Genomic DNA, 144,179 nt, shown 5'->3' with positions numbered 1-144,179 from the left:
GGGCCAAGGTATTTATGCACGAAGCAGAAGGCCTCTTTAAAGAGCAAGAATCCAGTTTCATTGTCATTATTGCCATTGTGCCAAATGACTTGTAAAATAAAATAAGTGAGATCTACAGCACCTAGCAAACCAAGACAGCCCCCAATTCATCATCCCCCTGCAAAACTGCACTCTGATGATCTCAAAATGAGGGTGAGAGAGAGGATTAGCTCTGGCCTTCCACCGATCAGAACAAAGTGTTATTCTTGGTCTCACTTCACTGCTTTCTGACTAGCATAGCATTTTTTGTATTGTCTTATTTTTCTCTCTTCATAAATCAAAGTAAGAATCTAAAGAGCTACAGGGTTGCTGTCTTACTGTAGTTTTACACAGAAAATGCCTTTCAGCCATTGGAGCCATGTGTACCTGAGCAAGTAAGTCAAATCTTAGGGTCTAGGTGGAAGGCACTAATTGCTTACAGTCTCCAGAGACCATGCACCTATGGGCCTTGTGCACAGTGTAGAAAGATGTCACCTGCTCATCACTGCTTATCTTTAAAGTGAACTTGACATTCACTTTTCCTCTCTGGTACACTGTGTCAGAAAAGCAGCAAGTGAGAGTGAGGGAGAAATTGGGAGGATAGATTTTTTTAATATATACAAGACATAGAGGAAATGGAAGCCCTGGTGGCGTAGTGGTTAAGTGCTACGGCTGCTAACCAGTTCGAATCCGCCAGGTGCTCCTTGGAAATTTTATGGAGCAGTTCTACTCTGTCCTATAGGGTTGCTATGAGTCGATGGCACTGGGTTTGTAGAGAAAATATTGAGAATCTTTTTAAAATACATGTTAGTGAATAAGTGTTAATTTGCCTCCTCTGAAAGCTATTTTAAGACCTTTGGGACAGCCCTTTTACCCCTACCTCATTGTTTGAATCTAAGAAATGCACTTTTTCCGTAGGTACATCTGTTACATTATCTAAGACCATATACGGTAAAACCTGTGAAAGCCAGAATCTGTGTAAGGGGGAAATCTGTCAGAGAAGGAAAACACAAATATTTTCCACTAAAACGAATGATAGAAGTGGTAAAGCTACACCATGTCAGAGGCGGAAATCTTGCAAGACCTGGAAAAACAAGGCAGTCCCATGGGGTTCAGGCTCTCACAGCTTTCACAGTACAATATTATTTGCCTAAGAATAGCACCGCATGCCGCAGTGATGGCACAGTGGTTAAGAGCTCAGCTGCTAACCCAAGGTCCGCAGTTGGAATCCACCAGCCACTCCTTGGAAACCCTGTGGAGCAGTTCTGCTCTGTCCTATAGTGTCTCTATGGGTCAGAATTGACTCAACTTGACGGCACTGGTCTTTGAACACCTCAATGAAGTGAAAGTTGGATGTTACTGAGTTTTTCTTATTATCCGCCTTGACATAAAGACAGCAGATCTTGTTTAGGGAGATTTACTCATCCTTAGAAAGCATCCATGTTACTGAATTCTAGCCCAGTATTTATTTATTTATTTATTAGTTAGATGACTTGGAGAAGTTACCTGTAAGCACCAATGTTTGGATTTCAGATCCAGATAGTAATAATATTTAGATATTTGGTGGCTTTATTCTTCTTTGTGGGATTGTTTATTACATGCCAGGCAATTGGCTAAGTGCCTTATGTACATTATGTCAATTAGTGCTCATCCTAACACTCAGGCTTTACCCACAGTGTATATACTAGTGCCATGGATTGAATTATGTCCCCCAAAAAATGTGTGTATCAATTGGCTGGGCCATGATTCCTGGTATTTTGTGATTTTCCTGTATGTTGTAAATCCTGCCTCTATGATGTTAATGAGGGAGGATGGGCGACAGTTGTGTTAGTGAGGCAGGACTCAACCTACAGGACTGGATTGTGCCTTGAGACAATCTTTTGAGATATAAAAGAAAGAAGCAAGTGGAGAGACAGGGGACCTCATACCACCAAGAAAGCAGCACCAGGAGCAGAGCACCTCCTTTGGACCCAGCATCCCTGCACCTGAGAATCTCCTCAACCAGGGGAAGACTGATGAGAAAGCAGACAGAGAGAGAAAGCCTTCCCCTGGAGCTGACACTCTGAATTTGGACTTTTAGCCTACTTTACTGTGAAGAAATAAATTTCTCTCTGCCAAAGTCATCCACTTGTGGTATTTCTGTTATAGCAGCACTAGATAACTAAGACTTAGGAAACTTTTGCCAGAAGGATTAATTTCTCATCTAGTTTAACAGCTAACCAATCCCAACTCACAGTGACACCATGTGTGTCAGAGTAGAACTGTGCTCCATAGAGTTTTCAATGGCCGATTTTTCAGTAGATTGCCAGGCCTTTCTTCTGAGGCACCTCTGTGTGAACTCAAGCCTCCAACTTTTCAGTTAATAGCTGAGCGTGTTAACCGTTTGCACCACTCAGGGACTCTAGTTTAACAGCTAGTAAGTCAGTAAGTGGCAAAGCCAAAATTCAAATCCAGATGTGACTCCAAAGCTGTAACCATTGCTGAAGAGGGATTAGGGAGATGGTGACTCATCAACATTCCTGAAAGGTCTCCAGCGCTGATAGTGGCAACGTTTCTTCCATCAGCACTGCTGCTATTCTTGTCTTAATCAATAGCTGTATGAAGTGACAGAGCACCTTTCAGTGTAACTCTATTCCCTTCATCACCCATGTTGAAGTTACTATTCTTTTACAAAACTAGTATAAAACCTAGATCCTTTTCTTGCCCAAGAGACTTGGCTTAGCTGAGGCTAAAACCCTTGTATCTTAATCCCTTATGCGTTAGGAACCCCTACTCCTTGACCAACCCCCCAACTCCACCCCCAATGGGTTCTAGTATTTTCATCTACCTAAATCCCATATAACTGGGAGCTCTCTGTCTCCATTTGACTAAGCTGAATACCCTAGATTTTAAAACTTTTTCATGCCAGAATGTATTTCATTTCCCCGTACCTTTCTGCCTTTAATGTTTTTTTTTTTCTAATATGACTCTCTTACCTGGTTGTATCTCTAACACCTGTCTGCTTTCCCCTGCTTTTGCAATTGATATATATCATCCCACTTGTCTAGAAAACACTTGTTTCTATCCTTCTGAGTTCCACGACTTCCAACAAACTGACAGATACACTGACCTGCCAAGCTCTGTTAATGCCCCATCCCAGAGCATATGGCGTGCTGCAAAGTACTCAAGGCTCATGGCTGAATTATTTTCTTCTCAGTCAACAAGTCCTGGAGGTTGAAAACACAATACAGAGGTAACATCACTTATCAAAGACTGTGGAAAGGTAAAACCAAAACAAAACATAGATACTATATATATATTTTTTTAATCCTGAACATTCAGAGTGCATCAAAAAGATTTTTCCTGCTTTCTTTTTTTATTACTGGGTAGATTTTATTCAAAAGACAAATTCTGTTACAAAAAAAAAAAAAAAAACTATCATCAAAATGAAACATAAAAGCAGAAAAAAAAAATAGGGCCTTTTACTCTTGTGAAGGTCAAATTGTTCCTTGAAACAGTATCCCTAAGTGTTTTTCAAAACCACAGATTTCAAGGTCAGCTCAGTTTTTTCTCAGTACAAAATATTTCACTTAAAAATGTGAAGACAGGCCTATGATCCAATGTTTTCATTAATTTTATGTAATAACTCAAGTATAAAGTATTACATTGTTCACAGAAAGCTGGGTGGCTTTGTACAGTGTATGGATCCCCAAAACATATGCATACATTTAAAAATCAGCTGATTAAAACATCTGTCGTGCCCTATTTATGCATAGCCTGTTCAGTTCAAGTTCTCTTCCTCCTTGAATGAGTGGGGGTGGTGGGGGGTGCTGGGATGCAGCCTCAGCCTATGAAACACTGCAGGGTTGCTGATGTCTCTTATCTCTGAGGTGGGAGCAAGGGTGACCACTCGGCTTACAATCACAGCTTGAGAAATAAGGAAAAATTCATTTGGAAGTTTTTCCTTATGATAGTTTGAAACCAGTTATGAGTTCAAAGGAGTGCAAAGCAAGAAAAGGAACCACAAAGCCAAGAAAATCAGGAACCCAAGGGGGCCAGAATGAGGGTGACTGTGTCAGAATTAAGGAAAATGGACCTAGAATTCCGTGAGAAAAAGAACAGATGTAGCTGGCTAGTTTGGGCATAAGTATTAGTTTCTTCAGGATACTGTAACAAAATATCAGAAATTGGGTGGCTTAAAACTTCAGAAACTAATTGTCTCCCAGTTCCGGAGGCTAGAAGTCTGAATTCTAGGGATCGGCAGGCTATGTTCTTTCTGAAGCCTCTAGAGGAGGATTCTTCCTTACTTCTAACTTCCGGTGGCCCCAGGCATTCCTGGTTTGTGACAGCATCTGTCCAAGGTCTGCCTCCATATTTCCATGGCCATTTTCTGTCTGCATCTGTCTCTCTGCGTTCCTTCTCTTCTGACAGGGACACTAGTCAGATTGGATTAGGGCTCACCCTTCTTCAGCATGACTTCGCACTAACTTACATAATTACATCTGCAAAGACTGTATTTCCAAATAGCATCATATCTACAGGAACCTGGAGTTAGGACTCTGATGTATTCTTTTTTTTTTTTGAGGGGACAAAAGTCAAAACACCAAGTCCTGGTGGACTCTGGTATTTTTATGTTGGAACTCATTAAAGCATCCTGCAGAAGATAGACGTATGCCTCTGTGCTAGGTACTGTTGGAAATAGATAAAGAAAATATGATCCTACTTTGAAGGACAAAAAGCACAAAATCCCATCACGTGTGTAGCCAACATTCCTGTCCCATCAGGGTATATTTTTTTTCCCTGATGAACCAGGACATGGCCCTAGGATCCTTCTCAATGCAGCACCTCAAGCACCCATTGCCAGTCAAGTAGAGGTGATATGCAAGCCAAAGCGGCTTGCCATCTAAGCTGAAGTAGCGTGGAACATCACTACAATCCATGGCAGCACGTGGTAAGTATTTCAAGTGTCATGTAACAATAGCACATGTTTAGAGAACAATGATTTCTGACCAGGGAGATAGCAGAAGTCTTCATGGATGAAGTGACCTTTGTGTCAAATAAAGGTTCTTAGAGGATAAAATTAAAGAAGAGGTGGAAGGAGATACGAGTAATTTTGCATTGTGAATATGAAAGTGTATTATTTGGGCCTGGAGTTTAGAAGGCTGCTACACGTGTCATCATGTTTTAAATCAAGGGGTGAGACACCTTCCAATGAACAACTAAGATGATTTAAATATTTGGGTGTCCACAGGGTGGTATGTAGCCTGCAAATACAGCCATGAAGGATGAGGTCCAGAATTTGGTGTTTTCCTATTTCTCAGTGTAGGCACTGTTATTTATGAGAACACTTTTTTTTTTTCTTTTTTATAATGGTGGTTACATAAGCAAGTGTTTCTGTGATAAAAAAAAAAAAAGACGTAGGTTATTGGTCTCATAAGAACAAAATAAATCACATTAGTAATTAAATTTATAATAGCAACTTTACCTGTGGGCCATATGAATGCAATTTATGACTGAATCATCGAATTGTCATTTCACATGTGCATGAGGGCACAACCTACCTCAGATAAACATGCTTATGTTTGACGTTAAGAAAAAGGTAAGAGCTATAAAAAAAGAAAGAAAACAAAAACCAAACCTGTTGCCTTCAAGTCGATTTCAACTCCTAGTGACCCTATAGGACAGAGAAGAACTGCCCCATAGGGTTTCTAAGGAGTGCCTGGTAGATTTGAACTGCCAACCTTTTAGTTAGCAGCCATAGTTAACAGCTATGCCACCAGGATTTCTATAAGAGTTAAGAAGCTTCAACTCTGAGCTTGGACGTGGGTGAGTATACATATTTGTTCCTTCAAGCATGTGGTGATCTGTCCTGCAAGCAAAGAATTGTTAGTTGTCACTAAATTGGCTCCAATTCATGGTGACCCCATATACAACAGAATGAAACATTGCCTGGTCCTATGCCATTTTCATGACTGTTGGAATGTTTGAGTACATTGTTGAATGGACTCTAACCTGGGGTGCTCATCTTCAGCACTGTATCAGGCTATATTCTATTGTGATCCATACCATTTTCATTGGTTAACTTTCAGAAAGTGTATCACCAAGCCTTTATTCCTAGTTTGTCTTAGTCTGGAAGCTCCACAGAAGCCTATCCTCCATCAGTCACCTTGCTGGTATTTGAAATACTGGTGGCATAGCTTCTAGCAACACAGCAATACAAGAGCCACCACAGGAACACGAACTGACAGGCAGGTGGTAGAAATGAAGAATAATTGGAGAAAACTATGTGCTGACCAGAAAATAGTAAGTTCCAGAAACTCTGTCACCTCCTCGTAGTGTCCATACTTAATTATAAGAAAATTCAATTAGATGACTTTCAAAGAAGCTGACTCGGACCCAATCACAGTATACCACTCAATGCTGTCGTCTTTATTTGTTTTGTTTTATTTGCTTGTTTTGTCCACGGGTAAAGGATTCAGTTTGGGGAAAGATGAGAATGATTTCGTGCAGAAGAGAGAATTTTTTTGAAGTCTAAAGCACTTGTGGTTTAAACCACATAATGTCATGTTCCATTATTTTCCTTTACTCGGGTTGTAGGGGTAGCTGATCCTGTCCCTTTTGATAATGATATTAAATAAAAAATAATCTGTAACTCTGCACAGTAAAATTGTACTCTTTCGATTTTTTAAATTTTATTTGACTTTGCTAATTGATGTAAATTTTATGCCTCTTCCACCTGATTATAAAAACCAAAAACCAAACCCATTGCCATCGAGTCAATTCTGACTCATAGCAACCCTGATTATAGGGCTTTGCTTTATACCAGCAGAGAGCTTAATTTCATCTTATTCTTAACAGTTCTTAAAATTCTAGCTGAAAAAAAAAAGCTGTCTATTTATTTACTTTTGATTAATTAATTATATTATTATATATCTTCACAGAATCTAAGAATCTGTCTTTTGAACTGTTAATATGTTGTAAAATTATTTTAATGCTAGAGATGGTGTGGTGTAGTTAAAATGAAATAAATAGGCTTTAAACAGAGATGGATCTGGGCATGATTCATAGCTCATAGCTCTCACACTTTCAAACTATTTGATTTAAAGAAAGTGCTCAATCATTTTGAGCTCCTGTTTTCTCATCTGTAAAATGGAGACACCGACACCTTCCATGCAAAATTATTGTAAAAATTAGACATACTGTAGGTAAGCAAGGAGTCCTGGTAACACAGGGGCTAAGTGCTCAGCTGCTACCCAATGGTTGGCTCAAACCATTTGAACTAATAAGCCATTCCACAGGAGAAAAAGACCTGGAGGTCTGCTACCATAAGCGTTACAGCCTAGGAATCCCTATGGGGCAGTTCTGCTGCATCCCATTGGGTCACTATGGGTCAGAATCGACTCGAGGGTAGTGTATTTGATTTGGTTTTATTACTTATTACCACCGCCTGTCAGTTTGTTGTATTGCGGTGGCTTGCAAGTTGTTGTGATACTGTAAATTATGCCACTGGTATTTCAAATATCAGCTGGGTTATTCATGGCGGACAAGTTTCAGGAGCACTTCCGGACCAAGACAGACTGGGAAGAAAGATCTGAAGACATACTTCTGAAAATTAGGCAATGAAAGCCATATGGGTCAGAACACAGTATTCATCACTGGGCCTAAATATACCAAGGATTTTGAGGATGGTGCAGGAGTGGGCAACTTTTCGTTCTGGTGGCAAATCACATTCATATAGGCTGAAAAACATTACGAGTTCGAGAAGCAGAAATAATTAAAGAGAATCAAGAAGGAGAAAAATGGTTGTTTCTACAAGGCAATTAGAAGGACTAGTTTATGAAAACATGTGAACTATTTCTCTGGTCTCTCAAAATTGTGTGTAGGGAAAGCAATGGATAATACAGTAAAATCTGCAAAAGCCAGAAACTATGTAAGGCAGAAACCTGTCAGAGAAGGAAAATTCAAACATTTTCCACTAAAAAAAGCTATAGGATTGCACCCTGGCCAAGGCAGAAAACTTGTGAGACCCTCCCCCCTCCCCCCCGCCCGGAAAAACAACAGTTCCAGCTCTCACAGGTTTCACTCTATTTTATAAGGGTCTAGAATTCTAGACATTTTGCTGTCAGAGCTACAGGCAGAGAAATATATTGTCCAACAAGGATTTTTGCCCTAAATTAGTCCGTTAAGTCAGTGCCATGAGAACATTGGTTACATTTATATCTCTCCTTGTTGTAACACTTACTCAGTGGTAGAAAAATACTTGATTTGATAAACTGTACAACTTCTCTCGATTACCTTGACTAATCGCCAAAGGAGTTGGTTTCTCAACACTGAATTAACACTGGGTATTTCCTGGGAGCACACTGTGATGGTTAAGGTTGTGTGCCAACTTGGCTGGGTCATTATTCTCAGTGGTTTGGCAGTTATGATGTAGTCTGGCAGTTGTATGATGATGTGTATTCATGATGAGATTTTATATAATGTAGATGGGATCTGCTATGAGTAGCCAATCAGTTGAAAGGGAGTTTCCTTGAGGGTGTGACCTGCACCCAATATAGGTGGATGTTCTGGCTTTTGCTTGGCTCTGGATCCTGCAGCTGGCTCCCGTCTGACCTCCAGTTCTTCGGACTTGAGCTAGCAGCTTACCTGAGGTCTTGGAATTTGTCAACCTTTGCAGGCTATGAGCCAGAGCCCTGCTGTCCAATCTGCCAATCTGTGGTTTGCCAACCCCTGTGGCTATGTGAATCAGAAGATGCCTCCAGTCTGATCCATGGACTTGGGAAGTTTCAGCTTCTACAACTGCGTGAGCCATTTCCTTGATATAAATCTCTCTCTATATATATATTTTTACACTTTACTGATTTTGCTTCTCTTTTTTTTAGAGAACCCAGCCTGAGACACACACCAAGATGTGGAAATGGTTAGTCAAGACCAGGAGTTAAAACATTTTTAACAGAGGTGCTTTTATGTAGCCTCAGCTGCAAAAGTTGAAACCTCTAGCATTACTTGAACACCTGGTGTTTTGTATTAAATTCTAGTCCCTCAATATGCTCAACTGGTGATGGCCTACCACTTTCAAATACGGTTGTGAATCTCAGTATGTCATGTCCTCATTTCATAGACTCATACCACATATTACATGCAAAGACTGAATAGTCCAATAATAAATGTTTTTAAGTTACACTTAACATACTTCAAATTAATGTTTCATAATACCCATTTTTCAAGAGGTTTCTATTGGCATCTCCTAGCAAATACTGCTCTATGGAGTATATTTTGTAAAATGGATATATTTATAACTTGATCTCAGATCATTTCATTTTTAAAATTATTAAATTTCTTTGTAAGATATGCTATGGGAAATATAGATATAACAGAAGACTTGGGCACATAAGATATGAATATATATATGATACGTAAAATTCAACTTAGAGACATATAAATATGTATAACACACAAGAGGCAGTCATGGGAACCGAACAAGGGGATACTGTGTGGTTTAAAGTGAGGAAAAATGTTTGTCAGGGTTCTATCCCTTCACCATACTTATTCAGTCTGTATGCTGAGCAAATAGTCTGAGAGACTAGACTATATGAAGAAGAAGGCATTATCAGGATTGGAGGAAGACTCATTAACAACTTGCAATATGCAGATGACACAACCTTGCTTGCTGAAAGTGAAGAGGACTTGAAGCGCTTACTGATGAAATTCAAAGACCACAGCGTTTGTATGGATTACACTTCAACATAAAGAAAACAAAAATCCTTAACACTAGACTAATAAACAACATCATTATAAATGGAGAAATGATTGAAGTTGTCAAGGATTTCATTTTACTTGGATCCACAATCAACACCCATGGAAGCAGCAGTCAATAAATCAAATGATACGTTTCATTGGGCAAATCTGCTGCAAAAGACCTCTTTAAAGTATTGAAAAGCAAAGCTGTCACTTTGAGGGCTAAAGTGTGCCTGACCCAAGTCATGGTGTTTTCCAATACTTCATATGCATGCAAAAGTTGGACGATGAATAAGCAAGACTGAAGAAGAATTGACACCTTTGAGTGGTGGTGTTGGCAGAGAATATTGAATATTGAATCTACCATGGACTGCCAAAAGAATGAACGTATAGCCAGAATGCTCCTTGGAAGCAAGACAGCCAGACTTTGTCTTACATACTTTGGACATGTTATCAGGAGGGACCAGTCCTGAAGAAGGACGTCGTGCTTGGTAAGGTAGAGGGTCAGTGAAAAAGAGGAAGACCCTCAACGAGATGGACTGACACAGTGGCTGCAACAATGGGCTCAAGCATAACAGCAATTATGAGGACGGCCTAGGACTGGCCAGTGGTTTCATTCTGTTGTACATACAGTCGCTATGAGCTGGAACAAATTCGATGGCACTCAACAACAACAAAACAATAACAACACACAAGATTTGGGCACATGAGATATAAACCAAAATGCTTAACAATCAGATGAATACTCTTCAGCATGATAATAATTCCTCACATTAACCAGGAAATATGTGGAAGTGCCAAGGGCCTGTGGTGTCAGGGAAGACTTCATAGAAGAGACTGGTTCTGAGCTGGGTAGGTGAGGAGCATATATGATGGATAATATTTAAGTAAGAAAATCTGTTCCAAGCAGGGCAAAATGACAGAGTCTGGAAAAGGTACATATTAAACTGTTACCCACCAAGGTAAACATTCTTCCAGATCTTTCCACATTAAGCTTTGGATTCTGTGAACTTTTTTTGAACTTAAAAAAAGGGTCAGTCAGCACTCATATATTTTAAAATTATACAATATTCTTCTGTGCCATTTCTATTCCCTCTATTTAAAAGGTCCTTAGATGGCACAAACGGTTTGCACTTGACTGCTAACCTAAAGGTTGGTGGTTCAAAACCACCCAGCAGCACCATGGAAAAAAATCCTGGTAATCTGATTATATAACAACTTAGCCAAGAAAACCCCATGGAGCAGTTCTACTCTGTAATATATAGGATCTCCATGCACTGGAATCAACTCAACAGCTAATGGTTTGTTGTTTGTTTTATATTTACATCAGTAAGGGAATTTGTAGTTACCCTCAGATAACTGAATAGAGTTCAGAACATTATTTTATTTGAGTAGGTAAGTGTCAGTATCACCATGAGACAAAAAAAAAGTACCTATACAATACTGTGCCTATTACCCACCAACCTCACTCCCCATTTACACACAAGTTATTTGGGAAAAGACTCCTCAAACTTTTCCCTTTTACAATTCTTAAAAGCAAACAGAAAATACATACCCTGAGGGATGAGGGAGAAAGATGGTGGCAAACTTGAAAATCCATGCCAATATCCACTGCCCCCGTGCCATAGCTGTTGAGAGTTTTCCACACTAGTCTCCAGTACTGATTTCATCACCACCTGGAAATGGCCCCAATGATAGGCACCCCCTGGGGGAGTGTCTCTGTATTGCAACTGGGAGTGCAGCAGCATTGCCCAGCACAGAAATTCAAGTAACGCAATCACGGAAAATTAATTCAGAAAAAAGATCTTGAGTCCAATCCCTCCCTTTTACAGATGAGAAAACTAGGCCAAAAGAGGTGAAGTGACTTGTCTAAGGTCAACACAAATAGTTAATATCAGATCAATATTAGCCTAGACCCAAAAGGCTTGAGAAAACTACAGAGATGATTCTGATTCAATAGCATTATTGATAATTTCTTTTTAAAATTAATATATAAATGGGAAGAAGTCAGGACACACAGAGTAAAAAGATAAAGACATGATGTGGAATTCATTTGTTGAGCTACCTTCTTTTGTGTAACACAAATGAGATTCAGTATCATCATAATACCAGACGATGAACACATTATATGTGCCCAGACATCACAGATGGACTTCACAACTAGCAAACAGACACAAATAATCAGATACATTGAGCCAGCTAACTAATTTGCTAATGGAATATTTGCTCAAAGGATGGAAACACACAGAAAAATTCTGCAATTAACCTTTGAAAACGAAAAAGAACTGTTGGCTTGAAGGTTTTCAGAGCTTAATTATTGATAGAAGCTTAAGGGTAAATCTAAACCATGACCTTAAACACTCTTAATCTTTATATATCACGTCTTATTTGGGAAGTAAGATAATCTCAGCTTCTGAACTGTCTTCATATGGAATGCAAAGAAGCATTTGATTGATCAGAACAAGTTTATTTTAAAAAATGTAATTTTGATTATGATGCAAATTTAAGCAGTGAATTTTTCCAGTTTATATGCTATGGATATTTCCTTAATGAAAATACTTTTTTCCAGGGTGAATTTCAAGTGAAATATTTTTATATTTAAGAAAAAATGATTAAATACTAAATCTGGTCAATGGAAACTATATACAAAGCTAGAAGTAATGTGGCAAGAAAAATTAACAACAATCTAATTGGAAACTGTTGTATTTTGTTGAACATAATTTATTATTCAAAATTTATCATTCATGTCTGTGAACTATCATCTAATAAGAATGAATGACATATTATTGAATATTCTGTGTTTGTGTGTGCTTGCCAACAAAGGAAATAAACCAATTTATATGGAGCATATACGATGTACTTGGGGCATATTAGGCACTCAATAAATATTTCTTAATGAATGAAAGTTAGGCACTGTGCCATTTTATACATGCTTTGTCATTTAATTTTCATTTTACATAGAGTGTTTGGGGACTCTGAAGTTAGGTAATTAGCTCAATATTGTCCTGTGGGCTGAATTCAAGATTTAAACCTGGCTCTACCTTTCTGCAAAGCCTACATTTTTTTTTTTTAATTTTTACTCTAAAAGTTCACTGAACATTAAATTTGAATCTAAATACCTGCCTTAAATCGTCTAGCATCTTCACAATACAGTACCTCCCTTTATGACCCTACAAGTGATCATAATGAAGAAACACAATTGCCCTATTAAAATGTTAGGGTAGGCTATTACCTAACTGTAAAAGAAAAAATTGCTTTTGAGTCTATTGCAACTCATGGTGATCCCATTTGTGTCAGAGGAGAACTGTACTCCGTTGGGTTTTCAATGACTGTTTTCAGAAGTAGGCCTTTCTCCCAAGGTGCCTCTGAGTGGATTTGAACCACTAACTTTTAGGTTAGTAGGCAAGCATGTAAACAGTTTGCACCATTAACTGCAGAATATAATAAATAATGTAAAATACCATCTCCTTCAAATCTTTTCCCACCCCGTGCAAGTCTTTGAATGCATGCTGTCTAAATTTCTAATAATAAGAGACTAATTTATGTTAATAATTGTCCTCTTTCAAAATGTAAATATCCTTGGAAAAAGTAAATAGCTTGGCATTAATTCCTTAAAGTGAAGAGATTTAATCAAATTGCTTCCATCCAGCTGAGATAAGTCTCACTAAGGGAATAGGTATTTCAATTCAGATGTTTATGCCCTCAATGGGAGGGCAGAAAAGGATGCCTTGTGAAGGCAAGTTTGGGCAGGCAAATGAGAAATTTTGTGTATCCAAAGAGCAGCATGAGGGCAGCAGGTTCCTGAGTTTAGAAGAAGAGATGCAGAGAATCTGGAGACAGAGTCTAGAAAGGGAAGTCAGAAAGTGAAAGGATATTTGCTTAGGTCCAGATTTCTTATCAAGCTACCAAATTACTCCCTTATGAATCATTCCCAACACTCCCCAACCTTGGAGTATATAAACCTAATCACAATGAATGATCACCATTCACTCTCCTTATCTATGTTGTTATGGATTGAATTATGTCCCTCTCAAAATGTGTGTCAATTTGGCTAGTCCATGATTCCCAGTATTGTGTGATTGCCCACCATTATGGCATCTGATGAGATTTTCCTATGTATTGTAAATCCTACCTCTATAATGTTGAGGTAGGATTAGCGGCAGTTGTGTTAATGAGGCAGGACTCAGTCTACAAGATTAGGCTGTGTCTTAAGTCAATCTCTTTTGAGATATAAAAGAGAGATGTGAGCAGAGAGACAGAAGGACCTCATACCATCAAGAAAGTAGTGCCAGGAGCAAGAGTGTATCCTTTGGCTGTACTGAGAAGCTTCTAGACCAGATGAAGACTGATGACAAGGGCCTCTCCAGAGCTGACAGAGAGAAAGAAAGCCTTCCCGTGGAGCTGTTGCCTTGAATTCAGACTTCTAGCCTACTAGACTGTGAGAGAATAAATTTCTGTTTGTTGAAGTCATCTACTTGTGGTATTTCTGTTATGGCAAAACTAGATAAGTAAGACATATGGTATACCCTTAACTCCTAAAGAACAAAAATTTCAAAACCCATCCCATAAGTATGTATAAAGTACAGATCATCTGAAATACTGTATTTGAATAATTACTTCTGTATTTGGATAAAGCTGATGAAAAAACATTGTACTTCTATTAAAATAGGACAGATTGGAATCAAACAAATTTGTAAGATAATGTGGATACTAAGTCCCATCAGTTCAGAGTTGGTGAACTACCACAAATTCTTTCTTTTCATCAAATTCCCATTCCCTCAATACTACCGTACTCTGATTCAGGATGTTGGCATTCTAGTCTCATTATTTGATCACATGATGTTGTTATTGGTTGATATACTTTCAACTCTACCAGTAGTGTTAATATAAATTTCCAAAAAGAAGTTACTTATATAATATCAAATAATTCTTGTTGGAAAAATTATAGGCTTGTTAGATCCAAGGGGCCTTCTTGGCATTATGTCAGAGAAAGGCATAATCCTGGCATCTTGGTTTCTCCTCCTTTATCAAAATTTAAGAAGTCTCCATCAAAGCCTCAGAGTTGCTTCTTAGCCTGCCCATCACCATCTTTCCTGCTCCAAAACTCATCCCTCAGCTTATATCTCTAAAGCTAGTTTCATTCGTTCCTGAGCTCATAGGGAGCTATGATATGTATGATCCCTTGGCTCCATATAATACATAGCAAAACTACTACCGCTCAGGTGAAGTACATGCCTATGCTTTGAACAAAGGCACTTGAAACAGGTATTGAATATTGAGAATGGAAATGGTGCTAGAAAGCTTCGCTTCCGGGGAAGGCAACTCCTCCAAAACCCGTTAACCAAACTTGGTTCACAAGTGCTATTGAGCTTGATTGTATCCTTAAGACTCACAGTGCAGCTACCATAGTCATCTGCTTACTTTATACACACACACAATATATATACACAGTATATAGCATATTATATATGACATACATTTTATATGTAGCACATAAATAAATAGTTAATGTAACTTTCAAAGTTGCTGAGTAAAAATGCTTAAATTTTTTTTCCATTGTCCTTTTTTTTTTTTTTTTTAGATGAAGGTTTACAGAACAAACTAGTTTCTCATTGAACAGTTAGTATACATATTGTTTTATGACATTGGCTAACAACCCCACGACATGTCAACACTCTCCCTTCTCAACCTTGTTTTCCCTATTACCAGCTTTCCTGTTCCCTCCTGCCTTCTAGTCCTTGCCCCTGGTCTGGTGTGCCCCTTTAGTCTCCTTTTGTTCAATGGGCCGGTCCAATCTTTGGATGAAAGGTGAACCTGAGGAGTGACTTCATTAGTGAGCTAAAAATGTGTCCGGGGGCCATACTCTCAGGGTTTTTCCAGTCAAAATGCTTAATTTTATTTTGCAAATTAAGAAAGAGAGGTTAAATTTATCTATTCAGATTAGTAAAAAAAAAAAAAAGGGTAAGCACTGTAAAATCATGTCTAGAGAAAGGCCAAAGCAGTCAAAAACACAAACCCCACTGCCTGGCTGGATTTCCTGTTGCCTTAGCTTGCTAAAGCATATTATTGTTTGTTTTTAATATGACTATATAATATCAAAGATTTCGAATAGTAAACCTATGATTTATGGCCTTTTAAACTTTAGTAACCATGCCTATGAGTCAATGTCACCCAGTTTATATGTTTGCCAGCATATCACGTAGGCTGACGTGAAGTGTGTGATGGCACTGTGTGCTCACTTGTGTGTGTACCATATACAAGTAGACACACATGCTAATGCACATATTTAAAACCTAGTTTCTTGTAAAAAAATAAAATTGTTAACAGTATGGATGCTGAAGCAGCCTGTGTTCACACCATTCCAAACTAGGCTGCAAGTCATTGGGCCATATGCTGTTTTTTAGAAATCTGATTTATTGCCAGCACATGTCAGCACACGTGGCACATATGACTATTAGCTCTTTCTTTTTTGCCTTTCCACTAGGTTGCCTCATTGAGACTTGCATGTAATGGAGAAATATGTGGTGCATAGGGAGGAGGTGGAAGAGGTGGGGCAATGTTAGTAAAAAGTCTTATTTAGAATAGTCTTATTTGGTAAGGCCTCTATATCTTATTTGGTAAGGCCTCTATATCGTCATCTTTTGTAGCTGTGGGTTTATAATTTTCACGTTGTCAAATACATCTCCCAAAGAAATCTATATAAATAACTAGCAGGTAAATGTCAACAGAAGCCCAAGCTGAAAGGCTATGATAGAAAAGACACAGAAAAATTTCTAATATCACTCCACGGTAATTTGGAGTTGACATTTATTTTAACACAGGTTGCACTATAATTGATTTAGCACAGTTTATGTGGAGAAAGAGGGTACTAAACAAATCGATAGTGTAAAATTTATTTCTTGGTTTGGTTTGACATCAGATAATCCAGCTTTCTTCTACCCTTCACAGCAATTAAAGCAGCATTTTTCATACATATAATAATAATTAGAAATTTTTCCATCCCATATAGTGTCGCTATGACTCAGAATCGACTCGACGGCAACAGATTTTTTATATGAAAACAGAACCAATACCCAATTTTTTCATAGTATTTAAAATTATTGCACTCATATTTATTTTTAAAAGATCTAAAATTTAAGCTTTTATTAATTGAGGCTGACTTCTCTCTAGCCTTTCTGCAGTTGTCTAATAGTCCCAGTACATCTATCTTTAGCCTTGATATGCTACCTTGAGTCATAATTTTCAGGTCGCCAGGAAAGGTACACCTGAAGAAAGGTGCCACCATTTTTGAGTCCAGAGTCTTCTGTTGATTGCTGGGGATTTTGCCATGGGATGATTCATTTCCTGAGTAATAATTAGAAAAACTAAAACATGAAGATTGGAAAACAGAGAAAGAAACCATCATTATCCATAGCAAGGCTACTGAAAAGAGGGCACGGTTTCCTTTTTGCCTGATTTTATTAAAGGACCAACATCCCTGGTGCTTCATATTATCTGAAAGAAAAAAAAAAAAGAGTGAAAAATGAACAAGTCATGGATTTTCAGTGCTCTAATGACTTATACTAATGTATTCCTTCATCTAAATACAGATTTCTATTTAAAATTCAGTATGCAGGGGTATTATGAATTCTGGTTTAATGGATTCCAAATAATTGCCCTTTAGAAATGATGAATAGCTGTTTAAAGCCACTGATAAGAATATACTATTTCTCTCTGAACAATAGGCCTTCCACATTAACCGTGTCATATGTGCCTGAAATTAGTTTATTAATTTTTTATTGATATGCAAAACCCAAACAGATGACAAGTGGAAAATAACCCTTTGCTACGAGCCCCCAAGGTTCCCCCTAAAATCTCTGTTGTTATTCTTACAGGCAATAAAGGAGAGAGAAGGCAAGAAGATTTGGAAAATAAACCAGGTCTAGGAAATGCAGCCACTGGCCCTTTCTTCCTTCTTTCCTTTTTTTTTTTTTTAGGTTGTACAATTCAAAAAGATGTGGTTGGTTCCAAGGTGGACAGAATGACTGGCTATTTTCAAACCCCACAAAGCAGAAGCTGTTGGAACTTCTTGGTTGTTATCACCCAGTGCCCTGAGAAAAAGACTTCTAGGACTTGTTCATCCCTTCACGAGGCAGGAGAAGCAAGAAGGGCAGAATTATTAAAATTAAAAATACATTATTCATTTCCCTTATGTAGCATTGGCCTAGGGTTTTATTTATTTTATTTTTAATTTTTTTTTTTTTCCCTGATCAGAATGGATGGCTTGTTAGACTAGTTAAAAATAGTAATAATAATTCGCTGAAAGCCAAAGCCAGAATAGGTGCGATAATCACTATCCTATGTTGAAGCAGAAAGCGTACATTCATTATTGGAGTGTCAGTATTTCCTGCATTTATACACAATTATATTACATCATGCAGTCTGTATCATTATTTACACTGAGGTGTTCAGTTAAGAAAAAATATTCATTCATATGGAAAAACGAAAATCTGGGCTCTTGTTTACACCAAATTAGGATATATGATGCAAAGGAAAAATCAAATTTATCATCATTCAGTCTATTGGTAAGAGGTGACTTTACAAGCTTTGATTTTATGCCTCTTCCCTCTCAGAAAAAATTCTGTGGAAAAATCTGTATTTTTCACAATATGGAAAACAAAACGGTCTTCCACAGGAACAAAAATATATTTCAGTATTTATATGATTCTTTGTTCTCTGCTGGTTGATTTATAAAGTCATTATGCTTAGTGTGGTATTTATATTTTGAGAACAGTCCATGAATGGTGTATACACAATATATATGACAGCTCTATCTATCTATTTATGCATACAAACACATGTAAATATAAGCAAACGACAAGGAAATGGAGATTTCCAGCTTTCTGTACCCAGCACACTCTCCAGGAAAACACAAATCACCAAGGAAAACCCTCTGATTTCCCATTTCACCTCTGCCATCAGTGTTAATCAAATTTATTCATTTGTTCCTTTAAGAAATGCTCGTCAGGGTACAAATCCAAAGGAAAAAAGGAACCAAAAACTTCTTTTTATTTTTTTAAGTGAGTAAATATAACACTATTACTTTTTTTTCCGCCCTCTAAATCCTGTTTAAGAGGAATAAAAGATAGGGGGGAAAAAAAAAGAGAGAGAGAGGGAGAATATTATTGTCATATAGCTGAGCCCTGAAAATGTAGTAGGAAGGGTTAAATCTGATTTTATCTTTTCAGGACATTTGTATAAGTGTAAAATCCTGGGCTACTGTTACTTGAGGTTTTATTTTTTTTCCTCTCTCTCTCTAGCAGAAGGGTTACTACTCCTTTCCTCAGGCCTTTTCTTTCTTCCTCTGGGGTCTGCTGCCTTTTCCATACACTGGTGCCCAGAGAAGAATGGCCTCTCTGTTTGCTTGCCTGCCTGCTTGCCTGTGTATTGCATCCATTGCTCCATTCAGCTGGCCTTTCAGGTCTGCTGACTGCTGCTGTACAACTTAGCCTTTATGCTTGACTGACAGGGGTTTTCTGAAGCCAGACGGTTTCTGAAAAGAGGGTCTATTTGCATAAACAATGCCATGTGAGGAGGTCTGCTGGAAACAAAATCAAAATTCACTCGAGCAAATCAGCCTGATCAACTCTTTTTTTTTTTTTTTTCTTTTTTTTTGCAACTAACACCTCCTATAGTTACCATCTGTATGCTAAAATATGGCTGGGACTTTGAGCAATTCTTTCCCTCCTTGTCCTATGTGTCCAGTTTTATTAAATAAGCCAGAAATATATTTTATTTTCTGGGCTGGTCTGAGCAGAATCCATAAATAGACGATGGTATGTGGAATGACGAATGCATTCTGTATGAAATGAGGGCAGGAGGCCAGCCACGCATCAGCTAGCCAGAGCCTTCCATTAAATTTGTCATGGAGGCCTCATCAAAATGCTCATCGACACTAGGAGCTGCCTATCCACGGGCTCTGTGATCGCAGGTCACCAAATGCAGCTTTGTCCCATCGCTGGAGATCACAGAGGAGAACGTCTCTGCTGGTTTCAGCAATTTCCTTAGATGCTTACCCACAGAAATAGACCAAATAATGGTACTAAGATTAAAATAGACTAGATAGAGCAAGCAGTTAAAACAAGGTTGCACGAACAAAATGAAGACGAACATTATTAAAACAATTCCATCAATGAAAAGCCACAGGGAAATAATCTACAATGGGTAAGTGCATAGAGACAGACAGTAGATTACAGGTCACCATGGGCAGGTCGGGGGGAAGGATAGGGAGGGAATGGGTACCACAGTTTCTGTTTGGGGCAATGAAAACTTCTGGAAATAAATAATGGTGATGCTTGCAAAAACCCACACTCAATTTTGTAAACATCTTGTTAAAGCAAATTCAGTTTTTTAAGAGAATAGTTATTGGCCCTTTTTAGAAAGAATACTAAAAATCCTGCTCTTCTAAAGTGTACTTAGGTTAACAGTTACTATTAGGCTCTCCTGTCTGAAGCAATGGGTGGAATTCGACTGGAATCCTCTTTTTGTTTTTTTTTTGGAGATAGAGGAAGAGGGGCATTCTTTGAATGTCTGTTTTGTTCCTGTTTCCCTTTGTCTAGAGACTAACAGTATCCAGCATTTTACTGGCTTCCTGGGATGCCCCTTCTAGAGTGCTCTTTTTCTCCCTTAAAAATGTCATAATGTGGCCTATAAGTACTATTTCCCACAAAAGGATATAAGACTTCTTGGAGAAATGGCTGATTCTAGATCTGGGGCAGGAAATGAAAAAAATGAAGCTGGATATCTTGTTGTGCAAGAAAGCAAGAAGATTCTCATCAAAGACTTAGGAGCCAATCTAAATAAACTTTCATAAGCCAAAGATCTTTACTGATGAAATAATTTAATTGCCAGTTATGATAAAACCTGCAGTGGACTGAAAATCAAACATGCTTAAATTCATGAGTTCATCAGTTCATAATGACGCATTAAAAAAGAACTAATTGGTTACTTTTGGAGGATGCTAAGAACCCATTTTATTACTATGAGAAATGGTAATATAAAGGGATGCTGTTGTTGTTAGTGGCCCTAGAGTTGATTCCAACTCATGGTGACCCCATGTGTGCAGTGTAGAACTGTTCTATAGGGTTTTTAAGGCTGTTAACTTCAGAAGCAGATAGCCAGGCCTATCTTCTGAGGTGCCTCTGGGTGTGTTCGAACAGCCAACAGTTTGCTTAGTAGTTGAGTGCTTAGCCATTTGTGCCACCCATGGATTCCTATGCAAGCATTATTCTTCCTTTCTTATATAATTGATACCACAGGGGAATGAAAGAGTGGGTGAGAAGAAGTTTCTTTTGATAGAATAATAAATTTAGAACAACTCCATGTTGTAAGCTCTTATGAAATACTGGATCTAGGACTGATCACCACTGATAACATCATTGCCCACCCAGCCGTGCCATGGAAGAAAGGCCTGGTGATCTGCTTCTGTAAAGCTTACAGCCAAGAAAACCCTATGGATCAGTTCTACTCCATAATACATGAAGTTACCATGAGTTAAGGCCCAACTCAACCATAGCAGTTAACAATAACAATGGCAATGTTACTCATAGTGGAAGTACACTATTACATTTTTGAGGACATCTGGTCAAAACAAACAAAGAGCAAAACTGAACTCCAAATCTATCAATCCTTTAGATATAGGAGACAGGGACAGAGAAATAGGATAAACTACAGGGATGAAATCAGGAAAATCCAGGATATGGAAAATTCCACAGAACAAATGATCTTGATTCTTCAACCAAAATACTGCAGCCAAATGGAAAAAAAGAAACTTAAGAGATATTTAACACCCTATAGGGATCTTGTTGGCTCACTGGTTAAGAGCTTGGCTGTTAACTAAGAGGTTGGCAGTTTGAATCCACCAGCCACTCCTTGGAAACCTTATGAAGCAGTTCTACTCTGTGCTATAGGATCGCTACAAGTTGGAATAGACTTGACGGCAATAGGTTTGGTTTTGGTTTTTCATAAGGACCTTATTTGGACTCCAATTCAAATTTATCTGTAATTAATTACTGTTTGGTTTTAATTAATTGATTGATTAAGTAAACTGAGCTAAACTAAAGCTAGGAAACCCTGGTGGCGTAGTGGTTAAGAGCTACGGATGCTAACCAAGAGATTGTCAGTTCGAATCCACCAGGCACTCCTTGGAAACCACATGGGGCAGTTCTACTCTGTCCTGTATACAGGGTCACTAAGAGTTGGAATCAACTCAATGGCAATGGGTTTGTTTGTTTGTTTTTGGTAAACCAAAGATAAAAAATTGAATTAAATTATGAGATATTGGGGAAAGGTGAACAATGGCTATGTTTTTGATAATATTGAGAAATCATGGTTGTTTTAAGTATAATTACAGATTGTGGCTATGTCTTTGAAAAACAGCCCTTATTTTTTAGAGAAATACTTAATTTACGAAATATTTACATATGAAATAATACTTTAGGATTAAAAAAAAAAAAGGATTAGCTCCAAAATAATCAGGGTTGAGAGAGGTGTCGCATAGGAGTGAAGACGAAACCAAATTGGCCGTGAAATGATAATTACTGGAGTTGGGTGATGAGTAAACCAAATTTATTATACTATTTTCTCTACTTTTGTATATGCTTAAAATTTACATAATAAAAACTTTTAACAATAAGAATATTAAGGCTCAAAGAGTGATATTACCACAGTACAGCCCTGGTGGCGCAGTGATCAATAGTTCTGCTAACCAAAGGGTCGGTAGTTGGAATCCACCAGTCACTCCTTGGAAACCCTGTGGGGAAGTTCTACCCTGTTCTATAGGGTCACTATGGGTTGGAATCAACTCGACAGCAGTGGGTTTGGTGTTTTGGGTTTGGTTACCAAAAACAGATGCCATTCTCTCCATCAAATTTCCACAAACATTAAGTCCTATGACCAAGCTGTGGGAGGGTAGGGGACAGAGGCAGATAGTCTAGCCAAATATTTGGCAAACTCTGAAAAACCAAACATTGATAATACTTCAAACCCACTGCCATCGAGTCGATTCTGACTCATAGCGACCCTATAGGACAGAGTAGAACTGCCCCATGGAGTTTCCAAGGAGCATCTGGAGGATTTGAACTGCCAGCCTCTTGGTTAGCAGCTTTAGCACTTAACCACTACGCCACCAGGGTTTCCTGGTAATACTTACAAGAGGTAAATGCCAGTAGCAGCACCAGCACGAATTGCTGTCTAGCCTACTCCAACTCATGGCAACCCCAGATGTGTCAGAATAGAATGACGTTTTCAATGTTCCATGCTTTCAATGGCCCTCTTTTCAATGGCTGATTTTTCAGACATAGCTTGCCATGCCTTTCTTTCAAGGTGCCTGTGGGTGGACTGGAGCCTCCACCTTTTTAGTTAACAGCCAAGCACATTAACTGTTCGTACTACTCAGGGACAAGAGACTAAGAAGCAATAAAATATACCATGCAGAGCTCTGGAAACAATAAAAAAAAAAAAATTATCTGCTCTCTTAAGCAAAAAATAATAATATGTTAATTATCTACTTATTAACTTAAAGCATTCAATTAGAACTGCTTGATTGGGGCAAAACCTAACCTTATTAAAATGCATAAACCCACTTAGTATAAGAGCTAAAGATCCATTTTTTTCATTTATACCATCTTTAGAATTTTTGGCAAACTAGGACTTAAATATCATTTTCATATTCTTTAGGCACATATACTTCTTTGGCTTTCAACAGATTTCTTGTGCATCTAGTTGTATTCCTTATGCAGAAGACAAAAAATAAGTTAAATGTCTTTAAACTATATTAACTCTATTAAAAAAAATAAGCCTTCCTCTATAGGAATAACAACAATAATCACCAAAATTAATTGAATGCTTTGTAAGTCATTTTATCTCATTTTATTTCTTATAGTCATTCCAACAGTACTGTGAGTTAGGTACTGTGAGAGAATTCTCCATGAGTCACCTGCTTATCTAACATCTTTCAGGCAGAATTACTGACACCCTCTTGTTCTAGACTGTCTTTCTAAAGATGTTTATATAGTGAACAGCCTTAGAAAATAGACATAATGTCTTTCTTTGAAACAGAAGGGAAGTTTGTTTGCTGTCCAGTAAAGATAATGTCTTTCTTTAGGCCAAAGGTTGAGCAGCTTTGCTTTTTTCCCGTTCTAATAGATTGCTGTTTCTGTTGTGAGGTACCTTCAAGATGGGTTCTGACTCATAGGGGTAATTATGGACAACAGAACGAAATACTGCCTACTGTGGCACCATCCTCACAATTGCTGCTATGTCTCAGTCCATTGTTGAAGCCACTGTGTCAATCCATCTCTTTGAGGGTCTTTCTCTTTTTTTGTTGACCCTTTACTTTATCAAGCATGATGTCCTTCTCCAGGGACTGATCCCTCCTGATAACACGTCCAAAGTATGTGAGACAAAGTCTCACCATCCTCACTTTTAACGGACATTCTGGCTCTACTTCTCCCAAGACAGATTTGTTCATTCTTCTGGCAGTCCATGGTATAGTCAATATTCTTCACCAAGGCCATAATTTAAAGGCATTAATTCTTCTTCGGCCTTCCTTATTCATTGTCCAGCTTTCACATGTGTATGAGGCAACTGAAAATACCATGGCTTGGGTCAGGTGCACTTAATCCTCAAAGTGACCTCTTTGCTTTTTTAACACATTAAGAAGTGTTTTGGAGCAGATTTGTCCAAAGCAGTATGTCATTTGATTTCCTCACAGCTAATACATTGAGGTCCTTTATAATAGACTGGAGTTTCCTAAGCTCAGAGTCTCTCGGCTCTGAGACAAACCCACTATGTGTGCAATATCTACCTTGTCACCTCTGTATCACTCCCATGGGCAACCAGTCATGCTTGCACTTTTGCTATGAGTATTGAAGTTGTCTCTGACTCAAGAATCTCATGTCTTGTGCCAAAGTTCATAAAACTGTGGCAGGCAAACTTGCCAGTTTTCAAGTATAGTAAAATTTCACACTCTTTAGAGTGTACGACAAATCTTGGTAACTAGATTGGAATGCTGACAGAGGCATGACATTTTGGGGAAAAAAAAAAGGAGGGTGCTTTGTGGATAAGGTTGGGCAGTAGGAGATAGCTCATGCAATAAGAGGTAGGATTGAAACAAATCAACTGAATGGTACCTTAGTTGTTTACTCTCTTGAAGGTGGGAGGGGGAAGTCAAGGAGTCCCCAAAACACATATCTGGCTTTGGGATGTCAGAGTACATCGGAAGTTCATTGGGTTGAGCCATCAACAGCTAATGTGCCTTTCTTGCTGGCCCAACCTTAGTTGCTTTAATGTAAAAAAGATTAGGGGTTGGGCTGAAGTTTCCCAGTCCCTGAGGGGTGGAACGAAAGATATATGAATCTGTCTGAGTATTCTGGAAAACTTCTTTGGGGAGGGAAGGGACCTGATGGGAAGGGGCAGTGTGACACCTGGAGGTGTTTTGCATGGAAGAAACAAGAAGTGGGATATCTCCTGCTTTTTCCAATAGACTTTGGGCAAGGTTAAGAGTGATCGCGATCCAATCATGGTCAGAGCCAGCCGGCGGGGAATGGTGCACCCAGACATCAGTTAAATTTAAGGCGTATTTAATAACCTCACTTGTGCCTAACTTCAGTGAAATTGATCACCACCTCAGCCCTGGAAGGAATTCAGGTCAGCCTCAACTCACTGGCCAAGTTGTTGTGAATGATGGAATGGCCATGACCATCCCACCTGAAGGTTACAGTAGAGTCTTGATTAGTGAAATCACTAATGCTTCCTGCTGTACCTGGATTGCCTTGGGCCTAAAGGAAAGGTCAATACAGAAACTCAAGCAGAAAACCACCTGGTTGTCTAATGTAGACCCTGATGGTTTGTGAGATTTGTTCAACTAGTTGGGTCCAGGACTCTGGGGAGCTTGGTTGAGGTCAATACTGAAGGTGGTCCTCATTCTGCTACTCGGAGTCCTGTTGATAGTGGCCTTAATTCAATGCAATGTAGATAAATGAAATGTACTTGGCCCCAGTCCTTGTCAGTCAGACTAATCAGAGTGACTGACAAAGTGTAGTAGTACTCACTGGGAAATTTGCTAGAAGCCAAAAGAGTATAGAAATGAAGGGTAGATATTTTGGGGGGAGAAAAAACAAAAGAAAGCACTGAAAAGTAGCTGCTTAATATAAGCTAACTTAATATAAGGGATCACCCTGTTCACAAAGAGTTTGTGTTTTAGACATTTACTTGGAATTTGATGGTTTGGACAATGGACCTCTTTGTTCATAGAAACACTGTGATAAATAAATACATACAAATGCTTATTTAACCCTGACCATAAGTTAAATAGAGTATTGCATATTTGATTTTAAGTAGTTTTCTCACTTTTTTTAATGGTATGCATGTTGCTATTGTTAGTTGTCATGGAGTTGATTCTGACTCAAGTCAACCCCACGTGTGCAGAGTAAAACTGCTCCGTAAGGTTTCTGAGGCTATGACCTTTCAGAAACAGATTGCCAGGCCTTACTTTGGAGAATGGTATGATTAGTATAAATATACATGTTTTATTTGAGCTACATTGTATGTTAAACAGACTTTAAGGATTACTGTTTATGCTAACTACAATTTTTTTTCTTTTCTATGAAAGCGTGCTGTCATGGATTGAATTGTGTCCCCCCAAAATATGTGTCAACTTGATTAGGCCATGATTCCCAGTATTGTGTGACTGTCCTCCATTTTATGATTGATGTCATTTTCCTATGTGTTGTAAATCCTAATCTCTGCCTGTGGTTAATGAGGCAAGATTAGATTATGTTAAAGAGTATTAGGGTGGGATGTAACACCCTTATTCAGGTCACATCCCTGATCCCATGTATAGGAGCTTCCCTGGGGTGTGGCCTGCACCACCTTTTATCTGACAAGAGATAAAAGGAAAGGGAAGGGAGCAGAGAGGGAGGACTTCAGTACCACCAAGGAAGCAGAGCCAGGAGCAGAGCACATTCTTCGGACCCAGGGTTCCTATGTGGAGAAGCTCCTAGATCAAAGGAAGATTGATGACAAGGACCTTCTCCAGAGCTGACAGAGAAAGAAAAGCTTTTGCCTAGAGCTGGCGCCCTGAATTTGGACTTCTAGCCTACTAGACTGTGAGAGAATAAATGACTCTTTGATAAAGCCATCCACTTGTGGTATTTCTGTTATAACAGCACTAGATAACTAACACAGGTGCCTACTGCATGTACCAATACAGGCACTCTATAATTTTATCACAGCTACAGAACTAAAAATACAGATGAGACAGAGCAACAGATGAAACAGTCATGACCCCACCATAGTTCTGGGCATCTCTCAAAGTTTCAGAGAGAAAAAGAAAGTTCAACTCAGAGAAACACTTCTATCTGGGGTTTTGGAAAGCCTTCTCTCAAGAACGTACCAGCTGTTGACATACCCAAGTCTGTTATCTATTTCTGGTGGGTGCTCTGTTTTAGCAAAATGTCTCCAGAGTAGCCGAAAACCAGTTGTGGTTGAGTCATGGTGCCCCACATGTGTCAGGGCAGGCTGTGCTCCACTGGGTTTTCAATGGCCGATTTTTGAGATAGCCAGGGCTTTCTTCCAAGGTGCCTCTGCATGGACTTGATTCTTCAACCTTTTGGTTAACAGTCAAACAGTTAACTGTTTCCATCACCCAGGGATGGGACTGTTAAAGAAAAACAAATAGGCCTTTAAAATAATAAATAATAATAATTTCTTTAACTAAAGATTATTTCTAAAATTACGTTTAAACAAAGTTTAATTTTTTCTCCTTCATGATAGATAACTCTATATTGGAAGTTTCAATGTGAAGTATTTACTACTACTTCAGTTGAAACAAAATCTTTAAGATGACTCTATAAAAATGGCATGGGGGAAGCGTCTGACCTCCTCCAACCCCACCAGGGGCAAGGGGAACTAAGATCAACAGTGCAAGGCTGACTCCCATAAGGTGGAGGCCAGACAAGCCTCCTCTCTTTGCCATCTTCACTAATTCTGACACCAACCGTCCCTCCCGTGGCACTCCCTGCTTCTTTGCTGGGTTCTGTAGTTCATTGCAATGGCCACACATAACTCACAAACCATATAAAGGAAACGACTCACATGGCTGTGGAGGTTGACAAGTCCCAAATCCATGGGAGAGGCATATGCTTCTCTTGATCCATGTGGCTGCACAAACTAACATACCCAGACTGGCAGTTCAGGCCCCAGGCTACTGGTTCACAAGGCTACAAAAGCTCAGGAATCAGGTCACACTATGGGCTCCCGACCCAAGGGGTTGTAGAGGCTACCGACTCCCAGAATTGGCAGGTCAGACAGCAGAACTCGGGAGATTAATTGATCACAAACCAGATGAGGGATTCAGAGGCAGAGAGAGATAGCCTCACCAGGACATACACATATATCTTAGATGCAGGCCACACCCCAGCAAAGGGGGTAACTTTAGTAAGGGTGGGACTTGAGTCACGCCTTCCTGCAAGGCTGTGACCCAAGATACACCTTACACCAATCCTGCTTCATCAACATGTAGGGGTCAGGATACACAACACATAACATGGAGGACAACCACACAATATTGGGAATCATGGCATAGCCAAGGTGATGCATAACCCCAACCATCGTAGGTTTCATAGACTTTATTTGCATTGTCCCACTCAATCATTGTGTGTGAGTCACAAAGACCATGGCTAGAAGGGCTGGATTAAGTAATTCATTGCACTGCAGTATTTATTATTATCTTAACTGAAACAAAATATAACACCGAAATGAATTAATAATAAAGGAAGGTAAGAGATGTTAACCGTAGTGGTTCTGAAACTAGGTCAGAATAATGAGTATATCCTCAGAGAGAAAATAACAAGCATAAATTGGTATTTTAATTATCGTGGCATGCTAACCTATTGCCACTTTAAAAACTCATCTTTCTTGAAGTGTGGTATTGATCAAGCATTCCTTCTCAGACAGTTGCTCCTAACTTTTTTTTGTTTTGGGGTAGGGGAAGAGGGGAGGTTTTGCATGGGCTCTTTTCCCAGAAAAATTCACATAGTAAGAAATAACACTTACATAGTGTTTCTTAGGGGACATTGGTGGTTCAGTGGTAGAATTCTGGTCCTCCATGTGGAGACCTCAGTTCGATTCCCAGCCAATGCACCTCATGTGTAGCTACCACAGGTCTGTCAATGGAGGCCTGCATGTTGCTTTGATGTTGAACTAGTTTTGGTAGAGCTTTCAGACTAAGAGCAACTAGGAAGAAAGGTCTAGCAATCTACTTCTGGAAATCAGCCAGTGAAAACACTATAGATCAAAATAGTCTGATCTGCAATCAGTCATGGAAATGGTGCAGGACCAGGCAGCATTTATTTCTATAGTGTCTGGGGTCACTGTGAGCCTGAGGCTGATAGGATGTCAACTAACCAGTGTTTACAGTATTATGTTCCAGGCATTGTACTATATACTTGATAGTCATTCAATCATTTAAGCATCAGAACAACTCTTATCAGGTAGGTGGGACCATTTCATCAACTTTTCAAATGGCACAGGCAGATAAGTAACTTCTCAAAGGTTTTACATGCTAGTAAATGGCAGAGCTGGGGTTTGAACCCAAGCAGCACGATTCCAGAGTATACCTGACTCTAGAGCTCACTACAGTCTGTGTCTTCCACTCCTATATACATAAACCACTCACCATCGAGTTGATTCCAACTCATGGCAACTAACCCCATGTGTGTCAGAGTAGAACTGTGCTCCATAAGGTTTTCAATGTCTGATTTTTCAGAAGTAGACTGCCAGATCTGTCTTCCAAGATGATTCTGAGTGGACTTGAACTCCTAACCTTTCAGTTAAAAATCAAGTGTGTTAATCACTTCCACCACCCAGGGACTCCCCCTGTATACATAAAAAATAAAAATAATAACCATTACTGTCGAGTTAATTTAGACTCATAGCAACCCTATAGGAGGGAGTAAAACTGCCCCACAGGTTTCCCAAGTGAGGCCGGTGGGTTCGAACTACCAGTCTTTTGATTATCAACCGTGGATCTTAGCCACTGTGCCACCAGGGACTCCCTCTATGTACATAAGCATATACAAAATTGTATACACAATTCTAAAACTTTTCACTCAACTCTTGAAGCCTAGATTAAAAGTCCTTATTCTCAAAATTGTTTGAGAACATGTACTATTTTAGAAATGTTGAAAAATACGATGCCATAATGAGAAGCCTCTTCTACCCAGGAGAAAGAACTGGAAGGAGAAAAGTGAAAAGACTAATGGCTGACATTCTGTTTCTCTCCAATACAGAAAAATATCTACGTGAGTGGGGTAGTTTTTCCTTAAGCACTAAATCCTCAGAATTTCTAGGTACCATTTACTTTTCCTGTATTAAAGGACGTGAAACTTTTAAGAGCTTCTCATCCCAGAATATTTCCAATATGTTCTACCTATAGATCAGATGATCTCTCTTTCCTTAAATTTCATAAATTATCCAGCAGGGCAGGATCTGTCAGGCAGAGCAATGCTAAGGCTGCATCAGTTTTCCATTTCTATTACTGTCAGGCTGGTTAGGTAAAGTATGCTGGGAATATCCCAGCGATGACAGGAGTTTTAGATGGCATGAATTGGCACTGCTTATACTTTCACTTGGAAACCCTGGTGGCGTAGTGGTTAAGAGCTATGGCTGCTAACCAAAAGGTCGGCAGTTTGAATCTACCAGGTGCTCCTTGGAAACTCTACAGGGCAGTTCTACTCTATCCTATAGGGTCGCAATGAGTCGGAATCGACTCAATGGCAACGGGTTTGGTTTTGTATACTTTCACTTATACTTCAAAAGGGCAATAAAGGTGTTTATTTCACACAAGCAACTATACTAATGCTAATTTCCCTCTGACTTCATCTTGTGATACTCTCCCCTGTACTCCTATACTTTGGACTGACTGGTCTCCTTTTAGTTTCTCAAATGCATCAACTTTGTTTTGTATTTGCTGATCTGCCCAGCAACTCTTCCTTCTCATTATTTAGGACTCAGCTGAAAAGTCATCTCCTCAGAAAAGATTTTCTCTAGTATATACATACTAGAATATAAGGCCCATTAGATTAGGGACTTTGCCTGTGCTGTGAAGCCCAATACAGGCAGTCCCCAGGTTACGAATGGCCAACTTAACGTACAACCCGGAGTGATGAACCAACCCCCATAAAACCTATTATAAGAAAAATTTGAAGTACATACAATGGTTTGTAATAACAAATGGATGCTACTTTGCGATACTGATCTAAACATTATTATTATTATTACTGTATTACTATGTTAAAGATGTTTCAGTGTATCTGGAAGTGTTTCTTTAATGCTTTTTATGCATAGACAGGTACTCTATGTGCTATATACTAAGACAAATAACTGATGTTTGATATGAACTATAGCTAACTGTTCTGACTTATGTACAAATCGGACTTAAAAACAGACATAGGAATGGAACTTGCTCGTAATCCAGGGACTGCCTGTATCAAGTATGTGTAGAATGACATGTGGTATATGAAATTTATTGACTATATACTTGTTGAATAAATAAATAGTCTTTGTGCTTTGCCAGATCTTATCCAGTTCCAAACATAAGTAGTCTAAATGGATAGTTTTGTTCATAGAAGGAAAAATAAGGAGGAAGGGAGAGAGGAAGGGAAGGAGAGAAGGAGGGAGGAAGGAAGGAAGGAGGAAGGAAGGAACGGAGGGAGGGAGAAAGGATCTGTAATATTCTTTTTTTTTTCTTTTTCCCACTTTCAAGAAACTTTTAGAGTTAGACTATACGACAGAGTAACTCACAACCTTCTTCTTTATATCTATTAATAAAAAAAAAATAAGATTCATTGTCACCTGATGATCAGATTTTATTAGCCAAAGCTGCAAAATGTTTGCGTTGACAGCTTGAACATGAAACGCACATTAGTTAGATAACTGTTCCCCCCTTGGAGGGCTGCTTTCTCTGAAGCATAGCTTTTTCGAGATACCTGAAGAAATTTCTTTTATTGATACGAGGCAGTGACAATTATAAGTATTAGATTTGTGTTGACTACAGCACAGTTGGGGAGAAAAAAAGAAGACTGCAACCTGATTATTGGGACTTACACAGGAGTGAAAGTGAATATTGCATTACTGCTGCCTAATTTTCATAACCTGGAAATCAGTAAGAGACAGGAAGGAGAACTAAAGTGTGTGGTTATAGTCATTAAGCTTAAGACACAGCCCCTTGGATGCAAAAATAAACTTAAAAAAAAAAACCATAATATGCAGATTTCCCTTTTCAGTTTGCAAATGGTCAATTGCTGTGATTATTTTATTCTGTTTTGTTTTATATAGTATTCTCTTAGCTTAATGCACCTGACATCCAACTGCAAGTTGATAAAGTGTATATAATGACTCTTTAAAATGGCTCTCAAGAAAAATTCTGTCATCCTGTAATCATCTTATTCATGCTGAAGGCATACTACTGTCTTTGGGGAATATTTAAACTTGCAAAACATGCAAAAAAGGAATGAAATGACACTTTTGAAAAGCTGCTACTCAGAAAACAATTACTTATTATAGCACTTATTCTAATGGCAAATGACAAAGAATTTTACTTTTTTTTTTTTTAATTAACCAAACAGGGTGTTTTCCCATCAATAATACTCCTAGCCTAGTTAATCTATTAAAATAGGAAGTTGACAAGGGTCGATTTGTTTGGTTCATTTGTGTTTTTCCAAATTACAACAAGGGTTTGTAAGTTCTCGATTTTAATATTCTAAAAATTCATTTATAACTTCTATTTATGTTTCTTTTAAATATTCCACAACTGTGCCTTAATATTATAAATATCTCAAGAATAATTAAAATAGTTACATAATTTATAAAAATCTTCACTTTTCTAATTTATTTTATGCTGATCATCATAATTCAATCTTAGATTTCTATTAGCAGCTTTTTGCTTCCAGCCCCCATTTGTTTTCTTTTCTGAAGCCTTAGGCTTTACATCTCTAAGCACGTTATGCATCTTTGACAAAACATGACAACAAATTAGAAGTGCCAAAACCAACCAAGTTGAACTCTGATGGCGTTCTCCTTTGTTTACCTTTGTATCTAAGAGAGTATACTGATTACCTAGGGCTGCCATAACAAGTAGTACAAATTGGGTGGCTTATGAGAACAGAAATGCATTATCTCACATTTCTGGAGACTGGGAGTCTGAGATCAGGGTGTCGGCCATGTTGATTCCTTCTGAGTCTCTGAGGGAGAATCTGTTCTATGCCTCCTGGCTTCTAACAGCTCCAGGCATTCTTTAGCTTGCAGCTGCAGCGTCATATGATATCATTTCTCTATACGTCCCTGTGTCACTTCTCCTTACACAACATCACTGAGATTAGGGCCAAATCTACTATGGTATGACCTCATGTTAGTTTCACAGATAACATCTTCAAAGACCCTGTTTTCAAACCAGTACCAGGGGTTAGGACTTCAACATAATTTTTCTTTTGGGAGGGAGGGAGATAATTCAACCTACAACAGAGAGTTGAAAATGGTGATAAGTTTTAAATCCATCACTGGTTAAAGAGTGGAAATAAGATTTATCTTAACTGGAAGAGAAACTGATACCTTGCATTTATGCAGCACATTACAATTTACAATGCCTTTGGATTTTTTTTTTTTTTTTTGACATGTATTTTCTCATCTGAACATTACAACATTCCCATAAGATTGGCAGGGCACATATTATTTTCCCCATTTAAAAGAAGGGAAATTGAAGTATGGAATGTTTAAGTACTTTGCAAAATATCACACATCTTGGAAAATTGTGATTCTTTCATTAGGATCCAGGAATTCTCTTTCATAGCCTAACGCTGCTTCTAGCAAATAACTCTCATTCCAGAAATGTAAGATTTTTTTTTTCTACTTGTAATTTTAAAGTTAAATGCCAATAAGCAACCTATTTTCCAAGGAATTTTAACTAAATCTTTATAACCAAATAATACCAGGAGTCCTGTTATTGTAATGGATATTTTTATTTTTATTTTTTGCAATTTGGTTGCTTATAAATTCGATCAATCTGATGATCTTTCAAAGGCAAAGGTTTAAACGACCCTTCGGAATCTTAAAACTCTTGGAATATCCATTCAACCATTGGCACATTCCTTGATGTAAAGTTATAAGATTTTAAAGCATTGCTTAATTTATCTACATTCATTACAACAAGGATAGCATTTGAACTGCAAAATAAAATGTACTGGATACGACACCTTTTTAAAATCTCTTACTGAGATCCTATTGGGACTGGCATATAATTGAAAACACTTAGCAGAATATTTCAGGGAATGTTGCCAGGGAGTGAATAGGAGAATCACTTTTCATTTTAAAATGCCAGAAAAAAAGTCACCTAAATGATAGTAACAGTGGTTAGAAAAAGGGAGGAAATTGGGCTGGGGGAGGGCCTAATTTACATAAGGTGCTTTTTATCGAAAATTTTCTGTCTTTTGTTGAATTTGACGATTTACCAGAGCCTTTCAGAAGTGTCTGACATCCCTTTTAATTAAGCAGCAAGCAGAAAGAAGTGACAGGCGACGTGTTTCTAGAGTATTAATGCAGATCTTGAGTGAATTCACACCCTCTTGAAGAGTTCTAATTCTGAAGAAAGCATTTAGCTCCGTCTCCTATAGAGCGTTACCGTTGAATAAAACCGCGAAGATGTGTTTATTCATTTAGGTTAAATCTCTCTCATTTGCAGCTTAAATAAGCAATATGTTATACTACAGGAGAGTCTCATACTTTCGTAAAAGTTAAAGATGTCATCTATTTCCACTATAATTACTTAGAAGTAACACCTAGCAATTTTACGAAGGCTAGAATACTCACATCTAAATAGTAATGTCAACTCTGACGTGTAAGAATGCATTTCTTAGCTTATCTTGGTCCCTTTAAGAGTTTGCTCCTAGTTTGGAAAAACATATCAGGTTATAGGTACAAAGAAAACCCTGTAGACTTCCAATACTTGTGTAATCTCTCCCAGAACTACCCCTGTTGTCAGCTCATTCTGTCTCTTAGCCAGGCTATTAGCAATCTCACTTTTTCTTAGGTCCCTTCTCAGTCTCTCTTTTCCCCAGTTTAATACTTCAATTGACTTCCCTTCTGGCTTTTCCCTTTTAGCTTTGTTTTTTGCACACAGATCAATGTCTCTTCCTATTGGCATGTTGAGGAAAAGGTATATTAGGGATATTGAGGGAAGAAAGAAGCAGAGTGGAGAGAAAACTTGACAACTGGGAAGAGCAAGGAAGCAGCAAAATATGCAAGTCTGAGATATGGAAAGAAAAGTGATTGTTTCTGTGTCTTCTCATTAAATTATCATGAGGTCTGACCGTATGCAATTCAGTTCCAGTGTTTCATTGTACTCTTATCCTACTCTTCCTTACCAGTACTATTTTGAGCGGGCTACTTATCACCAGAGAAGGCCGAATAAGAAGGGTTGCTGGCTATTTCAAATATGGTTCAACTAAGTGACAACAACGGTTAAGCATTCAACCACTAGCCAAAAGGATGGAAAGGCTGGCAGTTCAAATCCGCTCAGAGGCAGCCTAGTAGACAGGTCCGGAGATCTGCTTCCAAAATACAGCCTTGAAAACCCTGTGGAGTGCAGTTCTACTCTGCAACACCTGGGGTTGCCGTAAGTCAGGTTCGACTCAACTGCAACTAGTTTGGTATGGTTTGGTTTAAGTGAGATATCTAGATGTTAAGAAACATCCCAACCTGATTCAGCAAGAATACTCATTGCCCTTGAAGTTATCTACTGGCCTAGGGCTATTTGGATCACTCTTGAAGCTTCAAGGAATTGAGGTTTTCCTGAAGGCTGAAACCGTAAGGGACTATTGACATTGGGTAATTTCATGGAGTGGGAGCCCTGATGGCACAGTGAGGGGTTAAGGGTTCGGCTGTTACCAAAAGGTCAGCAGTTCAGATCTGCCAGCTACTCCTTGGAAACCCTATGGGGCAGTTCTACTCTGTCCTATACAGTCGTTATGGATTGTAATCGACTCGACAGCAAGGGGTTTGGTTTTTGGTTTTAGTGGTTCATTAGGAGAGTCGAAAGTTTAGCTGTTTGTTAAAAGAGGCTATCATGCACATAATACTGTCTTTAAAACAAAACAAAGCCAAACCCATTGCCATCCGAGTCAGTTCCGACTCTCATAGCAACCCCACGTGAGTGGAGCAAAATGCTAAATTGTTGGTGTTCCTGGCCATTACCAGTCCTAGCATAATGTGAAACTCATAAGAGTGGCATGGATATTTTGAGCAGAAACTTTCACCTCAGCCCATGTTGTTGTTGACTGCCGTGTAGTCTGCCCCCAGCTCATGATGACCCTGTGCACAATGGGACTAAATGCTGCCTGATCCTGCACCATCTTCACAATTGGTTGTGGACTGAACCACAGTGATCCATAGGGTTCTCATTGGCTGACTTTCAGAACCAGATTACCAGGCCTTTCTTCCTAGTCCATCTTAGTTTGGAAGCTCCTCTGAAACCTGTTCAGCATCGTAGCAACACACAAGCCTTCACTGACGGATGGGTGATGGGTGCTCATGAGATACGTTGTCTGGGAATCAAGACTGGGTCTCCTTCATGGAAGGTGAGAGTTCTACCAGTGAACCATCAATGCCTCACCTCAGCCTAGAGTTATGGACATTTGCTTCAGAACGTTTTGGCTGCCATGCAGCTTAATCCATTGGTGTCATATGGCCCGTAAAATTTTTACCTTTCCAGAATATATTACAGCGGCAGGAATTAAAGGAGCTGCTCTGCTCCCCGTTCTTATCAATCATTCTTCTTGTAATGAAGGTCCCGAGTACGTGCCTGCTCAAAGCCAGAGGCCCAGGCATTGTATGTAGATTTTAAGAAAAACCTGGGGGTGCACCCACCCATCGGGGTCTGCTGCAGAGCTTGTTCTTGATACTTGTAAAGAAAAGCAAAAAAAGATTGTGTGCCTTTCAATTATTTCTTCATGCTACATATCTCTTCAGTTGAAAGCCAGTAACCACTAACACAAGTCTTTTCCTAGTGTCTGTTGCAGAATTCACTCATTATTGTTATTGACAACAATTTGGATTGCATGTTGCAAGGCAATGGATGGTTTTGTTTTTGTTTTCTTTTCAAGAAGAGGGCACTAACAAAAATGAGAGACCACTTTACACCCATTAGGATGGCTAGAATACAAAAGACAATAATAATTGTTGGTCACAAACTGGAGAAATTGGAACCATCGTCATTGGTGGGAGTATAAAATATGCGGCCACTTTGGAGAAGTTTAGCAGTTCCTCAGAAAGTTAAACATAGAGTAACCACATGACCCAGCAATTCCTACTGTGCAGTACATGAATTCAATAAAGCTTTTAAAAACAACTTAAATTAACAAATAAGATAAAATTAAGCTTCTATCACTACCTTACATGAAATATAAATATTGCTGGCTGTAAACATAAGTGAACTATAAAAATAAATACCAAATTAAGAAAATGAAAAGACAAGTAACAGACTCAGAGAAAATATTTGCAAAACACATGCCTAGTAGAGACTTGTGTGCAGAATTTACAAAGAACTCTTAGAACTTAATAAGACAAACAATCCAATAAAAAACAACTGGACAAAGTATGTGAGCAGACATCTCAAAAAAGAAGATATAGAAATAGTAAGAACGTTAAAAGATGGTCAACATCTTCAGTCATAAGGAAAATGCAAATTAAAGCCACCATGAGATACCATTTTCTATCTACTTGTTGCTGTGTGATCCCAATTCATAGCGACCCTATAGGACAGAGCAGAACTGCCCCCACAGGGTTTTCTAGGCTGTAATATTTACAAGAGCAGATTGCCAGGTCTTTTCTCCCAAGGTGCCACTGGTAGGTTTGAAACACTGACATTTTGGTTAGCAGCCAAGTGCTTAACCAAGGCTCCTTCATATCTCCTAAACAATAACAAATGTTGGAGTGGATGAGCAGAAACTGAAACTCTCATGCATTGCTGCTAGGACTATAAACTGGTGCAACCACTTTGGAAAACAGTCTCGCAAAAATTAAAGCATGAAACTACCATACAACCCAGTGGGTAGACTCACTCTACGGCATCTTCACAAAAGAAATAAAAACTTATGTCCATACAAAGACTTGCACACAAATACTCATAGCTGCCTAATTCATAATAGCCAAAAAAAAAAAAAAAAAAAAGTGGCAACAACTTACATGTCCATCACCTGGTGAATAGAGAAACAAAGTGTGGTGTATACATACAGAAGGACGCTATTCAGCAATGAAAAGAAATGAACTACTGACATATTGCTTGCTACTTCATAGCTGAGCCTTAAAGACATTATGCTGAGTGAGAAAAGCCAGACATGGGAGATTACATTTGTATAAAATGTGCAGAAAAAGCAAATTTATGGAGCCAGATGAGTAGCTGCCAGGGACTGAGAGTGGGAACAGAGATTAACTATAAATGGGCCTGAGGGATTACATTGGGCAGATGATAATGTCCTAAAATGGCTAATTTATGGTGATGGCTGCACCACTCCATAAAATTACTATCACTGAATGATAGAGCTGAAATTGGTGAATTTCGTGATGTGTAAAACATAAGTCAATAAAATTATTTTAAAAGCAAAAGGAGAGGCTTCTCTAGTATATGATACAGAATGAAGATCTCTGCTAAGATGATGGGTGCTGCTGTGTTTCTGATTGTCATCACTGGGACATATGAGGGAGCAACAGGCAACATGGCTGATGTGCCATGTGTCTTGTCGAAAGTTCATCCAATCCCTGCCTGCAAGAGAAAGGACCTATTTACAGTTTGACTGCCAGTAGCATCTGTGGTAACTGGAGAGTTCTACATCTTCTTGGCTGTAACTCCAAGTGCCTCTGCAGGTGAGTTGTGTTAGCCTTGGAGGGGAAGGAAGGGCTGGTTTGGTCACAGATCTTGTCCCACTTGTGCTTCTAGCGTGTGAGATGTTGAGATGTTGCAGGATCTATATTTCTGGTGGGGAATGGGGATCTCCCTAAGAGGAACTGGGCAACTTGTAACCTGCTTATCTTGAATTGGTTTACTTTTTGGAAATATTATTTTACAATTGGAGAATAGATTAAAGAGAATCAAAAATGGGAGGAAACAAAACAAAAAGCCTCACTGGGAATCTACTGCAATATGCTAGGGGAGAAATTATGGCCTTGACCAAGTGGTAGCCATGTTGACTAGACACATTTTGAAAGGAAAAAAAAAATGAATAATCTGGTTAATAGAATGGAAGAAAAGTCAAGGAAATGAAAAGTTAAATCTGACTTGCATCCTGCATTGTGTGGGCAGATATTTTACTTGTACCCTACAGTAAAAAAAAAAAAAAAAAATGCCATCAAGTCAGTTCCAACTCATAGCAACCCTATAGGACAGAGTAAAAGTGCCCCATAGAGTTCCCAAGGAACACCTGGTGGATTTGAACTGCTAACCTTTCTGTTAGCAGCTGTAGCACTTAACCCTTATGTCACCAGGGTTTCCACCCCACAGTGGATCTTCCGAAATATTGTCATTCAATTTACCACAATACATACTCAGTGTATGTATAAAAAAACAAAATTGAGCCGCTGTCCTATCATTCTTTGTCCTTAATTCCTTCATCAGCCTGTAAGAGGTTTTGTCTTGACCAAAAGTCATTAGGACACCACAAAAATGGCTTCATCTCAGAGTCAGCTCTATTTAGGGACTTGCAGCTGGCAGGTGGTTTGGTATTTGATCTTCCTGAAGGTGTGTCAAGCTACAAAGAAATGACTCAGTTGGCTTTGCATTCAATGGGAAGGATGCGTTTGGTAGCTTCGTGTTTATTTAGATAATGCTGCATAATCTGATAAAGACAGGGTGCCAAGCACAGCAGATGGACATACTTCCTGCCTTTGAAGACAAATATCAGTTTCCCAATCATCAAAGAAGAGAATACAAAGGTGGGAGGGCAGAGCTAAAGGTGGATTGACACCTGTCTTCGGATCTCTAGAATTTGCCCTAGTCAGGCATGGATTTTCCACGTAGAGTGGCCAGGCTGTTTAAACTAGATACCAATTGTTTTACAGAACCATTCTTCTATTTGCCATTTCAAACTGAAAAGAGAAGGGGAAACCGATGGTATTGCATTTTCTCTACATTAAGCAATACATAGGAATTATCAGACATACGTATATTATCTATTCCTCATGATAGATTATAAAGGGCTAATAAATTATTTTCATACCAAATTTACAGATATAAAAGCCAAACCTCTGATAAAGCAGCTTACCTAGGTTCAGAGAACTAATCAGCAGAAAAATTGAGATGGGAATTCAGATCTATTATTCTTAATGATCACTTTTTCCCCTCACATGTATCGAGATGACTGACCACAATGAGAGAGAGACAGGGAGATTTTGAACCATGAAAAATTTCTGGTTTCTTCAAAAGTTGTGTCTTTAAAGATCCAAGAGGTTTTTATTTAGTTGCCTTTGGTTTCATTCTTAAGAGCTACAATCAAGTCGTAATATAGAAGGCCAAACTCTCCTGGAGCATTTGTCTATTTTTAAAGCCACCATGATTTTCTCTGAATCATAAAAAAGAAACTGCCTTTTGTAGCTATTTATAACTTTATGCTCTTTAAATACCTTATTTTACAAACGAGGAAAGCAGGCAAGATGGACCATTGCCCTGACCTGGGGAAACGCATGAAATATTATCACTCAGAGTGTCGGTGTGCTTACGGGCCTAAAAACATACCTGGAAGCCGGACAAGCTTTGCGGATCAGTCAGGTATTTGGTGAGTATGTATGCAGTCTTCTGTGTGTATGTCATTGTACTTAATGTAAAAATGATACACAATATTTCACCTGTCCTCCCAGACCAGAGCTTCTAAGCTCAGGGGGGAAAGGTAACACACACACACACACACACATGCACACACACACACACTCACTCACAAACATCCAATAAATTTTAAGTATGTGCTGTCCTTTTATAGCAATTAGTTTTCATCACTCAGGGCAGAACAGGGATCATTCCAGGCCGGGGCGATAAGGCAAGACATCATAGAGATTGTGACCTTTTAAATGGGACTTAAGCAAGTCAACTTTAATAAGGAATTGATGACACAGGTTTTCATTGGTACTCTTTATCCTATTAAAACTCTAACAAAACAGGCATCTTGCTTGTCAAGGTACGTTTACTGTGCCTTGAGAGAGCTTTTTGACCTTCAGGTTGGAGCTGGGATTCTGTGTTGCATAAAACTTGGTGTCTAATTTGCCACACACTTTAGTGGCTTCTTCTGTATGTGGTGTCTTGTAGGTTGCTCTTCTGAGAGTTGGAAGAGCTACATGAACAAGGAACAAGAATAACACCAGGCACTCAGTGTTGCGAAGTACAAGGCCAGCTGATATATGGACCAAAATGGCTCAAAAATGTGACTCACTGGAAAGCCACTTGAGACGATAGGAGCTAATCATCCCTCGGGAAAAAAGAAGGCCATGAAGTAGGGTCAACCACGTGTCATTAGTCAGTTGCATTTTATAAAATGCACTCAAAAAATGTCACAGAATTTACAAGAAGACAGAGAAGAAAGGTGTCTAAGTTGCCAGCAAAGTAAACATATTTCCTAGTAATAGTTTGACCCAGATGAGAGTAGGATCATTTGGATTGGTGGCAGAGAGAATGTCTGTGACATCCTAAGATTTCTGTTGAACATGCAGAAAATACCTAATCAATTCCAGCTGAGGTTAGGGAAAGTGCACTTATTCTATATAACAGAATTTGGCAGCTATGCAATATTCTTAATCTTTTAGACATCATCTGCACTTCCTTAGGTTTCTGGTGGGACAAAGGTTTAAGGGTAGCTTCTCAAGGGGGGAAAAATAAATGAAGAAGGCTGAAGAAACATCCCCTGTGAACTATGAAAAATTTTAAAAGTAACCCACATTTTCAACATTATCAGAGCAAGTTCACCAATAAAATCTCAGTCAAGTAGTATCTTACTAAAAAAAATTGGGTCATTTTGCTGCTACTCCCACTCTAAATTGGGAAATAAATGTAGAAGGCATGCATTATTTGCGTAAAAATATGGCAGACCAGTGTCAGACACATAGAAGCACTAAAGGAGCATTTGTCAAAGAAAATAAATAAGGTTTACTTAGACTATCATTTGGTTATTTTTCAACTCACGTATTTGAACAAATATTCCTAGAAGACTGGCTTTCTTTGTTTTATTCTCCACTATCCAACTTCAACATGTATACATACATATGTGATACACATCATTTCAGTGAAAATCATACCACTAACTCACACTCTCTTAATGCCTCTCTATAAGAATATTTTAATAATAATCCCTCTTTAGTTTTCCTTTAGCCCCGATTTTATCACTCCAGTTCCAGGGAGCACAGTTCTTTCCATGTAATTAGAGGAATAAAAAAAGCCCTGGAAAGGTCATTAATTCTTTTTTCCTTACCTCTGCCACCCACTCTCAAGCCAGACCACACACATAAATCATCCCAGACTTTTTCTGCATCACAATGTGGTTTCCGTTCACATCTACCCTCCCCTAAGGAAACAATTTTGCTACAGGTGGACAAATTCAGCACTAATGGCATTACCCTATGTTTTCAGGAAAACTTCTGAGGGCAAAATAGCTCCATTAACATTGCCAGTTTCACAGATTTCTTGTTACTGATCAAGTTTAATGATTTCCTGTGCCATTATTGACAGCCCAACAATCAACTCTCGCTCACCATTCACGTTCAGACAGAATTATCTCATGGCAAAACTCTGAAACTGCTTCTATAACAGACTTTTCACCTTTTTCAAAGGTGAAAACCTGCTATTTCATTGTTACTAGGTCATAAACTCTAATTAAACCCTATGACTTCATAAGAAAAATATAACCATTTCGGGTTCTTTTTTTTTTTTTTTTAATTAACGCAGTTATTTGGCATTGCATTGTGTTAGCTGATTGTTTGAAATGTTCACTATTCATTGATTGTTTTAATGACTGCCAAACCAAAACAGCAAATAAACAAAATGTTACCATCAAGTCAATTCCAACTCATGGTGACCCCATATGTTACAGCATAGAGCTGCTCCATAGGGTTTTCTTGGCCATAATCTTTACAGAAGCAGATCTCCAGATCCTTTCTTCTGTGACACTTCTGAGTGAGTCTGAACTGCCAACCTTTAGGTTAGTATCCAGTCACAAACTACTTATGCTACCCAGTGATTTAACAACTACATACAGAGGTAAAACCTCTGGTTTTAAAACATCCTGTAGGTTCAAAATAATACTTACTGGAGACTGGTTATAAGCTTTTTGCAAGAGTGGCCTGGGACAGGATTAAAAAGGGAGAGGCAGGGTGTTTTATTTCTGACAGCTGCCAAACTCTTCTAAAACAACCTTGCTGCTTATATCTGGCATTCTGCTATTCTTCAGAGTTCATATAAATGAGGCCATGTAACCATACGGGGGAGTCCCTGGCTGGGTGGTGTCAACAGTTAAGTCCTTGGCTGCTAACCAAAAGGTTGGTGGTTCGAAGCCACCCAGAGGTTCCTAGGAAGAATGGCCTGGTGACAGCAACTCAAAATATCATAGCCATTGAAAACCCCATAAAGCATAGTTCTACTTTGCACACACGGGGTCACCATGAGTTGGAGTCAACTTGACGACAACTGGTTTGTTTTTGTTTTAATCGTATGAAATTTTTCAATATTCTCCCTCTATTTGCCGCTCTGTGTATACAGAGTAAAAGAGCAGATCTTCTCAGTTGGTGGAAGGTGCAATTCAATACAAATGATGCTCTGAATGCTGCTACCCCCAAATACTCCTTCCACGGAAGTCTGAAATGATGTCATTTGGGAATTCATTGATTTGGGTTAAGGCTCTTTGCCTCTAAGTGCTTTGAGAGACACAGCATCTCACTCACAATACTTGCATGTGAATGAAGTTGCTTATCTGGTTTACTCCAAAGGAGAAGAGTTTACAGCAGAGTTACAAGAGTAGACATCCATGTTTTCTCTGATTTTTTAAAATACTGTGTGAAGGGATCTGTTTATTCTATATGACAGGTGTGGACCTAGGCAATGTAGATATAAAAAGAAGAAGAAAACAACATCTGAGGTCCTCTAGAGGGAAGACAATATGATAATTGAATATTGTGCACACAGGCTGTAAGTAGAGCCAGCATCTGGCAGTCACTGCAACCAATGGAAAAACGAGACGTTTGGGTAAAACAGGGAAGGATTCATTTAACTCTGCCTAGAGAGATCAGAAAAAGACTCTTGTTAAACAGGAGTTATTGAAGTAAAACCTTGAAAGATGTGGCAACCTGTTTCCAGAAAGATTCATGACCTTGGAAACCCTACGGGGCAGTTCTACTATGTCATACAGGGTCTCTGTGAGACGGAATCTACTTGACAGCAGTGAGCTTGGGCATATAGTATATTTTATTGATCATATAATACTGTTTTTGTGTTAGGTGCTGCTGAGTCAGTTCTGACTCATCGCGACCCTATGTACAACAGAACCAAGCATGTTTTCCTTCTATAGGGACTGGTCCTTCCTAATAACATGTCCAAAGTATGTGAGATGAAGTCTCATCATCCTTGCTTCTAAGGAGCATTCTGGCTGTACTTCTTCCAAGACAGATTCGTTCATTCTTCTGGCAGTCCATGGTATATTCAATATTCTTCATCAACACCATTACTCAAAAGCATCAATTCTTCTTTGGTCTTTCTTATTCATCTTTCAGGTTTCACACGCATATGAGGCGATTGAAAATACCATAGCCTGGATAAGGCACACCTTGGTCTTCAAAGTGACATCTTTTCTTTTCAACACTTTTTGTCCAATGCAATATGTTGTTTGGAACTGCCAGAAGTTCAAGCCAGATTCAGAAGAGGATGTGGAACCGGGGATATCATTGCTGATGTCAGATGGATCTTGGCTGAAAGTGAAAATACCAGAAGGATGTTTACTAGTGTTTTATTGACTAGGCAAAGGTATTCAAATGTGTGGAACTGTCTTAGTCATCCAGTGCTGCTATAACAGAAATACCACAAGTGGATGGCTTTAACAAAGAGAAATCTATTCTCTCACAGTCTAGTAGGCTAAAAATCCAAATTCAGGGCGTTAGCTCCAGGGGAAGGCTTCCTCTCTCTATTGGCTCTGGAAGAAGGTCTTTGTTATCAACCTTCCCTTGGTCTGGGAGCATCTCAGAGCAGGAACCTCAGGTCCAAAGGACATGCTCTGCTCCCAGTGCTGCTTTCTTGGTGGTATGAGATCCCCCCGTCTCTCTGCTCAATCCTTTCTTTTATATCGCCAAAGAGATTGGCTTAAGACACTATTTAATCTTGTCTATCTCATTGATATAACTGCTGCTAATCCATCTCGTTAACATCATAGTGATAAGATTTACAATACATAGGGAAATCACATCAGATGACAAAATGGTAGACAATCATACAATACTAGGAAACATGACCTAGCCAAGTTGACAGATATTTTGGGAGGACACAATTCAATCCATGACAGGAGCATAACGAATTATGGATAACACTGTGAAGAATGGGAATTCCAGAACACTTAATTGTGTTCATGTAGAACCTGTACATAGAACAAGAGGCAGTCATTGGAACAGAACAAGGGGATACAGTGTAGTTTAAAGTTAGGAAAGGTGTGTGTCAGGGTTGTATCCTTTCATCGCACCTATTCAATCTGTATGCTGAGCAAATAATCTGAGAATCTGGACTATATCAAGAAGAAAGTGGCATCAGGATTGGAGGAAGACTCAGTAACAGCCTGCAATATGGAGATGACACATTTCCTCCTGAAAGTGAAGAGGACTTGAAACACTCAACTGATGAAGATCAAAGCCTAAAAAGCCTTCAGTATGGATTCCAACTGAACGTAAAGAAAACAAAAATCCTCTCAAATCAACCAATAAACAACATCATGGTAAAGAGAGAAAATATTGAAGTTGTCAAGGATTTCATTTTACTTGGATCCATAATCAATGCCCATGGAAGCAGCAGTCAAGAAATCAGATGACTCATCTCATTGGGCAAATCTATTGCAAAAGACATCTTTAAAGTGTTAAAAAGCAAAGAGGCACTTTGAGGACTAAGGTGCATCTGACCCAAGTCATGGTACTTTCAGTCACTTCATATGCATGTGAAAGCTAGACAATGAATAAGAAATACCAAAGAAGAACTGATGCCTTTCAATTATGGTGTTCGTGAAGAATACTGAATACACCATGGAGTGCCAGAAAAACGGACAAATCTGTCTTACAAGAAGTATAGTCAGAGTGCTCCTTGGGCATGTTATCAGGAGAGATCCGTCCCTGGAGAAGTACATCCTGGTTGGTAAAATAGAGGGTCAGCGAAGAAGAGGAAGATCCTCTACAAGAGAGATTGACACAGTGGCTGCAACCAACAATGGATTCAAGCATAACACAGATTTCGAGAACAGCGCAGGACAGTGCAGTATTTCATTCTATTGTAGTAGGATCACTTTGAGTCAGATCCAACACAATGGCACCTAACAACAATGACAACATATACTATGTATTATATACTATATAAGGAGCCCTGGTAGCGCTGTGGTTAAAGCATTCCACTGCTAACCAAAAGGTCGGTGGTTGTAAACCACGTGCTGCTCCACAGGAGAAAGATGTGGCAGTCTGCTTCCAAAGAGATTTACACCCTTGGCAACCCTATGGTTATGAGTTGGAATCAACTTGACAGCAGTGGGTTTTTTGGTTTTATACTGAGTACCATGTACTATATACTATGTACTCCATAAGGTCATTATAAGCTGGAATCAACTCAACAGCAACAGATATGTACTCTACATATTACGTACTATGTGCAGCCCTGTTGGCAAAGTGGTTAAGAGCTCTGCTGCTAGCCAAAAGGCCGGCAGTTCAAAGCTACCAGCTGCTCCTTGGAAACACAGTGGGGCAGTCCTACTCCGTCCCATAGGGTCTTTATGAGTCGGAATTGACTTCATGGCAACTCGTTATGTATGATATACTATACGCTATGTACTATATGGAGCCCTCATGGTGCAGTGGCTAAGAGCTGGGTTGCTAACCAAAATGTCAGCAGTTTGAATCTACCAGCCACTACTTGGAAAACATTTGGGGCAGTTCTCCTCTGTCCTATAGGGTTGCTGTGAGTCAGAATGGACTCAACAGCAACGGTTTGTTTTTTTTTTTTAGTTTATGTACTATATACTAAAGGAGCCCTGGTGGCTCAATGGTTAAGTGCTCGGTTGTTAACTGAAAAGTCAGTGGTTCAAACCCACCAATAGCTCAGCAGGAGTAAAGACCTGGCCATCTGCTCCCATGAAGTTTACAGCCTAGGAAACCCTATGGGATAATTCTACTCTGCCCTATAAGTTCTCTATGAGTTGGGATCAACGTGGTCGCACACAAGAACAATATATACTATATAAAAAAAATAGTATATAATAATAATAATAAACAAGTGTACAGCACCTGTCCTCATCATGGAGAGGTTGGATTGAAGGAAGTCATGCATAGGAGTCAGAATGTGTTAGAGGATATTATAATAATCTAGGAAAGGAAATGAAGTTGTTTCAGTTTGAATTGAGAGGAGTGGAAGGTGAAAGACTTGCTCATGGAGGAGTATAGATGGTGAGGGAGAGAAAGGGAATCGGGACACTTAGTTGCCAAGACAGAGGAAGATGGGCAGAATTGCCTACAGTGGAATCAGATAAACCTGCAACAATACTTCTTAACAAATACCAAATAGTATCAAGAGATCAAAAGAACAACTTTGTAACCAAATCATATCAGAAGAATACCAGAAATCAAATGAAAAGTGATGCATTTTAGAAACGTTGAGCCTTGGGGTTGCACAAATTCTTGTTTTCCAACCTTTGGTTCTTTGAAAGGAAGTGGAAGAAACAGAGTAAAGTTCACAGGTAAAATAATGTAGTTAGAAACACTTGATTTATATACAGCAGGGGTCAGGAAACTTTTTCCATAAAGGGCTAGATCATAAATATTTTCGTGTTTGCGAGACTTATAGTTTCCGTCACAACTACTCAACTCTGCCACTGCAATGTCAAAGAAGTCGTTAACCAGTGGCTGTCAAGTCAGTTTGGACTCATGGGTCAGAGCAAACCTGTTCTTCATGAGGTTATCCATGGCTGTGATCTTTCGGAAGGAGGTCACCAGGCCATCCTTCTGAGATACCCCTGTCTGAGTGGAGTCACACAGTCAACCTTACGGTTGACAGCTGAGTACATTAATTGTTTGTACCACCCATGGACTCCTAAAGAAGGCATAGGCAGTAGGTTAACAAGTGGTCCTCATTACATTTCAATAAAATTTTATTTACAAAAACTAGCAGCAAACTACATTCATCCCACTATCCATAGTTTACTGATCCCTGATATAGGGGCAACCTCGATGCAGAAAAGATACCTTAAGAAATATTTTCTCTGGGATTCTGCAGGAAGGTCATATTTACTATCATTAAGTCAGATCTTTTCTCAATTGTTAGAAACTTCCCCCAATTGTTGTTTCCTTCTTAATGCAGATTCCTATCATACAAACACTATTCTTTTTTTTTTTTTTTGGTTTTTGTATTTTTCCATAATTAAAGACTGTGACAGGCTTCAAATACAAACTAGTTACCACTTCACATTAAGCACGCATTAAGAAATATTAAAGAAAAAAATTGCTTTCAGTTGAAAAGTATGTATATATTTATATAATACCATCCTTCTAGAAAATGTAAAAGCTTAACTACAAATTCTAGTGGAAAATCTTGGTAAGATAGCTAATTTATCTCTTCTAAGACTTAGAGTCCAGGAATATTAATAAGGTTTTAATGTCTTACAGAGGTGATTTCTAATAATGGTACATAAGACTCATCTCTCTGTAGCGTCTGACATTTACTTTTGAAAGCTAAAAAAGCTTTCCTTGTGTACCAGGTAGGAAACACTTGATTAAGTCATTAAAACAGTACATCAGGCAACACTGTTTCTTAAAAGAAAAAAAAAAACAGTGCTGTGAGCAGCCAAAAATAAGTTGCCTAATGCAACATCAGGTTGAAACTTTGTTCCTGCTAGTTATAGCCTAAGTGGATTCCTGTCAAAAGAAGGAATAAAAATAATAAGTTAGATACCTACACCTCTCAATAATTCCTTTTTTCTCATCCTTGTATAGCTTTTTATCTTTTTTGCAACAAAGGTGTGCCAGGTAAAGAAAAGGAATGCAGAAGTGAATGGGAAGGTAATCTGAGTCCATATTTCCAACTTTAATGAGATCTATTTAAAATTCTTAGATCAGAATAAAGGAAAATTCTAAATGAATCTACAGGTCTTGAGATATAGGTTGGTTACAAGGTTGTTCTTTTGATCTGTTGTTGGTATGTATACTTAAACACTTAAATATTCTTCCTGCAAACTCAAGCAACCCTGTAGGGTGGAATAGAACTGCCCCACAGAGTTTCCAAGGAGCACCTGGTGAATTCGAACTGCCAATCTTTTGGTTAGCAGCCATAGCACTTAACCAATACACCACCAGCATTACCTTTATCTGAGTTTAGTATATGCAATTAACAAGTATTTTGACTGTTCATCATTTCTCCTTGGGACAAAAGTTTTTGTTTCATTTTGTTTTCTTTAGCATTATGAATGCAGTGGAGACCCTGGGTGGTGCAAACTGTTAAGCACTGCACTGCTAACCTAAAGGTTGGAGGTTTGAGACCACCCAGAGGCACCTCGGAAAAAAATGCCTGGTGATCTACTTCTGAAAAAAGCTGCTGAGGCTGCTTATGTACAGTCAAACACCTCATGGGAGTTGGTTCCTTGGTTTGGAGGTTTAGGGTTATGGTTTCACAGGACAGCTCAGTTAACTGGCCTAATAACATGTTTAGTGCTTCTGTTCAACCTCCTAGTTTGTTGCATAGTACCTGGGGTCTTAAAAGCTTGCAAGCTGCCATCCAAGGCACTATTGTTCTATTCACCTGGAGCAACAGAAGGAGAGTTAAGGTTAGGGAATGTGTGCCTAATTGCCTCTACGAACAACTGCCTCCTTTGCCATGAGATCACAAGAACTGGATGGTGCTCAGCTACAATTACCAAACACTTTGTGCAAAGATTCTGTAGAAGAATCCAAATCAGATGGGGGAAAATGCAGAACAGATTTCAAATTCTCAAGGACTCCAGACTTTCAGGAGCCATGGGGGCTGGGTAAACCCCTGAAACTGTTGCCTTGAGATAATCTTTAAACCTTAGACCCAAAATATCTCCTAAAGTCTTCTGAAAACCAAACAATAGTGTAGCTTAACTAGTAAAAAAGTCTGCCTTGAGCATTCTGCTCTTTAAAGAATGACATATATGGAACCAAAGTGACAACAGCAACTGCAAAGATTGGGTAGGAACCTTAGGGGCAGTGATTTTATGTTAATGGGAGAAGAACAACTCAGAAAAGGAGGGTGAGGGTGGTTGCACAACTCAAAACATGTAACCAATGTCACTGAATTGTACATGTAGAAACAGTCGAATTGGTGTATATTTTGCTGTACACAGTCTCAACAACAACGATAAAAAAACCTTTGGGGGTACCCTGTGAAGCACAATTATACATGAGGTCGTCATGAGTTGGAATCAACTTGACGGCAACTGATTTTGTTCTGTTTTGGAATATGGTAATTCCAGAAGTTGGTGATTACCTGAATTCTTCAGGAAGGTCCTTTTAACCTATCACTCTTTTGTTTGGCCCCTTCCAGTGTCTGTCTTGCAGTCCTCTTAATTGCCAATTTCTTGTTAATTTGCCAATGTTTCATATCAGTTTGAAAACAGAAGCTTCGCCCATTTATTAGAACAAAGACAATTAAATATAAAAAATAGCTAACTGGATATGAAGTTGTTAACTATGTAGTGAAAAGAATTCTGTCAGGGTTTGGCAAGGGCCAGAGAGTAAATATTTTAGGCTTCGTGAGCCATCGTAACTACTCAACTCTGTAGCCATGGCAGGAAAGCAGTCACAAACATACCTAAACGAAAGGGCCTGGCTGCATTCCTATAAATCTCTATTTGTCGAAAACAGGCAGCCAACCAGACTTGGCCCTCGGGCTGTAGTTTTCCAATCCCTGATCGGAGATATCACTTTGGTAGCAACTGCAGAAGCAGCTTCCATCCTGAGGGCCGAGGAAACAAAGGGGAGAGATTGGATTGTCATAATTCAGAAACTTAGAAGAGGGGCTTTAAGGGCCTGGGACCTAGACCTCTGGTCACCTGCTGTCTGGTGCTGGTATCTCAGTGGGGCACGATGAAGTGTTTCTGCAAGTGTTGGAAAAACTGCACCATACTTCCCAGGTGAAGCAGCATTGCAGGGGTGATGCTCACCTCAATCCGTCAGCAAGCAAGGAAATTCATGGGGAACAAACAACAAGATGCCACATTTCTCTTTCCTTCTCTAGCCTTGCAGTCCCCTCAGGGCTCCCTACTGGCTGAGCAGGTTGGCAGAGCAGAAACATGGTTTGCAAAGTCCCAGCTCTAACAAAGGTTAGAGGTTTGGAGCTGAGAAACAATAGGTTAATAATTGGTACACACATCCAAATTCAAGGTTCCCTTTTAGCCCACGTTTTAAGATTGAATTATGATTGGGACTCAAATGATCAGCCCATGGCAGTATAGGGGATTATTCTAGGCTGGAGTTACGCTCAGACCTTGAAATCTACAAATTTTTAATAATATAAAGAATGGTTGGTGGTTTAAATAAAAGGAAAGTTACATATGTATGTTTGTATAAGTGCAACTCTGTATATATATATATATACACACACACATCCCTGATGGCACAATGGAGACCTGATGGCGTAGTGGTTAAGAGCTCGGCTGCTAATCAAAAGGTTGGCAGTTCAAATCCAACAGCTGCTCCTTGGAAATCCTATGGGGCAATTCTACTCTGTCCTACTGGGTCGCTGTGAGTCAGAATCGACTTGACAGCAAAGGGTTTAGTTTGGTGGTTTGGTGACACAACGGTTAAGCGTTCAGCTGCTAACTGAAAGGTTAGTGGTTGGAATCCACCCAGCAGCTCCCAAAGAGAAAGATCTGGGGATCTGTTCCCATAAAGATTACAGCCTAGGAAACCCTATGGGGCAGTTCTACTCTGTTACATGGTGTCGCTATGAGTTGAAATGGAACCAACGGCACTTACAACAATATTTCATATGTTGTGAGTATATGTGTATGTGTGTGTGTGTATATATATATATATCAGTGTAAGACCCCAACTCTTAATTTCTTTATGCTTGGAAAGAACTATATTTTAATCTGATATTATATTCCTATTTCTCTTTTGATTTTGAAATGTAATTCCTTTTGTTAAACAATGGTGACAGCACATGGTACTAGTCGTTTCTGTTATTTAAATTCCTATTTGGGAAATAAAATATTAGCAACTACATGTCAATCTTTCCCCCATCTCCCTCCCCCGACCACCAGTTGCTGAAATGCAAAAGCCCTTGAGTGATCATTTATGTGAATACCTAGTTTGGTTGATTGATTGATGATTGATTGAATGAATGATTTATTGATTCAGCGATGAAGGATGCTAGCGTGAATCAGGCAGGGCTATTCTGAGAACCATTCTTTGAAGCTATTTTAAAAGTTAAGACAGTTTGTCATTCAAAAAAGATCTCTAGAATGATGCACTGAATTTTAGTGCTCTTGATTGTCACAGTGGCTTTACATGTAGATGACCATAAGCATTTGCATGTCCTTAGGCAATAAATAGTATATAACATATCATTACATTGATTTCAATATATACATGTCTGCTGATCTTGCATAAGTATGCAGCTTCTCCTCAGCTCTACCACTTGGGATGCATTTTTATTTTTTAAATTCTCTCCCTAAATAGTTATTTCAATGTCTTGCACACTAGTTGGGCTATAACCCTACCTTGAATAATGTTTTCTTGACGTACGGCCCTGGTACTGTGTAATTGACTGTCTGACTGTCACTATGGGAGGGGATATGCCAGAGTTAGACGAAAACAAATCCTCCAGCCATCTACAATGTTACATGCTTAGTGTTGACTTGCAGGCACCTATTTATAACTCTCTTTAAATATTTCATATCTCCTGTATTGCTGATAAGAGTTAATCCACAAGTTTCCTGAGGGCTTGTCATAAACGTATGTAGGATATCATTTCTGGTGTTGGGAATCACCATGTATTATTTTTATTACGGAAGTTTGGTGGAGTCTCAAGAAAAGTTACCTGGTGTGGAGATAATCAAGAAGATTCATAATGAGTCATTCAGTGCCTTTCTGTGCACAATACCTTACCATTGTGGCCATTGTGGGGGAAGCTGTGCACAGACTTTGTACATTTATTATGAATTTTTTTAATTGAATGCTCCCAAGTTGGCTGCCCTGAGGAGACCGAGGATATTAATGGCTTAATATTTGCAAGCTGCTGTATATTCTCACAGCAAAGAACTGCTTACCTCATTCCTAAAATGCAACCTCAAGAAAGAGGATGATATACAAAATAACCCATGCCAAACACATTTTACTTTTCTTCTATAAGAAACTGATTTGCTTTATTAAGTAGCTTCCAAATGGTTATTCTCTTATTAACCCTTTTTACTGCTTGGCTACAGAAAAAAATTAAGAAATTTTCATCTGAGTATCTTCCTTCAAGAAAAGCTGAGGGCTTCTTCCATGGATAAGTGGTTTTAAAAGCCACCAATTCAACACAATTTTAGAAGTCTGTTCAGCAAACGTTAAGTGCTCCAAATTATGAAGATTTTGGAGGCCGTCATTTCCCCAGCTGGGTGAAGTGGATGGTGCTAAGAGTCCTCATAGATCATACCGTGTTGTCCTTTATTGTAATGTTTTAACATACTACAGAATTCATGTTGTCAAGAACATTGGATGGGGCGATTTATTGGCTAGGATTGATTATGTTGCTAATAGCCCAGATGGCTTGAATTTTGGAAGGAAGAATTTCTTGTCACCGAGCATGAACGAATAAATGCTAAGTTGCCAGGAGACAAAGAGGCCTTCGCTTAGAGAAGACTCATTCACCTGCCATGTGTGGACGACATCTGAGAGGTAGTTTTTGTTTCCCTTCAAGTGCACACTTTAAACTCAACTTTTTGCCTCAGGAGCCATGGATGTTTTATTTACGTGAAAAGTTTTCCTGTAGTGTAGCAAACTGTTGTCACCCTAACCCTCTGGGATAACTTGGGCAGTGCTTTCTGAGTTTCTCCTCGTTTTTTGCTACAATACAAAAAAACATGACCTTGCCTGTGAGCCTTTTACAGCAGGATGTCTAGAGCTTTGACGTTTGCATCGACTTTTATCAATTTCTTTGTAGGCTGACACCTGGGAAAGGAGCCATGGCGGCACCATGGTTAAGCTCTTGTCTGCTAACCACAAGGTTGGCAGTTCGGATCCACCAGCCACTCAGTGGGAGAAAGACGGGGCAGTCTGTTTCTGTGAAGATTTACAGCCTTGGAAACCCTATGGGGCAGCTCTATTCTGTCCTATAGGGTCGCTAGGAGTCAACCAACTTCACAGCAACAGGTTTAACACCTGGGAGCCATCACCTGCAGATGCCCAGCCACCACACTCCTGTTCTCTGCACAGCAGCACTGGTGCTAACGGGGAAGCCTTGACCCATCAGGGAATCAAACGAGACAGATGCCAGGCTGGCTCATGAAAAAGCAACACTGCCTTTCTAGAGCTGATCATCTATAATTACTGAAAAATTCAGATGAAAGTATAGAATTGGAGGAGAAAAAACCCTGAATGATAAACAACTCTTAGTTTTGCTTTCTCTTCTTAGGCTATATATGCATACACACACACACACACACACGTGTGTACATACATATATATACACATACGTGTATATATATATGTATGGGGGATGTGGGTGTATGTATATACGTGTGTGTATACGTATATAAAATGTATATGTGTATATATATGTATATGTGTGTGTGCATGCGTATGTTGTTGTTGTTAATTGCCATTGAGTGGGCTTCAACTCATGGTGACCTTACATATAACAGAAGAAAATGTGGCCTAGTCCTGTGCCATCTTCATGATTGTCAGTATGTTTGATGCCATTGTCCAGTGCCTTCCAGCCTAGGCAGCTCGTTTTCCAGCACTATATGGGACAATATTCAATATTCTGCTATGATTCATAGGGTTTTCATTGGTCAATTTTTGGAAGTAGATCACCAGACCATTCTTCCTAGTCTCTCTTATTCTGGAAGCTCCCCTGAAAACTGTCCACCATGGGATGGGTGACCTTGTTGGTATTTAAAATACCAGTAGCATATCGTCCAGCATCACAGCAACATGTAAGCCACCATAGTACCACAAACTGACATACGGGCAGTAATGTTTGTGCATGTATACATACATATATATAGCATACTATATATAATACACAGAAACTCTGGTGATGTAGTGTATATATATCTGGGTGGTACAATTAACAGAAAGGTTGGCAGTTCAAAGTCACCCAGTGGCATACTGCAAAAGAAAACTTGCCAACCTGCTACTATACAAATTACAGCCAGGAAGCCCCTATGGCTGCTTAGTTCTACTCTGTAATACATGGGGTCGCCATGAGTCATAATTGACTCAATGGCAATGGCTTTTTGGGTTTTTTGTTATATATATCTCAGCTTTTCCTCTGGACCTCAATGATAAGTCATGCTGCCTCTCTTTTGATCTACATTCTGTTAATTCAGACAGGGTTTTGGAGACCAGGACTATCCTTCACCATCCCCCATTAACACAACTCCTTTACTCTTGTTAGCTATTCTCAAGTTAAAAGTAGAGCATCTAAATGTAAGTGTCAATGACAATGCCTGGGAAGAGTGGGATGGGTAACCTACACTGAGCAATTCTTGTTTTGAGGCTCATGTAGTTTGCATTAAAATATTTCGCTTACAAGACCGAGTCAACTATGAACTAGGGATTTATCCTTCGAGTTGATTTACAGATAAAAAGAAATGCAGCTCTCATTCTCTAAAAAATTGAAGTGCTGATTAATTGAAAATTGGTAACTCACCTGATAAATGTCCCCTTTTAAATTCTGGAGGAAGAATACTCATCCCTATGGAGGGATTCAGTGTTTTAGAAATGTCTCCAATACAGACTACCTCCCTTTGAACGGTAGGATTTTACAGGCCAGTTCTTGCACACAATCATTCTTCTACACAATGAAATGTATTCTGGGAAAATTTGCAAGGCTCCATTTGAAAGATTTTTATTCTTCTCCTTTTGTGCACACATGAGAACGATAAACATACACCTCTCTTTGAAGTAGAATTGAGAGTGACTCCATGAAGTCAAAGGTCACTGTGAAAGAATGCAAAGCAAAAGGTGAAAAACTTGACTAGCCACCATTTGGGGATGAAAATGTTTTAGTAGGGAATCCATTAACTGATCAAAGAGAGATGTGTGTGCACACACACATTTATGCAGGCTCTTAAGCTAGAAGGTTAAATTTGTCTTTCCATGAGCTTTATCAAATGGGCTTGGCCAACATCTTATTGCTACCAGCACTCCAATGTCACATCAAAGCAGACTTGTTCAATGCATCTCTGTAATTCATTACCTGACTTTGCTATCTCATACGAAGTTCCATTCGTTCATTGGCTGGTGTTTATTCCTTCCCAAGAGCACCATTCTATTTGAAGAAGGAACAGACTGGTTCATTCAGAGGTGGACGATCATTTCCATGGGTGAAACCAGACAGAAAAATATTTCTTCCTCAAGGCAAGAGAAGCTTGTCAGCAGACAGCAGCAACTGATATTTTTTAGGGCTTTACAAGTATGTAGACTTGAGCCCATCTGACTCAATGTTCACAACTAGCAAAGAATCATTAATTACTGAGTAACATCGCTGGCATGTTAGATGGTTTAATGGTGATTCATTAATTGTTGAGCCCCTTCCATACACCCTTACTGTGTTAGGCACTGCAGATACAGTGGCAAACAGAGTAGACATGGTCCCTGCCCTCATGACGCATGTAGGTGGTAAGACAGGGCCCCTTTTTTTCCTCAAGACTCCTCATTTAGACATATTTGTGATTCCTCAAAGTTTTTCCAGCTCCACCCAGACATGTCTACATTGTCTCATATTCAAAATGGGAATGGGAGCAGCATAAAGAAAGTAGAAGGAGAGATGAATAGGCCTAAAGCTATTTCTGACATGTTCTGATATTTTCATGTCCATTCCTATTCAATGACACTATATAAATTGCAGTTGAGTGGGTTCCAACTCATGGCAACCTCATATGTAGAACTGCACACCACAGAGATTTCAATGGTTGTGATCTTTGGGAATTAGATCACCAGGCCTTTCTTCCAAGGCCTCTGTAGGTGAATTCAAACTGCCAACCTTTCAGTTAGTAGTCAAACACTTAATCATTTGTACCACTCTGGGATTCCTTCAATGACACATTGTTGTTGTTGTTTGCCATCGAGTCAATCATGACTCATGATGACCCCGTATGTGCAGAGTAGAACTGCCTCATAGGGTTTTCAAAGGCTATGACTTTTCAGAAGCAGATCACTCTGCCTGTCTTCCGAGGCACCTCTATGTGAGTTTGAACTGCCGATCTTTCAGCTCGTAGTCTAGGGCTTAACACTTTGCTCCACGTAGGATCTTCTTTAAATGGCAGTACTCCTATATAGCCTAAATGAACTAAAATCAGTGTCTTAGTCATCTAGTACTGCTATAACAGAAATACCACAAGTGGATGGCTTTACCAAAGAGGAATATATTCTCTCACAGTCTAGGAGGCTAGAAGTCCAAATTCAGGGCATCGGCTCCAAGGGAAACCTTTCTCTTTCTGTTGGTTCTGGGGGTACATCTTTTCATCAATCTTCCCCAGTCGAGGAGTTTCGCAGCGCAGGGACCTTGGGTCCGAAGGATGCGCTATACTTCTGCCTCTTGTTTCTTGGTGGTATGAGGTCTGCATATCTCTCTGCTTGCTTCTCTCTTTTATATATCAGAAGGGATTGACTTAAGGCACAACCTAATCTTGTAGATTGAGTCCTGCCTCGTTAACATCATAGAGGCAGGATTTACAACACATAGGAAAATCACATCAGATCACAAAATGGCGGACAATCACATATGTAGTTCCGTTTGTTCACTGGTCAAGCTAAATTGACACACATTTTGGGGGGACACAATTCAATCCATGACAATCAACAACGCCCCACTCTTTCTACAGTCCAGGTGTCAGTGTCAGCAGAAGTATCCCAAAAACCTCAACCTCTAGCACAGCAGTCTTTGTGAGCCATGCTCAGATTGGGGACACCAGAGAGAGAGGAGAAGCAAGGTTTTTCATCACATAACTCAGTGTGCTGAAACACACTTGCTTACTTACCCTAACAATGTTTACCTTTGAACAGGGTTGGAATTGATTTAGGATGCATGTTTCCCTTTTCTTTTCCTTGGATGAGCTGGAAAAGGTATATTTTGGTCAAGATAATTACCTACGTAGATTCTGTAATAACTTGAGTCCAAAATCCAGTGTCTAAGCATGATTATGCATCCAATAATTTGACTCCAAAGGGAAGAACAGTCAGTTTTTAAAATCTGTTTCTGTTTCTGTGACTTTACACATGGGATCTTTTCGGGTCTTGTTTCATAAACATAATGAATCAAAAATTTTTTCAGTACTGAACTGCAGCAAAGCCCTCCTATGGTGAGCATTATCTGGAGACCCTGATCTTTTCTGTGAGAATTTCCATAGGTGAAATAGAAAATGGTCAGTGAGCAATAAGGACTATTTTAATGGAAACATCATTTAAAGAGAAAGTTTCATCATCTGTTTCGCTCTCTAATTACAAACGCAACCCTCCCTCCTGATACCCAGTCTCACCACCACCACCACCGTAAATCACAGTCATAAAAAAGTTAAAACGAAGTGATTTACATGGCTTTGTGTGGTTTGTATTCAGAAACACATGTATGCTTCAGTTATGTTCTTATCATGTACCAGACAAAATCAGGTAAGGAGGAAAGGGGAGAAATACAGCCTTATACTAACCAGGCAATTGCTTCTTCTACCAATGTTCGATAAACTTTCATGCAAGCAAAAAAAAAAAATTGGTTCTGGGGGAGAAATAAACACCTAGGAACTGAGAAGAAATAACTTGGAAAGTTCTTTTAGTCGTTGGTCAATAAATGTTTACTGTTGTTGTCATGTGTTGTCGAGTTTATTCTGATTCATAATGGCCCTGTAAGTCAGAGTAGAACAGCCCCATGGGGTTTCCTAGACCAAAATCTTTATGGAAAAAGATCTCCAGGTTTTTTTGTTTTTTTTTTTCTCTTGCGGAGCTGCTCATGGGTTTGAGCCACTGACTTTTCGGTTAGCAGCCAAGCGCTTAACCACCGTGCCACCAGGGTTTCTTTCTGTCTAAACTAAAAACCTAGTGTGTAACAAACTTGGCTTCTGGGGATGAAGGAGCAAACAAAACAGATACTCTTAGGACTGACAGCCTAACTGTTGAAAGAGACATTTAAAAAATGATCACATACATAAATATGTAATTACCACTGTGAGGTCTCAGTGAAGAACTGAATGGTTCTATGACAATGTGACTTTGAGCAAAAATCCTAAGAAGACAACAAATTTGGAAGGAGAGCCAAAAATCCACTAGAAGCATTTCCCAATAGTCTTGTAGAAATACAAGGAGAGTTGTATTTCCAGAATTTTTCAATTTCTGAAAAATCAATAATTAGAAACAGAAAACGAGTGTGACTTAAATGTAATATTGAAGATGGAATTTATAAATTTAACTTTCCAAACTTTCAGACTGAAAGAATGAGAACACTTTGCAATTCAGATGTCAGCTTTTATACAAAAAACTAAAAAGTCTAATGTCTATTATTATGGAACAGCATGGCACACGGAAACTGAACTGTAAATTATCCTCAACTTGATGATAAGAGAATTCAGATAGGAACCAGAGTAAACACATCCCTAATCTAGCACACCCCCCACCTCACTTATTGACATGGTTAATTTCCAAAGTCCAGGTCATTTTGAGAGATTGGCGTTATGGGAAAATGGAAGATGACCACATCAGATCACAAAATGGAGGATGACGACATCATTACATAATTGCCAAACCACTGAGAATCATGCCCCAGCCAAGTTGACACATAACCTTAACCATCACAGCTAGCATTACTCTTGCCTTACTCCTTGGTGTTCATTATTGACAGGTGTACGTTGTTAATATACAAAATAATTCAATAGTCTTAAATGCAACATGTTGGTTAATGAGACAGTCAATAAGTGAGGAGAAGGTGCATAGGATTTTGCCCGTTCTTGGAGAGAAGGCAATTACCATTGAAACAACACCATGACAATATGTATATATTGTATATCATATTATAATGCCTAAGGGAATGCGTGCTACACGTGTTATGCATCAGCTTACACACACTGCTTAACACAAGTCTATAATGTTTTGGGTTACTATAAAATAGAGTATATTACTGTAACAATTAACTCCTGAGTCTCAATGGTTTAAAACTCACTTACGCAGCATGTTTGTTTTGCTTCAGTGGAGCCTCAGTTCCCTGTTGTCGTCACTTAAGAACTCAGAGTGATGGATATCTACCAGATCGTCATGGTAGTGGAAAAAAGTGATAGAGAATTGCCCACTTGTTCTCGAATGCTTCCATCTAGATGTTACATTCACTCAAATTTTACTGGCTAAAGCAAGTCACAGGGCCCTAACTAAAGCAATTCTCCCATTAGCCCAGAAGTACAAAGGAACCAGATCTGTTTTTGTATCTTATAAAACCGCAACACCACCAGCTGCCATGGAGTCAATTTAATGTCAAGTTGATTCCAACTCATGGTGACCCCATGTGTATAAGAGTGGAACTATGCTCCATGGGTTTTCAACGGCCATTTTTCAAAAGTAGATCACCAGGCCTTTCTTCTGAGGTGCCTCTGGATGGACTTGAACCTCCACCTTTTGGTTAGCACCCAAGCACATTAACCGTTTGCACAACCCAGGGACTCCTTTCAAAACACAAATACGATATTTAATATACATATACCATATACTCCATGAGTGTATTTCATTCTGTCGTCTATACAAAATGTGTCGTTAAATATAAATATCTGTGCTGGGTTCATTGAAATCTACAATTAAGATACTGACACTTAGATCAGGCAAATCCGATAAGCAGCCTCCACTCCCTGCTTCTCTTTCTTAATATCAAAACAGGTTTTCTCCTATGTGGGAACACCAGCTTTTGTGTCGATAGAAATAAGACTGACGCCACACCACCAGCTGCAAGGGAAACAGAAAGTGGGAATTTATTGTTTGTGCAAACAAGGAGCAACTGGGGCCTAGAAGCCAAAAGACCACTTGCCCCCAGCCCCAGGGGAGCTTAGAGCTTTCATGCCCACCAGTCCCCAGGGGGCAGGATTGGCCCCCAAAACCCACAACCCAGTCCCTCCCATGTCCTTATTTGGAGATCCAGGTGCTGAGTCATTTGCAAAGGAAGGGAACTTACGTTTTCTAAGTGAGCTGGGATGCAGCTGTGTGCCAAAGAACACCTTCCGCTCCCTCCAAGTTCAGGTTGGGGATCAAGTTGAGGGCCTGGCTCTTCAGGTCCTATGCATACATCAGGCTATCAGTTTGCGCATGTGTGAGATTTCGGTGCATGTGTGAGATTTCAGTGCATCCGCAGCACCGCAAGCCTAGCTTTAGAAAGGGTGGCTTGGCGGGCGTTGGGGGCCAGGGGGACTGCCAAGGACCAGGGGAAGCCTCCGCAACAGCTTCATTTACACACACTAGGTAGCCCCGTTGCCCTCCAGTCCGTTTGGACTCATAGCGACCTTATAAAACAGAGTAGAACCGACCCATAGGGTTTCTAAGGAGGGGCTGGTGAATTCAAACTGCTGACCTTTTTTGCTTAATCACCGCTCCACCAGGGCTGGAACACTAGGTAACCCGTTCACCATTGCCATCAAGTCTATCAAGTCAATCCTATGGGAATATTAAAGACTTCTCTGCAAGAGCAGGACGGTTCTGCAGTGAGTGAAATTTGGAAGAAAATTGGGTAGGTCAAATAGATAAAGTCTAATTAATGCAGATTCAATTTCTTTATTCATGAAAAAAAATTTTGTTCCCGCGCAAAATTGTGTGTTATGAAGGTATCAGTCCATACTCAGAAACAAACATTTTCTCAGTGGGTGTTACAAGGAATAAAACATTTTCTAGAAGGCTTGTTTAATGTATTTAAAAGCACTTTTGCTTATATATTTTTATTAAAAAAAGAAAACTGTACGTATCTTGCTGAATAGCTCCTTTTCCTTCTTTCTTCCAAAGCACACGTACACAATCCTTGTTCTAGAAAATCTCTAAAGGTTTTGTTTCAATAATAGAGTATACGTATTGAAACAATAGCTAGCTAAGCATGAGCACTTCAAAGAGAGTCTGACAATTCCTGCTTTTTCAGTACTATAATATTTTTTTCTGTGATTGCATGATAGGAACTTTGAACACATTTTTATTCACTCCACTCCCTGCCCTTCCCCTGTTTCTGCAGCTGCTTGTAAGATAACTAGTATCTTAAAGCATGGATAAGAAACAGAAGGGTAGATTTCAGTGTTTCTTAAGTATGGCGGGGGCATCTTTTCATTATATTATTTTAACTAAATAAAGAACTTACCCTTCTATTTGATTATATGATTTATCAAATCCTGTTCATATACATTAATTTGTAACTTACATCAAACACACCCGTTTTCAAGGTATTTCAAGGATAGGGCAATGCTAGGGATTTGAGTTTCTTCATTTAATTATCATATAATAACTTATGATTATATACTTTTTCAAAGAATATAATAAATAAATAAAATTTCCATCTAGTCCATATGCATGAATTCAGAAGGTTATCTCTTTTCGAGAATTAAAGAAAACAAATCAAGTGTTATAATTCAATAAGAGGTACATAAGAGGAATATATCTCGAGAATCTGGTGAGGTCACAAATTTAAGAATATCTGATCACATTTGATTTCTGGTGAAAATTATATAACTTGTGTGTGGGGTTTTGAAAGCCAATAAATAATACCTCTTTCTGCCCTTTCCAATTTTTTAAAACATACAATGAAATCAAACACATGGTGTTCATAATATCAGTTTAATTGATAATATAGCCTTGATTGGGGAAAATGTATCAGGTGGGCAGTCTTAGAGAGTTTTCTAATAATGTAATCCCCAAAACTTCAGATGCGCAGACCAGACAAGACCTTGAAGGCATGTAGTGAAGACAGAGAGAGAAGAAAAAGAAGGAGGACGAGGAGGAGGAAGGAGACTGGGAGGGAGAGTGGAGAGATCTGAGCAGAACACCAAACTCAGTTCCTCTCCAAAATCCAAAAATCCAATCAGTTCTTCTTCCTATCTGGGGATTTTGGTTTAAGGGAGAGAAAGAAACTTTGTCCCATGCCATTCTCTCCTGGGAGTACAGTGGTCATTCCCTCTCTTTTGTGGAAATAGGAGGAGTGGAGAATAAGTGTTGCCTTCAACACTCTCCCTATTGTCACTTACAATGTGAACCAACCACCTCTGAGCTTGCATTGACGTTTTATGTAAATTCGATGGTAAGTGTTGCAAAAGCAAGCACTCAATGCACTTGTTGTTTGTTTTCCTTCTTTCACATTGTTGTTGTTGCCTTAGACCTTCTAGTCAATTCCAATTTATGGCCACGCTGTGTGTTACAGAGTAAAAGGGCTCCATGGGGTTTTCTTGGCTCTAATTTTTATAGAAGCAGATCGCCAGGCCTTTCTTTCAGGGTGTCCCTGAGTCAGTTTGAACAGCCAACCTTTCAGTTATCATCTGAGCACAAACCATTTGCAGTATTCAGGGACCTTTTTCTTTCACAAAAAAAAAAAAAATTTTTTTTTTTTTTTTTTTTCACATAGGAGTATAAAAACTCAAAAACCAAACCTGCTGAGTAATGCCTGGGGTCTTAAAAGCCTGCAAGCAGCCATCTAAGATACATCTATTGATCCCATCCCACCAGGAGCAAAGGAGAATGAAGAAAACCAAAGACACAAGGAAAATACTAAACCAAAGGCCTAAAGGACCACATGAACCAGAGACTCCACCAGCCTCAGACCAAAAGAACTAGATGATGCCCAGCTACCACCAGCTACTGCCCTGACAGGGATCACAACAGAGAGTCCCAGACACAGCAGGAAAAAAATGTAAACAGAATTCAAATTCACCAAAGAAGACCAGACTTACTGGTCTGACAAAGACCGGAAGAACCCCCGAAACTATGACCCCATAGGCTCTGCTAACCCAGAACTGAAACCATTACTGAAATTCACTTTTCAGACAAATATTAGTCAGGACTGTAAAACAAAAATAACACACTTGAGGAACATGCTTCTTAGTTCAATCAAGAATAGGAGACCAAATGGGCAGCTCCTGTCCAAAAGCAGGATGAGAAGGCAGGAAGGGACAGGAACTGGCCAAATGGACAGAGGGAACCCAGGGTTGAAAGGGGGAGCATTATCACATTTGGGGTATTGCAACCACTGTTACAAAACAACAAAACAATATGTGTAAAAATTTTTTAATGAGAAATTAATTTGAGTTGTAAACTTTCACCTAGAGCACAATAAAAAAGAAAAAAAAAAAAACGCTGCCATCAATTGAATTCCAACTCATGGAGACCCCAAGTGACAGAGTAGAACTGCTCCGTAGAGTTTTCTTGGCTGTAATCTTTACAGAAGCAGCCCACCAGGCCTTTCTGCAGCCGTACCAGCCATTGGGTTTGAACTGCCAAACATAAATGGTTCATGTCACCAAAGGTACAGATCAAACTACCACAAATTAAAATTTATGTTCTTTATCCAAACTTCTAATTTTGGTCTAGGAATTATGTTCTAATGTCTTTCCACTTCTCTCCATCCTCACTGTTCCCATTTAAGAGGCACCCTGAATTTTAGAGTAGGACTTATTGATTTTGAAATATGGGTAAAAAGCCCAACTGGTAATATCAGCTATAACTTTCTGGAGCTCAGAAGAGAGAACAGGGGTAAGGACAGTGTTTTAGGATCCATCAGCCACCCCGTGGTTACTGAGGTCATGAAGAGATGATCGTGAGTACTATGAGGATAAAAGGAGAAGAAAGGAAAGCAAAAACAGAACCATAGGTACCTAGGAGTAAGGCAGAGGAAAAGGAGCTGAAATCAGAGACTAGCCAGAGATGCTGGAAACAAATGAGAAAGTGACATCGGAGAAACCATGTTTCAAAAGGGAAGGTGTATCAAACACCAGGGGGACATCATGCCAGATGAAGTTTAAAAGTAGTCATTGGATTGGGCATCTACGAAGATGCTGACAGCCTTAGAATTGCCGTTGCTGTTAGGTTCCATCGAGTTGATTCTCGGCTTATAGCGCCCCCATGTGATAGCATAGAACTGCCCCACAGGGCTTTTTAGGCTGTAATCTTTATGGAAGCAAATCTACAGATTTTTCTTCTGTGGGCCACTGGGTGGGTTCAAACTGCCAACCTTTCCGTTAACAGCTGAACACTTAACCATTGTGCCACCAGCACTCTTAACCTCGAAATAGTTTCAGTGAACTGATGGCAAAGGAAAAAAAAAAAAGCTAGATCATGCTGCGGTGAGGTGAAGTGAATGAGAGATAAAGTAGTGGACACCATTAAGAACAGAGATGGAGGTAGAGGTAGAGAGATGTATTTTAGAAGGTTTTCTAAAAGGGAAATATAAAAAGGGTTGTATGGCGAGGAGAGAAGGAGCCCTGGTGGTGCAATGGTTAAGCACTTGGCTGCTAACCAAAAGGTTGATGGTTCGAACCTACCCAGAGGTTCTGTGGGAGAAAGACATGGCAATCTGCTTCTATAAAGTTTACAGCTAAGAAAACCCTATGGAGCAGTTCGGCTGTGTTGCATGGGGTTGCTCTGAGTTGTAATTAATTCGACGGCACCTAACAAGAACAATCATGAGGAGGAGGGCCTTTTTAAAAGTATAAGTTTATACTTCACCGTGTTTATGTGCTATGGGAAAAGAGAAATGGAACATAAGAGGTTAACGATATAAGGAAGAATACGATTAGTTGTTAGAGGAAGGTCCCTGAGGAGGCAGGAGGAATTCACATCTAGGTGGAAGGATCCATTTTCCAGAAGAGGAGGGTGACTCTTCTTTGGAGACCAAAGAGGTTAAGATTTAGAGTCTGCAAATTGAAGGACTTCAAGCTTGAGGGCCTTTTTTATTATTTTATTTTTACGTAAAGTGAGATCCATAACAGTATTTCCTGAGAGAGAGAGGGTAGCCAGGCTGAGGGTAGAGATTATCAGCATTGTACACGTTTTCAGTTGCTACTGAGGGCAATGAAAGAGTCAGTTTAGGAGGGACAATCAGTAATTCTGCTGAGCAGTGTTAAAGCCACGGAAGATACTGGAAATAATCTGGGTGTTTAATCTGTATAGCTGCATTACTGATCAAGAGCAACATCCAGTGTCCTGGAGGACGGGGTGCTAAATGAGCAAGAAAATGGTAAACATTAGGAGAGTAGAATCAATTTTGTGAGTACTTTTCTTCCAGATGGGACAGGAGGAAGATACAGAGGAAATCAGGAATCTCAAATTTAAGCCAAAGGGAATCGAGTATGTGACAATTAAATGCTATTGAGAACTTGACTATAGCTCTCTAGTGTGATGAAATGGGCCCAGTAAGAAGCCAGAAGAATTGATACACATGCTCTTGGGCCATTCTGTTTTTTTCAGTTTTTTTCCAAATACCTTCAAATATTCTCACATAACATCCCTTGTTCACTGGCTACTTGTCCTCAAAACCTGGATTCAATTTGGTTAAAGACTCTGCATTGTTTGTCATGATTGCCCTGACTTGGACTTCTGGCAGTATGCTGCCTGATTGCACACAGCTCATCTCAGGCTCGAGGCATAGCCTCAAGATGGGGAAAATGGCACTGCCTAGAGTTTGGAGAACGCAACTGTGCACTATACAAAGTGGCTTCTTTTATGCAAAGTCCAGATCCTGAGAGCATCTCTAACTAGGTCTCCAAGAGGGAGGTCAGAAACCTATAGAAATAGTAAGAAATATAAATAACCAATCTGCACGGGTTCTAAAACTTTGTTAATGTTGTCACCCATATTATGTGTGAATATACTTTAATAGATTAGCACCTTTTGGATATAAATTATGGTGATGTGGTGAACATATACAGAGCGTTTCTAATGCTGCATATCTCTTCTTTCTGTTCATTTTTATTATTGATTAACCTGCCATGAATCAGATTCTGAAATCTAAAAGGACATATAAGTCCACGTTAACTTTCATGATAGAGTTATTTGCAGCTTGAATTTAGTTACTTACCTAGGTCTTGCAAAAGGAGGTGACATTGACTTTCAGGGACCTCACATCCTACTTTCTGAACAACTTTTTCCCCTTTTTATCCGGTGCTGTTTTGTTATAGACTGTCTCCGTTAAGACCCATGCTCCTGGTCTTGCAATCCCAACTCCCACATTTTGTCTCCTGTGGTGGAATCAGCAAAAGTCAAGGCATGGGGTGAATATAGTAGTGAAAATCCCAGAGAATCCAATCTGCAACTCCCTGAATATCATGGAACCCCTGAAGAGGGCTTTTCTTCCTTCTTCAATTAGATCGCACTTGATTCTCCATGCCAAGAAAGGCAACATGAGGTCTTTGTTCAAATTTCCTTTGGTCTATTGTTATAGTAGATCTGTATTATATATTATTGCTGAGAAACAAACTCAAAGGAATATTAACTGACCCACACAAGGAGACAATGCAATAGTAGAGAAGTTGTTTATAATGATGGTCAAGTGCATAACTTTTAAAGTCAGGCAGAGATGGATTTGGAAGCTGACTCCAGTAAATATTGGCTGGACTTTATATGACTTAGTTTTTGCTCCTGTAAAACGGGGATAAAAATACATTTCTCAAAAAGTTCATGTACAAATTAAATGATGCAACAATAAGTGGCCGATATGGTATGTGGACTGTAATGAGAACATGATAAAAGTTAATATTATTAGTTATTCACTGGTAAAGTATCCTTTAGGAAACTCCCATTTTGGTCTAACCAAGTGGTAAATTACTGCAATCACTGGGCAAAACCATTAGAGTAAGAAAACCATTTCCCTTGTATAAAGTAAGTCCTCACTGGTATAGCATGAGCACTTTGCTTTCTTGTTCCTTCCTTGCTAACAATCAGGAATAGCTGGACGCCTTCATCTGTTTAATAACACTTGCCACAGGAGAAGTCATTATTAACTGGTATCTCTATTTTCCCCTCTCTAAGCTAAAAAAAAAAAAAAAAAATTTCATCTAATTTACCTTTCCAGATTGGGTTTGTTTTCCAACTCCTCAATAATCTTTGTAGTTCACTTTTGAACTCTCCACATTTTCTCTCTTAATTGTGGACCCCCAAACTGGATATAGCACCATGAGACTACCTGGCTTTGGCATACTGTGAGGTTTGTCTCATAGTTTATCCATGGAAACTGAAGGTAGAGAAGAGCTTTGGTCTTACAGCTGAGTACTGTGTTGCTTTTAAAACCAATAACCATGTTACTAAGATAGCTGTCAGATATTTACCAATTTGATATTAAGATCTCTCCTATTGCCATGCAAATATCTGGTCGTTTTTTCTTTTCCTGGGAACTTTTTTCTTTCTTAATTAAGCTTCTCTAATACCCTAGCAAGGCAACTTGTAAAAAATTAATAATAATGACTATAATTATATTCTTAAAATATTAAAAAATAATAGCAATAAATACTGAGTATTTGCTGTAATGTTGTAAAAATGCGAAACAAAGCCATTATGGCCCAAATTACGTAGTTAATTTTATCCATTTTCCATTTCTTACTGTCTTTTTTATAACTAATTTTTTTGACATATGATTTTAGGACTGAAAAAGATGGTAAAAATTATCAATATCAACATTTTCATAGTAAAAAAACAAACAAAAAAACCCCAAACCCATTGCTGTCAAGTCAATTCCAACTGATAGCAACCCTATAGGACAGAGTAGAACTGCCCCATAAGATCTCCAAGGAACGGCTGGTAGATTTGAACTACCAACCTTTTGGTTAGCAGCCAAGCTCTTAACCCCTGTGTCACCAGGGCCCCATGTTGCGTGGTCAAAAAATATTGGAAACTTAGTGTATCATGTCCACCTCTTGGAGGTTTCCAGTGCTCACTAGTTATGAAAGCATGAAAAGTCCTGCAGTAATGAAAACTCTTCACTTCAGCTGAACAGGTTTTTCTCAACTTTATTTCATGATGGAACGCTTTGGGGGAGCCATCCTTACATGGAACAGAATTTGTGATACCGTGAAATACACTTTGGAAATGATATTACCGAACTGTTTTTCCTGCATATGCAAGGTAACTGAGACCCAAACTGCTTACTTGCCTGTTCTGTCTTTATATTAATTCCTCTGAAATGTTACCATTCCGCCCCAAGTGTGAGAAAATTCTACATACAATAGCATTTATGCTGCCTTTTTTTTTTTTGTACCCCAGATATTTATTATTATGGCATTTCCCCTCCCCCAAAATGGTTGAACCTGCCTTCATCTTTTTTAACAAAGAGAAAAATTAAAAAATGACGTTTCTTGTTAAAAATCATTTACACCCTATCTCCTAAATGTCTCCTCTCCATTGATATTTCCTTAAGACATACTGATGCAAGTATTTCTAAGAGAAATTTGTATTCTTTGGCTACAGACTAGAGGCCGGGGTCTCTGATTTATCTTTGAATATGTATTTACAGAGCCAGGTTTACTAGTTTCAAATCCTGCTAATATGTGAGGAAATGATGGTGAATTAGGTCACCATGAAATCAAAATATCCCAAAGGTTGCTCAGTATGAGTTTCTGAATGCGTGTATAATGCACGTATCTTAGTTTTCAGCCAACTCCATTACCCAGAAGAAACCTTATGGAACAGAATTATAACAGTCCTTTCACGTCAGCCTTGAAAATGGAAAGCACCATTTGAAGAAAGAGGCCTCTTTTCATTGTTCTGTGTGACCCGGGGCAAGTGTCTTCAGTGTCTCCATTTTCACTCTAAAAAATCCTCATTTGAGAGTCTCCTAACAGACGATGAGAGCCATGTACTATCAAAAACCCAAATAAAAAAGAGCTCGAGAATTGATTTTCAATGTGGCTGTGACCAATCTGCTTTTCATTAGTTCCACTGACATCAGCACTTAATATATAAACATAAGAATTGTGTGTGTGTGTTGTGTTGCTTTTGTTTTACCCTCAGATCACCCCCACAAAGCTGTTGCCTTCCAATGAAAGAGAAAGGGGAAAAGTAATCTTTATTATTCTCCCCTTCCAGACCCAAATTACTCCATTTTCCCAAGTCAGCAAATCCCTTGTATATCTGAGGCACTAAACCTCTCCGTTTCTTAAAATATTGCTTGCTTGTTAAATCACCCACCCTGGATAGGTCCTTAAAGAGCCAGACATGCCTTAAAATTTACTGCCACAAGCGTATGTATCCTTCCAGGGCCTGCAATGCTCTTGAGTCTTTCTCCCAGATAATCAGGACTCCTGATGTTTGTCCCTGCAGAGGGCAACCAAGAGCTATGCTGCCAGCCAGATTCATCCTTGCACCCTGAAGGAAGCAAGAGAAAGGAAACTCTCAACTGGGCCTTTGTGAGAACTTGACAGCTAATCCGAGACATGTGAGTATCTTTGAGCTGACCCATCTTTTCTTCTTAATTTAATGATACGCACTACTGCTTAGGTCAGGCCAATGAGGCTGACCCATCATTTCTTCAAAGGCTCAATTGTTCTGATATTTGGTCAAGTACACATAATACATATATATATATATTTTGCTGTAGGGAGCAGATTCATATAGAAATCTAGAGCCATTCTGAGTGTCTCTGACATCCAGTCAGCTCTCTGTCTTTGTAGGTATCTATAGTCTGAATCCACGAGCCACTCCTTGGAAATCCTATGTGGCAGTCCTATAGGGTTGCCATGAGTTGGAATCAACTGGATGGCAATGGTCTGTTTTTTGGTTTTTTTTTTTAAGCATCATTTGGCATCTCAAAATTTGGCTCGACCTATCAGCTTTTCTTTAGACCCTTCACAACAAGTTTCATTTGCTAACCTTCTTTTGGGAGGTCTAATGCCCAGAATGATATTAGCTTAATAGCAAAGGTTTTATAGCTATGCCCCGGCATATTTTAATTTTCCAGCAAAAATGGTCTCCTGTGCTCTCTACATTGCCATTTTTAGACAGTCGCAAGCTGGCTTCAAAGCTAACAGTGTCCTGCCCCACCTCTGTTCATTACAGCAAATCGGGACTGCATCACCTGACATGCAAGCAACGGTCAGGCCTGCGGGAGGCCCCTTCTCAGTTGCCCCACTCCACCATTCAGTAGTCTTCAGTTAAAATATAATACTGGCCACTTTTAAAGCCCAGAAAAGTAAAATAAGTAAATTAACACATCATTCAATAAAACACAACGTTTAAAATAAACTTTCTTAGAGATTTGTGGAGATTCCCATATGAGTTCTGTTTTCTGCTACTTCTATCTCCCACTTGATAGGCACTTTATGAAGACCTCCACACCTGGTCCCACCACCCATCCGTCAGTTTGTTGTACTGTGGTGGCTTGCGTGTTGCTGTGATGCTGGAAGCTATGCCACCAGTATGTCAAATACCAGCAGCATCACCCTTAGTGGACAGGTTCAGCAGAGCTTCCAGACTAAGAACAAACAAGGTGATCTACTTCTAAAAATCAGCCGATAAAAACCTTGTAAATTGCAACAGAATATTGTCCAAGATAGTGCTGGAAGATGAGCCCTCTAGGTTGGAAGTCACTGAAAATACACAGTGGCTGCAACAATGCACCTGAGCGTACCAAGGATCGTGAAGCTGGTGTAAGACCGGGAAACGTTTTGTTCTGTTGTACATGGGGTCACCATGAGTGAGAGTCAACTCGATGTCAACTAACAACAACGCTCCTGATCAATTTTCCAATTATTCTTTGCACAACACATTTTAATCTTCTTAATGGCATCTCAGAGTTTTGAAGTTACAGGGAACCCCAGAGAGCAATGTAAACTGAGAGCTTAAACTATTTTATCACAATGCTTCAGATCAGTGTTCTCAAAGTGTGATCCAGGACTAGCAATATCAGGATCACTCGGACACGTGTTAGAAATGCAGACTCCCAGAGCCTGCCTCAAACCCCCCCTTGCCCCTCAAAATCTGCATTTCTGTGATTTACCAAGTCCTTTTTCCAGGGGAGTCTGATACAAGCTAGATTTTGAGAACTACTGCCTTACACATTTTTGAAACTAGAAATTTTCCAATAGTTTTGGCACACAGCAGTTTCCCTTTTCTCTATAACTCCTCCATGAAGTACGCAGAACATGTATCAGTTTCTCTAACTTTCAAGACAGGAAGTTATACTTTAGAAAGGAAATTGACTCAATATCATCCCCTTTATAAATGTTAAAGTAGGACTAGGTCATAGGTTTTATAGCTCAGCATTCATTCCATCTCACCCTGCCACCTGAGTAGCAAAGTTGCTATTGAATGGACGAAGATGTCCAGGGAAGCTTGCCTGGCTGGAGTGACTGGGCTGGCCAGGTAGAGCCCCTAATGGCCGAGCCTATGGAAGAACTCAAAAACAAACTTGTTAGAAAATTAGAAGAAGAACAGTGGAGAAATTGAGGAATGAAGAGATTCCAAAATATCGACAAAGTCTGGGTAGTGAGAGAATAGCAAACACTCCAGGAAAGGCTGGAAGGAAGAGCATTTTCTTAAACGATGAAAGAGGGCCCAGTCTAGACATTTTTCTTAGGTCTTGTCTTAGTTATTTAGTGCTGCTATAACAAAAATACCACAAGTGGGTGGCTTTAACAAATAGAAATTTATTTTGTCACAATTTAGGTGGCTATAAGTACAAATTCAGGGTGCCAGCTCTAGGGAAAGGCTTTCTTTTCCTGTGGGTTCTGCGGGAAGGTCCTTGTCTCTTTTCAGCTTCTGTTCCTTGGTTCCTTGGTGATCTTCACATGGCAAGGCATCTATTTTCCTCCATCTCTGCTTGCTTCTCTGTGCCTAATCTTCTTTATGTCTCAAAGGTGATGGACATAAGACACACCGTACACTGTTAATGGCCTCAAGAACATAATAAAGAAAAACCTATTCTCAAATGAGATTACATCCACGAGTATAGGGGCTAGGATTTATGACACATATTTTTTGAGAGATACATCCAATCCATAACATGCCTTGTGATGGGAGAAAAGTCATTTGGGACAATGTCTATGACAAATATGGAAGCCATAAAAAATTGTTTGGGCTTGAAACACTTTCAAGGTATTTTTTTTTTTTTTCTATATTTATGTTTGCATCCTATTGTCTAGGCAGTGGTTCTAAAAGTGGCAGCGGGCCAATCTCAGAAATATCCAGGGTGCTTATCCTACATCTCAGGCCATCTTTCTTAGTTTAAGGCCTCTAGCTAGAGGTGCAGTGGTTAAGAGCTTGGCTGCTGACAAAAAGGCCATAGTACGAATTTACCAGCTGCTTGGAAACCCTATGGAGCAGTTCTACTCTGTCCTATAGGGTCGCTATGAGTTGGAATTGACTAGATGGCAATGGGTTTTGGTTTTTGGTTGGTTAGACCAATAAAAGTTCTCAGTTTGCATTTGTTATTATTGAATTTTTGGAACAAAAAGGGAATAAAATTGGTTCCTCAACGTCCGGGGTGGGGGAGGGGAAGGAAAAAACTCAAGTTTGAACTCAAAGCAGAAGGAAATATGTGAAACAGAACATAATGAAAAAACCCATTTTATGTGTTTAGTGATTTCTATCTGACTTGGTAGAATTCTTTAAGTGAGGAAATGATGTATCTATAATTGACGTATAAGGTAAATAACAGCAATTTAGGTATTTCATTACATCATGGCATAAACAAATACTATTTGTCCTTTAAGTAATTGTGCTATGTTAAAAATATTACTATAGCTGGCACGATTTCATAAGGCAAAGGAAGAAAATATTATGTACTCAAGGGGTGGTCTTTGGAAATCACCTCTCCTGCATCTCCAACACACCTACTCCTGCTCCCCAAAAACCTATTGCCATGGAGTTGATTTCCACTCAGAGTGACCCTACAGGATAGAGTAGAACTGTTCCATGGGATTTCCAAGGAGTGGCTCGTGGATTTGAACTGCCGACCTTTTGGTTAGTAGCCATAGCTCTTACCCACTATGCCACCAGGGTTTCACCTACTCCTACTAAAAAAAGGAGAACACAAATTGTCTATCACTATTTCATCATGCCTTTCTTCATTACTTAGAAATTAGGAGGTGAAGAGTCATGAGAAAAGCAGATATAAAATAAATGAATTGACCAACCTTTCTCATACCATTCCATCTGCTCCCAATAATACTCGTTCAAAAAAAAAAAATTTTTTTTTTTCCTTTAAACCAATAGTTTCCAACATACACCCCCAGAGACTGTGATTTAGTTGGTTTGGGATGTGGTCGGGGTGTTGGAATTTTCATAATTGTCCCTAAGTGATTCTAATGTGCAAATAAGTTTGTGGACCTTTGCCTTAAGCTAACTACTTAAAGCAAAAGAACAGTGAGTGTTCAGTGCTTATAGTACATACAATGCAATTTAGTTCCCTATTAAAAACCCTTCAATGACTCCCCTTTGCCTATACTATCCCATAGGCTGTATAGAATAAGTGCCAAGTTCTAGCAGGAAAAGACAAACCTTCCATTACCTCACAGCCTAACAATTTGCATTCAAGGAATGTGAAACTTCTTCTAAGGAATAAAGAAAAAAACATCCTATGCATTTTCTTCTATCTTCACCATTCCTCATTGAACTACTGCCAGGAATGTTTTCCCTCACTCCTGTCTCTTCCCATTGGCATGACTGCTCCCTAGACATAAGATTCTCTGACTGCTCTCTCTGCTACCCTGTGTCTGGTAAGTAATGTCTCTTCCCTGTTCCCATAATATCCTAAGCATAACTCTAGCACTGTGTGGGAGTGAATTGTATGCTATACCCTCTATTTATGAATCGATCCACCCTACTAGAATGTGAGCTCTTTAATGCCACAGAGAGTATCTTCCTCATGTCTGTATTTCCATGCTGAGCACAGTATCTGACATGGAGTTAGTAAGCCCTTAACCAAAATCTCTTGAAAAGTAAATGAATAAAAAAGAGAAAGTATTTCCCTTAGGAGGGGCCTTTAGAATAACTCTAATATGGACCCACAATCAAAATTGGAACTGCTTCGTGAATCTGGGGAGAAGGGCAAGATATTATTTATCATTTACCAAGTGGTTGGCTCCCATTTTTAGTTACAGATGCTCTGATATCCCAAAGCCTTCACTACTTTGTTCTAAGACTTAGGTTATGTCACACCTAGAAGTACATGAGGCATCACGGTTCTCTGAATTTCACTCGGATTGGCTCTTCTTTTTCTGTTCCTACATTTTTGGCTACTGCAGTCATGTTTATGGGTATGCCATCGAGACATTTGTCTTCAGTGCAATGTACCATATCTCACCATTGTATGCAATAAATCTCAAAGTTAAATAAGACAGACTGGTTAAAATGGCGTTTCTTTTTCCCTTGGCATTACATACAACACCTTCATAGATTGAGACTTCAAATCTACAAGGATACTGGTACCTTAGTCTAAATGAAGGGCATGCACTTCTGTCATGCCCTTTCCTTTCAAATGCATGGTTACTTTTCCTGGGAAGCCACATCTGAGTCACACCCAGTCATATCCTGTCCAGTCAATCCATAAATCTCAGAATAGCCACTCACATGTATCCAAAATAACAGCCTAGAAATATCATTCCTCACAACTTGAGCAGCAGCTCCAACCCAATACCTGGCCACTGTCTCAGCACACTCTCCATGACCTCTAGTTGCTAGAGTGTGCTGATTTTGTTTTCCTAGCTCCTGTTCTATCTTTGGAGCCCTGGTGGCACAGTGGTTAAGAGCTCGGCTGCTAACCCAAAGGTTGGCAGTTAAAATCCACCAGCCATTCCTTGGAAACCCTATGGGGCAGTTCTACTGTGTCCTATAGAGTCGCTATGAGTTGGAATTGACTTGACAGCAATGCATTTGGTTTTTGGATTCTATCTTCATGAAGGTCTTTTTGAATGAGATTGGATTGAAGCCAACTGACCTGAAATGTTTCAAACTACCTTGATATACATGGTTGCTCCAAAAAACTATCTGAATCTTTTGAATTCTATGATAGAGGTTTACTGGCAACTCTTTAACCTAACGAAATTACTTTAAGGGCAAAATAGCAGACTTGGAGCAAAGCTTCAGAAATTGCTACCTCAATAGAGCACTGGCAGCCAGCCTTCTTGGCTATCTAAATATATACTTGCCATTTCCAAACACAAGACAGCACGTTTATATCAAACCCATAGGCTTTTTCTCAACCAACTCAACTATGTGAACCTACTCAAATGCGTGATGAAATGCGGATTTGAAATTCTATGAACACTTCCAATCACTGAGCATTATACTACATAGGAAAATGTAGACAAAGGTAAATACAGAAATTGAAATATATCATATGGGTACGCTGGAGTTGTGCCATGTTATTTGACATTGTCCAAGAGAGCTCAGAAGCTAATGCTTTTGCCCTTGGTGGCATTTGTGGATAATATATTGGTCTTTAATGAAGACATGAAAAACTGGACCTGGTAGTTTTCAGAAGTAGAAGTGGTTTATTATGGTATTTCAAGGAAGGGGTGGTTCATTGTTCTTAATATTGTAGTAAAAGGAATCAATACCAAGATGGACAGGCTATTGTTTAGACACAAGATAAGCAAGCACAGTGAGACAGTGCTGATGTTTGAAAGCATCTAGACAAGGAAAAATGAGACGAGTCAATCAAGATATTTTGTGTGTCTGAGCGTCTACTCTGTACCTAGACTTTGTATAAAAGGCTAATAGCATAAATCCCCTATATTGAGTCATGCCATTTTACTTGTATTTGCATTCTTCAGAACCAAACTGAAAGAGGTTTGGTTAGTATTCAGGATATATTTTTTTATCTTTTTAAAATAGATATGTGTAGATTTATTTTTTCCAGTGAAATATTTGCTGCTTTTTGTTCTTTGTTTTGCGGTTTTATTATGTTTGTTTTTGGCTGCAGGAGTGGGCAGGGAGAGGGTAAGAGAGAGTTGGGACGTAGGAAAGTTCTTACCCAAAATAAAGTCATTGGCACCATCAATCAACTTTGAACACTCCCTACCAAGGCACCACATAAACTGGTTTTGTTTCTGAGGTTAAGGAAATTATTGGTTTTCATCTCAAGTTATCATTGTACACCCAGTCTCTTTTTCTTAAACAGGCTAATTATGTAAATAAGACCAATTATAAATTTGAGAACATTTTTGTAAAAGGAAAATCCTAGATAAGGGAGAATTGCTGAAACTAAAAAGGGGAGTGTAAATATTTGATTCACTGGGAGTTGGGAGAAGACTATTCTGAAAGACATTTCAAAATATGTAATGAAGAAAACAGGTCACTGATTACTTTCTTATAAAACAATTTGAGAAGGCAAGGATCTAATTTCTTATTTGTCCAGGAGAAAGGAGTTTTTTTTTTTTTCCCAAAATGGAAATAACTTTACAGTTTTTTTTTTTTTTTTTATCATAAAGGTAATGGATATTTATTGTAAAGTTTCAAACAACACCAAAAGAAAGACAGAAGATCATCCCATATGGTGTTAGATTGTTAATGTGTTAAGGAAATGTCAAGAAGCCATGGGGAGAGGGGGGAATTATTCTTTGTAAATGAAGAGACATATGAATTTTCAATTTATGTGGGGATAAAGGAGAACCAGGGCACAGCAGAGTATGGGAAGAAAAGAGGGGATAGAAAATTGAATGACTCAGTTAAAAAATGTATGTACTTTTCTATCCATTAAAAATCTCTACCAATGTGGCTGTTAAAAAGAGTTAATAGAATTAATTAGGGTAACATATGAAAAGTACTCATAACATAATTGGCACTAAGTAAACACTAGTTCTCTTTTCTCACCTTCTTTCTGATTGCCAAGAAACTATTATATCCAAGCTTCGCGGAGCAAGTCTTTATATTGAGTTCCCAAATCCTATGCCTTAAAAAAAAGTAGGGCGATAAACACATGGGAATATGCTTAACATAGTTATTCATCAGATAAATGCAAATTAAGATGAGTTATCACTAATAACCAGCAGAGTAGCTAAAATTAAGATGAATGATAACACAAAGTGTTGGGGAGGAAGTAGAGCAATAAAAACTCTCTTAAATTATTGAGGGGAGTAGAATACTACAGCAGCCTTGGTGTTGCAGTGGTTAAGGTGCTCAGCTGCTAACCAAAAGTTTGATGGCTTGAACCCACCAGCCACTCTGGGGAAGAAAACTGTCATGACAGTCCACTTCCGTAAAGATTGGAAATTCTATACGGCAGTTCTACGCTGCCCTGTAGGGTCACCATGAGTTGGAATTGACTTGACGGTAGCAGGTTTGGTTTGCTTTGCTGAATCTATATGCATGTAGCCTATGACCTGAAATTCTACTGCTGGACACATACCCGTGAGAAATCAGTGTCCTCCAAAAGGCATATATGATAGTATTCATTGCAACTTTTTTCATAACAGGCCCACACTGGAAAAAATCCACATTTCCATCGACAGAATAAGTAAAGAAATGGGTCTATAGCTAGTACGGAATACTACACAGCAATAAACAGGAATGAAGCACTGATACATGGAACAAGGCAGACGAATCTCACAGAGACAATGATGAGTAAAGAAGTCAGATGCAGGAAAAGTGCATTGCTTACATTTCATAAAATTCATGAAAGAGGTGAAGCAGAATATTGGCTCCCCTTGGAAGGCATTCTGGCTGCAGGGTGAGGTGGAAGCCTTTTAGGGTGCTGGAAATGTTCTATATCTTGATCTGTGTGGGGGTTAAAGAATTTCATATGACATGTAAAAGTTCACCAAGATCTTCATTTAAGATTCGTGCACTTGGAGTGTACATAAGATGTAAATTCACAAAACAAAGAAGCTCAGTTTTTGAGTTTATTCAACATGCATGTACATTTATTTGGGTCAGTATCTTCAACATTTTATATAGCACTTGGTCATTTTTTTTTCTTTTTTTTAATTTTTGGTTTTAAAGTCAGCAACTCAAATGTTTCTGAGTAATTTCAGTACATAAAGATTCTCTTCAAAGACAATCTAGTACCCCTTCTCACAGAGGCATTAACACACAGCATACTTACAAGCGACGATTTTCCCCACAGGCAAAACAAATAAAGGTGGGCCTATTCATAGCCCTGAGACCCAAGGTGGCACAATTTAATTCAAATAGATACAGTGAGTTGTTTCTACAAAGGCGGCACATGGATGACCAATAACAGAGTCAGACAGCATCACACCAACAAGCACTAAATGCAACCAGAGTTCACACTGAGAGCTTTCTTCTTTCTATTTAAAGAATATGACAGCATTTTTCTCTCCTCCAAATCTTACTTTTTTACTTCTTAATGATACCTGATGGGAACAAACTTCCACGGATTTTATGCCTTCTTAAGTGTCCTAGGTCTATCTTAAAGAATATATTATGCCCCTCTTTGCTTTCCTTTTCTAATCGTTGGACCATGAACTTCACTGGTATTGACCACAATTTATGGACTATGTTTATTTTCATCCTGGTAGGCACAATCATTTCATGTTTTGGCTGAAAGACTCAATTCAATACCCAGATTATAAAGAGAGCACAATCTCATTTTTGGCAGAAAAACAACACTTTAGGAAAATGTAAAAGTAAATAAAACAGAAACAACTCCAAGAAAAAAGCATAAAGGAAGACTACCTGTTTTCCTGATTTTTATAGCTCAAATGCCTTGGATTTAAACATTAACTCAGCAGGCACTTTCTCTGCAGATGGAACCTACCATTATTTTTCACAACAAGCACTAGACACCCAGGAGGAAGGAATGATGGCAACCTAACTTAATGGAAAAAAAAAAAAAAAAAAAGACTCAGGCAGCAGAAAAGATCCCAATCGATACTACTTCGAATTACAAAGAGTGGTTAGTGTTCTTTTAAGCCACAGTCTCAGGATCCTGGTAAACTCTAACCATGACCATCAAACAGAGCAGCTTGCTCAGGGAATAGCGCTTTTCGTATCCAGACTCTTCCATTCCACTCTGTATCTCAGGTTAATGCGAGGTCAGACGTCAGGGCTCCGTTTTCTCTAACACCATGAACCATAAACGGCTTTACACTTGGATGGTTAGAAGACTCCTGAAGGTTTTGAAGAATGAAAGCAAATGGTCAATTAGGTTTCAAAGTTGGCTTGTACTCTTCCTCACCTTATTTTTTGTTTTGTTTGTTTAACTGGTCTATGTCTGCTGAACACATTGCTCTACTTAGTCCTTCAGGCTGAACTGTGACCTTTGACCTCCCTTCATTTTGAAGCAGACCACTCTCTGGTAGCGATCTTGGGCTGCCTCCAGGCTAGCAACCTAAACACCGTGGCGTCCCCTCACGCTGGGTCTACCACTTGCTCATGTGCAAGTTATAAAAGCCAGAGCAATCTCCAGCCCCTCTCAAGGGCAGAGCTCCAATTTAAGAGTAATGGCTGGAGTAGGTGTTATTTGTACCTTGTGTCAAGCCGTGATTGTTCACATCTGGCTGCAAGCTGAATAGGGCCTTAGATTATTCAGAGCAGTTCAGAAAAACCGGTGGTAAGAGGGGAGAATGGTGGTCTTATCTTCTGGTTTTCAGGCAAGCAATGAAGTCACCTTTTAATGAAGAAATATAATCAGAAGTGTTCCCTTTAATAATCAGCAGTCATGTGGGTGTAGCCATACAAACCAAGGCTACAAATTAAAAAAAAAAAACAAAACTCAGTTAAAGGATCAAAGTAGAATAGGCATACTTGCTTCTAAGCTTTTCTGAGAACAGTATTGATTATGATTCGACAAACAGCTTGCTATGCACGCACACACACACAAGTGAACACACATGTTAATTTTGGCTGTAGTTTTGCATTTAATTTCTTCACATTAGGGAAGCAATCATATTTGCAAATCTTATTTCCATACTCTTCTTTTTCCCCTTTCTCTCTTCTTTGGCCATTTTGTATAATGTGACCAGAGGGTATGTGTTTAGAGCTCCAACTGTGATATGTGAGGATTAGAATCAAGCTGCAAATAAAAGCCATGTGAATATTGATAGAGAGACTCTTTCACATTCCTGGCCACTACTTTTTCTTGAAAGAAATCTCCTGGGGTGAAAAGCACACACAACATCAGCTGCTATTCAAATATTTCATCTCACGCACTGCTGCAGAGCTGCATAAAAATATATGTATATACCATTCTATGTAATAGAAAAATAGAACTTGGCATTATAATTACAGCGAAGTTAAAATATACCTCCATGGGAAGTTAGACACAGATTTGAAAAGCTAAAATAATATATTAAATAGACTTTAAAATTAATAAATTATTCTCTGGTGAACACGAAAATCTGTTTTGGATTTCTTTTTTTTTTTTTTTAACTTGCAATGTTCCTTGCTACCTCTTCCAGTATTAATTTTCAAAACTGAGCTAGTCCTAGAGCAACAGATCACAAAATACACAAAAAAAGAAAGCTTGAGTTGTCCTGTCATCCTTTTAATATCATGCAAAGCGCTAATACAAACTAATCGAATAAGGAGATCAATCAACATGCCTTTTTTCAAAACTATACAATTGAACATCCTCGGAAGCAATGCAGAAAAGATTATTTTTAAGTTGTCATCTTGACAGTTGCCCTTTAATTCACTTGAGGTAGGACCTTGCAAAATATGTAAGAAAACAGGAGAACAAAAGACGCAAAGGGCGGTGTTCTGATGTAGAAGATTGCTTTGGTTACTTAATCAACCTCTAAAAGGCTAACTGCCTAAGATCCCGTTAGGATAGCATGTCCTTTATCACTTATCATTTTTTTTTTTTAATGAGAAATCAACATCAACGATGAAAAATTAGCAAAAAGCACACATTCCTCAAATAGAGAATATTTTCGAGATTCGGATACTGATTTTTCTAGAGTGTAATTCATGGGAGTATGGTAATATTCATTCTGTTCTCTTACATTGAAAAGGATGATTCCAATCAAAACAATTAATGTTTAAGATGACAACTGAAATAGTCTTTCATCTTCCACGGCATTTTTTTTTTTCCTACTTAGTCCTCTTTAGAAGAATTACCATCAATCACTCTATGGTGATCTTCCCTTCTAGCCAGCTGTATATTTTATAGAAGCCAAATAGGGTTTTGCAATTTTGTTGGTAGGCTTATGGCTGTATTTGATAAGCATATATATTGCATTTTGGTATTTCATTACATTGTTTTCCCAAATGGACCATGCTTTCTGGTATTTGCATCTCTGTGTAGTTTCTGCTTTTTGAATCTGTGCTTCAACCAATAGAATATGGTGGAAGTGACACTATTCCAGTTCTGGGCCTAAGCCTAAAGAAGGCCTGCCAGCTTCTGCTTTGACAGTCTTGGGAGCCCCAGCTTCCACTCTAGAAGTATGGCTACCCTGCTGGAGAGACCATGTGGTGAGCCCATGTGGTGAGAACATACAGGAAAACAGAAAACCTGAAACTACTGGAGGAGAATCAACGGACCCAACTGAAAAAGAAAGTGAAAATGTCAGACTCCACTTGAGCCACTTTAAGTTTCCTACATGTCTGAGGTAACCGGTGTGTGAGTGAAGAAGCTACTTTGAATAATGTAGCAGCAGCATACATTCCCTTGTGACATCATGAGGAATAATTAAAGAGGTATTGATTCAAGTCATTAAGTTCTAGGGTTTTCTCTTACACAATTTTAAGAAGTTGCCATTTATTTCCAAACATGATGACCTCATGTATTTCAGAGTAGAAATGCATCCCATAGGATTTTTAAATGCTATGCTCTTTCAGAAATATATTGCCAGGGCTTTCTTCCAAGGCACCTCTGGGTGGATTCGAATTGCCAACCTTTAGGTTGGTAGCTGAGCACTTAACCATTTGCACCTCCCAGGGACTTCACACAGCAATCAATAACCAAAATATTTCTATTCTTTTGACTTTCTTTACATTCTAAAGACTTAGCTTTTTAAAAAAAAAATACAAACTAATAGCACACAGGGCCCTCTCCAGTTCTATACTCTTTCTCTCACACTCTCAGCCCCTACTCAGTCTCTTAGAGACTCATGAGGGCACAGTTTACTATAAACAGAAAGGAAAGAACTTTTAATTGATTTCAGATCTTAAAAAAAAAAAAAAAAAGGAGGGGGCACAGATTACATGAGTAAACAGCAAATTTGCTGTTTTCTTCCTGAGTAAAGGCACTATTTCATGTTCCCTCTTTTATTGTTGGCCTGTGGGTAAAGGATAAACACTTTAATGAAACTGAATATCTTTAAAAGAGATTGGGAGAAAGAGAAAAAAACGCGAACTCCACAGAGCACACCCCAGTCTAGAACACAGGATTTTTCCTTGGGTTCTTTTGATCATCCTGGGTTTTGAATGAATATCCAGATGACTTTTCATTTATTCATTCCATCTATTCATTCACTGAGCATTCCACAAGTTTCAGAGAGCTCTACAATGTATCAGAAATACTGTTTGCTTACAGGAATTTTTTTAACCTTTCAATAACTAGTTAAATTTAAGGCAATAAACTTCAAGAACAATCAACCTCTCCTGGATCTCTTGAAGCCAACTAGATTAAAAAACAACGGCAACAACAACAACAACAAAACCATCAGAATCAGGGTCTCTATTACCTATTGTCTTTGAGTGTGTGTGCTTATTCCCATATTTAGTATAATGTCATTCAGAAAGAATGAACATAAAAAAAGATGGATATATAAATGAATGTGTGAGTGAATGAATGACTCTGAATTAAGAAGAGCATAGGACTAGTCAATCTACACATATATTTTATATTGAATATTTATTCAAGATTATCATTGAGAGAAAATAGCACCATCTTTGTAAAGCAAGACTAATGTTAACTTAGTCCTAGAATTTTCAAAAGGTCAAGGATTTCTCTTCCTCTATCGAGCAGCATACAATTGCTCAAAAATAAAACCCTACCTTAGTGTTCAATTCAGTCTCCCAGAATAAATTAATGACTCAACTACTTGATCTTAAAAGAGAACTGGAAATTTAGTAGACTTTAAAATAAAGTAAGAAGAACAAAGTAAGTTCACATTTGTCTGGGCCTGGAGAAAGTTGCACAGATGCCAGAATGACTTCCACCCCGTAGGTGCTACATAGTCTCTCTTGAACCCCATTCAAGCACCCTCTCAGTCCGGGGAAAGAAGCAGAGAGAACTCAGAGACTGAGAAACTTGCCATACCTACCAGACATATTTCTGCATTTATCAGTAGGGTTCATTTTGAAGTCAAATACTAGATACAATACACAAAGGCAGAAAAAAGTTAATGACTATAGATGTGACCACTAATTGTTATCACAAGTGTTGAATAAAAAGCAGGAAAGGGGAAAACTAGATGAATGTAGAAAGCAAATTGGGTTTGTATTACCTAGAAAAACTAAAAGTAAGCAAAAATAATAGGAATCCTAGGAGGCAAGATTATGTGCAGTACAGATGGAAAGGATGTTGGATGAGAGTTTTTAGGATGGATCGTAATCTGTTTTTGCACTAGAGACAAAATGTTTCAAATATCCCTTGTTACATAACAAACTATTCTAAAATTAAAAAAAAAAAACTTACTGAGTTAAAAATAAATAATTTGCTCACAATTCTACATTTTGGGTTTGACTTTGATATGGTGTCAGTTGGGGTGGCTCAGCTGGGGCTGGGGGATCTCCTTCAATTATGGCTCACTCATTTGCCTGACAGGATGGTGTCAGTTGCTAGAAGTTCAGGGGCTGCTTGCCAGAGTCTTGGGTCTTCCCCAGATGACCTCTTCCTGCGATTAGCTTCATTGGTCCTCTGGCCTTCCTGCTTCAAGTCCTTGCCACCTGCAAAACATGCTTCCTTCCTTCCAAGACCCACAAACCCTTGTCTTACTATAGCATAGTCTTAGGTTTGAAGTCAAAAGCCTTACTACCTAAATTAGATCCAGGTGTAAATGAGGATCATCAAGGTTGGCTCCTCTTGATCTGAAGAATGGTAAATGAATAAGACCAGTTATCTGTCCCTTATAACTCCAATATACAATTGTAAAATAGGTACAGGAAAATCTCAACAGATATTCCTATTCAAAATTGGGAGAATATCAGAAGCAAATAGTAATCATTGGTCCAAAGAAATTCTGAAATCAACCAGGGCAACTGTTACTAGTTCTTTCATTAGGGCTCAGTTCTGGGACCTGGAAGTATTTCTCCACAGCTATTGGCTCTACCTGCTAAGATATTCTTCCTTTTCCGTAATAAATGACTCATATTTTCACATGAGAAGCTATCTCAACTTACTTCCTGCCAATAAAAATTTGAGGGTCCAAAACCTCTGTTAATTTTGAAATTTGCCTGTTCCTTTTACTCCAAAGTATCAGTGCTTCTGCTAATACAATTTTCTTAAAAGCTTTTTAGGTTTCCAATGGATCTGATTGGAGTTCATTCCATTAAAAAAATAGACAAATGCTGCATCTACAAATCTCTTCAAAAAAGGCTACTCTCTAATTTTGGCTGTGGGACAATGGCCTTAAGATTCTAAGAAATACTTTATCTAGCTGGCTTTAAGATTCCTAGAAGCCCTACTGTCTATCAGAGAGGGTCTAGAAGCATACCTAAAACATTCTAAAGAATTAACAAGGGGTCTTACAATGTGGCCCTAATCCAAAGGCCACGTTTTAATGGTAACAACCTGAATTGACCTTTGCCCTTATGAAGTTTCTTATTTTGAGATATACCAGGTGGAAAAACTGAGAACAAGAAACTTTTACTTTTTTAGTCAAACAAGTCACATCTCCTTTATATTTATTCTTAATTCTGCTTTAAAACTAAGTTTTTTTCCTTAATCCATCTTGAATCTTTGTGATTAACCTATCTTTGTGATAGGTAGGAGGTAGGTGATAGATACGTAGATAAAGAAGGAAGTTTTCATTTTCAATATTCTGCTTGGAAATCTCCTTAGTCATATTCATAAGCTCATTAGTTACTCTTTCTATCATCCACCTTACAGCAGATGGAAGTCTCAGCAATTTTTCTGACAGCCCCCATTATAATTCTCTCTGTATTTACCCAGCCTATTTCTTTTTTTTTTTTTCTATGGTAAAAGTCTCCTTAAGGCCTTTCCAGGTTTTGCCTGACATGAATCCTAAAGTCAATTAATGCCACATGATTCCAATTTTTGTTATAGTAACATCCCACTTACAGGTAACAATTTTTGTTTCGGTTTTCTAATGCTGCCTAATACCCAAAACTTAGTAGGTCAGACTACAACAGTTTCTTATTCCTCATGATTATAGTTTGACTTGGCAGTTTTTCTGCTTTCCCTGGTATAGACCAAGAGTTAGCAGGTTGAAAATGGCCTCACGCTTTTGAAAAGTTGGTTCTGGTTCTCTCTTGGGAGCCTAGATTGTACTGTCTTCCTGGTACCTTGCTTATTTTTGCTGGTGTGGTACCTCATTTTCCTTTCATGTTGCTTCTCCATCTGTTAATCTTGAACTTTCTCAAACATGAAGTCCTAAAGGTATTTGGACTTTTTATATGGTGGCTAGTTTCCAAGAGCAGAAAAATAAAAGCTGCTGGGCCATTTTAAGCCTCAGGTCCAGACTGGCATAGTATCAATTCTGCCTCTTTCTCTTGTTAAAAGGAAATCACAAGCCCAGCCCACATAAATGCAAAGGGCATTTAGACTAGGAGGCATAATTCACAGAGGGCCAAATAAGTTAATAGTCTCCCACGAAAAATTCTCTTACCTTTCTTACAAGGGAACTACAGGTATCCTCCATTCTTTGAAAGTTCACTTTACACCACTTCACTTTTAGGAAAGACTTACATTAGTACCTGCTTTCATTAACCAAAAGAAATCCAAAGAGGATTTTCATTTTTAGGAAAAAAGGCAAAAAGTGGAAACAATAGTTCAGCATTTTGTAGAGAGCTGATAAAGAGGCAGCACACACCCTGCACAGCAAGCGTGGCAAGAGTGGTGTCACCAAGCTCCTTCTACAGGAGCTACACTCAGCGTCTGCTCTATCTAGGCTGTGTATTCATCATATCATTCCTGCTTTTACTGTAAGTTAGTGTTATTTTAGGTTTTACGTAGTATTTGGTATAATTTGGTAGGTTACTTTTTGGGTCTGGGGAACCTCAAAAAAATTTTCCCATGTAAATTAATGGTAATTGTTTCTTTGCTTTACACCATTTCGGCTTAGGTAAAGTTTCATAGGAACCCTCTACTTTCAGATAGCAGGGGAAATTTGTATAGACAAGCGGTTCTTAAAATGTGATCTTCAGACCAGCAACATCACTGGAAAGTTTCTACAAATGCAAATTCCTGAACTCCACCCCAGACCTACTGAATTAGAAACTCCAGCATGGGCCCACACATCTGTGTTTATCAAGCCTTCCAGGTGATTCTGACCCAGGGAATTTGATGGCAAAGGACATGTATTAAATTACATATGTGTCATGTGCAAAAACTGTTAAAGCTTAGGACAGAGGAGAACTGCCCCATACGGTTTCCAAGGAGTGGCTGGTGGATTCGAACTGCCAACTTTTTGTTTAGCAGCTGTAGCTCTTAACCGCTGAACCACCAGGGCTCCGCTCTAAAGCTTAACTAACTAGTTAACTCTTAATAGGAATTAATTAACTCATGTTTTCTAACATGATACTAGCTATTAAAAAAAAAGATCAGTTTTGCTAACGTGTTCTACGACTATTAGTTATTCTTAACCATCCTTTATATGTACCAAATAAATTTGCCAGTCAAATTAATCAATAATGCAAAAACCTAAATGAAAGTGTCTGATAATTAACAATTATCCTCTTTGTACACACACACACACTCACACACACATATTTGCTTTTTTTTAAATATCTTTTTGCTGTTGTCACTGTTTTTGTGGTTGCTTTTGCAGACAGTATTTTGTGTTTCAATGACAAATCCTTTGTCATAAAGAGGTGGGCTTTCTCAGGGATCTGAGAAGGAGGAAGTGGACATAGGAAAGAAGAAAGCTAGTATACACAATGAACTCCACCAGGCCCATGAGCAATTTTCAGCAAAATTATTTCCAAAAACAACTTGGGAATATGAATTTAAGATAGAGATACTGAGAAGGCAGGTAATTAGCAATCTGTCCAAGGACATTTGGTAGAGAAAAGATTATACTTACATATTGATCATTCTCCGTTAAGTCTACTAAGATTAAGCACTCGCTCTCATTTCAGGCTGCTCTATAATCTTCCAAAGTATTCAGATGTTTGCAAAATTAACCTCTCAAAATATTTCAAATGGAAATGGCCTATTGAACTCCATTAATTGACTAAATTCTACATCCCATTAGAGCAGCACTTGTTTGCCGGTAAAAATAAATCGTGGGAAGTGGTGTGTTGGGTATAAGAAGGTAAAATTAGCAAGGATTCATATCTCTTATTGGACCTATAAGAAACTTACAGTGGCAATTTCTGCACAAAAGTTCTAAGATCAAACTCTATTTGTAGCATGAGGTACTTGATTAGAATGCTAATGAGAGCAGTTGTGCTAGTAAAAGGCGAGAGCGGGTCTTTTGACTTTATTTTCGTTAATAATTATAGAACTCATTTTATGTGCCAAGCACAAGTCCACATCAGAGACTCCTCATATCAACCCGATGCTGTAGGTGCTATTAACTATCCTCATTTTACAAATAGAGGGATGAAGTCAAAAAGCAAAGTTGGTTTTGAACTCAGACAGCAGAATTCGTATTCCTAGCCACAATGAGAAACAGATTCTTTACTTTGATTTTAGATTCTCAATTTGAAAATATTTGGTTTGTACCTATTATAGTAGACTTTGAAGAAGTTACAGATGGTCATCTAAAATAGTGGTTACCATCCTAGAGAAAACCTCTGCAGAGTCACTTAAATACAAAGGTCTTGGGTACACTCCATCTCACTTGATTGACAAAACTCTCGGAAGGGATTTGTTCCAATATTACCACTGTAAAAACTGAGGCTTAGAAAGGTCAGGTAATTAGTAGAGTTATACAACCAGTAAGTGCCACAGCCAGAACTCTAATGCCAGTATCCTGAGGCCACATCCCACACATTTCCCAGGATGCCTAGAAACTCTCAAAGATTCACAGAGAAAGAGAAGCAATGGGGATTTTCGCTAACTTCTCATCTCATTTATACATCTGCCCAGCAACGTTCCTGAACAATATAACCTTTAAGATGCAGCACGAATTTTGATTTTACTTTATTTAAAAATAAATTCCCAAGTTATACTTCCCTTAGATTTTATTGTGGTAAAATATGAACGGCGCCCTGATGGCGCAGTGGTTCAGAGCTTGACTGCTTGCCAAAAGGTTAGACGTTCGAATCTACCAGCCACTCCTTGGAAACCCTCTGGACCAGTTTTACTCTGTCTTACAGGGTCACCAAGAGTTGGAATCGACTCCACAGCAACAGGTTTGGTTTTTGGTTTTGGAAAATACGTATAACAAAAATTTGCCATTTTTATTCATGTACGTGTAGAATTCAGTGACAATGATTATATTCACTGTTTTGTGCAACCATCACCACTATCCGTTCCAAAGGTTTTAATCACCCCAAACAGACACTCAGTGTCCCTTAAACAGTCACTCCTCATTTCCCGCTCCTCCCTGTCCACGGTAACCACTAATAAACATTTGTCTTTATTCACTTGCCTATTCTAGATATTTTATATGTCGTTGTTGTTAGATGCTGTCAAGTCAATTTCAACCCTTGGACTGTAACCTTGGAGCCCTGGTGGTTCAGTGGTTAAGAGCTCAGCTGTTTACCAAAAGGTCAGGGGTTCAAATCCACCAGCTGCTCCTTGGAAACTCTATGGGGCAGTTCTACGCTTTCTAAGTGTTAGAATCAACTCGATAGCAATGGGCAAATCTTTACAGGAGCAGATCACCAGGTCTTTCTCCCTCAGAACAGTGGGTTCAAGCACTGACCATAGGTAAGTGAAATCAGACAATGTTTGTCCTTTTGTGCCTGACTTATTCCACGCAACAAAATATTATTGCTGTGTGGAGGCATATGTCAGAACTTCATTTCTCTTTATGGCTGAATAATATTCCATGTTTATATGTACCTCATTTTGTTTGCCCATTCATCTGTTAATGGACACTTGAGTTGTTTCCACTTCTTGACTACTATAAGGAATACTACAATGAATATTGGTATACAAGCATCTGTTTGAGTCCCTGCTTTTAATTCTCTTGTGTCTATACCAAGGAGTGAGATTTGTGGGCCATATGGTAATTCTATGTTTAATTTTTGAGGAACCACTCAATTGTTTTCCATAGCAGCTACATCAATTTACATTCCTACCAGCAATGGCTGAGGGTTCCAATTTCTCCACCTCCTCACCAACATTTGTGGTTTTCCATTTTTCTGATCATAACCATCCTAGTGGGGGCGAAGGGATATCTCATCCTGGTCTTGATTTGCATTTCCTGAATGACTAATGACAGTTGAGTCCAAGTTATACTTTTAACACAACTCCTTCATTTGCATTTTGATCTGCTTCTTTGAGTGGGAGAGACAAGGATCGAGTTAGAGCTAGAGAGTTGGGGAGTAGCCCTGGTGCTTTTTTGTGAGTAATAACATGGCAGCATGTGATGCTTGGAAAAGTCACCTTTCCCAAGTATGTCCCAGCAGTCAGTTGGCTGATAATCATAACTACAGTATTATGACAGTTTTTGTTTCTTCAGAACACATGGCTGGCACCTAAAGATAGGTAGCACTTGGTAACTTTGCCTCCTGTATATAGCTGTGTTTTTAAATAAGTACCTAAGTTCTCATGACCCTATTCTGCTTTTCTTCAACACGCTTCCTGAGCAGCTGCTAAGCGTAAGGAAACTTAGGAAGAAAAGATGAACAGCAAGAGAAGATTACACACGTATTAAATGATTGAATATTTGGAAAGGGCATACAAGGAGAGGAAAAAGCAAAAATAAGGAAGAAATGTGGGCCAACACAGAAGTAAAAATTGGTGCAGGGGGTTGAGAGAAAGGGCTGAGCTTGAGACAGATCTCTTAATGGCATCATATAAAGAGACGAACCTAAATCCCTACACTCCTTTGACCCAATCCTGTGTTTTATTGGTATAGCTGACCATTGGCAGCTTGATTCTTAGCCGAAGCCAAGTGGAGACTTAAAGCCCTGTGTTGTGTGAATCCATGTCTGTAATTTCTGTGACCTGGGATTCAGGGCAAAAATTGTTTCCATTTTTTGCCATTTCATGCATCATTTCAGAGCTGTGTAGTCACTATGTAGAAACTGTGGTTGCCAATTTAAACAAGTAGAAAAACAAGAATTGTGCAGCCTGCCTGGAGCACATGTGCTTCACCAATTCTAAACCAGAGGACAGGAGGTGACAAGAACAGCTAAACTTAACAACAATGGCACCCGTGTTTGCATAAGGGTCCCTTTTTAACTAAGACCCAACTGTGTATAAGCCCCCTCAGAGAATTTGATTGCTGGTCTCCTCAAACAGTAACACCTGCATGGTAGTTATGCCCAGTGCCCTGAGAAGGGTGCCAGCAGTGGCCATCCTACATCATATGCTTAGCATTTGACCTAGGATGCCAGTTGTTGCTGAGGGCCAGTTGGTTATAGAAAATAACTGCAGCTGTGTTGAGCCTCTTTTTGCTTTTCTCTCAGCATCTGACTGTCCTCTTTCATACTTTGCCATATCCTGTATGGGTTGGGCCAAAGTCTGGAAGATTTAACCAGTTTATAAATGTTAAATAAAAACAATAAAACCAGTTTCCTTTGAGTCTATTCCGATTTGTGACAACCTTATGTGTTACAAAGTAAAAATGTGCTCCATAGGGTTTTCAATGGCTGTGATCTTTTGGAGGAGTCCCTGGGTGACAAAAATGGCTAAGCATTTGACTACTAGCTGAAAAGCTGGCAATTCCAATCCATCCAGAGGTGCCTCAAGAGGCAGGCCTGGCAATCTGCTTCCTACACATCACAGCCTTGAAAACCCATCCTCACATCTCACATCAAATTTATATTTGAATTTGAGTGCTCTAGAAGAGAGAATGGTGTTAGTTATTGTATGTTAAACTCAATTGAATACACTCCTCTCTGGAAAAGTCTCTATGGAGTGGTTCTACTCTGCACACATGGGGTCACCAAGAGTCAGAATTGACTCCATGATAAGTAACAACATCAATAAATGATCTTTTCAAAGTAAATCGCCAGCTTTTCTTCCAAAGTAACTCAGAGTGGATTCAAACTGCCAACTTCTCAGTTAGTAGCAGAGCTCTTAACTGTGCCACTCAGGGACTCCTAAATATTAAATAAAGAAGTCATAATCTTTAATTCCTGGAAACATCAAGAGAGCTTTACGGATAACGGAAATTGGATGACCCTTTGTGGAGGTTGCTTTGCTGAGAGTCAAGTCTCCTGCAGTGTGCTAAGGTTAGGGACTCTCCTGTGGCTTCAAATCATTGTTTTTTTATGGCAGGGATCTTCTCTACCATCCTTTTCCCAGCTCTTCACACCTATGTGGCAGAAGAGATGAATGGCAGAAGTAACAAATGAACGGACAAAGAACTAAATGCTAATTTATACATATGATTAGGTCTGGGCTTTCATTTTGCCTCTTTAATTACCCAACTTGGAAAATTTTCAGAAAGCAGCTTTTCTTAAAGACTCTTTTTCTTGCTTTCTTTTCTTTTTTAAATAAATGTACTATCAGGGAGTAATGGACCTGATTCTACCCTTGACAACGAATACTTATTTTTTTGAAGGCACATTGGGCCATTGGATCCTAATGGGCATGCACCTTTTAAAAAAATGTGCATTTCCTTCCTAATGGCAATTCACTGTCTCTTTAATTTATTGTACTTTTGGAAAGAGATAACATCATGCTAATCTTCTGCTGTGTATCTAAACTGAAATTATAGCCATTAGGGAGGGCTGAATAAGTCATTCTCAAGAAGTCTTAGAGAGGCTTCCAACGATAAACAAGCCTGAGATAAGATAGAAGAATACCCATGGCCAGCTCCCATTGTTAAACATTAACATGGCAGAGGTGCTCTAGCTGGCCAATCAGCCATACACCCTCACATCTCACATCAAATTTATCTCTGAGCTTGAGTACTAGAAGAGAGAATGGTATTAGTTATTGTATGCTAGACTCAATTGAATACATTCCTCTCTGGAAAATTCTCTTTAGTAAAAGAAAAACTCATCAGCTCTGACAAATAGCTCAATTCACATACACGATGTGACTGTAGTTTCCGGTTATTCTTTCCATCCTGAGTGCTCTCAGACTGGGGTTTTCATGCGCTCCAATTCAAAGCATTAGTGTTAAGCTAATTACGAACAAAATCGCTATGCTTACAAGTAGACCAGTAAACCCATGCAATAAGAAATTTGCACATTTTTTTCTGCAGAATATAGTATTAATTTTAAAAAATGCAGAATTTTGGACTGATCTTTAGAAGTTGTAACAGAAATTCATGTGACTTGCATGTGGCTGTATTATTTTTTCCCATGGAAATATCCATTTCTACCCCACGCCCCCCACAGCATCTATACTTTCCTCTCTTTGCCTTCTTACCACTGCACTGACTTTTATTTATCCTATTTTATTATGGTGGCATCCTTAATGTCCAAAGTCTTGGAATAAATAAAAATGAGGAAAGGTGGGGAAATAGTCCTCTTCCTGGAAACACTAGATCAATTTTTCCCTGAGAGGAGAAAGACTGAGAAAATAGACTCTGTGCTAAAACTGATTTTGTTGAGTTCACAAGAATGATTGGAAAAACATACCAGCGATTTGCACAACATTGCCTTAAAGTATTTCCCACGTGGAGGGGGTTTTAAAAGATCGGTTATGTATGAAAGGAGAGCAAAGAAGTTCGAATCATTAGGACTTAAATGATAGAAGTCTCAGTGTCATAAATCTCCTACTTGTCTTCTCTCTGGTCCATAGCATGGCTTTACTTTATGGTTTTTAATATGAGATTAGTGCTGAGAGATATTTTTTTGCCCCACCAGCTTTTCCATGGCATCAAAATTCTTCAGGACACACTAGTTCAAAGGACGTTTCTTTAGCAACAGTAGCTGTCAGAGCAATCACAACATATTTGACTATCTGATTCATATTATGTCGATGTTTTCAATATAGACAGCAAGAAGGAAAATCTTTAACATCCATGGCATTTTCTATTCTGGATAAAAATTGGTAAATTTGGTATCTGGGATACTAATCAGAATATTTGCTACCCGTGAAAATGGAGAGTCAGCTGTGGAAATGCCTGTCTTATGAACTGTGAACACTGAAACATGGAAAAAAAATATAATCTGTTTTAAATATATTCTAGCATGCTGAGGGGTAGAATGTATTTGGAAGGTCATAACTATCATATGCTTATGTTGTTTTCTAAGATGCGTGTATGTAGAATTAATGTAGCGCCAGAATGAGACGTAGAAAGAACTAGTGACCTCATATTCCTGCTTGGAGGTTCTGGGAGAGAGATATTTAAATACAGGATTTTATTTGTATTTCTAGGCACTAAGGCAATATCTATTTATTACATTTTTTTCCCCTCCAAACACATATCCAAAACAGTTCTAATTAAAGCTCCTTACTACAGAAGTACATAAAATTTTCCACCCTTGAAGCTATAGCATATATATTTCTCCAAAGAAAAAATGTATATTAGTAAACCACAAACACATGTGCACACACTGGGGAATTGGATTGCTCTGTACTTAGCTGAATGAATAGATGCATTTATTTACTTCTCTGTCCCTATTTGAATATAAATGTGTGGGAACTGATGACTTTTACTAAAAAACAGACAAAACCCTGCAGAAATGGAAGTAGGTTGAATCTGTGACCACTAACTGGGTCAGCCTTAATTAGAGTACTCATCTTTTCTTTCTGTTTTTGAGACCTAAAAATGCACAATGTATCCCTATGCACTGACTCACAAGACTATCTTTCTAGTGTGAGTTATGCCATCCTTTAAATCAGAATAAAAAGAGAATATTTGAAAATTTACCAGAATTTTTTAGAAAAATAACAGTGTTAGAAGGATGTTGGCTCAGTGCAACCTTTTTGGTTATGCATTTGGGTGTTCCATTGATAGATATCCAGCAAAGATGACTGCAAAGTTTTGAACTCACATAATACTCTGTGATCGACTAATTTTAAGAGTGAACTGCTATGTAGCTGTGTAATCATTTAAGAGCTGCCTTTTATCCATGCTTTTTTTAAAAATCTTTTTAAATATTTCCAAGCTTCCCGATGACAGGAAGCTCTGTGAAACTCGGAACACTTGTGTGGTAGATGTCTCTGGCAACCCCTCATCGTCCCTTTCTGTGGCCATTTACTTGATAAGAGTTTCGTTTTCCTTTTTTATTCCTTCATCCCTGTTACGCACCCCACACCTCATCTCACCATGCTGAATCCCTCCTGCCAAGGACAAATACTTGTTAAAATACTTAAGCTACAGAGCTGGTGGATGAAAGCTTTTCCCTCCCAAAGTTACATTTTAGAAGAAGCAAGAGCTCCCTATATTTTAAGTAAAGAAATAATGCCTTATTGATAGAATAGGCTAACAAACACAAGTCAGGAGAACAAAATTTTAAAAACAAAGATTTCCCATATACCTAAAACCTAAAATCACTAGATTAAGCCAGTAGCATTGTCAGAGTCATAGTACCAGAAGTAATTTTGAGTATGTTCACTGTGCTATAAGGGAGAAGGTGCCAGGTGAGTTAGAAGCCAGGGCAGCATTTGACAAGTTATGTGTTCAAAGAATCAGATTATAAATGATCTAACTCCAGAAAGCTGACTTGCTTAAGGTGACATGTCTGATGTGTTCTGGACCAACTAGATTCCAGGTCTCCCAATACCATTCCAGAACTTACTTTTCAAGATTCTGTTTCTCGAGGCCCCAGTTTTCTGTCGTGTGGCAGACAACTAATAAATGTTTGTTGACCGAATGATTTTCACTATCACTACTCTTACATGACTTATTAGTCCAGAAACGTGAATTCCTCTACACTAAGAAATCTCCTAAAACATGAATTAGCACAGGGTATATACACAGGAGCCCTGGTGACACAGTGGTTAAGAGCTACGGCTGGTAACCAAAAGATTGGCAGTTCAAACCCACCAGATGTTCTTTGGAAACCCTGTGGGGCAGTCTACTCTGTCCTAAAGTGTTGCTATGAGTCAGAATCAGCTAGATGGCAATGTTTTGGGTTTTTTTGGTTTATATACACATAGATACATGTTTTAAACAGAGAAATTCCCCCAACCCCAAACTGAACTGTGTACATTAAGCAGGAATATATAAAACACACAAAAGTAGAGCTTCTACAGCTTCAAAAAAAGAAAAATGAGAGACACATATTAGTACTTCCTGTAAAACAGTTGGAAAGCCATTGTTCGGTCCATTCAGTTCCTTTTACAAATAGAGGGCTCTTGGGCCCTGATATGACTTACCTAAATTCACACAGATATTTGGAAAGCTGGGATAGGAACTAAAGTACTTGATACTGGCTGTTTACATACTTCTGAATTTAGCTCGCTTTCCTTTTCTTTCTCTCTTTTTGTATTTTCAAGTTCTACCATATATAAACTACAATAGTATGCTTTCCTATTCAGTACCTTTTAGGTACGATTCAGTACCTTTTAGGTACGATTCAGTACCTTTTAGGTACGATTCAGTACCTTTTAGGTACGATTCAGTACCTTTTAGGTACGATTCAGTACCTTTTAGGTACGATTCAGTACCTTTTAGGAACCTCATTATTAAGGCTCCTAAAATCTAGTTTACACCATGAATAGCAAACTTTTGGTCAAATGTAGGACAAAAAATAAATTCACCAGGTTTAGTTGATATGATCAAAAGTTCAAATTAATGTGGTTTAATTAATCACAACAAACCATGGAGTCACAGTCAATTCTGAAGATAAAAATCCTATAAAAGCAATTTACTTAAAACGTTCTATACTTGGTTTCATTGTTTTGTAAGACTGAAGTCAATAACAACAGTTATCTTTTCTTAATTAATCAAAAGCTATAGTAAGTTATGATTTTCTAATGCAGATTCCACTAAAAATGAAAGAAACGAAAAGGACCTCAGACATCTAACTGAATTTTAAAGAGAGAAAACCGTGGATGTAGTTGTAAAAAATACAGAATCTTAAAATCTATAGAAGTCATTAAAACTTAACATAAAAGACTGGCCTGGGCAGGTCTTCATTAAAAAAAAAAAAAAATTATTGGAAGTAGCCACCAACCTGGACAATGAATAAGGAAGACCCAAGAAAAATTGATGTTTTTGAATTATGGTGTTGGCAAAGAATATTGAATATACATGGACTGCCAGAAGAAGGAACAAATCTGTCTTGAAAGTACAGCCAGAATGCTTCTTAGAAGCGAGGATAGCAAGGCTTCATCTCACATACTTTGGACGTGTTATCAGAAGGAACCAGTCCTGGAGAAGGCCATCATGCTTGGTAAGGTAGAGGGTCAGCGAAAGAGAGGAAGACCCTCAATGAGATGTACTGACACAGTGCCTGCAAAGATGGACTTAAGCATAGCAACAATTGTAAGGATGGCACAGAAGCAGGCAGTGTTTCATTCTGTTGTACATCGGGTTGCTATGAGTCAGAACCGACTCAATAGCACCTAACAACAAAAAGTTTCAGCAGAGCTTCTGGATCTACTTCCAAAAATGAGCCAAGGAAAACCCTGTGGATCACAATGGTCTAGTCCCTACCTGATCATGGGAATGGCACAGGACTGGGCAGCATTTCACTGCATTACACATGGCGGCTCTATGAGTTGGAGATTGACCTGACCACTGTTAACAACAAAAAAATTTGTAAAATAGGCTGTAAGATACTAACCACTTCCACTGGATCATTTAATTTGAATTTCAAAACATCCCATGAAGTAGCGTGATAGCGTATATATACCTCGTATATATTTATTTTTTTCAAATGAAAGACTCATGATTTATTTGAAGGGGAAGACTAAATACTGAATTATTCATAGCAAAAGATCTGCCCAAAGACCTTTTGTGACTGATGTTATTTTATGTGTATGTGTGCATATGTGTGCATAGGGGAAATTACAGAAAATCTGGAAAAACAGAAGAAAACAGTGACCTAAAATCCCATTAAGCTAACACCACTGCTCCAATTTTTTTCTTTTAAATACCATCTGTTTTCCCATGCATATGATTATTAAAAATAGTTCTCATCCTAAGGCTCGGAGATAGCATTGCTTTAATTTTGCAGAATATGGAGACTCAAAGAGAATGTTGTGCTTGCTCAAGGGCATGCCATTCATTATTTTGGTGGTCCTCCATGGCCCAGTTTATCTTCACTATACCTCTTTTCCATCATTCACCTAGGGCCAAGTGATCTCTGAGATAAAGGCTCAAGGCCAGGAGTCAGGCACAGTAACTCATGTTAACTCAAAAGGCAAGGAAGCACTCTGGCAGGTGATGCTTCCTCCCCACCCTAACTTATTAGGCTCTTCCCCAGTAAATACGGGAAAGAAGTGGAACTCAACTCTCACATGCTCCAAAAAGAAGCATATGTCCAAGGCTATTGCTGCATCTCCCAGGTTTTTACCAAACAGCATGAATGTAGCTGGTCACAGTCTAGGACGATTACTTCCAAGGGGAGTTGGACCACCAATCATCAAGGCAAGATTTTTTTAAAGGCCACTGCTGTGAAACCTGGGTATGAGAGCAGGAACATTTTGATTCTAATGAAAATAGCCCAGTAAACATTCCATCATATTTCACAGCAAATACATTCCCCCCACCCACACAGAATCCTCATCTGATCTCCTCTGCGTAACTTCTCGCTTTTAAAAATAAAGGAAAACATCAACACATCTCTCTCTCTCTCTTTCTTTCTTTTTTTTCTTTCTTTTGTAATTTCCACGTGGCTAGGTCTTCTCTTGGTATCTCGGTTCCCATTAAAATTCCCATTACCTTCCAGTCCATTCTGACTCACAGTGACCCTATAGAACAGAGTAGAACTGCCCCATATGGTTTCTAAGGCTGCAAATCTTTATGGAAGCAGACTGCCACATCTTTTCTCTGTGGAGTGGTGGTGGGTTCAAACCATACACCTTTCAGTTAACAGTCAAGGGTTTTAATTCATTACTACATTTTTGCTTCTCAGTTTTTTTGTTTTTTATTTTTGATGATGTCTCTCTAGAGAAGAAAAACCAGTGAAACATATATATATATATATATATTGAGTATGAGTTGGATTCGGCTAGACAGCAACATGTATGGCATACATGTGTATATATATATATATTCATGTATATCTATGTATATATGTGTATATATACATATGTGTGTATGTACGTGTGTGTGTGTGTGTGTGTACCAAAAAACCGACAGCCATTGAGTCAATTGTGACTCATAGTGACCCTATAGAACAGAATAGAACTGCACCTTAGGGTTTCCAAGGAGGTGGTGGATTCAAACTGCTGATCTTTGGTTTAGCAGCCAAGCTCTTAACCACTGTACCATACCAGGGCTCCTATAGAGAGAGAGGGAGAAAGACAAAGAGAGAGAGAGAGATTTGTATCAAGGAAATGTCTCACTTGGTTGTAGAGGCTGGAAAGCCCCATGTTCATGGGGCAGGCTGAAGAGTTCTCCTGACTCACATAGCTGCAGGGATTGACGAACCCAAGATCAGCAGGTAAACAGCCAGCTTATGTCTCAAGAACCGGAGGCCGGATGCAGGATCCAGAAGGCCCACAATCCTTGCCAAAAAATCAACATATCTTGGATGCAGGCTACACCCCCGAGGAAATTCCCTTTCAACTGATTGGCTGCTCATGGCAGATCTCATCATGGAGGTGATTATTACATAGTTGCCAAACTACATTGTAACTGCCAAAACACTGAGAATCATGGCTTAGTCAAGTTCACAAACAACCCTAACCATTGCAGTCCACTGCTTGTCAACTTGGTACTTGTACACATCTCCCTAAACCATATGCAGACCTCTAAATAGATAGTAATAAAGTCATACTTGTGCCTTACATGATACCACTAACATGCATACAACTGAAAACACACTATCCCTCGTTACATCTTGTATTTTATAAATGAAGCAAATGAAAATATTCAAGGCTCATATACAAGAAAGAAATACTCATAACAATTATAGTCCTCATTTCTGCAATTGGTCACTTGGTCTTAGCTGGTATTTAGAACTTCCACTACCCACCATGTATTCCCTGGTACCAAATTCTGTCTTAACTATATAGTGCTACTGTAACAAAAATATCACATGTGGATGGCTTTAACAAACAGAAATATACTCTCACAGACTAGGAGGCTAGCAGTCTGAATTCAGAGAGCCAGCTCCAGAGCAAGACTTCCTCTTTCTGTAGGCTCTGGGGGAAGGCCCTTGTCACCAATCTTCCTCTGGTCTAGGAGTTTCTCAGCACAGGGACCTCAGGTCCAAAGGATGCACTCTGCTCCTGGCCCTTCTTGCTTGGTGGTAATGAGGTCCCTGTCTCTCTGCTTGCTTCTCTCTCTTTTAAGATAAAAGGTGATGCAGGCCACACCCCAGAGAAACTCCCGTTATGTGGGATCAGGGCTGTGACCTGAGTAAGGGTGTTGCATCCCACCCTAATTCTCCTTAACATAACTTAATGTTGCCTCATTAACCACAGAAAAAGATCAGGATTAACAACATATAGGAAAATTAGATCACAAAATGGGAGACAACCACACGATACTGGGAATCATGGACTAGCCAAGTAGACACATATTTTGGGGGGACGCTATTCAATCCATGACAGACGGCATGTGTGTTTTCAGTATTGGAATGCAAAGCACACTAATCGAGTGTGTTTAAATTTTGGGTTGGTAATATGGATTTTGAGAAGTATGGTCTGGTAATACAAGTTGCCAATGAGGCAAGGGGCACTGTGACACCACTAATCTGTGATATACCAATAAGAGCTATACAGATAATTTATTGTGGGCATCTTTGGTGGTTCAGTGGTTAAGAGCTCTCAGGCTGCTAACCACTCCTTGGAAATCCTATGGAACAGTTCTACTCTGTCCTATAGGGTGGCTGTGAGTTGGAATCAACTCGATGGCAACAGATTTTTTTTTTTGTTTGTTTGTTTTCTATTAGGTTACATGGGGAACCTCTGATTTTCCAAATATAACACAGAAAAAACAAAACAGACCCATCAGGGCTCCCTAAGTATCACATAGGAAAGCCATCATTATGGTTGCAAGCATTATCTCACAGAATTAAAGGGAAAAAAGGCAAAAGTTTACAAAACTCACACATCCAGGAAGCATCACCTAATAGAATGCTCAACCTACACAACAATAAGGCTCCAACTCTGGTCTGCTGAGTTTCACACATTTCAAAAGGGACCCAAATTGATACTAAATGCATTAGAACCAGAATTACATCTTGCTTCTGAGGTCCAGAGGCATAAAAAGGGGCTGGTACTTGACAGCAATGGTTTTTTTTTGTTGTTTTTTTTTTTTTTAATATACCATTAACCTAACAGTAATGAAAGAGTTAAGCACTCTGCACCACCAGGGCTCCTTATTCCCATTCAACCCAGTAATATTTAATGTAAAAACAGCCACTCCCATTGCTGGTAAAGGTAAAATTTAATCCACTCTATAATGCTTTCAAGTCATCAAGAAAAAAAAAAATCAAGGTTATTACTAGAAAGTCAGGCAAGGCTCTTTGTATTCATTCCAACAGCTGTTTAACATGAATGGAGGCCAAGTAAGGAAAGTTCAGGTAAATATCTCAACTTAGTATAGTTATTCAAGGGTCAAAAAAAAAGGCTATGCGCTTGCTTTCTTGTCCTCAAATATTAAAAAGCAATTTTTAACATAAAAAGTGAAACCTCGTGTTTTACGGACATTAACCTATTTTAGACAAAGAAAAACATAACTATTTGATGGCTGGATTACACTCATAAAAACATGGCTAAATTAAGAGCCAGGCTCAGGGTCCTAACTGGTCAGCAAACCCATCAAAGTTAGTGGCCTGGTTTTCTGGGCTAACACTTTCACCCTTGTTTTCTTAGACCTGCCAGTCCACTTGCGAGTGAAATTCTATGTAGCTAAATAATATGTTTACCAGCTTAACGATTCTACATTGATTCTACAGATATCCATAGCTATTTACGCTTCTCTACTCAAAACTCACCCTATTGGCCTCTTTAAGAATTGAATTATGAAGAAACAAGAAGTGGTATTGGAGCATAACAACACCTCTCACCCTCCCTCAACCCCATAAATACAATTTTAGACAACCAAGCAATCATTACCCAAAATAAGAATGTTTCTGGCAGAAAAAAAAAATCAATTTAATTATACGAGATGTGTTTTACGTTTTAATTGTTGTTGAGTATAGTGCCTTATTGACAGCCCTCCTGGATCTCAGTTTATGAGCTTTTACGTTGCTCAGATAACTTGCTCAGGAGAGAGAAAAAAAAAATCCATCGCCTTACTTTAAAAGAACTGAAGCGGCATTGTGCCCAAGTCATTAGACCCCTTGACTGTGCTCATAATGATGAATGCATCATTTTTCTTGCATGAAACTTGGGTAACAAATAGCACAGCCAAGTCTTTTCCAGCACTGTTATTCTGTTTTAAAAAACACTGACATTTTCTTAAACAGACATAATTTACAATTTCAAGGAGCACAACAGTGCCTCGGTGTTTGAGGGCCAGAAAGCAAACAAAACTCCTTTCAGTTAGATTTTTTAAAAAGAGTGTCTCGTGCTTCGCGAGTGCACTATAGCTTAAGGCCAGAGAGACAGAGCAGAGGGAGAACAGAACCCCACTGCAGCATGTGAAGGTCATGACTAACGGGTCACGTTACATTAAGGGTCAGAGCAAGACAGAGCGAGAGGAACCAGAGAGGAAAGTAAAGCTGGACCCAGAGCAAGGGATGGGGAGGCACACAGCACAGTAGGGATGAGATGCGGTTGGTAAAGATGCGGCCAAAGATTCCATCCTTCTCTCCCTCTGAGGGAAGCAGCAGCCTCCAGGATGCCTCTGCACCTCAGAATTCTTGCTAACAGACTTGTCTGTAAATTCCACACAAAGGGAGCATTGCCGGTGTCTGTGTGCCTGGATCAATATCTGTAGCAATGTTCAATTTTCAGAACATTTCGGCCCAAGTAGATAAATGGGGTTCTGTGTAGGATGCTGCTGGTTTGTTGTTTGGATGAGACTTTCGAAGCTAAGGTTGTGTGTAAAGACTAAAACTCTCAAGGTGTTATTTCTAAGGCAACTGAGGTCTTTTCTGTGTCCTTGGAGAAGGCTTCTCTTCCTGTATTTCTTAGTCCTTTATTAAATGGTGGTGTTTTATGGCTGGAAAGAATAATGTCTGTGAGGGCATGTATGTGCTCATGTGTGTGTCTTTGAGTGTGTCCCTTGTATACATATAAGCTACATATATTTGTACATATATATGCATGCATACACACAAACACACACATGTATAAAACACAAACCAAACTGTTACCATCAAGCATTGAGTTGATTCCTACTCATGGTAACTGACTCATGGTAACACCTATATATATGTGTATATATGTAATTTTCATATGAGAATTTTTTTCTTGATATATGTGTATTATCAAACTTGTTGTTGTTAGCTGCCGCAACTCCATGCACGGTGGAACGACGTGCTGTGTGGTGCTTTGCCATCCTCATGATCATTGTGAATTTTCCTTGACTGATTTTGGAAGTAGATCTCCAGGCCTTTCCTACTAGTCTATCTTAGTCTGGGAGTTCTGCTGAAACCTGCTCAGCATCGTAGCAACACACGAGCCTCTACTGACAGACAGGCAGTGGCTGTTCATGAGATGTGTTAGCTGGGGGTCAAACCTGGATCTCCCTCATGGAAGGGGAGAACTCTACCGTTGAAACACCAATGCCGTTATCAAATTTAGGATAGCCAAGCCAACAGGAAGCCAGCTTCTACCATGCTCCAGGGTAAAACTGTGTACCCAGAGTCTACCCCTTTCATCAAGTCACTTAGCCCTTTTGATGTAGTAGACCTACAAACACAATTATAAACCAGTATGATGAGGACAGGGGGACAGTGGTGGCCTTCCATGCAGAAGACCTGGGTATAATTCCGAGCCATCACTTTGTCAGTGGTGGCTTGTGTTTTGTTATGATGCTGAACAGGTTTTAGCAGAGCTTCCAAACTAAGATGAACTGGGAAAGTCTGACGATCTACTTCCAAAAATCAGCAAATGAAAACCCTATGCATCACGAGGGTCAGATCCACAATCGGTCCTGGGAATAACACAGCGCTGGGCTGCTTTTTATTCAGTTCTATATGGGGTTGCCATGAACTGGGGGCTGACTCTATGGCAGTGTCTTAGGCTGGGTTTCCTAGAGAAGCAAAGCCAGTAAAGCATATAAATAAATATACAGAGAGAGATTTATATCAAGGAAATGGCTCACACAGTTGTAGAGGCCAGAACATTCCAAGTCCATGGGTCAAGATAGAGGCTTCTCCTGATTCACATAGTCACAGGGGCTGGCAAACCCAAGATCAGCAGGTGAGAGAGCAGAGGCTTGCTCACAGGCTGAGAAATGAATTCCAATGAATTCCAAGACTGGTAGGCAGGACTGCAGGTGAGCTGCTAGCTCAAGTCCAAAGAACTAGAGGTCAGAAGAACAGGAGCCAGCTACAGGATTCAGCACGAGTGAAAAGTCTCTGAGCCTTGCCAGAATGTTTGCTTATATTCAGTGCAGGCCACACGCCCAGGGAAACTCCCTTTCAATTGACTGGCTACTCACAGCAGACTCCATCCTGGAGGTGATCACATATCAAATCTCAGCCGGGAAGTGATCTCAACAACACACAGCTGCCAAAACACTGAGACTCATGGCCCAGCCAATTTGACTCTCGATCTTAGCCATCACAGGCAGCTAGCAACAACAACAACAACATGAGGAGTGCAAACAAAATGTGAGCAAGGCATGGTGGTAGAACTAAGAAGGGAGTGGTCACCTTTGTTAGGCAAGAGTTGAGAAGAATTCCTTGGGGAGCTAGGGGTAGAGTATCTATTCTGAGTTTAGAAAGATGGGGAAAAAGCTTACCAGACAGACAAAACCCAAACCAAAACCAAGCTCAGTGCCGTCGAGTCGATTCCGACTCATAGCGACCCTATAGGACAGAGTAGAATTGCCCCGTAGAGTTTCCAAGGAGCGCCTGGTGGATTTGAACTGCCGACCCTTTGATTAGCAGCCATAGCACTTAGCCACTACACCACCAGAGTTTTCCCAGACAGACAAGGGGAGGGAAAACACTACAGGCAGAGGAATGGGCAAATGCAAAGGTATAGAGCAATGTAACATTATGGTGTGGACCTCGTTTGTCTGCAAGTAAAAGGGCAAGGCTTCAGTGGGTAGAAAATGAGTCTGGATAGGTAGGCAGAAAACACTGTATCATGAAACACCCACTGCTACGAGTTAAACAGCTTGGTTTTTTAATCCTAGAAAGGATTACTCGAAGAGTCTCTGGAAACAAGTACTATAGGTAATAGGTAAAACTTGGAAAAGGAGTTCCATGATCAAATACATTAAGAATATTCCAGGCTGAATAAGTTTCTTCACCGCAGGACTCTTAGAATGAATAATACTCTGAATTTGGAATGTATTTGGAATCTCTAAGAGGGAGTTTCACTGTGCAACTTTTCTCAATCATATTTGGCCATTTGTTTATTTGCTGAGGCTTCCGGTTCTCTGCCCCTTAAGAAATGCTGATGTCAGTAGGCAGTGAAGTATTTTAAACAGTGGAGCAAGAGAGAGACTTATCAGTCTTGTATTTTGACATTATCCCCTTGTGGCAGCATGAGAAGGATGTGGCCAGGCAGCAAGGGGACTAATTAAGAGGTGATCGAGAATAAGGACCTCATCTAAGGCAGAGGGAATGGAGGCAGGAAGAAGAGAATCATTTCAAGAAATATTAGTCTGTAGAATCATCTATATCAAAGTCCAGCATCATAAGTGGAGGTCTGGTGGCTCAGTGGTTAAGAGTTTGGCTGCTAACCAAAAGGTCAGCAGTGTGAATCCACCAGCTGCTCCTTCGAAACCCTATGGGGCAGTTCTACTCTGTCCTGTAGGGTCACTAGGAGTTGGAATCAACTTAACAACAATGGGTTTGTGTTTTTGTTTTTACATCAGTATTTCTTTAGATACGAATATAGGGCGAAATGAGTTGCAAGTTAGAAAACAATGATGTGTCTCTTGATTACCCTAAAGATCGGTGATAAAGTTAACTGATTCATACCTTGTGCTTTGCCAACTTTCCTTCTGAAGAAATTAGATATTTGACCAAGAAAGGCTATTTCATATCATTCCCCCCAAAATCGAGTATGTAATGAATGGGAGGTGAATGGATTGTTACCTTCTATCTCATTGGAGAGACACATGAGCCTAGACAAAAGGCAGACTCCTGAGGGCTGGAATCCACTGTGGAGACATGTCCAAGCAAGGACCTGAGAGGTTAAGTAAGAAGCAGCATAGTACAAACACAGTATCTTAGTTTCCTAGTGCTACCATAACAGAAATACCACAAATGGGTGGCTTTAAAGAGCAGAAATGTATTTTCTCACAGCTCTGAAAGGTGGAAGACCAAATCAGGTTCTTGGCCATAATGATTCCTTCTGTGAGTCTCTCTGTACTAGTTTCTTGTGTCTGTCAGCAGTCGTTGGTAATCCTTGGGTTATAGCTGATCCTCACATGTGGTCTACCATCCCATTGCATGTGTGTCTCTGTGTCTGTTCTGGTTTTCTTGTAATTCAGAAGTGATTAGGTTTAGGATCTACCCTACACTAGCATGACCTCATTAACATAACAAAAGAAAGCCCCTATTTCCAAACAAGATTACATCCACAGGTACAAGGGCCAGGAACTCTACACATATTTTAGGAGAACACGAATCAATACATAACGTAGAGTCACCAAAAGTCACCAGAGTTGGGTGGATGAAGGGAGGAGAGCTCAATGGAAAACCAGGAGTAACCAGTTGTGTACCAAAGGCAAGTGGGAGATCAGGCCCACTTCCATGGGGCCAGTGGTCAAAAGTAAAAAAAGATTTCATATTTCCTGGGCAACATCCTTGTAAAAGTTTGAATCGGCTGTTAAAACAAACAAAAAACCGTTGACGTCAAGTTGATTCTGACTCATGGTGACTCCATGTGTGTCCTATCATTGTAGAGCTGCACCGTGAGGTTTTCTTAGCTCTGACCCTTTTTTTTTTTTTAATTGTACTTTAGATGAAAGTTTACAGAGCAAATTAGTTTCTCATTAAACAATTAATACATATATTGTTTTGTGACATTGGTTGCCAACCCCACGACACTTCATCACTCTCCCTTCTCAACCTTGGGTTTCCTATTACCAGCTTTCCTGTCTCTTCCTGCCTTCTAGTCCTTGCCCCTGGGCTGGTATGCCCATTTAATCTTGTTTTGTTTTGTGGGCCTGCCTAATCTTTGGCTGAAGGGTGAACCTCAGGAGTAACTTCAGTACTGAGTTAAAAGGGCATCCGGGGGCCATATCCTTGGGGTTTCTCCAATTTCTGTCAGACCAGTAAGTCTGGTCATTTTTTGTGAGTTAAAATTTTGTTCTACATTTTTCTCCAGCTTTGTTCAGGACCCTCTATTGTGATCCCAGTCAAAGTAGTCAGTGGTGGTAGCTGGGCACCATCTAGTCGTGCTGGACTCAGTATGGTGGAGGCTGTGGTAGATGTGGTCCATTAGTCCTTCGGACTAATCATTCCTTTGTGTGTTTGGTTTTCTTCATTATCCCTTGCTCCAGACAGGGTGGGATCAGGCAGTATCTTAGATGGCCGCTCACAAGCTTTTAAGACCCCAGGTGCTACCCACCAAAGTAGGGTATACAATATTTTCTTTATATTTTACGCCAGTTGAGCTATATGTCCCCCGAAACCATGGTCTCTAGCCCTCAGCTCAGTAATTCAATCCCTTGGGGAGTTTTGATTTGTCTATGAAGCTTACATGTCCTTTCCTTGGTCAAGTTGTGCTGACTTTCCCAGTATTGTCTTACCCTTCACCGAAGTTACCACTTATCTATTGTCTAGTTACCTTCCCTACCTCTCCCTTTCCCAGTAGCCATCAATGATTGTTTCTTTCTGTGTGTAAACCTTTTCATGAGTTTTTATAATAGTGTTCTCATATAGTATTTGTCCTTTCATGATTATTTCACTTAGCATAATGCCCTCAAGATTCTTCTATGTTGTGAGATGTTTTGCAGATTCATCATTGTCCTTTATTGTATTCCATCGTGTGTATGTACCATAGTTTGTTTATCCATTCATCTGTTGATGGACAGCTGTTTCCATCTTTTTGCTATTGTGAATAAAGCTGCAATGAACATGGGTGCGCATATGTCTATTCCTGCGACGGCTCTTATTTCCCTAGGGCATACACCTAGGAGTAGAATTGCTGGATCATATGGTATTTCTATTTCTAGCTTTTTAAGGAAGCACTGTGTCATTTTCCAAAATGGTTGTACCACTTTACATATCCACCAGCAGTCCATAAGAGCTCCAAGCTCCCCAGGAGGCCTCTCCAACATTTGTTATTTTCCTTTTTTTTTCGGTTCATGCCAGTAATGTCTGGATGAGAGGGTGTCTCATTGTAGCTTTGATTTGTATTTATCTAGTGGCTATTGATCTTGAGCATTTCCTCATGCGTCTGTTAGCTGCCCGAATCCTTCAGTGAAGTGTCTATTCATATCCTTTGCCCATTTTTTTATTTGGGTTATTTGTCTTTTTGTTGAAGAGGTGTTGCATTTTCCTATAGATTTTAGAGATTAGACCTTTGTCAGATTTGTCATAGTCAAAATATTTTTCTTAGTCTGTAGGCTGTCTTTTTACTCTTTGGGTGAAAACTTTTGATGAGCATAAATGTTTCGTTTTTAGAAGATCTAAGTTCTCTAGCTTATCTTCTGTTGTTTGTGTATCACCAGTTATGGTTTTTATCCTATTTATGTTGTGTATTTTTTTATTAGGGCCTGTTGCATTGATCCTAATTTTTCTTCTATGACCTTCATAGTTTTTGGTTTTTTATTTAGGTCTTTGATTGATTTTGAGTTAGTTTTTGTGTAGGGTGTGAGATATGGGTCCTGTTTCATTTTTTTACAGATGGACATCCAGTTTTGCCAACACCATTTGTCAAAAAGACTGTCTTTTCCCCATTTAATGGACTTTGAGCCTTCATAGCAGATCAGGTAACCATAGATGGATGGATTTGCATTTAATTTCTTGATTCCGTTCCACTGGTCAATGTGTCTGTCCTTGTACCAGTACCAATTTGTTCTGACTACCTTAGCTATATAGTAGGTTCTGAGTTCAGGTAACATGAGTCCTACTGTATTCTTTTTCTTCAATAGTGCTTTACTTATCTGGGGCATCTTTCCTTTCTATATAAAGTTATTGATTAGTTTTTCCATCTCGTTAGAGAAGGCTATTGGTATTTGAATTGGAATTGCATTGTATTTGTAGATTGCTTAAATGTGGCTCTAATCTTTATGGAAGCAGATAGCCAGGCTTTTCTTTTGCAGCACTACTGGGTAGGTTTGAACCACCAACATTTAGGCTAGTTGTGGATTGCAAACCATTTGCTCCACCTATGCTCTCAAACCCCAGGTGAATTCCAGATATTTTCCCGTAGTTCTAATTCACATTAAATTCCTCAGATTACCAAGGGTGAGGAGAAGCTTTTGAATGTGAATTGGAGGAGGGTGTGGAGTGAGGGGTGGAAAAGAAATTCCAGCATCATATTTTAGGTTTGTGCACAAAATGAAGCCAAGCAAACATTGACACTTCCTCCATGACACAGCCCACCACATCAAACTTTTTATTTCTGTGTTTGTCCAAAGAGAGGCCCTATAAAATTCAGAAATCTTGCAAGGCAGCCTGTTATTTAGAGATTTCTAGCTAATTTTGTCAGACTTGCTGAGCTTATGGGAGCCTTAATAAATAAGCTGTTGGTTTATTGGAACCAACCATCAGCTTGGAACCCTAGAGTAGGCGGCACATAGCACACACCAAGTATTTTTTGGTATTTTCCAGGGTTTTCCATTCTTTCTCTGCTGCCTGGAGGGCCCATTTGATCTTTGGGCCATGTGGATGCATGAGAAGCTTTTCACCACCCTTTCTTGCTCCCCCTCTATCTCCAGCCTGTTAAGGTTGTGAAGAATTTGAATTTAAATGAGAATTTAAAAAGTGGCTGATGCTGGTCAGAGGGGGAGTTTTTCATGGGAATGGCAGAACTGAATAAGTGTGCCATATCAAAGCCACAGACTTTGGTCCACAGAAGCTTGAAGACTATTCAGAATAAAACAAGTGGAGGAAAAGTCTGTCTTGTGCCAGACTGCAGGCTGCTGCTTAAACACACATCAAGGCATAGCCGTAAAGTTTACAGTTACCCAGATATTGGACCAAGAGCCGCAACCTCTTACAAAAAAAAAATTTTTTTTTTTTATCCTTCCCTTTCCAGAAGGAATGAGGGCTCCAACCAAAAATTTACACCTGATGCTCTCGTCTCCCCTTGAAAATATGTAGTAGCAAACCTGATGCAAGAGTCTGCCTACGGGTTTGCTAGCTCAGTTTGTGTTGCTGTTGTCTGCGGAAGCTGCATACAGAAGCAGTTTGGGATGCAAAAAGGTCGTTTATGAATAAGTTTAAACCAGAAAACAATGTTTCATATTTGAAGTTTGCCCTGGCTGATAGAGGGAACAGTGAGGCATTGGTGATTCAGTGATAGAATTCTCATCTCCATGTGGAAGACCTGTTTTCTTTTCCCGACCAATATATATCATGCCCAGCTACAACTCATCTGTTAGTGGGGACTTGCATGTAGCTATGAAAGGAAACCCTGGTGGGGTAGTGGTTAAGTGCTGTGGCTGCTAACCAAGAGGTCAGCAGTTCGAATCCACCAGGCCTCCTTGGAAACTCTTATCGGGCAGTTCTACTCTGTCCTATAGGGTCGCTATGAGTTGGAATCGAATCAAAGTAGTGGGTTTTGGGTATGATGCTGAAAAGGTTTCAGTGAAGCTTCCAGACTAAGATGGACTAGGAAGAAAGCCTGGTGATCGATTTCTATGTATCACAACAGTCTGATCCACAGCCAATCATGGGGATGGCACAGGACCACAGGGCGTTTCCTTCAGTTATGCAGGGGGTCACCATGAGTTGGGGCAGCTCAATGGCAGCTAATGACAACATGGAGAGGACACTATAAAATGGAGGAGGCAAAGGGGATATTTAGCCAAGAACCTCTGTGACTGGCCTCTACCAAGTCCTTTTTTATTTGCCAAGTGTTTGCAAGAGGCTTTCTCCACTACAGTAACATAGGGAGTCTTTTAGTCGCCTGAAGACTTGTTGTTGTTGTTATGTGCCGTCAAGTCAGTTCTGACTAATAGTGACCCTATAGGACAGAGTAGAGCTGCCCCCATAGGGTTTCCAAGGAGCAGCTGGTGGATTCGAACTGGTGACCAGCTCTTAACCACTGTGCCACCTGTTGATTCTCAATGCTTTTCAGATTAAATTTAGAGGATAAAACTCAATGCATTCTGTTCTGCTACAATGCAGGGTTTAGTAACTAATTCTGGAATGACGTCAGTGAAATGCAGAAGGCAAGTTGGTTTATATGTGACTCCCACTCCCTCCTCACTTCCCCCTTCCCATTGACCCAGTTAAGGAAAGGGTGAAAAATAGTAGGCATGGAATTAAAATCTTCAGGAGGAAAGGAAAAAAAAAAAAAAAAACCCAGTTCTGCTGCTGCAGCCACAGCAAGACCATATTAAACTTTTTTTGTAGGAATTTGAGAGAGATACCAACCTTGGAGGGCAAATATATGTCATGGGAATTTAATTTTTCTAAAAGTATAATGAAAGTTTTGAGCCATTTCAATACACACTTATATAAAAACATCTGTTGCTGAAATAAAATGTTTTTACTTTCACTATTATATTTTATGGAAACCCTGGTGGCATAGTGGTTAAGTGCTACAGCTGCTAACCAAAAGGCCGGCAGTTTAAATCCACAGGCACTCCTTGGAAACTCTATAAGGCAGTTCTACTCTGTCCTATAGGGTCAGTATGAGTTGGAATTGACTCGACGGCAATGGGTTATTATATATTGTAGTATAGTACCTATTATGGTAATACTATTTACTATTATTGTTATAATTTCTCCCTCCAAGTGTCTATCTGTTTGTCGTACTGTGGGGCTTGCCGTGTTACTGTGACGCTGGAAGTTATGCCACTGGTATTCAAATACCAGAGGGTTACCCATGATGGGCAGGTTTTAGGTGAGCTTCCGGACTAAGACAGACTAGGAAGAACTTAGAGGTCTACTTCTGAAAAGAATTGGCCAGTGAAAACCTTATGAACCGCAGTGAAACGTTGTCTGATACAGTGTTGGAAAATGAGCCCCTCAGGCTGGAAAACGCTCAAAATATGACTGGAGAATAGTTGCCTCCTCAAAATAGAGTCCACCTTGATGATGCGAGTGGAATTAAGCTTTTGGGGCCTTCATTTGCTGATTTGGCACTACTCAAAATGAGAAGACACAGCTGCAAACATCCATTAACAATCAGAATGTGGAATGTATGAAGTATGAATCTAGGAAAATTGGAAATCCTCAAAGATTAAATGGAATGCATAAACGATATCCTAGGCATTAGTGAGCTGAAATGGACTGGTATTGGCCTTTTAGAATAGTTTACTATGCCAGGAATGACAAACTGAAGAAGAGTGGTGTTGTATTCATCATCAAAAAGAACATTTCAATATCTATTCTGAAGTACAATATTGTCAGTGACAGGATAATGTCCATACATCTATCTACAAGGAAGACCAGTTAATATGACTATTATTCAAATTTACTCACCAACCACTAAGACCAAAGATGAAGAAGTTGAAGATTTTTGTCAACTTCCGCAGTCTGAAATTGATCGAACATGCATTCAGGATGCATTGATAATTACTGGTGATTGAAATTGCGAAAGTTGGAAACGAAGAAGAAAGATTGGAAGTTGGCAAATATGACCTTGGTGATAGAAACAATGCCAGAAGTTGCGTGATAGAATTTTGCAAGACCAGTGACTTCTTCATTGCACATACCTTCTATTATAAACATAAATGGCAACTATACATTTGGGCCTCACCAGATGGAATACACAGGGATCAAATCCACTGCATCTGTGGGAGGAAACGATGGAAAAGCTCACTATCATCAGTCAGAACAAAGCCAGGGGCCAACTGTGGAACAGACCATCAATTGCTTATATGCAAGTCCCAGTTAAAACTGAAGAAAATTAGAACAAGTCAACAGAGCCAAAGTATGGCCTTGATTATATCTCACCTGAATTTAGAGACCATCTCAGGAATAGATTTGATGCATTAAACACTAAAGACTGAAGACCAGATGAGTTGTGGAATGACATCAAAGACATCATATGTGAAGGGCATTAAAAACATAGGAAAGAAAGAAAAGACCAAAAAGGATGTCAGAAGAGCTGCTGAAACTTGCTTTTGAACATAGAATAGCTAAAGCAAAAGGAAGAAATGATGAAGTAAAAGAGCTGAACAGAATATTTCAAAGGCCTGCTCAAGAAGACAAAGTATTATAAAGGCATGTGCAAAGCCTGGAATTAGAAAGCGAAAAGGGAAGAGCACACTTGGCATTTCTGAAGCTGAACGAACTGAAGAAAAAATTCAAGCCTTGAGTTGCAATATAGAAGGATTCTATGAGAAAAATATTAAATGACTCTGGAAGCATGAAAAGAAGATGGAGGAATACACAGAGTCACTGTAGCAAAAATAATTGATCTATGTTCAACCATTCTAGGTGGTAGCATATGATCAGGAACCAATGGTACTGAAGGAAGAAGTTCAAGCTGCCCTGAAAGCATTGGTGAAAAACAAGGCTCCAGGAATTGATGGAATACCAGTTGAGATATTTCAATAAATGAATGCAGTGTTGGCAGTGCACAGCTCTACGCCAAGAAATTTGGAAGACAGCTACCTGGCCAACCAATTGGAAGAGATCCATCTTTATGCCTATTCCCAAGAAAGGTGATTCATCGAAATGAAGAAATTATCAAACAGTATCACTAATATCACACACAAGTAAAATTTTGCTGAAGAGTATTCAAAAACAGCTGCAGCTGTGCATTGACAGGGAACTGCCAGAAATTCAAGCTGGATTCAGAAGAGGATGTGGAACCAGGGATATCATTGCTGATGTTAAATGAATCCTGGCTGAAATCAGAGAATAGCCAGAAAAATGTTTGCCTGTGTTTTATTGACTATGCTAAGGTATTCGGCTGCATGGATGAAAACAAATTATGGATAACATTGCAAAGAATGGAAATTCCAGAACACTTAATTGTGTTCATGGATCATTTGGGTACATAGACCAACAGGCAGTCACTGGAACAGAACAAGGGGATACTGTGTGGTTTAAATCAGGAAAGGTGTGTGTCAGGGTTGTATCCTTTCACCACACTTATTCAGTCTGTATGCTGAGCAAATAATCTGAGAAGCTGAACTATATGAAGAAGAATGAGGCATCAGGATTGGAGGAAGACTCACTAAATAATTGTGATATGCAGATGACACAACCTTGCTTGCTGAAAGTGTTGAGGACTTGAAGCCCTGACTGATAAAGATCAAAGACCTTAGCCTTCAGTATGGACCACATCTCAACATAAAGAAAACAAAAATCCTCACAACTGGACCAATAAGCAGTATTGTGGTAAATGGAGAAAGGATTGAAGAGGTTCAAGGATTTCATTTTACTTGGATCCACAATGAACACTCATGGAAGCAGCAGTCAAGAAATCCAAGGATGCATTACATGCGCAAATCTGCTCCAAAAGACCTCTTTAGAGTGTTAAGGAGCAAAGAAGTCACCTTGAAGACTAAGGTGCACCTGACCTAAGTGATGGTGTTTTCAATTACCTCATGTGCATGCAAAAGCTGGACAAAAAGACAAACAATCCAATCAAAAATGGGCAAAGGAAATGAACAGACACTTCACCAAAGATGACATCCAAGGGTCCAACAGACACATGAGCAAATGTTCGTGATCACTAGCCATTAAAAAATAACATTAGAGAAACACAAATCAAAACTGCAATGAGATACCATCACCCTGGCATTACTGACACGAATCAAAAAATAATAATAATAATAACAAACGTTGAAGAGGCTATGGGGAGATTGTAAATCTTATGCACTACTAGTGGGAACGCAAAATGGTACATCCATTTTGGAAAAGCATATGGTGCTTCCTTAGAAAGCCAGGAATAGAAATACCATACAATCCAGCAATCCTACTCCTGGGAATATATCCTAGAGAAATAAGAGCCGTCACACAAATGGACATGTGCTTATCCATGTTCATTGCAGCATTATTCACAATAGCAAAAAGATGGAAACAACCTAGATGCCCATCAACAGATGAATGGATAAACAAACTGTGGTACAAACACACTATGGAGTACTACCCAACGATAAAGAACATCTCACGACATGGATAAATTTGGAGGACATTATGCTGAGTGAAATAAGCCCGTTACAAAAGGCCAAATACTGCATGAGATTACTAGTATAAAAACTCATGAAAATGTTTACACACAAAAGGAAACAATCTTTGATGGTTACCAGGGAGGAGGGAGGGGATGGAAAAACACTAAATAGACAATAGATAAGTGGTAACATTTGTAAAGGGTAAGACAGTACACAATACTGGGGAAGCCAGCACAACTTGTTCAAGGCAAGGTCATGAAAACTCCACAGGCACATCCAAACTCCCTGAGAGACCATATTACTGGGCTGAGAGCTGTGGGGACCATGGTCCCAGGGAATATCTAGCTCACTCGGCATAACGTAGTTTATAAAGAAAATGTTCTACATCCTGCTTTGGTAAGTAGTGGCTGGAGTCTTAAAAGCTTTAAGTGGCCATCCACTGGTCTCCCCCTTGTCAGGAACAAGGGAGAATGAAGAAAACCAAAGATCAAGGGAAAGATTAATCCAAAGGACTAATGGACCACAACTACCACAGCCCCCACCAGATTGAGTCCAGCACAACTAGATGGTGCCCAGCTACCACCACTGACTGCTCTGACAGGGATCACAATAGAGGGTCCCGGAGAGAGCTGGAGAAATATGTAGGAGAAAATTCTAACTCACAAAAAAAGATCAGACTTACTGTCCTGATAGAGACTGGAGAAACCTGAGAGTATGGCCCCCGGACATCCTTTTAGCTCAGTAATGAAGTCACTCCTGAGGTTTACCCTTCAGCAAAAGATTGGAAAGACCCTTAGAACAAAATGAGATTAAAAGGGCACAGGAGCCCAGGGGCAAGGAAGGCAGGAGGGGACAAGAAAGCTGGCAAGAGGGAACCCAAGGTCGAGAAAGGGAGAGTGTTGACATGTCCTGGGTTTGGTAACCAATGTCACAAAAGAATATGTGTACTAATTGTTTAATGAGAAGCTAGTTTGTTCTGTAAACCTTCCTCTAAAGTATGATAAAATAAATAAAAAGAGGTCTTTTGCAGCAGATTTGCCCAGTGCAATGTGTCCTTTGATTTCTGGACTGCTGCTTCCATGTGTGTTGATTATGGATTCAAGAAAAATGAAATCCTTGACAACTTCCATATTTTCTCCATTTATCATGATGTTGCTTATTGGTTCAGGTGTGAGAATCTTTGTTTTCTTTATGTTGAGGTGCAATCATTACTGAAGGCTGTAATCTTTGATCTTCACCAGTAAGTACCTCAAGTCCTCTTCACTTTCAGCAAGCAAGGGTGTTAATGCGACTTTCACCAATCCTGATGTCCCGATTTTCTTCATATAGTCCAGCTTCTTGGGTTATTTGCTCAGCATACGGATTGAATAAGATGGTGAAAGCATACAGCCCAGATGCACACCTTTCCTGACTTTAAACCATGAAATATAGTCTTGTTCTGTTTGAATGACTACCTCTTGGTCTATGTACAGGTTCCACATGAGTACAATAAACTGTTCTGGAATGCCCAATCTTCATAATGTTACCCATAATTTGTTGTGATCCACACAGTCAAATGCCTTCGCATAATCAATAAAACACAGGTAAATATATTTCTGGTATTCTTTTCTTTCAACCAAGATCCGTATCTGACATTAGCAATGATATCCCTGGTTCCACGTACTGTTGTGAATCTGACTTGAACTTCTGGCAGTTTCCTGTGGGTGTACTGCTGCAACTGCTTTTGAATGATCTTCAGTAAAATTTTACTTCTGGGTGATATTGATGACATTGACAATTTCCGCAATCTGTTGGATCATCTTTTCTTGGAATGGGCACATATATGGATCTCTTATAGTTTTTTGGCCAGGTAGCTATTTTCCAAATATCTTGGCATAGACAAATGAGTGCTTCCAGCATTGAAATATCTCAATTAGTATTCTGTCAATTCCTGGAGGCTTGTTTTTCACCAAGGCCTTCAGTGCAGCGTGAACTTCTTCTTTCAGTACTGTCACTTCTTGATCACTCATATGCTACCTCCTAAAATGGCTGTACATTGACCAATTATTTTTTGCTAGAGTGTTTCTGTGTATTCCTTCCGTCTTCTTTTGATACTTCCTGCATTGTTCAATATTTTGCCCACAGAATCCATCAACTCTGCAACTCGAGGCTTGAATTTTTTTTCTTTTCAGGTTTTTTAGCTTGAGACATGCCAAGCATGTTCTTTCCTTTTGGTTTTCTAACACCAGGTTTTTGCACATTTCATTATAATACTTTACCTTGTTTTCTGGAACAGATCTTTGAAATCTTTTGTTCAGCTCTTTTACTTCATCATTTCTTCCATTCACTTTAGCTACTTTAAGTTCAAGAGCAAGTATCAGAGTTTCTTCTGACATCCACTTTGTTCATTTTTTCTTTCCTATCTTTTTAATGACCTTTTGTTCTCTTAATGTATGATGTCCTTGATGTCATCCCACAGCTCGTTTGGTCTTCAGTCATTAGTGTTCAATGTGTCAAATCTATTCTGGAGATGGTCTCTAAATCAGGTAGGATATACTCAAAGTCATACTTTGGCTGTCATGGACTTGTTCTAGTTTTCTTCAACTTCACCTTGAACTTGCATATCAGCAATTGATGGTCTGTTCCACAGTCAGCTCCTGGCCTTGTTCTGACTGATGATATTGATCTTTTCCATCATCTTTTCCCACAGATATAGTCAGTTTGATTCCTGTGCATTCCATCTGGTGAGGTGCACGTTTATAGTCACCATTTATGTTGATAATAAAAGGCATTTGCAATGAAGAAGTCATTGGTCTTGCAAAATTCTATCAAGCAATCTCCAGTGTCGTTTCTATCACCAAGGCCATATTTTCCAACTACCAACACTTCTTTGTTTCCAACTTTAGTATTCCAATTGCCAGTAATTATCAATGGGTCTTGATTGCATATTTGATCAATTTCAGACTGCAGAAGTTGGTAGAAATCTTCAATTCCTTCATCTTTGTCCTTAGTGGTTGGTGCATAAATTTGAGCAACAGTCATATAAACTGGTCTTCTTTGCAGACTTATGGGTATTAGCCTACCAGTGACAGCACTGTACTTCAGTATAGATCTTAAAATGTTCTTTTTGACGATGAACGGGATGCCATTCCTTTTCGATTTATCATTCCCAGCATAGTAGACCATATGATTGTCTGATTCAACATGGCCAATATCAGTCCATGTCTGCCCATCAATGCCTAGTATGCCGATCTTTATGTGTTTCATTTCATTTTTGATGACTTCCAATTTTCTTGGATTCATACCTTGTACATTCCATGTCCCAATTATTAATGAATATTTGCAGCTGTTAGTTTTCATTTTAAGTCATGCCACATCACAAATGAAGATCCCGAAAGCTTGACTCCATCCTCATCATTAAGGTTGACTCTAGGAAGGAGGCAGCTCTACCCCAGTCATATTTTGAGTGCCTTCTAACCTGAGGGTTTCATCTTCCAGCACTGTAGCAGACGATATTTCACTGCTATTCACGGCCAGTTTTTTTCAGAAGTACACCACCACTTCTTTCTTCCTAGTCTGTCTTATTTTAGAAACACGGCTGAAATCTGTCCACAATGGGGGACCCTCCTGGTATTTGAAATACCAGTGGCGTAGCTTCCAGCATCGCAGCAACAGGTAAGCCACCACAATATGACAAACTGACAGATGCAAAAGCCTTTTAGGGGGTAAAGTACTATTAATACATTAAATATACATAATTCTTTAAGTCTATTAAGGAAAAGCAGCTATTTCTCAGACATATAGGTTTCATATCAAATTCATGCTATCCCACAAATTTTGCAGTTTTTTTTTTTTTTTTTTTTTGCCACATCTTCAGAATTTCTTAAGTAAATAAGTAAATACATATTCCATGATCTTAGTTCACTGTCGGAAAGAATCCTCTGTATTGAAGTTGCATTTCTGGGAGAAGGGAGAACCAGTTCTTTGCTTTTCCCAGGGATGCTGAGAATTGGGACTTGGTTACCCACATTTCCAATGTGGCTGACTGCTGAACCCCATTACCCCGGTGGGGAGTACTTATTTTAAGAGGAATGTTAAGTGGGCATGACCCTTTTCAAAGTTTCTAGGAAGAATAGTGTTTGTTTTCCTCGAGACTGAAGACTTAACATGTTATTTAGTTTTGCACTAACTTCATGGATCTAAGACCTGGGGTAGAAAAGAGAAAATGTGATTGCGTTCAGTGAAATGGACAAATACACAAGAATAAGAAATTGAGTTAAAATGTTGGATGTATTCCCCAAGGCAGTCAATGCTATAATTATCATAATATACTACCTCTCTTATATTGCTGTGAAGTATAAAATGCAGCAACTTACCTATCTTTAATTAGCTGTATTTAGTATTTTTTATAGCCACTGAACATGGTACTCAGATTAGCATAGATTAGCATATCATTTGCATACATACCTCAAGGTATTTGGTTTTATTGCTATTACGTTTAGTGGCCCTATTTCAGTAATGACTCTAATGGAATACAAAAAGAGAGATTTCTGACTCAATTCACTTTACAACCTTGGGAGTTTTATAATGGAAAGTTCCATGTTTAATACAACATTCTTCAAAAAAAATGTCGGTAACTTCTTAATGCGGTCACTCAGTCTAGGCACTTATTTGGCAAATCCTCAATAGGTGCCCAGATGAAAGTATTTGTTTTCGGTCTGTGCTCAGTAAAGGTACAAGGTATATTTTATAAGTAAGGCTCGAAAGTATAAATTGCTTCATGTTTGCTTAAAAGAAAGTTTCACACAGAATTTAGTGAATCTTACCAGTCTATCAGCAGCTAAAGGCTCAGAGAAAGAAAAATAACAGCTGCAGCTAAAGAATTTGGTGAAAGGTCAGAGGTCAGTGCCTGCATCTGCATTCATGGGGAGACAGAGAGGAAAAATAAAGGGTCTCTCTTTGTTGCAAGTCAGCACTATTTTAGAAAGTGCAGATACTGACTTAATTACCAGTGTTCCCTTTTGCTCTGGGGTGTTGCAGTGGGCTATAAATCAATACCTAAGGTCACATTGCTAAAAGCCTGAAAAAAAAATCAGCCTTTCCCTCACTTGGGAACATTGTTTTCTGCTTCTTCCTTAGTGTTACTGACGTTAGATATCAGATAGAAACAGAGGGCCAGAGTCATTATAGAGGAGGTCAGAATTACGAAAACTGAGGTGTCAAGCAAGACTTTTGGACTCCAGGCAACTCTTCAACTGTGTCCAATCTTCCTCCATCACTTGACTGTTAGTTGTTGATTCGTTTTTAATCCTTACGTTCAATCCTTAAACCTAATTGCAAAGAGAAATTTCGTTGAGTAGCGTGTGCCACTTTGAAGGTAGAGTTAACCCTTTTCTTATTCAAATTAACCTCAGTGTAATGTGTTTGGAGCTGCTTATGCATTTTTATCCATCTATCTGTCAGCATGCTGTGAAAATCTCTATGTCTGACTTTGTAAAGGTAGGGGGATGTTGCTCTGGGTGTTAAAAATGGATGCTGATTCTTTCATTGGCCATTGTCTTCATTAGCCTGAAGAAACTACCACAATTGAAAGGGAAAGCTTCAAGTTTGTAATCTGCAAAATGAGAAAATAGACATTTCAAGGTAATGGAGGCTTGATGATGTTAAAAACAAAATTCTCACAGTACTAAACTTGTGTATGAAGTCATAAGCTTTATTCTTTAGTTCATGAATTGGGGGACATCTGGTCTGAAAGTCACACAAGAGTTACCAAGTATGGTACAAAGCATAAGGGTTTTGTAAGTCACGGACACACAGGAACAAGGCAGTGACACTGCTCAAATTTTGCATTGGCTAGAGGCCATTTTCTTTCCTTATTTGGGATAAAGGGTAAATTTTAAACTAGGTTAAACCAAGTAGGCAAGTTCTAATGGGGTAGTTTAGGTTTCCATTTCCTGGACAGTCGATTGATTGACATGGGTTTCAGCTCCTGGGAAGGGCAGGCATGTGCAAGAAATAGAAACTTAGCTAGGTCTCAGTTTGCTGACACCGGGTTCAGCACAAGTGACTCCATCTGGGGCCTGGTGTTGTCAGGTTAACAATGGTCTAGGAGAGTCAGAAAGAATCCCTTTCTAATTTTTATGCATCAAAGGAACTCTATTTGAGATGCTGCTGAAGTTTGCTTCACAAGGGCTGTCTAATCATAGCTGCCTGACATAACCACGTGATCTGTATTTTTTTTAATGATTTTTATTGTGCTTTAAGTGAAAGTTTACAAATCAAGTCAGTCTGTCACATATAAGCTTATATACACCTTGCTCCATACTCCCACTTACTCTCCCCCTAATGGGTCAGCCCACTCCCTTCTTCCAGTCTCTCCTTTTGTGACCGTTTTGCCAGTTTCTAGCCCTCTCTACCCTCCCATTTCCCCTCCAGACAGGAGATGCCAACACAGTTTCAAGTGTCCACCTGATACAAGTAACTCACTGTTCATCAGCATCTCTCTCTAACCCATTGTTCAGTCCCTTCCATGTCTGATGAGTTGTCTTCGGGAATGGTTCCTATCCTGGGCCAACAGAAGGTTTGGGGACCATGACCGCCGGGATTCTTATAGTTTCAGTCAGACCATTAAGTCTGGTCTTTCTGGTCTTTTTCTGAGAATTTGGGGTCTGCATCCCACTGTTCTCCTGCTCCTTCAGGGGTTTTCTGTTGTGTTCCTTGTCAGGGCAGTCATTGGTTGTGGCCGGCCACCATCTAGTTCTTCTGGTCTCAGGATGATGTAAGTCTCTAGTTCATGTGGCCCTTTCTGTCTCTTGGGCTCATAGCTATCGTGTGACCTTGGTGATCTTCATTCTTCTTTCATCCAGGTGGGTTGAGACCAATTGATGCATCTTAGATGACCGCTTGTTAGCATTTAAGACCCCAGATGCCACACTTCAAAGTGGGGTGCAGAATGTTTTCATAATAGAATTATTTTGCCAATTGACTTAGAAGTCCCCTTAAGCCATAGTCCCCAAACCCCCGCCCTTGCTCCGCTGACCTTCGAAGCATTCAGTTTATCCCAGAAAATTCTTTGCTTTTGGTCCAGTCCAGTTGAGCTGACCTTCTGTGTATTGAGTATTGTCCTTCCCTTCACATAAAGCAGTTCTTATCTACTAACTAATGAGTAAATAACCCTTTCCCACCCTCCTTCCTCCCCCCCCGATAACCACAAAAGTATGTGTTCTTCTCAGTTTATACTATTTCTCAAGGTGATCTGTATTTTGACCATTCCAGTAACCGATGCTGCTATCCTGGATCTGATCAACCATCCAAAAGTGTAACTTAGTTGTTAAGACAAATGAAGTAAGAACGTTGATTTTGCCAGGGGTAAAAAAAAAATACATAACAGATAGAGCATCTTTAGGTATTAAAGCTTTAGGGCTTGGTCTACACACTTAGAGCATCCATATGGGAGGAAGGTTAATGGTTTCATTTTCAGTGTGTACTATTTCCCCAAAATAGTTTTTGAAAGTACAGTCAAGGTGCAAATTTTGGATATATGAAAACAATGTCAATAATTTCTGTGAATTATTTCTTGATTTTTTTCTTCACAGAAAAAAATACCATAAAAATTGCCGGTACTCTTTCAAATCTGTTTAGTTTGGTCCGGCTTTCTATTTTACTTTGTACTCTTTAAGCTGTTTCTTATAGAAGGTACTTCTAAACGTCTTTGATATAAAGAGTTCTACAATATGTACAAATGTCACCTGATCATTATTTCACTCTTAGAGTGGGAATAGTCCTTTGTTGTTGTTGCTGTTGTTAGGTGTCATCGAGTCAGTTATGACTCACAGCAACCCTATGTACAGCAGAAAGAAACACTGCCAGGCCCTGCGCCATCCTTACAATCGTTGTGATGCTTCAGCCCATTGTTGCAGTCACTGGGTCAGTCCATCTCGTTGAGGGTCTTCCTCTTTCCCACTGACCCTGTACTTTACCAAACATAACATCCTTCTCCAGGGACTGATCCCTCCTGACAACACGTCCAAAGTATGTCTCACCATCCTTGCTTCTGAGGAGCTTTCTGGTCAAGGAGTAGTCCTTAGAAGTCATGTAATCAAAACTCAGTGGAACAAGAGAGAGCCCATTTCATTTTGCTGCAAGGGCTCAGCTGAAAAGAATACTGCAATTTAGTAACTAATTTGTTTGCAGGGACATTTTCCAATAATTAAGAGGCACTACTCTTTTTTTTTTTTACTCTTAGCCTTGCTATAGGGTGGCAAGTGTTTATTTATCTAATTATCACTCCAAAGTGTCCCACTGATAATGCAAAATCTGCTACCTCTCCTAGAGTGGTGAGAAGGAGATTGAACATGAAATGAAATGGTCCCATTTAAGGGCAACTTGTATTTTCCAAGACTTCAGCATCAGAGAAAGGGAAATTTATAAGAATTCCATTTGCTGTCTCCTCATGAAAATGGGAACTAGGTGGAAAGACCTTTTATTCTGCTGTCACAGTGAGTGAATACTCCAGAATGAGCATGCATATTATTATAACTGCTCAAATCATAAAACACAAGGCATAACTGAAGGCAGTGTCTACCCTAAGTACTGAGGGTAATCTGCCCTGGCATCCAGCTACCCATTCTGCCTTCTGGGATCCATTGAGCATATGCTATGCACATTCCATCAGCCAGAGTCAGCTAGCATATAATGTCTCTCTAGGGTTTCACCATTACCCGATTTGAATGCTGAGAAGAAGCTCGTAATTGCTTATTATGACATTAGACAAGAGAATTCAAGTCCCATTCAATGGTAATAAGTTTGTGGAGACTCTGCCTTTTGCAGGTCCAATCCCAGGCAGAATTAAACCTGAGGCATGTGCACTAAAACCTGCAGAAGCCAGAATGTGTGTAAGGTAGAAACCTGTCAGAGAAGGAAAATGCAAGTATTTTCCATTAAGTGGCAAGATTGTACCCTGTCAATGGCGGAAAACTTTGCAAGACTCAGCAAAACAAAGCAGTCCTGTCAAGTTCTGGCTCTCACAGGTTTCACTGTATATTGAACAATGGAATTACACTTGAAAAGTTGAGCATGAGGCTTGGGCCCTCTTAATTTAAAAAAACATGTTCAATGACTTCCCATAGCCTGTTGATGGAAAAAAAATAATCTATCAATTAAACGTCTTTAACAGAGAAACTCAATCTTGTTTCCAAACTATATTTTTCCAGGTTACCTCTGAAATAATTCAGACTTTCAGTCTTCACATTACAGATAAACAAATTAAATGGTAAAAAACAAGACAGACATTTCTTTCAAATGACATACTCAGTGGCAGAATCAGGCAACTTTACATGTAGCATAAAAATAAAAAGAAGTAAATATGTGAATCATGAATCAATGTAGACATGGAAAATACGTGCTTAGAATAGGGGAAGCGTCTCTGTGGCTACTTGAGTATGGAAAGTGTCTAGGAAACTTCCAGAAAGCAGCTTTTATCCTGTTTTTCACAAGGTGGAAAGCCCCAGAAGGTCTGCTCAGACAGCCTATGGCAGGGCCACAACAAAAAGGGAAAAAGAGTTAGAGAACTGCATTTGATGTCTAAGGGGAAAACTAGGAACCATTTAGGTGCTTGGGATTTCATCATTCTGTGCTTTGATAAAACATTAGCGATTCTCATTTACTCATAGTGGTAACCAGATGGCTGAAGGAAGGAAACAAAGATGAATTGGATTCTAATGGAAAGCACGCTGAGACCCCAGGGCTTTCCATTCAGAGCAAAAGTCGAAACTGGCCCAAATGTGAGCAGGACTTGTAGGTGTTATAAGAAAATAACTAGCAATAGACACGTGCATTTGCTGTCTTAAAGTGTGCAAGGAGATACAATATTAATTGCTTGCTCAATAGTTTGTTCTTTTTTTTCCCCCCTTATAAATTACAAAACGATGTTGTGACAGTTCTACAAATAGCACTAACTTTCCTTAATCTCAAGCTGGCTCTGAGTAATTTAATAAATATCTGATTGCCAGAAGGGAAAAGCTATGAGTTGGGGTTCTATTTTGAGAGAACCCTAACAATCATTGTTCAAAGAAGGTACAACTCTGTGTTTTTCTATCCCTCATTCGAGTGTTAGCAGGTCATTTCAGTAGGTGTAAAAGTAAAGTAATTGGACCAGAAATGGAAAAAAGCTCTAGTTTTTTATCTGTTACCTATGAACTGGGTGACTTTAGCCAAATTGTTCAAGCTGTTAGTTTGGTTTGATTCAAACATGCATGAAGCACCCTACTTTCAAGTTCAACAAATGTTTACTGATATGCTTAAAGCTCTAATAACTAGCCTAGCTTTGGGATGTTTGGTTGGATAAATCACAAAGTTACTTATCTACTTATGTTTCAAAGGAAAATAAAAGTGATTCAGACCAACCAACATCAAATCAATAGTGTATTGAGTACCAATTGTTTGTCTGGCACTATCGTTATTGTTAGGTGCCCTTGAGTCAAATTTTTTTTTTTTTTTTGAGTCAGTTCTGACTCATAGCAACCCCGTGTACAACAGAGGAAACACAGCCCCGTCCTGTGCCATCCTCACAATTGTTCTTATGCTTGAGCCCATTGTTGCAGCCACTGTGCCAATCCATCTTGTTGACAGTCTTCCTCTTTTTCACTGTCCTACTTTACCAAGCATGATGTCCTTCTCCAAGGACTGGCCCTTCCTAATAACATGTCCAAAGTATGTGAGACAAAGTCTTGCCATCCCTGCTTTTAAGGAGCATTCTGGCTGTGCATCTCCCAAGACAGATTTGTTCATTCTTCTGGCAATCCATGATGTCTTCAATATTCTTGGCCAAAACCATAATTCAAAGGCATCAATTCTTCTTTGGTCTTCTTTATTCGTTGTCCAGCTTTCACATGCATATGAGATGATTGAAAACACCATGGTTTGCATCAGGCACACCTTAGTCCATGAAGTGACATCTTTGCTTGTCAACAATTTAAAGAGATCGTTTGCAGCAGATTTGCCCAATGCAATGCATGGTTTGAGTTCTTGACTGCTGCTTCCATGGCTGTTGATTGTGAATCCAAGTAAAATGAAATTCTTGACCACTTCAATCTTTTCTCCGTTTATCGTGATGTTCCTTATTGGTCCATTTCTGAGGATTTTTGTTTTCTTTATGTTGAGGTGCAATTCACACTGAAGGCTGTAGCGTTTGATTTTCATCAGTAAATGCTTCAAGTCCTCTTCATTTTCGGCAAGCAATGTTTTGTCATCTGCGTAATGCAGGTTGTTAATAAGACATCCACCAATCCTAATGCCCCGTTCTTTTTCATATAGTCCAGTTTCTCAGATTATTTGCTTAGCATACAGATTGAATAAATATTTTGGATGGATACAACCCTGATACAAAACTTTCCTGATTTTAAACCACACAGTAGTCCCTTGTTCTGTTCAAACGACTGCCTCTTGGTCTATGTACAGGTTTCTCGTGAGCACAATAAAGTGTTCTGGAATTCCCATTCTTTGAAATGTTATCCATAATTTATGATGATCCACACTGTCCAATGCCTTTGCATAGTCAACAAAACACAGGTAATCTTTCTGATATTCTCTGTTTTAAGCCATGATCCATCTGACATAAACAATGATATGTCTGGCACTAGGATGCCAGAAATACAAAGATGAATAAATAAGCCTACAGTACAGGAGTTCAAACTGATAAGAGAACTATCCACCACCCCTCATCCCCCAACAAATTACATACCAATTGCCTGTAGAGTCGACTCCAGCTCATGGCTTCCCCATGTGTGTCAGAGTAGAACTGTGCTCCATAGGGTCCTCAATGACTGATTTTTTGGAAGTAGATTGCCAGGTCTTTCTTCTGAGGTACATCTGATTGGACTCTAGCCTCAAATCTTTTGGTTAGCACCTGAGTACATTAACCGTCTGTACCACCCAGGAACTCAAACAAATTGCACAGTACTTGCAATAACTATTTCACAGGGATGTTGTACAGGCAAATGGCTTCACCTATAGTCCCTTCCACTTATCAGTCAAGCAACTTTGCCAGTCATCGAACGTCCCTAAATCTCAGTGTTCTCACCAATACAATGGAAACAATAGCAGTATCCAGCTCATATGGTTGTTAGGAAGTTTAAATGCCATAATTCATATAAAATTCTTAGTGCTATTCCTGGCAGATGGGTATCACTAAATAAGTATTAAATATTGACTATTGTTGTTATGGAGCCCTGGTGGTGCAGTTGTTAAGTGTTCGGGCTGCTAACCAAAAGGTCGGCAGTTCGAATCTACCAGCTGCTCCTTGGAAATCCTATGGAGCAGTTCTATTCTGTCCTATAGGGTTGCTATGAGTTGGAATTGACTTGAAGGCAGCAGGATTGAATTATTGTTACAATAAAATAATAAGTGTAAAGTGTTGAAATGATGTAAAAAGAAATGCATGTCATTTAATAATAATATACAAGGATTTATATATTCTGTTGTCACGAATAAGACAATGAAAATGAAAGTATATTAAATAATATGGAAACTCAAGCAATTATTAAAAAGACATACATATTTTATATATATTAGCTTATGAGCATGTGTACTTTTAAAAATTTTTCTTAAAATAATACATAACCAAGAAAAAAGAAACCAAACCCAGTGCCATCGAGTTGATTCTGACTCATAGTGACCCTATAGCGACCCTACGGGACAGAGTAAAACTGCCCCATAGACTTTCCAAGGAACGCCTGGCGGATTCGAACTGCCAACTCTTTGGTTAGCAGCCATAGCCCTTAACTAGTATGCCACCAGGGTTTCCTAAAATAATACATACACAGAGTAAAAAAAATAAAATAAAATACTAAAGAATATAGAATAAAAAGTCGGTTCCTCTCTTCTGTTTGAAATGGATAGACACTATCAATATTTGTATATGTAAAATATACACAGCAGGACTATATTTTCTTTGACACATGGATGACCAGTAGTTCATCTACCCTCATGTGTGACCAACAATTAATCCAGGTTCTTCCTTCACTGCTTATTACCACTAAGGAGGAAAATGGACACCATTCTAGAAATCTGAGCAGGTTACAAGCAGGCTATGCACCCTGGTTTTTCAGATGGAACGTGTGATAGGACATTCAACACAGAGCTTCATACACAATATGAGCTCAACAAATATCTGTCTGGTAATATGATATGCTTGATTAATTATGCCTCGGATAAAACATTTTACAAACCAGATGCACATGATTTCACTGAATATAATGAATTCTCATATTTGGCCAGGTCCGTACGTGTGCAGCTAGAATGTGAAATCGTCTTTCCAGGCATTTTGCTAAAGACTTCTTCATGTCACCTTATTTAGTTCATCTGACATGTATTCATTCCTGCACTCAGTGCCAAATAAAAATTTCCCTTTAATTTTCACTGCACTACAAGGGTCAAAGGATGTAAAAAGAAGGGTTAACTTTCCCTGACAGATAAAATCTTTGGGTCAAAGTGTTCATCCAGATCCAATCACAGTTTTCCTCAATTTCTTAAAGATACTCTGCAGCTTCCTGAGAAATAGCAGAAAGGGAAAAGATTTACGGGCTGTTTAAAATCATAGCTCTGCGTGTAGTGACTGTATTACACTGGGCAAGTAGTTTATCCTGAGTCTCCCTTCCATGCCTGTAAACAGGAATAATGCCGTACTGGATTTCTAATAACAAATTATTATTTTTTTATGGTTCTGTGCATTGTCTGGTTGCTTCTTTTGCTCTTTGGGGAATGGCATCAGGCCACCACCCTTAGGTGCTGCATGACAACATCCAGGGCATCACCAAGCCCACCATCTGGTGCCTGGATCGGCATGGTGGGGGCCTCATCTACAAGGAGACCCGCAGGGTGCTCAAGGTCTTCTTGAAGAACGTGATCCACTATGGCGTCACCTACACCAAACATGCGAAGCACAAAATGGTCATGGCCATGACGTGGTCTACACACTCAAGCACCTGCCAAGGCTTACAGCAGTATGGGGGCTGCATTCAGCTGGGAGTCTCCCAGGCTGGCTTCACCTGGGACAGGTGGAACATCTGTGCCTCCCTCTCCAGGTCTGACAGTTGACTGGGGCTGTCAGCCAGCTCTTTACTTGCCTTCCCATCCTCTAGTAATTCTTTGTTGTTAGTTCCTGTCAGTCCATTCCAACTCATGGTGGCCCCATGTGTTCAGAGTAGAATTGCTCCACAGGGTTTTCCAGACTGTGAGCTTTTAGAAGTAGGTCGCCAGGCCTGTCTTCTGAGGTGCCTCTGGGAGAGTTCCAACTGCCAACCTTTCGGCTAGTAGTCAAGCGCTTAATCATTTGTGCCACCCTGCCACCTTGCTTTTCCTTCTTGTGCCTTCTCATCCTCTAGTAGATTCTTTATATGATGGTGAAATTGTTCCATGAGGGTACAGGCCTTCACTAAAAATATTTTATGTTTTTGTATTCTTTTCATTAGAATTTGTCTTTCGCCTTTTAATTTCATGGGATATTTTGGAAGAAAAGACTATTTTGAAGATATATATGAAAAATGATTTTCATTTTTTACATATTTTATTGTTGTAAAGATATTTATAACACATCATTTGTCCATTCCAGATTTCTCCTATGTACAATGTAGTGACACTAATTACATTAATCATGCTACGAAATCATCACCAATTTACTTTGCTAAATTTTCCATCAGCATAAACAGAAATTCAGTGCTTCTTAAACAATGCTTTTGACATACATCCTTGATGAAAATATATTCAAATTTAATTTTGTACACTCCAAATATTTTTTAATTCTTCAGATCATTAGAACACAAATTATATGGTTATTAAAGGAAAATCTTGACTAAAATAACTATTAGCGATTTTGCTGAAATGAATATTATAGAATAAATATATAATAATCTATATATATAAAAAAGTATGTCTTTATTTTCTTACTCCTTTTAATATAATCAGACTGTAACAGAATACTCAGGCATGCACAATAATATAATGTAGTTGTTTTTAATAATTTCCTGACTTTATTCATATAAAAACTACGGCTTTACATATATGCTTATATTTTGTCAATAATAAGGCACAGTGCTCACAGAAATGGACATATTCTATCAGTTAGTTCAATTTACATGGTTTCCTTACTTATTGACATGGTTAGGTTCTAAATACGAAGTTGTTATGTGAAATTGGTGTTATGCAAAAAAGGAGGAAAACAGCATTACATCACAAAATGGAGGATAACTACATTATTAATAACTGCCAAGTTATATCATCGCACAGCTTCCAAGTTACATCATTACGTAACTGTCAAACCACTAAGACCCATGGCTTAGCCAAGTTGATACATAACCTCAACCATCAAAGCCAGCATTACACTTGCCTCGTACCTCAGCATTGCTTACTGCCAGATATACGTCGTTTACGTGCAAAATAGTTGGATAGGAGATTTTTTACTATTGTCATAAATGTGAAATGTTAGATTACGAGATAATCAATAAATGAGGAGAAGGTGTATTTGTAATTTGTATAATCTAGCTATATGTATTTGTACCTTGCCCCAGCCCTGCAAATGTTAGGGACGGACCTGGTTAATGAAATAACTTAAGCAAGGGAGTAGCAGGAACAATACTGCATTTGAGAAAGATTATTCCAGTGGAAACAGTAAGACTAGTTACACAGCTGGTCTCCCTCTGTGTGGGTAGTGTTTCAGCCTGTAACCTGTACTTCTGAATTAGCCCCACTCACTTCTTCCTATATCATGTGTCCTTGGAGAGGTTTTGAGCCCTCTGACCACAGGTTTTCTGGCAAGCAAGGTCCTTGCCATAGGCCTAACCATTTTCAAACCAGGCATTCTTGACAGTTCAGCCACAGGTATGGATGCATGAAGGCAGAAGTCACCAGGTGTCTTGAGGCTTGGACTCTGGAACTCACACAAGGTCACTTTTGACACATTGTATTGGTGAAAGCAGGTCACGGGATTAGCACATATTCAAGGGGTAGGTCACAGAATGCCTTCTGGATGATTGAAGCCACAAAGTCAAGTTGAATAGTGGCATGGGAGGAATGTGTGGTCACTAACAAACTCTCACAAGGACCTATTTCATAATACTAATCTCCATTCGGCACATAGTTAGAGCCCTTGGCTCCACTCACCACATGCCCCAGTTTAGATACTCTGAGGAAAACCATCATTTCAAATGAAAATAAGCACTCTAGGTGTAGACGCCAACTCTGAAATAATCGCCAAATACTCCCGCATTCTGTGACCATAGCGTTTAATTTTAAAAAGCACAGGTTACAAATAGCCAGTACTTGACAATGAGCCAAAAATAATTTTTTTCTGAATTTTCCCCAGATTTCTTGAGATGCACATGCAATCACCAGGTACTACCTCATGTTGGGTCCACATCCTACATTTCGCCACCATCAGGATAATATGCTGGTGACTGGGCGATTCTACTGCCCAGTGCCAGTTACCAAAGTTTAGCTATACCCAGGATTGCTGGTAGTAAAAGCCTCATAAATGTTCACCAGCACATATTTAGCTCAGTTTATAGCTTTGCCCAACATAAAGTATGAGTAGCACATTTGATATGTTTGCCACTGAGAGACCGAACGTCATTTTATCTCATGCTGACCACAGCCCTTGAATCTGGGGATGGAGGGGTGCTGGTATCTTTCTGGGGAGTTGCAACGTCTCCGTTAGATAAGCTGGAAATTAAAATGAGACATCACCCTCTATTCAAGTTACCAAATTAAGAAAAATATATTACATGAGGTGTATTTACACTAAAAAAAAAATTTGTTGTGTATTTGAAATGCAAACTTAACTGGATGTCCTTTTCTTATCTCTGACCTCCACAAACTTGAAGACAGAAGGATATATTTAAAAAAAATAAAAAAAAGTTACTATTACTAGTATCCTTGGCATAAATCTCTGAAAAAAAAAAAAAAAAAAAAACACTTTCTCTCCCCTCTCTCTCCAACACTATTTTAGTTCATCTCTTACTGTTTTTCATTGAGGTTAATTAAAGCAGTTGCCATTGAGTAGACTGAGATGCCTGACAACCCCATGTATATCAGAGTAGAACTGTGCTCCATAGAGTTTTTAATGACTGATTTTTGGAAGTAGATAGCCAGGCCTTTCTTCCAAGGCCCAGGCTTCTGGGTAAACTCCAACCTCCCACCTTTCTGTTATCAGGAAACGCTTTAAGCGTTTGCCCCAACCAGGGACTCCTTAGGTAGATTAACCACCTACTAGCTGATTTCTTCCCCAGTCTCTTTCTCTTCTACTTCACTCTGCATGAAGCCATAGAAAGCCCCTTCTATAACTGGGTCTTCCCAGAGTTCGATTGCTTGGGAATACAGTCCAAAGAGCATGGTAATCTCCACTGAAGCCTAAATACTAACTTGGGGCCACATGAAAAGTTGCAAAGAACTTTGAAGAGAGGCTTTGGTTTCTAAAACTAAAAGCTTTTGAGGTTATTTTCCTATTAAAATCTTTCAAAAGCTTCCCAATACCCATAAGAACAAATTCCGAACTTCTTAGTATGCCCTTCAAACCCTCTTCCCCATCTAAACCCAGCTCTTTCCATTCTCACCCCTAGTAACTACCTTTCTGTACACCCGTGCTAGAGCCCAGCATTTCCTAAAATAGTCTAGAAGATACTAAAAGTGTTGGCTGAAGAAAGGATTCTATGATAAAATAGTTTTGGGGAATACTGAACTAAAAAAACATTAAATAGACTTCTTAACTTGGAAAAAATAAAACTGAATAAAAATATGAACGCTCTTAATACTTCTATTGCCTTTATGGGATTTTTCATGCCTTTGATCTTTCATTCAGGTACACAAAACAAATATCTACTCATGTTCAAGACCAAGCTCAACTGCGTATGTGTGATCACTTTTACATCCCCTCCTCAGTGCCCCTAGACAGAGTTCACCCATACCTCTCTTTTTCCCCCCAAATTAGCATGACCAATTTGTTCCAGTTTGCCCAAGACTTTTCCAATTTTAGCACTGAAAGCCCTTCATCCTGGGAACCACTGAGTCCCAGGAAAATCAGGATGGTTGCCACCTATCATCTCTCTGGAAAACTCTGACTCTTCAAAGACAGTACTCATGTTTCTTTTTTCTTTTTTTGTATCTCCAATGTTAAGGAGCCCTGGTGGTGCAATGGTTAGGTACTCAGCTGCTAATCGAAAGGTTGGCAATTATAGCCTATGCAAGGGCTCTGCAGGAGAAAGACCTAGAGATGTACTTCTGTGAAGGTTACAATCTAGAAAACTCTATGGGGCAGTTCAAGTCAGGGTCACTATGAGTCCAAATTCAACTCTATGGCATGCAACAACAAGCACATCCCCAATGTTAGCCCTGGGTCAGATCCTTAGTATACGCATAATAAAGTTTTCTTTAGATAAATTAATGAACTAGAGTATAAAGAAGATTTTTGGAGGAAAGAGTAAAGAGAAAGAGAAGAAGAGAAAGATGACTCAAGGGGCCAAAATACATTGCAGTCCTTTGGACAGAGCAACATGATGGCCTTAGATAGTCATGGCATAGAGGTGAGGTCTCAACCCTGCACTTATCATAACCCTCTGGAAAGCTTTATAAAAACGCCAACCTTATCTGAGTGAAATAAGTGAGTCACAAAGGGACAAATACTGTACCATTCCACTTAGACGAAATATCTATGGTAGGCCAGTGTATAGAGACCAAAGTTTATTAGTGGTTTCCAGGGGCAGGTGGGAGGGAGGGGAAAAGAGAGGCTCACTGCTTTGGGGACACTGAGCTTCTGTTAGAGGTGATGAACAATTTAGAAATGGATAAGGGTGATGGTTGAACAACAAGATAAACACAACTAATATCACTGAATTTTACATGTGAAGAATATTGGAATGGCAAATAATTTGTTACATATATATTTAACACGATAAAAAATGGTGAAAAAACAACAACAACACACGGCTCAACCAACTGAATGAGGTTTCTAGGGATATGGCCCTTGGCATGGCATTTTTTAATACTTCCTCCTAGGGTTTAGAACCACTGGTTTAGGTCCACCCCAAGGTAGGCAAAAACCCTTTAGTGGAAGGAATCTGGAAAAAACACAAAACAAACTACAAAATTAAAAGACGTTTGGAGGAGGAGGTGTGATCTGAACACATTTCTCTAACAGCCTCACTTTGGAGGGTCTCTTATGATTCTTGTTTCTGCCACTGGTTCTGATACATAATTACCCTCCCAACGCTGCCGTTCGCCGGCTAGTTTTTAGAGGGAAGACGCTGGAAGTCAGAGGAATATTGTAGTCGAGTGCCCCTGCGATCTAAACCGTATGGCCAATCAGCCTTAAAATAGTTGTTTGGGAAAAATAAATAAATCCAAGGCCAGGTAAAGAAAATAGTAAACGTTAGCAATTTTGTTAACGCATCCAGGAAATAGACTTGCTCCTGGCAGGCTAAATGAATGTGCACCGCACGTGACCTTCAAAACCATTGATCTTAAAGGTTATAAACAATAACCCACTGACCCACTGGTCTGTGTCCTCGGATTAAGAGATCCTCCGATGTATATTCCCATTTGTAGTGCATTGATGCCAATAAGGAAGCCTACTTAAAAAAAATGTATATATTGAACCAGGTTATATGTGATCATTAATCACAGACTCTCCTCAGGATTACCATCATAAATCCTGCATCTGCATAAAATTCCCAGCTGAAATTGCCTTGCTATCTTCCCAGCTTTCTATGAAAAAGCAGACAGAGGAAAGATGGAATAAAGGAAACAAAGAAGGCAAACTCCACGGCTTTGAAACCCGCTGCCGCTGTGGCCCATAGCACCGTTTGATGGTGATATTAAATAGGACGCTTTCCCTTAAATTTCTATATTTTTCTATTTCTCTGTTAGCAAGTAGGGCAATTCCATATTTTGTGAGGCCTGAAGCTTATCTAAAATTGCAAATACAAAATGAAGTACAGGGTCTTGGAAGGGGTGTGTGCCTGAGAGGGTTAAAGCTTCATTAGTATCGGGGTGAACCCCCTCTGGCTCACCAGCACCCCGCGTTTGGGAGTACAGGCAATGTATCTTTCCCGTGTTTATTTTTAAAATGATATAACATTATATACTGACGGCTTGTATAAAATCTCAATAATAGAAAATTGCAAAAATGAAAATGGAGAGGCCTTCTTTATTTCCCCTAATGTTGCTCTTCTCTGGAGGTTATTGCTTTTAGCATGTGCTGTGTGAAATGTGCCTGTTTTTAAATGGTGCTTTAGTTATTTAAAATTTATTTTTTCTATGCTTTCAGATGTGTATATAAACTTATTGCCGTGGAGTTGATGCCAACTTCCAGCAACCCTACGGGACAGAGTAGAACCGTACCATAGGGTTTTCAAAGGCTGTAATCTTTACAGAAGCAGACTGCCACACATTTTTCCACCGCAGAGCGGCTAGTGGGTTCAAACTGCCAACTTATGGGGTGCTTAACCACTGCACCACCAGGGCTCACTCGCTCTCCCTCTCTCTCTCTATACATGAAAAAAAAAAATCATTGCAATCAAATTGATTCTGACTCATAGCAACCCTACAGGACAGAGTAGAACTGCCCTGAAGGGTTTCCAAGGAGTGGCTGGTGGATGCGAACTGCAGACATTTTGGTTAGCAGTCAAACGCTTAACTGCTGCGCCACCAAGGATCCTCTTTCTATGCTTGTATACATAAATACAGGTAGTCCCCGACTTACGTCTTTTTTTTTGGTACATCTTATTGTTAGTAATATGTACTACATACAATGTTGCAGTGAGCAATTTGCTGACATTATCCTCGGATGTTCACTCACAGATGTTCAAAGATCAGATTTATAAAGATACTGATAATAAAAGGCAATAATAATGGAAACTATAAAAAATAAAAGGCAATCCACTTAAGTCAGAACCAACTTATATTGTAGTCCTTGGAACAGAGCCCTGTCATAAATGGGGACTACCTGTATACGTATATTTTAAGTGTTCAGATATAAACAAATGATCATATATGTTTATGAGCAAATGGCTGTTGTTTCCTTTTGTGGGTTCCTCAGGTCTTTTCCTTATTTATCCTCTCTTTACCTGTCCACTTGATTGCATGTACTCGATTATGGGAACTTAGGTTTATTAATGTGAGTCATCGGTAGTTCAGGGGTAGAATGCTCACCTTCCATGTGAGAGACCTATTACGGCTCCCAGCCAATACATGTTACGCGCAGTGGCCACCTGTCTGTCAGTGGAGGCTTGCAGGTTGCTATAATGCCAAGCAGGTTTCAATGCAGCTTCCCAACTAAGACAGAACAGGAAGAAAGTCCTGGCATTCTACTGCCTAAAATTAGCCAGTGAAAACTCTATAGATCACAATGGTCCAATGTGCAAGTGCTCATGGGGATAGTGCAGGACCGGGCAGCATTTCGCTTTGTCATGTATGGGGTCACCATGAGTTGGGGGCCGAGTCAGCAGCAGCTAACAATAACAACAGGTGTGTACATATGCTGCCCTTCATGCCAGCTACCTCCTGAGTATCTTTCAGTTTTTAATTTAGATGCTACTTCCTTTAGGGAGGAAACGCTGGAGGCAGAGTGGTTAAGAGCTACAGCTGCCAAACAATAGGTTGGCAGCTCGAATCCACCAGGCGCTCCTTGGAAGCTCTATGGGGCAGTTCTACTCTGTCCTATAGGGTCGCTATGAATCGGAATCAACTCAACAGCAACGGGTTTGGTTTGGTTTGGTTTCTTTAGGAAATCTTCCCATAACTCAGTGCTGTCATAGTGCCTTAGACTCACCCCTTCTTGGCATTGAAATTGCCTATTTATTTATAGAAGGGCCTGTTTTTGTTTCATTCACCATTGTATACTTAATGCAAACTGCAGTGCCTGCTAAAGAGGTATTTGAAAAACACTAGTTGAAGGAGTAGTTGTCCACAAGAAATATTCATGGAATCAAAAAGTGTTAGAGCTAAAAGAGACTTTTTAAAAATGTTTTCATTGCAAAGACCAAAATTAGCCATTTTAACCATTTGCAAGTGTCCAGTTCAGTGACATTACATTCTCAGTGTTGTGCAACCTTCCCTACTCTTAATTTCCAAAATTTTTTCATCACCACAAACAGAAACTCTATACCCATTAAGCCATAACTTCCTATTCCTTTCTTCCAAAGGTTAGATTGAAAAATAGCTTCTCCCCAAACCACAACACAGTGATTAATTTATACTCTGGCATAAATGCCTTTTAACCAATCATTTCTGATCATTTCCTGGAGTGAAGTATTCATGGATCTGGGAGGTTAGAAGTTTGGGGGACCTGAGCGTTAATATCCCAGAAAGAGCAGGCTGGTTGTATCGTCTGGTTTAGGATAGCTGTACATAAATACAACAGGTATAAATTTGCTTTATTTTTAGGTATAATCTACAGCACTGTTGTCATATTTAATACTTCATCATGATTCAATCTCTTCCACTCAAAATGTATTTTAACGATGTCAATAAAATACAGGCAAAAACGAAGCATTTACATAATTCATTCATCTATCTGTACGAATATATGCTTAAGACTGGGAGAAACCTCAAGAGTTCACTGTCTCTCTCCCTTTGCCCTTTGTGGAGGAATTATACTGAGTCAATTGTCAGCAGCTGCAATTAGTAGGAAAAAAACATTAATATAAAGAAGTGCTGAGCAGATAAAAGAAAGGCCAGTGAAAGGAAATGAAGTGGCTGTTAACAGAGGGGTAGAATCCTGCTGCCACACACACACATACACAGAGCAAAGTGGAATTAAACCTGGGGCCCTACCATAGTTCCATCCCACCATATTTGTGACCTACTTGGCAAGTGGCCTCATATTGGGAGGACTACCTTTTTTCAGATTACAGGATGTACTTGTTCACATGCCCTGGTGGATCTAAAGATTAGTTATTTTCAAATCCTAAGTTGTCAAACATATCCTGAAAGACTGAGCCCCACATCAACCAGGTTTCCTGCCGCCCTAACTGCCCAGCCCCCAGTCATAATCAGCTGTTTGTCTTTATCAGGGAGCAAAATGGGCTTGGCCTGTCTGGGTGGTGCAAACAGTTAATGTGCTCAGCTGTTAGCTGACAAGTTGGAGGTTTGAGTCCACCCAGAGGCAGCTGAGAAGAAAGACCTGGTGTCTTAGGCTGGAGTCTCTCGAGAAGCAAAACCACTGAAGTATATAAATATATATAAAACCCATTGCCGTGGAGTCAATTCTAACTCTTAGGCAACCCTATAGGACAGAGTAGAACTGCCCCATAGAGTTTCTGAGGAGTGCCTGGTGGGTTTGAACTGGTGACCTTTTGGTTAGCAGCCGTAGCACTTAACCACTACGCCACCACCAGAGTTCTCATAAATTTATATATAGGAATATATTTATATCAAGGAAATGGCTCACGCAATTGTAGGATTATCGAGGTTGGAATATCCCAAGTCCCTGGATCAGGATAGAGCCTTCTGATTCACGTAACCGAAGGGGCTGGCAAACCCAAGATTGGCAGGTCAGAGAGCAGGGATCTTGCTCACAGGCTGTGACGATGGAAAATCCCAAGACTGGCAAGTAAGCTGCTAGCTCAAGTCGCGAGAACCAGAGGTCAGACAAACAGGATCCAGAGCAAGCAAAAGCCAGAACGTCTGCTTATATTCGGATGCAGGCCACACACCCAAGGAAACTCCCTCTCAACTGATTGGCTATTCACAGCTGATCACATCATGACAGTGATCAAATATAAACACTGAGAGTCATGGCCCAGCCAAGCTGACACACAATCTTATCCATCACACCTGGTGACCTACTTCTGAAAAATCAGTTATTGAAAACCCTGTGGAGAACAGTTCTACTCTGACACACATGCGGTCGCCATGAGTAGGAATCCACTCAACAGCAACAGGGTGAGATGCGATTTTTTTCTTCTCAAGCGTTTTGAAGTCTTTACAATTAAATCAGTTATGACAGATAGAAAAAAATAAAAGTAGACATTTTGTAATTTGTCAAAAAAAGCACCACTATTTGTAAAGTGACAGAAGTACTCCTGAGGGTGAGTGAGGAACAATTCATCATCATCGGAGGGTCTTCTGTTGTGGGAAGGATGAGTCCAGGACGAGTCCACAATTGATTGAGGACCAGAGGCCCATCCATAGGGCTAGAAATGAGATAAGCATTTAGGAGCTTTGTCACTGACTTCTCTCATTACCTAGAAACTTCCCAGCCTTCAAATGTTTTTTGGTGTCCCCCTCTTTCTGAGCAAATTTCCAGCTGTATTCTCTCTCTGCCAACAGAAGTCAAGCTCTAACCTAAATTAATTGTTTTTGTTTTTTTAGTGCTGTATTTTATGGTGCTATTTTTTATCTATATGTACAGGGGCCCTGGTGGTGTAGTGGTTAAGGGCTATGACCACTAACCAAATGGTGAACAGTATGAATCCACCAGCTGCTCCTTGAAAACCCCATGGGGCAGTTCTACCATGTCTGATAGTGTCTCTATGAGTCGGAATCAACTCAATGGCCATGGATTTCTACAGCAACGGGTTTGGTTTTTGGTTTTACATATGTATCAGTCAGGATTTAATCAGAGAAACAGAACAAGTAAGAGATATAGCCTAATATATGGAAAGAGATTTATTGCAAGGAATTTGCCTACGTGATTGTGGTGGCTGGAGAGACAAGTCTGCGAGTCACAGGGAAGGCTGTCAGAAAGGGCAGGCTGGAGTTTGTGAGTATAGGTAGGTGCTGCAGTCCATTGAAGGAATTTCTTCTTCAGAAAGCCTCAGCTCTGATTTTTAAGGTCTTTCCACTGATTGAATCAGGTCCACCCAGATTATCTAGGATAATCTCCCTGACTTAAAATCAAATGAATATGGACTTTAATTACACCCCCCAAATACTTTCACAGCAACACTTACATTAGTGTTCTATTGATTAACTGGAAGCTCTAACCTAGTGGCAGAGCTAGAAATGTTACTTCATGTATTCAAGGAGGAACTGTTCTAGCGATCAGATAAGGCCTCTGTTTGCTGCTTGGGAATGGTAGTGGGCAATGGGAACAAAAATGGTTTGGGGTGAGACGGCACCTAGGACCCAAGTACCAAATAATCTGTAAATTGTTTGGGAATTTAATCATTTTATATGGACATTTTTTTCCATGAGTAATAGCTGAGGAGAAGACAAGTCTTTCATTTGTGTCAGGACTTAGTGGCGGTTTAAGGAAAATTTTGACAGCCACACTTGGTGTGTTTTTCCAAACTGTCAGGGGTGTGAGGAGATGGACTGTACTTGCCTGGCCTGCTGACCTTCACAAGCCTGTAAGAAAAAGGCCTGAGCAGGCAGGTGTGAGTTCTCCAGAATATGTTTACTAACCAGAGGGAGCTGCTTTTACAACGCTGCCAAGTTGACTTCTGCTGAAAATCCCAGCAACATTTCAGCTGCCCTGACCCTGGGGTATACACATAACTAAGGAGGTTTTTTCAGGAGATGTCACCCCCTCCCCCCGACAACAACCCGTCACTTAAAAGTCTTGCCCCCTTCTCCCTCCCTCATGGGATCTTCACAGAGAAACATTTCATTCTCCAGATGACTGCTTTGAGAGATTGCAGGATAAAATAAAACTGCCACAGGGAAGGCACAGGTTTATTGTAATATTTCTACCAGTGAATTGCTTTCTTTCTTCTTTTTCTGTTCTTTCTTCCTTTGTCTCTCTTTCTTCCTTCAGTCCTTTCTTGCTTGCCTGCCTGCCCTTTTGTTTCTCTCTTCAAAAAGTATTTTAAATTAGCAAATATTTTTCAAATATAAGAATAATGTAATAGATAACTATGCACCCACCACTGAGATTAAACAGATGTTAACATGTTCTATCATGTGTGTTTGGGATCTGTTAAAAGAAATAAAACGTTATAGGATGAGCTGAAGCCTTATCTACCTACCAGTTGCCATCAAGTAGGCTCTGACTCATGACAACCGCATGTGTGTCAGAGTACAAATGTACTTCACAGGGTTCTCAATGGCTGATTTTTTCGGAAATAGATCAGCACACCTTTCTTCTGGGGTGCCACCTGGTGGGCGTGAACCATCTACCTTTTGGTTGGTAGCCAAGGGCTTAACTGTTGGCATCACCCAGGGCTCCTGAGCTAAAGCCTTACTTTCTACTTTTTCCCACTTCTTGTTCCTTACAGGTAACTAATATCTTAAAGGTTCCATGTACCACTCCCATCTATACTTTTGTATCTATCTATCTCTCTGTCATGGATTAGATTGTGTCCCCCCAAAATATGTGTCAACTTGGTTAGGCCCTGATTCCCAGTATTGTGTGGTTGTCCTCCATTTTGTGATTGTAATTTTATGTTAAAGAGGATGAGGGTGGGATTGTAACACCCTTGCTAAGGTCACAACTGGAATCCAATGTAAAGGGAGTTTCCCTCGGGTGTGGCCTGCACCATCTTTTATTTTACAAGACATAAAAGGAAAAAGAAGCAAGCAGAAAGGGGGAAACTCATACCACCAAGAAAGAAGCACCAGCAGCAGAGCGCTTCCTTTAGACCCGGGGTTCCTCCTCAGAGAAGCTCCTATTCTGGGGGAAGATTGATGAGAAGGTGGACAGAGAAAGCCTTCCCCTGGAGCTGACGCCCTGAATTTGGAATTTCAGCCTACTTTACTGTGAGGAAATAAATTTCTCTTTGTTAAAGCCATTCACTTGTATTTCTGTTAGAGCAGCACTAGATGACTAAGACACTATCTACCTATATATCCTTTACCTATCTATCTAACAGCAGCGTGATAACTATCTTCATGTTTAGTCTTAAAAGGAATGAGAATACAGACAGTGAATTGTGGGGCTTATATATAAAATAAGAAATTTTACTGTGTATCTTAGTTTAGTTAATGTAAACACCAGCTGTTGTAAAAGATAACCCCTCCCCTCCCAACTCTCAATGTCTTAAAAAAAGGGAAGTCCATTTTTCACTCATATGTAATCCAAAATAAATATTCTTGATTAGCTGATTAGCGGGCCACCTCCCATATGGCTATTTAGGGACCCAGGGACTGCCTGTCTTGTGGATCCACCCTCTCCTAGGTTCTTGAAGTTCTCTGAATTTTCTAACAGATGGAGAAAAAGGAGAGAGGACTATGTGTGGAAACTTATCACTTTCATTCACATCCTTGTAACTATGAATCAGTCACATGGCAACACCTAACTGCAGAGGAGACTGGGAGATATGGTGGATTGCATTCCCAAGGAGGCTAGAAAGGCAATTTGGCATTTACTCCGTATTCTCTAACACAGTGATCTCATAAAGGAGAGGAGTTCCTGTAGTCTTAGATAGCCTTGTCTGAAAGCTACACAGTTACTGAACCGGATCTCTAGGACTACTGGAGATGAAAATTAATTAAGGAACTATAAGGGAGGTGACATTGCGATTCTCAGAAGGACTCCAGCTCTGGGCAAGGTGTTCTATAAAATGTTGCTGCTTTTTTTGTGCATGAAGCTCATTCCAGACTCAAATTCCACAATTAATTTCCATGATCTTCAGATGTTGGATCCTCCGCATCCAAGTCTCAGCTTAAATGCCGTATCCTCAGACAGGCCTTCCCTCAAAATGCCTTTTCTAAGAGTTTTCCCTTCCACTCAGTCCATCTTTAATACATTACCCTATTTTACTTTCTTCACAGAACTTATCTGTATATGAAGTTATTTTATCTATTGACATGTTCACTTTCTTCTTCTCCCACTGGGATATCACCTCCAGGAAGACACAAATCTTCTCTATTTTATATACCGGAGCTGGGTTTTTGCAATAAATAATTGTTGAATGAATAAATAAAAATAATTATTCTATCTATAAAACTAGAAATATTCCATTTTCTATGAGTTTACAAGAAAACAGAAATCCACGAATACAATTATAGTGATTTCCACTTGTGAGAAATCAAAAAAACAAATCCATTGTCAAGTCGATTCTGATTATAGGACAGAGTAAAACTGCCCAATAGAGTTTCCAAGACTGTAATCTTTACAGAAGAAGACTGCCCCAACTTTCTTCTGTGGAGCAGCCGGTGGGTTTGAACCACAGACCTTTACAGTTAGCAGTCGAGAGCTTAACCACTGTGCCACCAAATCAGTGGTGTATTAATGCACAAATGCTCTTATATATATGTATATGTTTTCCTTTTAACAGTGTCGTCTTTATCCGTTTCATTCTAAAGCAATTCAGATATAGCCCTTTAAAGCTTTCTGTCTAATATGTCCACTTAGATTGACAAAGTGACACAGCTTCAAACAATTGAAGAACAAGGCTATATATACTATGGGTACTACTGGGTAACTATAATAAAGTTATAAAGTGTATGGAATGAAATAAACATAACTCATTCTTTCAAAGTTAGGTCAGTCTTAGGTCAGTAACAAACAACCAACATCCATCCTATTAATCCAAATTTGTAGAGAGAAAT

Source organism: Elephas maximus, chromosome 1, assembly GCF_024166365.1.
Source record: "Elephas maximus indicus isolate mEleMax1 chromosome 1, mEleMax1 primary haplotype, whole genome shotgun sequence".
Taxonomy (NCBI): Eukaryota; Metazoa; Chordata; class Mammalia; order Proboscidea; family Elephantidae; genus Elephas; species Elephas maximus.
This window is presented reverse-complemented; position numbering follows the sequence as displayed.